At 42.4% G+C, this 110,987-nt stretch overlaps 1 protein-coding gene and 1 long non-coding RNA gene across 6 annotated transcripts; one reads left to right on the top strand and one right to left on the bottom strand.

Annotated features, from left to right (window-relative positions):
• Positions 1-28,970: 28,970 nt before the first annotated feature.
• Positions 28,971-31,397, bottom strand: LOC107978612. The gene is made up of 2 exons (XR_003481503.2): positions 31,261-31,397; positions 28,971-30,043 (listed from the first exon to the last, which is right to left on the bottom strand). It is a non-coding gene; the product is annotated as an uncharacterized LOC107978612 (long non-coding RNA).
• Positions 30,127-98,394, top strand: Ino80d (INO80 complex subunit D). Of its 5 annotated transcripts, none has more exons than XM_027397050.2 (12): positions 30,127-30,289; positions 39,112-39,210; positions 49,586-49,676; positions 49,784-50,030; positions 55,991-56,721; positions 63,030-63,138; positions 70,030-70,254; positions 75,904-76,013; positions 77,068-77,201; positions 83,649-83,866; positions 84,680-84,834; positions 86,855-98,394. In XM_027397050.2, the coding sequence occupies exons 4-12, from the start codon at positions 49,813-49,815 to the stop codon at positions 88,015-88,017; spliced, it is 3,063 nt and encodes a 1,020-aa protein (XP_027252851.1). In that variant the 5' UTR covers positions 30,127-30,289; positions 39,112-39,210; positions 49,586-49,676; positions 49,784-49,812; the 3' UTR covers positions 88,018-98,394. The 5 variants fall into 5 exon arrangements, with proteins under 5 accessions (XP_027252851.1, XP_027252852.1, XP_027252848.1 ...); XM_027397051.2 differs by having other exon boundaries at positions 30,128-30,289; positions 49,875-50,030; positions 84,677-84,834; XM_027397047.2 differs by having other exon boundaries at positions 30,128-30,289; positions 84,677-84,834.
• The last annotated feature ends 12,593 nt before the right edge of the window (positions 98,395-110,987 follow it).

Below are 110,987 nucleotides of genomic sequence, written 5' to 3'. Positions count from 1 at the left end.
GCCAGCCTGGTCTACAGAGTGAGTTCCAGGACAGCCAGGGTTGTTACACAGAGAAACCCTGTCTCAGAAAAAATAAAATAATTAATAACTAAAGAAAAAAAGTAAGCATATTAGGGGGGGAATCAAAAGTAGGTAAAGAATTTTTTGTTGTTTTGTTTTATCTATAGTTAAGAGGATTGAACCTAGGGCCTGGGCTGCACAAGTATTCTACCATGGCAATACAGCCTCAGTACTGGTTTTTGTTTTGTTTTATTTTTTCAAAATTCTTTTCTTTTGTAATCCTCATTTCTTTCTCCTTTCACTAAAAGCCCCAACTATAGGATGCCATTTTCCGAGCATAAGAAACAATGTGGCTTTAGAGTAGAGGGAATGTGCCATCCATACTTTAAAAGTTGTACAGGGCTGAGTGGTGGACAGTATGCTTAGTGTGCATGAGGCCCTAGGTCTACTTCCCTGCACTCAAAATAACTAACTGTACAGAGTTTTTCGACAACTTTTTTTCAGAAATCCTTGTCTTTGGTGGAATGTCTTGAAGTTCTATACTTTCAAGTATTTGACTTGGGGCTAAGGGTGTAGCTCATTGATAGAGCATATATGTAGACCTAGGTTCTGACCCCAGCACACACAAAAGTACTTTGCTTAAAACTCCTAGTTGCCTGAAAGTATGAATTCTTTGTTCTAAGTGTTTGAATCCAATACAGGTTTCCTATGCCTCCTAGTCTTCAACACTGCTGGCCTTAATGGGACATAACTCCAGCTTGGTATTTCACATAACCATCTTCAGCGAAGTGGATACTCCAATTGAAAGGACCTGGATACAACTGAGTGTCTCCAGAAACCTTGGACCACCATCTGGATACTAAGAATACACTTAGCAAAGGGTCTTTCTATACTGCCCAAACTTAGACAGTTTACTGAGCTTTCTTCTAAGAGTAAAATAAAACTTAGAAGAGGAAAACTGCAGGGTAGTGATAGAGAGGACTTTGAGAAAGTCAAAGCTACTGATGTGTATATGTGAGGAACAGATAGATTCGGTTTTTTTGTTTTGCTTTTTTTCAGTTATTCAAGATGGTTTCTCTGTGTAGCCATGGCTTTCCTGGAAGTCATTCTGTAGACCAGGCTGGCTCTGAACTCATTCTCCTGTCTCTGCCTCCAGAGTGCTTTGATTAAAGATATGTGCCATGACAAATGATTTCTTTTGCCACCTTATATCTTTGGGTAATATAAACATGAACTCATGTAATTCTCCAGCTTCAGCCTCCTGTGTAGCTCCAACTACGTGACTGTGCTGCCACCATTGATGGTTGCTAACTTACTAAAGCATTTCTTGCCAGGTCAAACCAATCTTGTTTAACTTGGGTAAGTTGGACTTTTTTGGTTTTTCAAGACAAGGTTTCTCTGTGGCTTTGGAGGCTGTCCTGGAACTCACTCTGTAGACCAAGCTGGTCTTGAACTCACAGAGATCCGACTATCTCTGCCTCCCAACAGCTGGGATTAAAGGTGTGGGCCACCACTAATGTGGTGGCAATGTCCTGCCTGCATGAATGCCTGCAGGCCAGAAGAGGGTACCAGGTCTCATTATAGGTGGTTGTGAGCCACAATGTAGTTGCTGGGAATTGAACTCAGAACCCCTGGAAGAATAGCCAGTGCTCTTAACCTCTGAGTCATCTCTCCAGCCCCAGAGTTGGACATTTTTTTAACATTATTTCTTCATTTGCAAGCTGAGGATAAAAATTGCAGTAACTCCCATCTTCAACCCCATAGTTTATAAACCCTTTGGCTGGTTCTGACAGCAGGTGTCCCACCCACTCAGTAACTGAGGACCCTGTTGTAAATCAGACTCAAATGTTACTGGCAGCTTCAGGGGACTGCAGGGGAAGCCTGTTGGTGAGTCCCTGATCCTAAATTGAAAATCACCATCTAAGTGTATCAGGGAACTTAGTTCCTAGACTGAGAGTTAACCATGCTTTATATAACCTCTAGTTTATATTTTCCTTAAAAAAAAAAAAAAAGAAAAGAAAATGCCTTCCTTTCCCAGCTCCTGAGAAAGTTAATAAATTCTCCAGAGGTAACCCACTCAACAGCACTGTAACCACAGACCATGAAAACAAATTCATTACATAGACATACTGTGTTTATTTTGATAGAATTTTTAATAGCTATATAATTTACTGAGTGTTGTATTGTGGGTGTGTTATTTTCCTGTTTGTTTTGTTCTGTGACAAGATCTCACGTATGCTAGACTGTCTTCAAAGTCACTGTGTAGCTAAGGAGGACTTTACTACTGATTCTCCTTCCTCTGTCTCTTGAGTGCTGGAATTACAGGTATGTGTCGCCATGGTTGGTTTCTGAGTGTTGCTTCTGAGAGCAAACCTAAACGGTGCCCTCAGAACAAGAAATCCATATACTAGGTATTGAAGGAGAGTTGAGACTGCTTAGTGTGTATGTATTTGTGTCAGTGCCAGCGTCTGATAACACATCAGCCTGTTACAGACAGGATCACTTCACCACTGGTCAAGCTATCAGTGCAAAACTATAGCAAGTTTTAACAGCCAAAGCACTATTGTATGTTTGTGTTTAATATTAATGGGAGTGGGCCTGGAGGGTGCAGATGTGGAGAAATGGCTCAGTGATTAAGAGCACTTTCTGCTCTTGCAGAGGACCAGTAACCACATAGCAGCTTACAATTCTATAATTTCAGTGCTTGGGGGTGGGGGTATATGCACTTAGTATGCTAGCACACACATCTGTGTGTTCAAAGAGACCAGAGGAGAGCATCAGGTGTCCTCTAATATTCTGTCTTGTTCCTTTGAGGCAGTGTCTCTCCCCAGACCAGAAGCTCATGTTTTTCATCGAGGCTAGCTCCAACAAGCCCCATCAGTCCTTCCATCTCTATTTCCACAGCACTGGGCTTATGGGCATTCAGGGCCCCATGTTTGTATAGCAAGCACTCTTAACCACTGAGCCATCTCTCCAGCCCTAGTCTTATAAATAAAATTCAAGAAACTTGGCTTAGAACATATAATTATGTTTGTTTTGATTTTCTTTCTTTGTAGCCCAGGCTGGCCTCAAACTTCCAATCTTTCTGATTTTGTCTCCCAAATTGCTGGAATCACAGGCCTGCACCATCACATCTGGCTCAAGTCAAAGGTTTTTCAGGAGGTGATTCTCTGGAAGGTTGCATATGGCTTCTGTAGCGTGGGTTACTACAAGTGAGCATGAGTTTCAAAGAAGTAATACTCCTGGAAGAAAATATTTAGCACTGTAGTTTGTATGGAAGAGTGAACCCCCGACGGGTAGTGGTGGCGTATACCTTTAATTCCAGCACTCAGGAAGCAGAAATAGGCAGATCTCTGTGAATTTGAGGCCAGCCTGGTCTACAGAGCAAGTTCCAGGACAGCCTCCAAAGCTACAGAGAAATCCTGTTTCGAAAAACAAAACAAACAAAACAAAACATAAAAAAGAATGAAACCCCAAACTATGGTTATAGTCTCTTCTGTTCCGTTACCATTTTATTGGGCTTAACTGCAGAGAGAGAGAGAGAGAGAGAGAGAGAGAGAGAGAGAGAGAGAGTGTGTGTGTGTGTGTGTGTGTGTGTGTGTGTGTGTGATTTTTTCACTCAGAATCAGGGGCATCACAAGTTCCAAGCTAGTCTAGATGACATAGTTTTAAAAATAAGTTGTGAACTAGTAAGATGGCTCAGCAGGTAAAGGCACTTGCCACCAACCCCAAGTTTGACCCCTGGGACTCCTCATGGAGGAAGGAGAAGACTGACTCCCGAATGTTGTTCTGATCACCTGCATACCATGACACCTGCACACACATACACAAATAAGTGCATTTTATTTTGTTTTGGGATTTTGAAACAGGCCTCTCTTTGTGTGGCCCTGGCTGTTATGGAACTCATTTTGTAAATCAGGCTGGCCTTGAAATGTGAGATTTGTCTGCCTCTGCCATCCCAGTGCTGGGATTAAAGGTGTGCACTATGTCTGTCTTATAATAGATTTTTTTAAAGCCCTTTTTTCTTTTAGTGCTATGAGAAAGTTGCTGTTTATCTGAGATGTATTGTTGCATGGATAAAGCTAATAATAAAAATAATAAGAGATCAACTATGTTCCCATATCTTCCCAAGCTACAGTGCCCATAAAGCAGAAAGTGGACCTGTTTTGCTTAGCAAGAACTACACAGCCACACCTTATAATGGAGTGGGTTGGACTTGTTTTGCATTTGCAAACCCTGGGGAATGATCAGTTGGTGTTAAGTAACCCTAGACATTATTACTCCCTTGGGAACTGGGTTTATTTCTCAATAACTAGTGTGTCCTCTATGATCTATGCCCTTCATTATCAGCCAAGTATGGGCACTTAATATGTTTGATCCATCTCTTTTCAAACCTTGGTTTCCTATGGATGGGAGAAGCATTTTACTCCTTTCAGCAGCTGTGTCTCTGGTGGCTTCCCTATAATGTGCTTACCTCATATTTTCCACTCACATGACCATTTCAGGTCTTATATAAGTGACTAAGGCCAGGAGTGATGGCACACACCTATGGTGATAACAGTTGAGAGATGGAGGACCAGGTTATCAAGTTATCCTCAGCCACATAGTTTGAAGCCAGCCACAGCTACATGAGCCCCTGGCTCAAAAAGAAGAAGAAGAAAAAAAGATGAAATATCTATCCAAAATGTACCTTTTCTGTATGACGTGCTTCCTTTAGACTGGGCTTATAAACTATATTACTCTTTGGTAAAAATAGAATGATTCTTGTCATAAAATGGGATAGTAGGACAAATCTGATATCTTGTGTAAAATACATTGAGTGCCAAAAGAGATACCCAATCCTGGCCAGGTGGTGGTGGCACACGCCTTTAATCCCAGCACTCAGGAGGCAGAGGCAAGCCTATGTCTTTGAGTTCGAGACCAGCCTGGACTACAAGAGCTAGTTCTGGGACAGCCTCCAAAGCCACAGTGAAACCCTATCTGGAAAAAAAAAGAGAGAGAGAGAGATACCCAATCCTGTCTCTCTCTTTTTTATGTGTATGAGGGTTTTTTTTTGTCTACATGTATGTATGTATGTATGTATGTATGTATGTATGCATGCATGCATGCATGCATGCCATGTGTATACAATGCCCAAGGAGGCCAGAAGTGGGCCTCAGATCCCCTGGGACTGGAGTTACAGGAGCTTGTGAACCACTATGTGGATGTTGAGAATTGAACCCCAGTGCTCTAAAGGAGCGCTAGTGCTCTTAAGCACTGAGCCATCTCTAGAACCCTCTAATTCCTAGTATGTGTGGTGCATTACACTCCTGTAATGCCAATGCTCAGGCGGCTCAGACAGGAAGGAGGAGTGTAGGAATTGGAGCCCCACAGGAACTACAAAATGAGTTCAAGGCCAGCCTGGGATGTAGAGGGAAATTGTTTCAAAAGCAGCAGAAACATTCACACAAGTAAGATCCACATCTTGCCCCACTGTAAACTTTCTAACTGGAGTTGGTTCTTCTGATTATGTTTCTGGTTTAATCCTGTAAGTACATGTGCAAAAGAAGCAGTTCTAAGAGAAAATGAAATACAACCTGAAATGGGGTAGAAAGAGATCCCTAGGGGCTTTTACTGTTTCTAATATAACAACCTGCTATGGCACTAATAGCTTAAACTAAGACCAGTAGGTAAGATTGTGACTACTCAATGTTATACTCTAGGAAGAATCCAGTGTGCTCTCCTTTTTTTTTTTTTTTTTTTTTTTTTTTTAGATTTATTTATTTTGTATACAGTGTTCTGCCTGCATGTATGCCTTCAGGCCAGAAGAGGGCACCAGAGCTCATTACAGATGGTTGTGAGCCACCATGTGATTGGTGGGAATTGAACTCAAGAACTCTGGAAAAACAGCCAGTGCTCTTAGCTACTGAGCCATCTCTATAGCCCTCCAGTGTGCTCTTAAATGTGTGCACTGATGTTAACTCTACTCCCCATGCCTGGTGCCAGTGATGATTAGAACAAGTCAAATGCTTACTCCTGAAATAAGGTAATTTTGCCTAGGCATTAAAATGCAGGGTAAGGGACTGGGCAAGACAGCTTATTAAACAGGCTCTTCTGTCCAGAAAGAGACCATTCCTCTCTCATTGAGAGCTCTTCCTTCATGCTTCTGATTCAGCATGGTTATACACAGTTAAGTGGTTTCTGTTAGTCTCTATTGCAGGATAGTTTTTATGTACACACTGCAGGCCAAAAGGATGCCACACATCCATTTCCTAACATTCATTGTCTAAGGCCCATAGTTAGTTCTGTGTCCTCTCCTGATTCCTCATCAAGCTAACACATCAGAGACATTGGTTACTCTTTTCTTCTCAAATGAAAAGTTCACTATCATTAGAACTTCTTGGTTGCTAAGTAGGTTTGACTAGATCAGTTACATTCTTTTTTGTTGTTGTTTTGGACTGGTTTGGTTTGGTTTTGGTTTTTCGAGACAGAGTTTCTCTGTGGCTTTGGAGGCTGTCCTGAAACTAGCTCTTGTAGACCAGGCTGGTCTGGAACTCACAGAGATCCGCCTGCCTCTGCCTCCCAAGTGCTGGGACTAAAGGCGTGTGCCACCACTGCCTGGTGATCAGTTACATTCTTAAATTTAGTTAAGTATGTTGTGCTTTATACTTTTTCGTGGTAAGCACTTACCTGATATGCAAGGCTCTGGGTTCAATTCCTAGCTCCAGGAAAGCAAAACAAAACAGACATGGTTTTCTTCTGTAACAGCTACCATAATCATTAACTTTCCATGTTTATTTATACTGGTGATTAATTTTAACTTGTTTGCCACTATGATTCTCATATAGTTTATTTTGTTGTTGCCCTGGTATTAACTAGTCAACCTTTTGTTATACAGTACAATTTATTGGTTTCCTGGGAAACCATCTTTGATTTCTTTAAATTTTTAGATAACCCAAACGGATAAAAATCACTTGTAAGCATTAGCAACCCTGGAAATAGTTAGTTATGCATAAGCTTATAAAAATACTTTCAGCTCTCTGCTTCCTCTCTACTCTCTCACCTATGCTCTCTCTGCCTCTTCTTAGTCTCCCTACTCTGCCAGGCCTTATAATAAACTTATAGTCAACATTTCTCATGTCTCAGCATTTCTCTTTTCTTCTTTTTAAACAAAAGAATAACAATTGGCGCCCGACTTGGTTTAGGCTCTCTCCGTAGACTCTCTCCTGAAGCTTGCTGGTGGGATAGGTTCCTCTCTAACCTCTCCTGCCAGGGGCATGGGAAATTTTGGGGATCCTAAAATCTGAACTCATAACCCACTTCCATCTCGGCTTTTCCTGGCACTTCCTCCTGCCTGCAGCAGACTTCAACTCGCCGCTTTTCCAACTAAGGATCTCTGGAACTCACTCATCTGCCTGTTCGCTGCAATCCATTCCAGGGAGCTGAATTGGATCCAAACAAACAGGTCTAAGAGGTGTCAGGGAGTTCTGTACAGCCTGGACTGCAATGAAACAACCAGCTACCCCAGGACGTGGCAGCACCCCAACCTTCTCGGGTCCCCTAAAGATGGTCAACGCCCCACAGGTCAACAGGAAGCAGTCTTGAGAATTCCACGCCCTTATTCCTTAACCTGCCATGTCTAACACCCCACCTTTTTAAAAATAATAAGTAGAGGTGGGAATGAAAGGTTCAGGCATTATGCTGGCCTGCCCCTGTTACCTGGTGGAATAGGCAGTACCCTGGTCAGCCCAAGGTTCCATGGGAACTGAGTCTGCACGCAGGTGCAGAGGACCCCTTTAAAAATACAGATCCCTGCCCATTTACTCTCTCTGCTTCCTCTCTACTCTCTCTCACACCTATGCTCTCTCTCTGCCTCTCTATGGCGACCGGGCATGGCGGTCAGCCATTTACCCTGTTCTTCTCCTCTTCTTAGTCTCCCTACTCTGCCGGGTCTTATAATAAACTTATAGTCAACATGTGAAAACAAACAAACAAACAAAAAACAAAAAAACAAAACTTTCAAATTATAGGTCAGACATGGTTCGATAGCTAGGCCTGTAATCCCAGCACTCCTCAGTTGAGGCAGGAGAACGTATAGCAAGATCTTGACTACAAATGCAAACAAGTGAAAATCCCTGCAGATTCCTTCTGAAGGGCTGGGTGATAACTCAGTGAGTACATGCACTTGCTGAGTAAGCGTGAGAACCTGAATTCAATCCCCAGCAGCCACATAAAGAGCCACACATACCTGTAACCCAGTGTTGTGTGTCTGGGGGAGACAGGAAGATTGCAGGTTCTGACTGGCCATCAGTCTAGGTCCAGGTTCAGTGAAAGGTCCTGTTTCATAGTCATAAGATGGGAGTGACAGAGGGGGACATCCAACATTTTCCTCTAGACTTAAGTGTGCGTGTGTGAGTATACTCTCCCCATATACACAAAATTTTAATGTTTTTAGCTTATGTATATTTTGTTTGACTTCTAAGTCATATTTCTTGTAGTGCTATTGTATAAAACTTTCAATTATCTTGAATGATATTCCTTCTTACTAACTATACCCAAATTTCAAAGTGTGAAAAACGATTTTTCCTTTCCACATGATGTGGGTTTCTGTTGTTATTTTGGTATGTATGTATGTATGTATGTATATATGTATGTTTGTTTGTTTGACACAGGGTCTCACTTTGTGGCCCTGGCTGGCCTGAAACTTACTACGTAGACCAGGCTGGCTTCAAACTCACCAGAGACTTGCTTGTCTTTGCCTTGAGTGTTGGGATTAAAGACATGCAATACCACATCTGGCCTATTTTTCTGAGAAAGGGTCTCAGGTAGCCCAGATGGGCCTCGAATTTGCTGTATTGCCAAAGACAGCATCAAACTCCTGATTCTACTGCCTCCATCTTGCTGGAACTACAGGCATGTTACACCATACCTGGCTTGTGCGTCTTCCTTCCTTCCTTCCTTCCTTCCTTCCTTCCTTCCTTCCTTCCTTCCTTCCTTCTTCCTTTCTTCTTTCCTTCCTTTTTTTTCTTTTTCTGCTCTTTTCATTTATTTTTGAAGAAGGGTCATGTTATGTAGCCCAAGCTGGCCTTGAGTTCTTAGCAATTCTCCTGCCTTAGCCCTTGCATATTCAGATTGCAAACAAGTACCTCCATATCCATTTCAGACAGTTTTGTTTTGTTTTTAATGTAGGAATGAACCAGGGAGATAGTTAAGTGATTAAAAACCTTTTACAAAAAGATGAGGACCTGAGTTCAGATCCCCAGAAACCACATAAATGCTGGGTGGTAGCCATCTGTAATTCTATCCTTGGAAGGTTAGAGACAGGATCCCCAGGGCAAAGTGACTAGCAAGACTAGCCCAATCAGCCAGCTCTGAGTTTCATTGAGAATAAGGTGAAAAGTCCTGACATAACTGCAGGCTTTCACATGCATGCTCACACATACATGCATACCCTCACACCTGAAAATATGCTTTCATACAGGCACACATACCCCCACACCTGCAAACATGCAGACACACCTGTACACCAAATACAAACACATGGAAAGAAAAATAAAAAACTACATGTAGGACTGGGAAACTTGCTTTAAGAACTTGAAAAGACACTCGGGAGGCAGAGGCAGAGGCAGGTGGATCTCTGTGAGTTCGGGACCAGCCTGGTCTACAAGAGCTAGTTCCAGGACAGCCTTCAAAGGCACAGAGAAACCCTGTCTCGGGAAAAAAAGAAAAAAAAAATGGAAAAGAACACCCAGGCAGTGGTGGTGCATGCCTTTAATTCCAGCACTGGGGAGGCAGAGGCAGAGGCATGAAGATCAGAGTGAGCTCGAGGCCAGCCTGGTCTACAAAGAGAGTTCCAGAACAGTCTCCAAAGCTACAGAGAAACCTGTCTCAAAAAAAAAAAATAAATAAAACCCTTAGAATATAAGCAGAGTTTTGATGTAAATCTAAGTTTGCCCAGCATTTTATTTCTGAGATTTCCACCTTGTCTATTTTCTGTCAAAATTATACTTTTTCACCTATGACAAAGTTGGGAGAAAGAATTAAGCTGTTAGAGAATTTGAAGCAATCCTGGCATCTAGCACTACTTTCCGGTGGCAACACTGTGATATATCCATCATTCATGATAGAAAACTGTGGGATAATTTCTCACATGTAGATTCGAGTTCTGTCATTTGTAAGCTTCTTTAGTTATTTTAGATGTTTTTCATTGTTATAACAAAATAACTGAGAAACAACTAAAGAGGAAAACTGATTTGCTTCCAGTCCATCGTACCTGGGAAGATGTAGGTGGGCAGTGCTGCTCCTTCATGACCGCCAGGAAACTAACTGATGGTGACTTCTCCACTCCTTCCCTTTATTTATTCCTCTCTGGCCCACAGACATTGAGTGGTGTCATCCACTTTCAAGGGAGGTCCCCTTCCACACATACCTTACCCAGTGCTCTGGAAGTGCCCTCACACAAGTGTGCTTTAGAAATCTAACTACTTCTCCATCTAACCAAGTTGACAATATTAACACTAGTAAGGTGTGGAGAAGTAGCTCGGTTGGTAGAGTGAGTGATTAATGAGCTTGTACAAGGTCTGGGTTCCATCCTTAGCACTGAGTAAGCTTCAACCAGGCATGGTAGTAACAAGGGTGCCTGTATCTTAGTCAGGGTTTCTGTTGCTGTGAAGAGACACCATGACCACAGCAACTTTCATAAAGAAAACGTTTCATTGGGTGGCTCGATTACGGTTTCAGAGGTTCAGTCCATTATCATCATGATGCAGAGTATGGTGGTGTGCAGGCAGACGTGCTGGCTACATCTTGGTTTGCAGGGAACAGAAAGTTGACTGACACACTGGGTGGTCTCCTGAGCACAGGAAACCTCAAACCACATTTCCTAATAGTGCCACTCCCTATGAGATTATGGGGGCCGATTACACTTAAACTACCACAGCCTGTAATCCCAGCTCTTCAGAGGTGATGGTGGGAAGATCAGAAGTTCAAGGTCCAGCTAGAGAGATGGCCCAGCAGTTAAGAGTACTGGCTGCTCTTCCAGAGAATCCAGGTTTGATTTCCAGCACCCTTGGTGGCTCACAACCATCTGTAACTCCGATCCCAGGAATCCAGTGCCCTTTTTGGACCTCCATGGGCAGCAGGCATGTACAAGGCTTACAGACATTGTGATGCTCTGCATAAGACTGGCCCCCATAGGCTCATATATTCAAATGCTTGGTCATTATGGAGTGGCACTATTAGGAGGTGTGACCTTGTTGGAGGAAGGGTATCACTGGGGATAGGCTTTGAGGTTTCAAATGCTCAAGCCAGGCCCAGTGTGTCTCTCTATTCCTGCTGCCTTCATATCCAGATGTAGAACTCTACTCTCGGATCCTTCTCCAGCACCATGCCTGCCTGTGTGCCACCATTCTTCTTGCCATGATGATAATGGACTAAACCTCTAAACCTGTGATGTATCTGGTTTTTCTCACTCTTTGCTCTTTGGGGGCTCAGCACTCAGCTCCCAAATAAATACACAGAGGCTTATTCTTACTTATAACAAGCCTTAGTTTGGCTTGTTTTATGCCAGCTTTTCTTAGCTTAAATTATCCTTTTGCCTCTGGGAATTTACCTTTTCCTATTTCTGTATACCTTTTTGTTGCTGTTGTTATTCCTTCTCATTCTGTGTCTGGTTGAGTGGCTGGCCCCTGACATCCTCCTCTCCTCCTTTTTTCTCTCACTCCTCTGTTACGATAAATCTTTCCACCAAAGCCGCCGAGCCCTACAGCCACGTGGGCGCTCTCTGCCAGCTGCCTGCCTGAGTTAGGGCCCAAATTAATACATAGAGAGATTGTATTAGGTACAATGCTGCTTGGCCAATGACTAGGATTCTCATCTGTTAGCTCAGTCTTAATTATCATAAATCTATATATTTTATAAGATTTATCGGATGCCTTATTGGCGTCCCTCCTTGCCGGTGGATCACATTGCACTGCTGGAGGAGCAAGGGGAAAAGGGGGGACACTTCCTGTTTCCTTTGCTTACATATGAGTCTCCGTGCTATATCACTTCCTGCCTGGATCACCACTTCTCTACTACATTTCCCAGAATCCTCTTTGACTCCTAGTCCTGTCTAACTTGCTGTCTCATTGGCCAAACAGTATTTTATTCAATAATCAATAAGATAAACATACAAAGAAGTACATTCCCCATCACTCCTCTCACTTTCTTCTTCAATTTATTCTCTCTTCCTTCCAGCCCTTCCTATTTTTCTCTCCCGTCTAGCTATTGGCTATTCAGCTCTTAATAGACCAATCAGGTGTTTTAAACAGGCAAAGTAACACAGCTTCTCAGGGTTAAACAAATGCAGCATAAAAGAATTCAACAGGCTGGGCAGTGGTGACACACACCTTTAATCCCAGCACTTGGGAGGCAGAGGCAGACACATCTCTGAGTTCAAGGCCAGCCTGGTCTACACATTGAGTTCCAGGCCATCCAGGGCTACACACAGAGAAATCTTGTCTTGAAAAGAAGGAAAAAAGAAAAAAGAAAGAAAGAAAGAAAAGAAAAGCAAATCATTCTGGGACTGGAGAGATGGCTCAACGCTTGCTGTTGTTGCAGAGGACCGAGGTTCAGTTCCCAGCACCCACATGACAGCTTATAACTGTTCTATAACTCCAATTCTAGGAACCAGCATGTACCACCACTGCCCAACTCCCAGAATGATTTCTTTCTTTTTTAAAAAATAATTTACTTGACTTTATTTTATGTGCATTGGTGTGAATGTATCAGACCCCCTGGAACTGAAGTTACAGACAGTTGTGAGCTGCCATGTGGGTACTGGGAATTGAACTCAGGTCCTCTGGAAGAGCAGTTAGTACTCTTAACCACTGAGCCATCTCTCCAGCCCCTCCCCCACCCAGTGAGAGTGATTGCTAATGCTAATGCAACCAATGTACACTTTAGTACTAAAACAGAAAGCATTAAATAATTTCCGTGTGTATGGGGTGGGGGCAGTCTCACTACATAGTCCAGACTATCTTTGAACGCTTTAAAATGATGTATTTATTTTTCTCTCCTACATTTGTGAACTTCTGCACATTGAACCCAGGTATTCAGGCCTGAACAACAAGCCCCATTACCTACTCATACATCTCTTGAGACTGGGTCTCATGAACTCCAGACTGGCTTTGAGTTCTCCTAGTCCTCTTGCCTCCCGTGTCCACTGCCACACTTGGCTGGCACATAATACTTTACATCAAGAACCTTATTTCTAGTTGGTTGAAATAATAAGGGAGAAACTTCACTTTTAAAACGGCTGATAGGAAGGTTACATTAGATACTTGAATTATTCCTGAGATTAAGTTACTAGAAGCAGCTTTTCTGTATCTTAAATTCTGATTTATTACATCTTACTCTTTGTCACCAATATTTCCTGCAGCTCTTTCCAAAGCAGATATTCAGTAAACATTTACTTATTGAGTAAGTGAATAAAAAATAAAAATGCACTGTAGCCCAGAGTCTGATGAGAACATTTATTTTAGAACATTTTTCTTTTGAGATAGGATCGTAATATTTTGCCTAGTCTGACTTCAAATTCTCCAGCTTACATGAACCGCCTGTGCTAGCTTCCTAGGTCACTGCAGCCACTCGCATGCATGACAATGCCTGCCCTAGGTTATTGGTCTTTTTCATCTGGCTCTGAGGATGTAATTCCCAGCAAAGGATGTGTATAGGGGTTTATAAACCACTCACTTTATACAGCAGAATAACACAGCAGGGTGGATTAGGATCATTGCTTTTACAGCTGGGTAAAAATCTGTGCTGCTGGTACAAACATGAAGGAGAAGGACAGATGAGTTGACAGTTTTCACTGTTGCTGGAAAACAAAATTCAAACCAGTGTCCTGGCAATGGGGAATTCATGACGTTTACTTTTATTAAGGATTTAGACAAACGTACAAATACAGTTTCTTAACAGTGCCAGACATGGTCATGGCTAATGCCTGTAATCTCAGTGTTTGGTTGGCTGAGGCAGAAGAGTAACTGTGAATTTGAGGTCATTGTGAGTCCAGTCTTTCCTGGACTAGAGTGAGAACTTGTCTTAAAACAAAACATAACAAACAAGACAGAGTTGCTTGGTGGAGTGTTTGCCTTGTATGCATGAAGCCCAGGGTCTGATCCCAGCACCACATAAATGGGACATGGTGGCCCATGCCTAAGATCTTAGCACTTTCAAGGTGGAAACAGATGATCAGAAATTCAAGGTCATGCCTACGTAGGGAATTTGAGATAGGCTAGTGACCCTATTTAAAAAGACAAAAGAGCATGGAGTTTCTTCTCACTGGTAGAGTACTCGCTTAGCATCTAAGACTCCCTGATTCAATCTACAACACCAACAAAATTATTTTCTAAACGGGGCATGGTGACACACTGCAAGCTTAGGCTACATAGCAGGGACCCCATCTTAAAACAAAACAGTTTTAGCCTGGCAGTGGTGGTGAACCCCTTTAATCCCAGCACTTGGGAAGCAAAGGCAGGCGAATATCTGTGAGTTCAAGGCCAGCCTGGTCTACAGAGCTAGTTCCAGACAATCTTCAAACCTACACAGAGAAACGCTGTCTCGAAAAACCACCAACCAACCAACCAACCAACCCAACCAAACGAAACAAAATAAAACCAAAAAAACAGTTTTATGTTGGATTGATCATTTATCTCATTGGTCCAAATATACTCATGTGGGAATCAGAATAGTGGCTCCTAAAGGCGTCATGTCTTGATCCCCTGGACCCTTGAATAGGCTTGCTTAGCCAAAGAGAATCTGTATAGGGAGATGATATATTATCCAGGTGGGCTTAACAGAACCAGAGGGTCCTAATAAGAGCAAGCCATGTGGATGAGGTCAGAGAGAGACTGGACAGTCTCACACTGTTGGCTGTGAAGATAAAGACAAGAATGCCCACGGAGAAGGGCTGTAGATTACCCCTGCTGCCTTTGGGAACAGTGTGACCTTACTAATATCTTTTGTTGTTTGTTTTGAGATAGAGTGTAACTATGTCGTCCTAGATAGCCAGGAACTAGTCGTTGTATGGACCGGGATGGCCTCCTTCCAAATGTCAGGATTAACTAACTACATGAGTGAGTAGAGCATGTTTGCAGGTCAGAGGTCACCATACCTGACCTCTTCTTACTAACATCTTAATTTTAACCAAATAAATACTATTTTGTATTTTTGTTTCCAGAATGACAAGATAATAAATCTGTGCTGGATGCGGGGCATGGTGGCACACACTTTTAAACCCAGTACTTGGGAGGCAGAAGCAGATGACTCTCTGTGACTTCAAGGCCAGTGTGATTTACAAAACAAGTTCCAGGACAGCCAAACCCTGTCTTGAAAACAAAACAAAGCAACTATTTTTCCCTCCCTCCGTTCTTTCCCCATCCTTTCCTGTCTTTGAAATAGGGTCTCGCATTCTGGTCTCACTTTGTAGTTCCTCAGATGTGCAGCAATCCTTAACTTCAGGCTTTCTTCCAAGCAGTAGGATTACAGGGATGTCCCGCATGCCCAACTTTCTGGAACATTTCAAATTTGAGTCTAGAAGTAGAGAAAGTGTGAGGACTGTGAGCAGGGGAAATCTGCCGCCTTTGTAAATGTGGGGCCATGTGACAATGGCATGGAAGTGTCTTTTAGGAGCTGAGAGACATTCTCAACTGCCAGTCTACAAGACGTTGTTCAGCATATGATCTCAAGGAATCACCGACAATCTGACTCAGATGAGAAAGCAGTCAAACCCACACATGGACTTTGGCTTTGTGACTCCCAGGTAGATGCAGGAGGCTAGCCATACTCCTTTGACCCCCAGAAACAGATAATAAATGGGTATTGCTTTCAAATGTTAAATCTGTGGTGATTTGTTATGGCAGCAATAGAAAATGATAAAATTATTAATAATACATTGACATCCTGTACATACAGGTCATTCAGTTGAGATTCTTCCAAAAAATATACCACTCCCATCTAATCCTGAAAAGAAACAAATAAGAAACACTGGAAAAATCCCAAAGTAAGAGACATTCTACCAAATTAAGAGCAGTACTCTTTCAGAGAGATGAGGTCAGGAAGAACAGGAAGGAGTGAGTAACTGGAACACAGAAAGGACATGAGTGGGAAACTGGTGAAATCAGAGTGCAGAGTGCTAACCAAGTTCCAAAAACACACCAGAGTTATTTCTTCCTACAATCAGAGGGGCAATGTAACTAAGCAATTCTCCTGCTAGAATTTGTTTCTTCCAGTTGTTTTATATTAGTTTGTGAACTGGTGTGTGTGTGTGTGTGTGTGTGTGTGTGTGTGTGTGTGTGTGTGTGTACATTGTGGCACACAAGTAGAAATCAGAGGACAGAGAACAATTTTCAAGAGTTAGTTGTTTCTACCATATGGTGGGTTCTGGGGAATTAAACTCCAGGCATCCCATCAGGCTTCATGGCAGGTGCCTTTACCTGCTGAGCCATCTTGCTGGTCTTTCCAATTGTTAAGATGAAAAAGTGGGGTCTGGAGTGATGGCTCAGCAGTTAAGAGCACTGGCTGCTCTTCCAGAGGACTGGAGTTCAATTCCCAGCACCCACACAGCAGCTCATAACTGCCTGTAATTCCAGTTTCAGGGGGTCCAACAACTTTACAGAGACATACATGCAGGAGAAACATGAATGCACATGAAATAAAAATAAATAAATCATAAAAAAGAAAAAAGTGCAGGGATTGGAGACATAAGTCAATGGTTAAAAGCACATACTGCACTTGTAGAGGGCTTAAGTTTGGTTCCTAACACCCACATAGGGCAGCTCCCAACTACCTGTAACTCCAGCTCCAGGTTTGGGTCCCTGAGGGCACCTGTACTTACATGCACATACCCAAATATGTAATTAAAAATAAAGTTAGTTTGGTTTGGTTTTTCGTGGCAGGATTCCTGTGTTGTCCTGACTGTCCTGGAACTTATTCTGTAGACAAGACTGACCTCGAACTTACAGAGATCCACTTGCCTTTGCCTCTCCAGTGCTGGGATTCAAGGTGTACTCCTCCCAAGTGCTGAGATTCAAAGTGTGCACTACACTGCCCTATTGTTTTGTTTTTGAGATAAGGACTCACTGTGTAGCTCTGGCTGCCCTGAATCTCCCTCTGTAGACCAGGATGGCCTTGAACTCATAGAGATCTGCCTGCCTCTGTCTCCTGAGTGCAACAATTTAAAAAGGTGTGTGCCACTAGGCCCAGCAAAAGAATTTCCTCCTCAAAACAAATGTTTGTAATGTGTTGTAAGATTCTTATCTGGCAGGGCATTGGTGGTGCACCGCTTTAGTCCCAGCAGAGGCAGGCAGATCTCTGTGAGTTCGAGGCTAGCCTGGTCTACAGAGAGAGTTCCAGGCCTGCCAGGACTACACAGAGAAACCCTGTCTCAGAAATCAAAAACAAACAAACAAAAAGAGTAAATGTTAATGAATATAATCCGAAAGTGAAAATTAGGTCAATTAGTACATTTGTAAAGGATTTTAGAAAGGATTTACTTGTTTATTTATTATGTGTAAGGGTATTTTTCCTACATGTATGCATGTGTACCGTGTGTGAAATGCCCTCAGAGGCCAGGAGAGGGCCCCAGCGCCTCTGGAACTGGAGCTACCATGTTGTGCTGGTGACAGAACCCGGATCCTCTTAACCACTCACTAAGCCATCTCTCCAGCCCCTGATGACTGCTTTGGCTTTTGTTTCAAAACAAAAAGTTAATGTGTATTGTGTAAGAAATGTATACTCACTCCTCTTTATCCTTGTTTGCTAACACAAAGCTTATAAACCCCTCATAGTTTTCCAGATGACAGATGTATGTGCCTTCTGTTCTAATATTTGGCCATTATCCCTGGTCTCTGCTTCCTCATAGAGTTCTGAAAGCTCTTGGAATTCCTGGGTCAAAGGGATCTTTTTAGTGAGTGACTCTTGACCTGCCCCAGACACCTTAGTAATGAGTGGTGGCCAGAAAGACCAAACCTCGATAATAGGCCTGGAACCTTCATTGCCTACCCCTTAGCCCTGGCGAAGGAAAAGGGACAGGAGATGGAATTAATAATTAAGTGTGTCTATGTGACTGATCCTCCGTCACTATTCCACATGCCAGGGTATGGAAGCTTCCAGGATGGAGAACACACCAGAGCTCAGAGGGTAGAGCCTCCAGAGAGGCCACAGAACTCTGAGACTCTGCAAACTCTCCAAAGTGCATGCCCATCTTGCTCTTCCATTTGACTGTACTGGGTTAGAGTGTTTGTAATAAACTGGGACTGTTCCTATTTGTATAAGCAGTTCTAGCAAATCATTAAACCAGAACTTGTGATACTCCTGACTTTGTGGCCACATGGGACAGAAGTGTGGGTTGACTGGGGCCAGTGCCTGGAGTGAGGGTTGTCTTGTAGAACTGACCACTAAACCTATGGGATCTGATGACAACTTTTGGTAACTGGTGTCACAGTTTTGAGTGAGCTGTGGGATACTGTTATATCCAGAGAGCTGGGAGAATTGGTTGAATTGAGAAAACCTCACACATGTCCAGAATGTATTTATATGTTGTTTTCTCTCTCTCCACTCCTGACCCCCCACCATTCCCCATCCCAACACAAACTCCGGCTCTTGTTCTACTGTCCAGACTGACTTCAAACACTTAGGCTCTAGTGATCCACTGCCTCAGTCTCCACAGTACTTGGGACTACAGATAGATACACACGTCACTGTAACTAGTAGTGTCAGAAATACTGTTTGGGGAAAGAGACCAAAGAGAACTATAAATACACAAAACCCTTTATCACTGCTTGAGAGAGAGAGAGGGAGAGAGAGAGAGAGAGAGAGAGAGAGAGAGAGAGAGAGATATCAAAAAACAAAAAACAAGCTGGGCTGGTCAGTGGTGGTACACTTTTGATCCCAGCACTTGGGAGGCAGAGGCAGGCAGATCTTTGTTGAGTCTGAGGCCAGCCTGGTCTACAGAGTGAGTTCCAGGACAGGCTCCAAAGTTACACAGAGAAACCATGTCTCAGAAAAACAAAAACAAAACCAATAAAACAGGCTGGAGGTTGGGATGGCTCAGAGTTTGGGAGCACTGACTGCTCTTCCAGAGGACACAGATTCAATTCCCAGCACCCACATGACAGTGCACAGCTGTCTGTAACTTTAGTTCCAGGAGATCCAATGCCCTCATTCAGACATATCTGTATGCAAAACACCAATGTGCATACATTAAAAAAATAAATTATATTAAAAAAAACAAGCTGGGCTGGGCAGTGGTGGTGCATGCTTTTGAAGCCAGTACTTGGGAGGCAGAGATAGGTGGATCTCTGTGATTGTGAGGCCAGCCTGGTCTATAGAACGAGTTCCAGGACAGCCAGGGCTGTTACACAGAGAAACCCCGTCTCAAAAAGTCAAAAGCCAAACCAACACACACACACACACACACACACACACACACACACACACACACAAGCAAGCAAACAAAAAACAGAGAAAAGAATCTTCCACTTTTTCTTGTTGCCTTTGTGGGGGACCCAGGTTCCTTTCTCAGCACCCATGTGTCAGCTTACAACTGCTAATAACTCCAGTCTCGGGATCCAGCACCCTTTATTGGACTCCAAGGGTACCAGCACTTAGATACATGCAGGCAAAACAAACACATACATATATCTTTAAAGAATGTTACATTTTTCTCATCTTCGCTAAGATAGTTCTAGAAGCAAGAGAGAATAATTGCATACTATTCTGGCAGAAAATAAAGATTCCATATTGGAATATATATGAACTCCATGTATTTATGTATACATACATATGCATTTTATCTGAAGAAAACAGATTTCCTCCTAACAGAAAAGAAAGAAGGAAAAAGAGAGAGAGAAAAATGGCTGGAGAGAATAGTCGAACACTGTTGCTTAGAATGATATCTTGTGGGCTGGAGAGATGGCTCAGAGGTTAAGAGCTCTGGCTGCTCTTCCGGAGGTCCTGAGTTCAATTCCCAGCAACCACATGGTGGCTCACAACCACCTGTTATGAAATCTGGTGCCCTCTTCTGGTGTGCAGATATACATGGAAACAGAATGGTGTATACATAATAAATGAAATATTTAAAAAAAGAATGGTATCTTGCATTTCCCTGCAATTCTACTTCCTTAGCTCCCCCCACCCCGACATGGTCTGGGACACAGGCTGGCCTCAGACTTTATGTGCAACTGAGGATGTCCTTGAACTTCTGATCTTCCTTGCCTTTAGCTGCTGGGATTATAGGTGTATACTGTTACATCCTGTTTATTCAGTGCTGGGGACTGAACTCAGGGCTTTCTTCGTGCTAGGCACACACCATCAACAGAACTACATCCTCAGTCCTGCTTACTTATTTTGACATGGATGTGCACCATGTTGGTCAAGCTGGTCTTCAGCTCGTGAACTCACAGGATCAGCCTGCCTTGACCTCTTTGGTCTGGGATATGTGTGTGCACTGCCATGCTTGGCTCCGTACTGTTTTCTTGGTTTATCTCGGAGATAGACACACAGTTATCTATGACAATTTATCTCACCATTAGCGACTTCTGTTACATAAAGTGCTCAGATTCTTTGCACTTAAATTTTATTTATTTTTTTATTTTATGAGTATGGGTGTTTTGCCTACTTGTATGTCTGTGTACCACAGGCATGCCTGGTACCCACAGAGGCCAGAAAAGAATGTTAGATCCCTTAGAACTGGAGTTACAGATGGTTGTTAGGCACCATGTGGATGCTGGGAATTGAACTCAGGTCTTCTGGAGGAGAAGTTAACTGCTGGGCCATCTTTCCAGCCCTTCTCTTAAATTTTAGTTAACACTTGGGCATAGTGGCACAGTGTATGATCCCAGTATTAGTCAAGTTAAAATTGGGAGAATTGTTGTGATTTTGAGCCTTGCCTAGGCTACACAGTGAGTCTGAAGCCAGCCAGAGCCTATAGAGAGAGGACATTGTCTCAAAACCAGAAACAAATAGGTAAAATCCAAGTTAACAGACATAATGGCTACCACTGGGCTCACGGCTGGCCTAACGGCCTTCTCTGAGGTTGATGTTAACATCATCCTGGACAGGGTGACAGGAAGCATCTGTACATCCTCCCACAAACGGAGATGACCCATTGTTGCAACATTTGTAGGATAAATTCTGTCCATTGTAGATTACATAATTGCTCTTAATACATTTAAAGTAGACACACAACTTCTGTGAAAATAGAAATGGTTCATGATTATGAGGATCGTTTTTTCCCAGCTGGAAGGTGTGTGTGTGTGTGTGTGTGTGTGTGTGTGTGTGTGTGTGTGTGTGTGTCCCAAAACAATATAAAGGAAAGTCATATAATGAAAGAAATTCTTACAAATCTTTTGCTAGGGTATAGAACCATCTATATTGATGGCAAAACTCAGGGGAAAAAAAAGAAAAAGGGAAAGTTAACATTTAAATCAAATTCCATTTATGCCAATTAAAAATAATTTATCGGTATTGAGCATTGATCGGTATTTTGCCTTCATGTATGTCTGTATAAGGGTGTCAGATCTGCCATGTGGGTGCTGGGAATTGAACCCTGGTCCTCTGGAAGAACAGTCAATGTTCTTAACCACTGAGCCATCTCTCCAGCCCCCATTTATGTCAGTTTTTAAAATAAGCTATGTATGGGGCTGGGCATGGTGTTTAACATGCTTTTAATCCCAGCATTGGGAAGGCAGAGGCAGGCAATCTCTGTAAGTTCCAGGCCAGCCTGGTCTACTAAAACTCTGTCTGGAACACACACACACACACACACACACACACACACACACACACACACACACACAGAGCTATGTATGATTGGAGCTTCCTGCATGAGAAAAGCTTTGTTTCAGACTGGGACTATAGCTCAGTTGGTAAAGTTCTTGTCTAGCAGGCATGAAGCCTTGGGGATTCTATCATCTGCCCTGTATAAGCTGGACATGTTGGTTCCTGCTGGCGATGCCAGGATTCTAGAAGTGGAGGCAAAAAGATCAAAAATTTAAGGTTATCCTTGGCTATAGAGAGTTCTAGGCCATCTTGGCTCAAAATAAAACAAAACAAAAAAATCCAACACCTTTTGTTCCCCCACTTTCCCATTCCCCCCCCCCTTTTTTTTTTTTTTTGGGTTTTCAAGACAGGGTTTCTCTGTGTAGCTTTGGAGCCTATCCTGGCACTCGCTCTGGAGACGAGGCTGGCCTCAAACTCACAGAGATCCGCCTGCCTCTGCCTCCCGAGGGCTGGGATTAAAGGCATGCGCCACCAATGCCTGACCCCCTTCTTTTTTTTAAAAAAAAGATTTATTTATTATGTATTAAGCTTTATGTCTGCATGTATTCCTGCACACCAGAAGAGGGCACCAGATCTCATTACAGATGGCTGTGAGCCACCACGTGATTGCTGGGAATTGAACTCAGGACCTCTGGAAGAGTAGCCAGTGCTCTTAACCTCTGAACCATCTTTCCAGCCCCCCTTTTTTCTTTCTTACACCATTCTCTTTAAAGCCAAGCATCCTCTTTGACTCATAAACATTGTGGAGGAATTCCACTTGCATTGACTAATCCCATCCCAGTTGCATTAAGACTAAGTGCCAAATACCTGAAAGAAACAACTTAAAACGAGAGCAGATTCATCCTGGTTCGCTGTTTCAGAGGTTTCTAGGCTACAACAGTTTGGCAGAGCATCATGGTAGGCAGGTAGGCAGGAGTTAAAGTTGCTTACCTCCAGGCAACCAGGAAGCAGGAAGACCTCGAAGTACAGCTGGGGACAAGATAAGTCCCTCAAAAGCACACCCTCAGAGGCCCACTTCCTCCAACCAGGCCCCGCCACTCAATAATGCTATCAGATTATGAATTATCAATGGGTTAATCCATTCACAAAGTCAGAGACCCATTATAACCACAACCTCATCAGTTGGCAAATAAGCCCAGTGTACATAACACTCATTTTATTTCTTTTTCCACAAGAGAAGGCTTTGCACTGCCCGTTTTTTTTTTTTTTTTTTTTTTTTTTTTTTTTTTTTTTTTTTTTTTTTTTTTTTTATGACAACACAATGATGCCATGCATCTTGTCTGGCTCCTTTGTGTCTGTGAAGCAGGGTGACCTAAATTGCATGGACACACTACATTTTGATGAGATGCTCTAGCCAGAGTGACACAGTAATTAGTCAACAAATTTCCCATGGATGTGTGTAGTTCTGTAGACTGTGGGTGGGGTGGGGTGGGGAGGGTAATTTAAAACTCAAGTTTTTCCTCAAATCCCATCATTCCTGGGGATTTAAATCTAAGTCAAGAATGGGGACCAGTCTGTCTGTCTGTCTGTCTGTCTGTCTATCTATTATCTATCTATCTATCTATCTATCTATCTATCTATCTTGTTCACTATTTAGCAGGAAGATGCCACACATTTCATCCTTAGACACACAGCAGCAGTGTTTCACTTTTTTTGTTCCAGCCCAGACACACCCAATTATATGATTTGTTAATATTTTTTTCCCTCCAATGGTGGGGATCAAACTCTAGGTCATGGGTATGCTGGGTAATGCTCTGCCATGGAGCCTTATGACAGAGGGTAAAGGCACCACAAGGGACAAAAGAGTACCAGCCAAACAGGAGGGCAAGGCTGAGTTAAGCGTGAGTGAATTTTACCTGCTTTTGTCTCATTTCATTTTTAAATTACAATTTATTTATTTTATGTGCATTGGTGTTTTGCCTGCATGTATGTCTATGTGAGGGTGTCAGATCTTGGAATTACAGGCCATTGTGAGCTGTCATGTGGGTGCTGGGAATTGAACCCAGGTCCTCTGGGAAGAGCAGTCAGTGCTCTTAACTGCTGAGCCATCTTCAAGGCCCATCTCATGTCTTTCTTATTCTGATTAGAGAGGAATTATTTGTTATTGTGTGGTGGTGGAGGAGGCATGTGAGTGTCACAGTGCAGGTGTGAAGGCCAGAGGAAAGCTCTGTGGAGCATGTTCACTCCCCCCACTTTATGTGGGGCCCAAGGGATTAAACCCAGGTCTCCTGACTTGTGCAGTAAGTATCTCCACTGAGCCATCGAGCTGGCCCTACTTCTGGTTATAAATCTAAAAAACAGACAGGGTGGCTGAAGCCTGTAATCGTAACACTTGGGAGGCTGGGACTGAAGGATTTGCACAATTTCCAGGCCAGTTTGCTTTACATAGTTAATTCTAGGCTAATATGAGAGCCTGTCTCTCAACAGAGAGAAACAAAGAATAAAACAGAATGCAAATGTTATCTATAAGATCACGTGACACATAGGAGCTGCAATGTGTACAGAGTAAATATAGCCTAATTTGAGTCACAGGTTGTTTTCCTTCTGTACTACAACCATTTTTGTCTGTGATCATCTCCATTGAGCTCCCTTCAGTTATCTTTCTTTCTTTTATCTGAATAAGTGGATTTGCTCCCACATTGTCCCTGCCTTAATATTGAACGCTGGCCATCTATCAGAATGACATGCTGTGGGACTCTGGAGCACACAAGTCTAAACTTATTAGTGGCTGTGTTCCACAACATCTCTAAATTACTTGTCTGGAACCTGGAATTTATTTTCCCATGGAAATCCTGATTACATTCCCAGCGGATCTCCAGTAGAGTGTTTGGCCAGGAATGCCACAGAAATGAACATTGTCACTTTCCTGCTAACCCCTGATTATTATCCTGAGGTCTCTAGGGATTTCTCTTTTTACTACAACATTTTAACTAACCATCACTTTGGGGACATTCTTTTTTCCTCATGATAATTACAGAAAAGGTTGGCTATCATTGTAATTCAACCTAAACCCAATCTTGAACTTTTTTTTTTTAACTAATGATCACTAATGATGTGACTTATGGTGGAGTTATTTTCCTGTCCCCCAATTTCTACAGCTGAGGCTACTTTGTCACATTCTCTGCCTATAGCTTGAAGAGGGCCATAAAGTCTTGGCCTCCTGTCAGCACAGTCACTATCTAGTTCTTGAAGGGTACCTTTTGGGTTTTGGGGAGAGGAAACCAACAAAATAAACATCCTCTCCCTCTGAACTCTCAAACTCCTTTCTTGATTTTTTTTTTTTTTTTTTTTTTTTTTTTTTCCGAGACAGGGTTTCTCTGTGGCTTTGGAGGCTGTCCTGAAACTAGCTCTTGTAGACCAGGCTGGTCTCGAACTCACAGAGATCCACCTGCCTCTGCCTCTGCCTCTGCCTCTGCCTCCTGAGGGCTGGGATTAAAGGCGTGTGCCACCAACGCCTGCCTCCTTTCTTGATTTTTAACATAAAATCAGATAATAGTTCTCAGGTCTAGACTATCTAGTTAATGCTTATGTACATTTTGGCTATGCTTGAATTATATGTATGTATTTATATATGTAAACACACACACACACACACACACACACACAGACAGAGAGAGAGAGAGAGAGAGAGAGAGATCAGGCTGGCCTTGAATTTGAAGAGATCTTCCTGCCTCTGTCTACCAAATTTCAGGGATTAAAGGAATATATTACCATGGCTAGCTTAAACTTGCATTTTTTTCTTAAACAGAAATTTCACATTGAAATAATCTAAAGCTATTGTATCTGTTCTATACAATGTGTAGCTGAGACATTTTCTTTTTTTTCCTCATTTATTCCTCATTGAATATATTTTTGAGGTTTTTTGTTTTGTTTTTATATTTCTTTCAAGATCCAGTAACCACAATAAAACACAGTCTTTGTTTTAGGTAGAAATACTTCAACGGCTATTTCTAAAACAGGCTTAGAATAAAAAAAAAATAGTCTATGGTCACCTTAATGTAAAACTTAGATAGGCACACCACTCACTACCTGCCACTCATTCACTTCAGGGGTTTAGGCTGTGGTGCAGTGGATATTGAGAGTCACAACCTGACAATTGCAGTCATAGCCGGGCGACTGCCACATAGAACCTGTACTTAGTGAGGAGTCTGGTCTGTGCGGTGATCCATAGCAACCAGTAACTGGCTCAGTACTGTGCTGCCCAGCCTCTGCAGGAATGGGAACACTGTGTTGTAAGACACTCGTCCATCCATTCAAGCTAGGGCTCTGGAACTGTCCATCCTCCTGCCTCCACCTCTTACTATTGAGCTACCAGGCCTGTGTTTGGTGTGGAGTTAAATAGGCTGAGTGTGGTGTAGACGCCCATGACCCCACCACTTCAAAGGTGGAGAGAAGAGAATCAGCTCTAGACAGTTTGAGGCTAACCCAGGGTACATGAGACCCTATCTCAAAAAAGGAAAAAACAAAACAAAAAACCCAAATGACCCACAAAACAAGCTCTCTTCAAAACAAACAAAAATCTGAGTGAACTTGAATAACAATGTCTATTGTCAGTGGTTTCTTTCTTTAAAGAATAAAAAGGAGTTGGTGATTCAAGAGAGGTGTGACTTTTTTACTTAGAGGCAAATTCTGATACATTAAGCACATATCAGTCTAAAAGTTTAAATCTATAATTTCTAAATGAGATTTTTTTTTAAATTAATTTTTAGTAAGCATACACAATAATGGGTACTGTTACATTTCCACACATGTATATCACTGTATAAAGGAGACCTTTCAAGGACAGGATATAGTTGTCATTTTCTTAATAACTTCATTATAGTATTTACAATGAAGCACCCAATTTTTACGAAACTAAAATCACTAGTAGCAAAAGGTAGATCCAGCAAGATGCCATGGCACACATAAATGTAACACTTCTGAGCCCGTGGCAGAAGGATTATGAATTCAAGACCATCTTGGGTCACATAGGGAGTTCAAGGCCAGCCTGGACTACATGGATAGAGCTTTCCTCAAAAATGGGGAGAATACAGTGGCATATAGGTTTAATTCCAGCACTCAGGAGGCAGAGATAAGAGGATCTCTATGAATTCAAGGTCAGCCTGGCCTACAGGGTGAGTTCCAGACCAGCCAGGGTAACACAGTGGAACAGTCTCTCTCAAACGAAACCAAACCAGAACAGTGACTAAAATAACACATTAAAGTGTCTAGCCAGGTGGTGGCGGTACATACACAGATCCCAGCACTCTGGAGTCAGAGGCAGGTGGATCTCTGAGTTCGAGGCCAGACTGATCTACAAAGTGAGTTCCAAGACAGTCAGGAATACACAGAGAAATCCCCTCTGGAAAAAAACCAGTGAAATAAAAAAAAATGTAGAAATGCAGTGTCTAGAAAGGTTCCCAAGGTCTATCAAGTGCTTAGCAATATCAGCTAAATTTGAGTGGAGGATTTCAGTTGGGGGAAAAATGAGGACTCTCAAATTGTTATTAATTGTATTAGCACTCACAGTTCCTAGGCGTCAGACATGACATTGGAATGATTCTAACTGTCAACCTAAACAAATCATCGGGTAAAGTCACTAGCTGCCAAACCTGATGATCTGAGTTTGATTCCCTGAGACTCCCATGGTGGAAGGAGAGAACTGACACCCACATGTGGTACCTGAGTGCCTCTCTCCACTCTAAATGTAACAAACCTTCACAATTAAACTCTCCAATAGTAAATTTAGTGGGATTCTTCTCGGTTGAACTGTATTCCCCCAATTTTGGCTAGCTGGGAAGATGGGGTAAACATGGGTTATGGCAATGTACAAGTGACACTTGGGACATAGAAAAGCAGTGAAATCCTAAAGACATATACCACTGGCCTTTGCTGTCATACAAACAAGTCTCTTGGGTGACCAGAGGGGTGGCTGCATAAGGAGAGTTTAATGAAAAGGTTGCTTCAGCTCTTGAAACATTGAGACCATGTCTATATAAAGTTAAGGCACACACACATAAGGAAAAACACGCTGTTGGCAAACATGCTTTCCAACTCCACTAGCGGTCTCGGCTATGGAAACTTACTCTCTTGTAATGGCCACTGTGCTTTATGGGTCACGTGATAAATACCTGGAAAGGGTGGTGTGGAATGGGACTAATACTAGCTAGCACTTGAGAGGAAGGAGGATGACTATTAGCCTGAACTACATATTAAGTTCAGGACCAACTTGGGTTATAAAGCAAGATCCTATTTCAAAACAAATAAACCAAAGCAAAACAAACCGCAAAATTGTAAACATAACACAACTTCACAAGTAAAGGTTCCTAAGGTGTGAGGAACTGGTAAATTTTAATGTCTGTAGTTTTTCCCATCAAAAAGGGAGGTAAAACTCACAGAAGGTATTATATACAAATTTAGATCATAAAGTTCCACAGAAAAATAGTATCTGAATTTATCTTAAAGTTATAACTCAGAAATAGGAATTTTAAGCTGGAGCTATCAGCTACTCATAAATGATTTTGTAATGGATTTTAAATGAAAATCCTCATTCCCTTGGAACATAAGAAAAACCTGGCCATTTCCTACTGTGCTTCCAATTCATCTGCAAGGAATTCTCCACAAGGAATTCTCCACTACAGTTCTGAGTAAAAGCCAGTCGGCAGCACCTTGCTGTCACCTCCACAAGCAGAACAGCTTAACTTTGATCCTGATTGCATGCTAAAGTTTGCTCTTAAAAAATAAATAAATAAATAAATAAATAAATAAATTCTGGGGCTGGAGAGATGGCTCAGTGATTACGAGCACTGGCTGCTCTTCCAGAGGACCCAGGTTCAATTCCCAGCACCCACATGGTAGCTTTCAGCTGTCTGTTAACTCCAGCTCCAGAAGGATACAACACCCTTACACAGACATACATTCAAGCAAAACACCACTGCACATAAAATAAAAATAAATGAATCATTTTTTTTTAAAAGTAAGTGCACGACGTCCTTGCAGTGTATGAAGTTACTCAACAGTCCCGTACCACTTTGGAAGTTCTGAACATTTCAACACTAGGAAGAATAAACACACCTCTCAATTCTGTGTTAACGAGAGTAGATAGAAGAACTGTATGCAATGCACCAAAGCCCCGGACATTAAATTATCTATACAAATTGAAAGAAAAATAACACAAATGAAATCCTAGATGTCATTCTTAATACACAATTTTACTGAAAGAAAATCCAAAGCATCTTTCCTGGTAGGTTAACAGGAGTCATCTTTCTTCTTGGGCAGCTAGACCATCACAGGCTTGGTCTGTTGTAAGGAGACTTTAAATACACAGTGCTTTGATTTGCACTGTGAAAAATAAACAGCTGTATTAATGCCTTTCTGGACAGCCAATAGGTTTTACTTACATTGCTTTGAGAGAAGACAAAAGACATCTCTTTACAATTGACTTGTAGCACCCTCAGTTTCCTGGACACCAAACCCACAAAATCCTAACTGTAACCCATGAAAACATAAACACGCATACATACAATACAAACGGGCAATAAAATAAACACAATAAAGTGACCTATAAGTCTCTGAGGTGCCTGTTTACAGACTGACCACCAGATACAGAACTTGGACCTGCCATAGAGAAAACTCATTATTAGCCTGAAAACAAACCAAACCAAAACAAAACTTAAGCTACCACTATCACCATCATGGAAAAAAGTTAAAATGGAAAACAACAATATCGTAAAACCTGTGTCTTGTAAAGATTTCTTTCCATCAGAAGGTGCAGAAACATTCCCCCCCACGGAGCAAATGAACTCGCTTCAGTTTTCTTCCCTTGCTTTTCAGACCCCTAGGCGCCGGTGTAGACCGCGAGTGTGGACTTTTTCCAGAGATGAGAGGTAGAAATTTGTACTTTATCCGGAGCCGGTGCACTTTTTCCCTTGGCCCCTCTTTTCTCTGCCTCCAAGATGGTAGGAAAGTTGTCGTTTCGGAGGGCAGAGGAACTGCTCTATGGTGTTATGTCCTCGCAGTGCCTGTAGTGGTGCTGTAGGAGGCTGCTGTCTCTTCCAGTGCAGGCGGGCAGCCCTGCCTTCTTGGCTGGAGAGTACATTCAGGGATTTCCCCTTAATGATCACCGACCCTGGGAACACTTTTTAGTTTCCAAAATAAAAATATGATCCTCACCCCTCTTGTTCGACAGGGAAAGACTCTCTGAAGCCCAGGGCGGGAGCAGTATCAGCCGAGCTTCCTAGTCCACTGGCAGCGCCTCTCTGATCTGTCAGCCCAGTGGAGGGAAAAGGGAGGGGGGAGGAAGGAGGAGGGGAAAAAAAAAATCAGAAAAAAAAAAAAAAAAAAAAAAGGCAGCTGAAAGGTAAGCAGAGGCGGCCCCAGGCCCGGCCCACATCCCCGGGCTCCCGTAGGGCGGCGGGCTGGGCCGCGCAGGCAGGGCGGGCGGCGAGCGCGCTTACGTGAGGCCGGGGATTCGCCGGCCCACGCCAGGCCGCCGGCGGAGAATGAAAGGGTGAGTGGGGCCGGCGCTGGGGGTGGGGGCCTGGGGGACTGGGGGCCTCGGGGACGCCCGCAGGCAGCTACGGCGGGGGTTCCGGCGGCGGACTGAGCGCGGCGAGTGGCGCGGCCTGCGCGGGCCGGGCCTGGGGAGTGCTGCGGAAGGGGGGCGCCCTAGGCCTTGGGCCCCGCGGCGGCCGCGCCCTGCCCCCCGCGCCACAGGCCTCCCGCGCCCCTGGGGTCCCCCGGGCCTCGGGGCGGGCGGGCTGCGCGGCGGGCTGTATCCTGCGCCGGCCCCAGGCTCTCCCGCGGGCGGAAGGCCGGGGGCGGGACCGGGGCGGGGCCTTGGAGTGGAGAGTGTGCTGCAGCCCCCCGTCCCCGGGCATCGCGTAGACAGACGGGCCCGCGATTCCGGTAACTGTTGGGTTTATTTATCCCCCTCCGCGGCGCTCCGGACGGCCTGGCCGGGGCGGGGCGGGCGGCCTGGCGGGCGTGGGGTGGAGGGGCGGCGAGAAGTCAGGTGCAGCCGCGGCCCGGAAAGTTTCCTTTTAGGCCCGAATTGGGGGTTGCCTTCTCTCCGGGGAGCCCCGGTCCTAGCGCCGGGGACCCCCCGAGGGCGTGGGGGAGAGCACTCGGCTGGCTTGAAACTCTTTGCCAGTTCCTGTCCATTCAAGGTACTCCGCCCCTGCACCCCTCGCCCGCGCCCCACCCCACTCCCCTGGATCCCCTTCGGGGCTGCCAACTCCAGCCCATTCCCCAAGAGCTCCCAGGCCCGGGGAGAAGCCTTCTCTTCCGGTTTGGAAAAGTTTGCAAGGGATTTTTCTTAGCGATATTAGTTAGTGCCTGGGCTCTGGGGGGTGGGAAGGGAGGAGGTAGATTCAGGTGCTGTTTCTCTTGCACAGCCTTTGCCCGTCGTCGCCCCCCCCTTTAATTCCGAACCCCACGGAACAGGGGTGGGGGTGTTCCTTGCTCATTTATTACCCCCACCTTTGCTCCCGGACTCCTTTGGGTCTCCAGTCCCCTTTCTGGACAGCTCCGGGCAGAAAGATAGTAAGTAGGAAGCAAGAGAGCAAACTGTCAGGGAGAGGGGCAGGACCAGGCAGGCTTCTGGAGCAGTCCCCAGTCCCCAGCCCGCCCCCCCCCCCAATGGTTTTAGGAGTTTTCCCCTCCGATTTGGTCACTGTCCGGTAAAACTAACTCAGAAACTGAAGCCATGGGGTGGTGGGGGGGACGGGGACCGCGGCTGACAGACGTTGCAGAGAATTCAAAATTGGGAGGAAGGAACTGGAGAGCAGGGCGGCTTTTGAAGTAAGGTCTACCTGCAGTTTAAGGAGCAATGTTTGGTTTGTTCTGATGGTAACTGTTTAGCTTTGTGTGGTGTCCTTAGATGTCTGTCTAGAATTAGAAAAATGGGGGTTCTTAAGGACAGTTAAAGTTGTGATTGCTACAGCTCAGGGGTCTGTGGAGGAGCCCGGTGAAACTGAACATAGACTTTGGCTTTGGCCTACCTTATAAACGAACTCGGTTTTGGTGCCAATAACTCTGAAACTTTTTTCTCTTCTTTTTCTTTCACGTATTAGACTTAAACTTCCAAGTCTAGATTTCCTTCTTTTCAAGGATAGGCTGGACAACAACTGACCACCTCCTGGTTGTTGTTTAGTGTTGAAATTGCAATGTCCGTGGCCCTGCCACCCCCAGCCCCATCGTGGGCATGTGTATAGAGTTCAATTTGACCTCTTTTATTAGTTCTGTTTTTTTGTTTTTGTTTTTCACTCAGAGTTTGGGGCAGAGTGTGTGTGTGTGTGTGTGTGTGTGTGTGTGTGTGTGTGTGTGTGTGTGTGTGTGTGTGTGTGTGTTTTCTGCTTGGTTGCAGGTTGAGGTTGCTGGCAGAGGCAGTTCTGTTCTGATCACTCAGCCCACAGAGCAGTGGTAGTGAAGAACTGTCTGTCAATTGCAAAGGCTCGGGGTAATCCATGACTTGGTCAGCACCGACTTCAGTCAGGCTCCTTCCATGATTCTTAACAGGATCCTTTGCTTTTGTCTGGCTAAAACAGAACTGTTTTCTCACAGTGTTAGTTGCCCAGCCATTTAGACTTGTGCCTAAGAAAGTCTTGATACATGAAGATGGTGTGGATTTTGTATCAAAATGCAAATTACATGTAATGGTTCTTTTATCATTATTGGTTAATTGAAAGTGCTTATTGATTAGGGCGTTTCATGTATGTGTGGAGCAAAATCATTATTCCTGTTATGGTCCTTATTTTTAGAGAAAACTGTATAGAAGAAAACTCATTCTGGAATATTTTAAAAGTTGAAAGAATTCTTGCTATTTTGTAATATGTTGTTTTGTTTGGTTTTGTTTTTTGTGTTTTCGAGACAGGGTTTCTCTATGTAGCCCTGGCTGTCCTGGAACTCACTCTGTAGACCGGGTTGGCCTCTAACTCGGAGATTCATGTATTTAATGCTTATCATTAGCTTAATATTCTTAGTTTTAAAAACTGTACATGCACAAATACTGAAAGTTTATGTTTTTTCTCTCATCCTGGCCCAAACACTTTAATTCCCTTTTGTAAGCCACTTATGAGCTATTTTATTCCTGAGGAAACGGTAAATTTGATGTTTTAAAAGTTAATTTTATTTCAAGCTAATAAGAGACTTTCTGGGAACATACTGAATTGTTTTAAATTGAAAGGGACTGTCTTTTTCACTATGAGTTGTTTGGCTTAAAAAGTAGATGTTTAATTTGTAAGTCTGAAATAATCAACTTTTCTTTTCTCTGAAAGATTTCATCTCCATTGTGTTTTTTCTTTCCAGAAAATCATATTGCTGCTATATTTTAAATTTTATTTTATTTTTTTGTGTATAGGTGTTTTGCCTGCAGGTGTTTCTGTGCACTGTGTGGGTGTTGTGCCTGGGGAGGCCAGAAGAGGGTGTCTGAAACTCCCTTGGAACTGGAGTTTCAGATGGTTATGTGCCATTACACTGGGTATTGGGGATGAGCCCTGGGTCCTCCAACAGAGCACCTGGTGCTTTTAACTTCAGAGGCCTCAGCCTGGCTCCCGTTGCTACTAATTTTAGAGGACTGAAAATTTTAATTTAGACAGTCTGCAGTCTGAGGACTTAAATGTGTTAGTTCAACCAGTCACTGTCTTTTCCTTCGCAAAGATCTTCTAGGTTAGTTCTCAGCAATCTCAGTACGGAACAGGGTTTTGTTTCTGGAAAGGTTGGCTGTTGTGTCTGAAGACAGCTTCTTTCCACACCTGGTCCCTTGTGAAGCCGTAGGTGAGACTGACTCAGGGCTGCACTGGATGTACTGTAGGGTGAAGACAGCTATGTTCTCACTTCATTGGCTGTGAGCCTCTCCCAGAGGCTGGGTAAAATTTTGACAATGCTCCTGCCCATTTTGAGATTTGTGAGAAACTTAAGTTAAAATGTTAGTGCTCCTGCATTTCCTAACCTGATTTAAGGCAGAAGATCACTTGGTTCTAACTTTCACACAATGTGATTTACCTTGTTTATTTATATTTATTTTGGAGCCAGGGTCTCACAGCCTGGGACTCATTGCTTAGATTAGGCTGGCCATTTACTCAGTGATCTTCCTGCATGTAGGTGCTGGCCTTAGGGATGTGGGCTACCATGACAGCTGTAATTTACTCCTAAAACTAATTCTTAGCCAGGGATGATAGTGGATGCCTGTATTCCAGGACCAAAGGATCTCAGTTTCAAGGCCGGCCTGGCTACATAGTATGACCCTACTGACTGCTCCCCTCCCCCCATCCCTGTCAGGAAAACCTACAACTTTTTTTTGCTGAGATCTCTGTATCATGCCATCATCTAGTTAGACATGGTCGGGCCGGCTTTGGGTTGTGCCCTGCTCTGATCCCATTTCTTCTTAATCTTTGGTTTCTTTCACAGGACAGGGAAAACAAATTCCTTGCTATAAGGATTAGATGTTTCTTCTAGCCCACTCTGTGTTTTTTAGTGACACCATCTAAATAACATCTTGTTTGTTTGCTTTTTTTCCTTACTAAAAATAGTACATTCTCATACTATATTTGGAGAATAGCCCTATCCATCCCACTCAGGATGATAACATTTCAGTGCCTTTCTTCTGTTTTTCTCTTGAGTGTGCCTACAGCATAAGCATGAGCTTAGAACGCTGAAGGTAACACCTTCAATCCCAGCACTCGGGAGGTAGAGGCAGGAGGATCTCTGTGAGTTCAAGGCCAGCCTGGTCTACAGATCGAGTTCCAGGACAGACGACAAAGCTACACAGAGAAACACTGTCTCCAATCCCCTCCCCCCGAAAAAAGTTTGGGCTTTAGAGTCAAATTGATCTTCAATCCTAGTGATATGACACCTTATAATTAAAATTAATCATTTATTTATTTATTTATTTATTTATTTATTTATTTAGAGACAGGGTTTCTCTGTATTGTTTTGGAGCCTGTCCTGGAACTTGCTAGGTAGACCAGGCTGGCCTCGAACTCACAGAGATCCGCCTGCCTCTGCCTCATGAATGCTGGGACTAAAGTCGTGTGCCACCAACGCCTGGTAAAATTAATCTTTTTTAATGTTACTGTATTTTATTATGTTTGTGTGTGTTTGTGTTTATACCACAGCATGCATGTGGGGTCAGAGGACAACTTGCAGGAGTCCAGTAAGAGTCCAGCTTTCTGATTCCATCAAGTGGGTCCCAGGGATGGAACTCAGACTGCGAGGATTGGCAGCAAGCACCTTTACCTGAGAAGCCACCTTGGCAGCCCCTAAAACTAGTCTTTTTTTTTTTTTTTTTTTTTTTGGTTTTTCAAGACAAGGTTTCTCTGTGTAGCTTTGGAGCCTATCCTGGCACTCGCTCTGGAGACCAGGCTGGCCTCGAACTCACAGAGATCCTCCTGCCTCTGCCTCCTGAGTGCTGGGATTAAAGGCGTTCGCCACTAACGCCCAGCCCTTAAAACTAATCTTAAATAAAAGTTAAATTCTAAGCTGGGCGGTAGTGGCACACACTTTTAATCCTAGGGAGGCAGAGGCAGGTGAATCTGTGCATTTGAGACCAGCCTGGTCTACAGAGTGAGTTCTAGGGTTCCATGGGGAGACCTTTTTAAATAACAACAACAACAACTGGAGAGAAGTGCATTGGCTGCTCTTCCATAAACTCAAGTTTCATTCTCAGCACCCACATTGGGTAGCTCACAACTGCCTGCTCCTGGTGTCTGATACCCTCTTCTGGACTACAAGAACATCAGCACTCACACATTCATATATATATCCACACATAGATCCATCAAATTAAAAACGGGGCTGGAGAGATGAGTGGACAAATGCAGATGCTGGGTCCTCTAGGAGAGCAGCAGGCACTCTTAACCACTGACTCTAACTCCAGATCCTGGGGCCCAGACACACACAGACCACACAGAATCTCATGATTAGAAATGAAAATATTTTAAAAATTTAAAATTGATTTTATTAATCTTAGCTTCAAGCTGGGACTGGCAGCTTGTCTGTAATCTCTGTTCTTGGGAGGCTGAGGCAGGAGGAGGATCAAGAGTTTGATGTCAGTCGAGCTGCATAGTGAGTTTAGGCCAGCCTGAGCCAGAGAGAGGCTTTGCCTCAAAGAAACAAACATTGTCTCAGTTTCTTCCTTCTTCCTCGGTGAGATACGCACTGGTCTTACCTGGATCTTGGTGGGGCTGTGGAAGATGAGGGTCTGCACCTTGGAACAGTAGAGGAGCATGGGGGGGTCTGGTTTGCTGTTTTTTGGTACTGTCCGTTGAACTCAGGGCCTTTCAATCTCTACTATTGAAGTGAATTTGGTTGTTTTGTTTGGTTGTTTTTTTTTTGTTTGTTTGTTTTTGTTGAGACAGGGTTTCTCTGTGGCTTTAGAGGCTGTCCTGGAACTTTATACCAGCTTGGTCTTGAACTCACAAAGACTCGCCTTCCTCTTCCTCCCCCCCCCTGCCTCCCCAGTGCTGGGATTAAAGGTGTGCACTACCAAAGCCCCCCCCCCCCAAGTGAATTTGAACTTTTCATCCTCCACAGCTGACTGTCCTGAAGATTAGTATTCCCTTCGTGGCTTTGAAGGCCTGGTAGTTTGAGGTCTTGGGAAGCTTACTCTGGAATGACCTGAGAAGGCGACAGGAGTGAATGACTCCAGTGTTCCATCATTCCTTTAGCAGATGAACTATCTTGTGTCTGCTCCTACCCTGACAAAACAAAAAAAAAAAAAAAAAAAAAAAACAAACAAAAAAAAAACCAACAAAAAACATGTTTGTTTGTTTGTTTTGGTTTAAAAAGAAAGACAGAGTATGACCTTGAACTTCTGAACCTCCAGTGTGGAGATTTTAGGCATGCACCACTGTTTATTGGTTATTGAACCCAGGACTTCTCCAATTGTTGACAAACTCGATACCAAGCAACCAAGCTGTTGCTCTAGGTAGCTCCTCCTTCTCTCCTCCCCTACTCTGCTCCTCCCCTCTTTTCCCCCTCCCCCATCATAGAACTTTAGTCTGGTGGAGAACACTTAGAAAACTGGTATTTACAGCCTTGAATGGGTTAGCCTGGGGGAGGGAAACCTATTTTCTACTCTTAGGTATTTCAGGAGGTGAGACCTGCAAGTATGAATAAATGCCTAGGGACAATAGAGTGTTCTATGTTGCAAATTGTAGTTCTTTTGTGGCCTTGGACCATGGGGAGTGGTGGTGTAAATGGTAAGCAGAAACCCTGTCTGCTGGGGTTAGGAGTTTCTTTTAAATTTACAAGTGACCCTGAGGGTCTTTGGCCAAGTACATTACTTAAAATAAAGTTGACTGAAGGTGTCTAAAGGGTAGGTAAATAAAGGGGGGCAAGGCTGGATGCTCCCCAGAAGACAGTGAGGAGGGATGGAACTGAGGTGGCTGTGAACAGGAGGTGGCAGAAGTCGATTAGAGGGTAAGGGACCTCACAAGTGTGGCTTTCATGGAGATGCAGGTGGGGTGGGAGGCATCCTGAGTGGGCCAGCCCAATGGTAGACCAGGTAGTGACTGTCTGGAAGTGAAATGTGGACATGGACAGTTTGTGCACTGGTTTGAAATCTGGAGTCAGATCCACATTAGAAATGACAATGACTGCTCTGGAAATGCTTATGTGACTTGCACTTTGTGTGTAACTTAGTGACTTTACAGATGGAACAGATTGTACAATACCTCGGTCTTGAATATTTAAAAATTTCAACCAGGTGCTGACCTGAAAAATAATAAATTTTGTGAGAAATTTTAAATCCTGAAAACTTGGAAGGTCTGGATCTAGGACTGGATTGCAACTTTTGGTTTCTTTGTTGAGAAAAGGTCTCATGCAACTCAGGGTGGCCTTGAACTTGTAGCTACCTTCCCACCCAGCTGCTCTTTCCTTTTTTGAGACTATCTCACACTAGTTCTACTTGACCCGGAATTCACAGACTTGAATTGACCACATTCCTCCTGCCTCAACCTCCCTAGTGTTGAGATTACAGGTGTGAGCCACCACACCCTGTGACGTCGGCTGCTTTTTTTTTTTTTTTTTTTATAATTCAGTAATTTGTTGAAACTTGTTGGAGCCTTCAGAAGAGCAAAGTTTGCTGGAGTCTGCGTGTGGTCCACTTCTGCCCCTTTCATCATGGGCTGCTATAACATAAAATAAAAAGACTTGGCCGGAGTGCCCGCTGAGTGTGGAGGCAGGGGAGAGGAGGCTACTGACTGAGGCCAGGAGAGGCATTTCTGAGAGAAAGAGGTCCAGGGTGTCACAAGCTCCAGAGAATAAGTAAACTAGATGGATTCAATAGCAGAAGAGCTTAGTTTCAGATTCTTAGAACAAAAGAATCTGCGTTTAGTTTTTCTCCTTTCCTGCAGTGTAGGGTTTTCTGCATCAGTCAGGTCAGTGGCAGGGATTCAGTAAGCGCTTCTAGTAAAGAATTATTAACTGCAGTTGATTGATCTGCAGTTGCAGATCAGTTGTGTGTGTGTCTGTGTGTTTGTGTGCACCATTGTTTGGTGTGTGTGTGTGTGTGTGTGTGTGTATGTATGTATGTGTGTATATATGTTATGTTTGCATGCATCCTGGAACTTACTGTATAGACCAGACTGGCCTTGAATTCAGAGATGCGCCTGCGTCTGCCTCTATTCTTTTTTTTTTTGGGGGGGGGTGGTTTTTCGAGACGGTTTCTGTGGGCTTTGGAGGTTGTCCTGGAGCTAGCTCTCGTAGACCAGGCTGGTCTCCAACTCACAGAAATCCGCCTGCCTCTGCCTCCCAAGTGCTGGGATTAAAGGCATGTGCCGCCACTGCCTGGATGCCTCTGCCTCTTATTAAGCGCCTAGGTTAAAGGCGAGCACGCCACCAAGCCTGGCCTCTGTTAGTGTTTTCTGTCAGAAGAAATCAATGCCTTTCGAACTCCCAGAGATCCACCTGCCTCTGCCTCCTGAGTGCTGGATTAAAGGCGTGTGCTATTAACTCCCGGCTGCAGAAAACATTTTTTAGATGTAGATTTTTAATGTGGATGGATCTCAGGAGAAACTTCTCAGTGTATTCTGTAACTCTAGCCCCAAGGAGGTAGGAGGGCCTGAATTAGTGGAGAATTACACTGTACCATTCAGGAAACCACTAGCATCTGGAAGAGGGCATTTTAGCACCGAAGATTTGGAGATAAAAATGATAATACTAATAAATTACCACTTACTGCTTCTTTTTTTTTTTCTGCTTCTAATAGTAGTTAAAGTTAAGTGATTACTATGTGCTGGGTACCATGCTAGGCATGGGTTCTTGAAATTACCTAATTTAATTCTACTAAGCAACTCAATGAAGTACATAACAATTATCTTCCCTTTACAGATGAGAAAATTGACCAGATTTGTGCCCCATCCCTGATCCCAGAGGCAATGAGTGATCTCTCTGCTGCATAAGCTGTCCTTAACCTTTCTCTTAAGTCAGGTAAGGCCATTGAATTACTTTAAATTCATAATGTGAATTTATTTGTGCACTCGTTTTTTGAGGAGTCTTGGACCAGGTATTTGATAAACACTTTCTTTTTAAATTATTTTGGCTTACTTGATTATGACTCTATATTTTGGGAGAAGGGTGGTTTTCTCTTTCAGTCATATCTGTTGATATATTTTTGTCTTCAGTCAAATTTTACTATATTTTACATTGATGTCTGGACTTTAGGGTTTAAAATTAGTATATTATAATTTATTATAAATTATTAATAATTTATTATTAAATGTACACTGGTGTTTTACATGTGTGCCTGTCTGGAGGTGTCAAATCCCCTGATACTGGAGTTACAGACAGTTGAGGGTTGCCATGTGAATGCTTGGAATTGAACTTGGGTCCTCTGGAAGAACAGCCAGTGCTTTTAACTGCTGAGCCATCTCTCAAGCCCTTCAAGCCATCTCCAGCCCTTCAAATTCATTTCTGAAAAATCAAGTAAAAGAAAACCTTAAAGTTTGAAGTCTGGAGCAGGAGACTGAGTTTTTTTTTGTTGTTGTTGTTTTGTTTTTTCGTGACATGGTCTCTCTGTGTAGCCCTGGCTGCACTGGAACTGGCTTTGTAGACCAGGCTGGCCTTGAACTTAGAAATCCGCCTGCCTCTGCCTCCCCAGTGCTGGGATTAAAGGTGTGCACCACCACATCCCCCCCCCCCTCAGTTTTTTTTTTTTTTAAGATTTTATTTATTTATTAAGTGTACAACATTCTGCTTCCATGTATATCTGCACACCAGAAGAGGGCACCAGATCTCATAAGGAATGGTTGTGAGCCACCATGTGGTTGCTGGGCATTGAACTCAGGACCCCTGGAAGAGCAGTCAGTGCTCTTATTCTCTGAGCCATCTCTCCAGCCCTCCACCTCAGCTTTTTAAAGAAGTATTTTTTTATCTTGTATGAAACAATATAGCTTAGTTTTAGCTTTCAGTTTGTGCAACTTTCTTTTGGTATTTGACTGTAGCTGTAAGAAATAATTGTAGGGACTGGAGAGATGGCTCAGCAGTTAAGAGCTCTGACTGCTCTTCTAGAGCACCTGGGTTCAATTCCCAGCACCCACATGGGAGCTCACAACTGTCTGTAACTGTCAGTTCCAGGAGACCTGACACCCTTTCAGAGACATACATGTAGGCAGAACACCAAGGCACATTAAATAAAAATAAATTACACACACACACACACACACACACACACAAAGAAATACTTGTATAGTCTTTGTGAAGTATTAATGTAATGCTTTTTAAGAATTATTTAAGGTCCAGGAGTCTAGTTCAATGTTCCTATCCTGGCCTAGCATAGATGAGGCCCTGGACTCACACCTCAAAATACAAAGAGGGGATTATTTAATAACAGCTGTACATGTTAGACACTTTGAGGAGACAACCTGGGATTAAGAGTTACTATTAGCCGGGCGGTGGAGGCACATGCACCTGTCTTTAAACCCTGTACTCCTCTAAACCCAGCACTTAGGAGACAGAGGCAGGAGGATGTCTGTGAGTTCAAGGCCAGGCTGTTCTACAAAGTGAGTTCCATGGCTGTTACAAAAGAGTTACTATTAGTGGGCTGAAGAGATGGCTCTGAAGGTAAAGATGTTTGCTGCCAAGCCCGAGGACCTGCGTTTGACCCCTGGGAGCCACATGTTGGAAGGAGAAATCAGAATCCTAGAAGTTGTCCTCTGAGTCTACATGTGTGCTGTGGCACACATGTGCACCCCTCCCCAAACAGATGTGGTGAATACTGAGAATTATTATTTGTTTAGATTCTATTTAAATTAATTCAGTTTTCATTTAAGATTCTGTGTTGAGGACTGGGGAGATGACGTAGGAATTGCAAATCTGAAGGCCCGAGTTTGCGTTCCTGGAACCCATGTTAGATACCGACTTGATGGTATGTAACTGGGATCCTAGTACTCCATGGCCAGATGGGACTCGAAGACAGGAGACTCCTTCTGGACTCCTGGTAGTCTGGAGGCCAGCTGGCCTGAGGTGTGAAGTGCAGTGGAAGGTGAAGACTGATGCCAGTCTGACTTCCAGGCACATGCTGTGACGTCTGTGTCATGGCACGTGTGCATCCACATACACACTCACACACCATGTGTACACAAAGCTACAGAAATAGTTTTATAGAAGTTTCTGCATTAAGCATGCATGAATTAAAATTTGATAATGCTCAGGAAACTGCTGGCCCCCTGGGAGCTTGTTTTCTAGGAATTAAGAGGGCAGGACAGAGAGACTATGTGATTCGTGTCCACACTGGACCACACCAAAGTACCCTCAAGAGCAGACACCCACTCAGTTGTTGGGGATTTGTGTGCTGAGGTTGGTTTGTTTTTGAAACAGGGTCTCACTATGTAGTCCTGGTTGGCCTAGAAATCCCAATCCCAGTGTAGACCAAGCTGACCTTGAACTCCCAGAAATGGTTTTTGCCTGAGTTCTGAGATTAAAGACATGTGACACCATGTCTGGTGCCTGAACTGTATTTTTAAAGATGGGTTAGTGGGGCTGAAGAGATGGCTCAACAGTTAAGATTGTGTGTTGTGTTTGTAGAGGACTGGGTTTAGTTTTCAGTATTAATATTGGGTAGCTCATACATGCCTACACTCCAGCTACAGAAGCTCCACTTTGGGGTCCACAGCACCTGTACTTACATGCGCGCGCACACACACACACACATACATATATATAATATACAATATATATGTTACACACACACACACACACACACACACACACACACACACACACACACACACGAGGGCTGGCCAGAGAAAGGGCACTATATAGAAATGAAGGGAAGATTTGGTCTATTACTATGGGCAGATGAATCTGTCTGTTCTGAGTCTTGGTGAGAGCAGAGGGGCCCCAGATATCCAGAGCTGTAAAAGCCTGCCAAGAGTCCTCCCCTCCCCTCTCCTCCCCTCCTCTGTCCTCTTTTTCCTTTTTCCCCTTGTTATTTTGTTTAAGTTAAAGACAAGCGCTAAATGGAGATGGAACACCAACTAGGAGATACATTAACTTTAGAGTTTATTGGGGGGGGGCTCGGGGGAGAGAAAGACAGACAGACAGATGAAGGGGGAGGAGAGACAGAAAACATGGAGGTACATGCTTAAAAGGGGAAGCTTGCACATGCATACTGAGTCCTTATGCAGCCCCAAGGAGTGTAGCCTTGACATGGCCATGCAACACAGGGCCCTTTAAGCTGCCTAAGTATCTGCCTGAATGCCTAATGCATGTCCCACCCATTGTTAGGGGGCTGGGTCAGCATACCAGGTTCCAACACCCCCTCCCTCCCCTCCATCTCCCCTTCCTTCCTCCCTTTCTAGATTTAGTTACTTTGATTTAACCTGCATTGGTTTTGCCTATGTGTGTGTCTGTGCACCTTGTATGTATAGTGCCATGGAGGCCAGAAGAAGGTGTCTGATCCCTTGGAACTGGAGTTACAGGTGGCTCTTAGCCCCATGTGGATGCTGAGAATTGGACTGAAGTCCTCTGGAAGAGTACTAAGTGCTCCTAACTACTAAGCCATCTCTCCAGCACCCTTACTTCTTTTCTTTTGGACATATCGTATGTGGATTATAATCTTCTATGGGAAAAAGTTATGTCTTTTCCTGTTACAGCTGCCATAGCTTCTGGAGAAATGATGTTCTTTTCTTCAGTGTTCAGTGAGTAAATTCTTACCATTAAATCTAAAAGCTTGAGATTTTTTTTTATAGTGTATTGTTATTTAGAATTAGAAAATAAGGCCAGATAGCCCCGTAGGAGAAGCCACTTGCTGATAAGCTGATAGAAGCCTGATAAAGTGAGTTCAGTTCCCAGAAGGCACGTGGAGGATGGGAGACGAGAACTGACTCCCTTACACGTTGTCCTTTGACCTCCACATGAATATTGTAGTATTCACATGTGTGAGCTCGTGTACATGTATACACACACACATACAGAGAGAGAAAGAAAGCGTGCTCAGGAAAGTCTAACCAGTCTTGATGACACACATTGTACTCCCACTACTTGGGAAGTAGACACAGGAAGATCAGAAGCTCAAGGCCATTCTTGATTACACAGAGAGTTCCAGAGTTCCAGGCCAGGTTTGGCTATCTGTGTTCTTCTCTCAAAAAGCAAAACAAAAGATAAAATTAGAAAATAGATATTTATTATAAAAGTAATTGTGTTGTAAACAAATATGTTTATGTGATTAAATATTTTATGATTTTGATTGTGTGAGACCCAGGTGGTTGAAGTCAAGTGGTTGAGCTTGGTAGCCCCAAGTACTTTCACCTGCTGAGCCCACTCACTGTTCCCATTGAGATATATTTTACTACACAGTTTTTTTGGTTTTTTTTCCCCCTCTGAAACAGGGCTTCTGTGAAACAGCCCTGGCTATCCTGGAACTCATTCTGTAGACAGGCCGGTCTCGATCTCACAGAGATCTGCCTGCCTCTGCCTCCTGAGTGTTGGGATTAAAGGCATGCGCCACCACTGCCCAGCAAGACAGAGTTTTTCTGTTTATCTCTGGCTGGCTGTCCTGGAACTCTCTGTAGTTCAGGCTGGCTTCTAACTCACAGAGATCCACTTCTGCTTCTTGAGTTGTCTTTTTTGAGACAAGTCTCACATATTTAGCCCTGACTGTCCAGAAACTTGCTATGTAGACCCAGCAGGCCTCAGATTCAGAGATTGTCTGCCTCTGCCTCCCAAGTTCTAGGGTTAGCCTATGCTGCTACTTCTGGCCTATACAGAATTTTCTAAAGCTATTTCTGGTTAACCATGGTAGTGCACTTACATCTAGGTTTCCCTTCTCTAAAGCAATTGAAGAAATCCCAAAGGAACTCCGACTGTGCTGACCACCACTGCATCACAGCGTGAGTTAATGTCTATAGTGCAGTGGTCCTGAACCAGCATGAGCAGTGAGAAGAACAGCTCTCCACCAAGGGGGTGGTACAGCCTGAGGACAAAACCAACAGACCTCATGCTTGCAGTACAACAGTTGGGTCTCTCTGTATTGGGCTCTCAGACTAGCAAGGAGGGTGAGGCTTCATTATGACCTGCTGCCCTTCCATTTTGCAAGACATTCAGTCAGAATGGAGGAGACTGGCATCAAGGAGCCAACAGCTGATTATTTTTGTCAACTGAAAAAAATAAAGCCCAAGTTTGCTTTCCCCAACCTCTATCATGTGGGAGCTTGTGGAAACTAGCTAGCCTCCAGGGAAGAGGAATTGCGATGAACACTTCCAGAGACAGCAGGAAGGTGAAAATTGTGATCAAATAGTTCCCTGTAGTAGAGGCTAGAGGTGAGATGTTGCTCTTCTGAAAATGGAAAAAAAAAAAGATGAAATAAAAAGCTCAAAAGACAACAGACAATAAGAATGGCCTGGTGTCTGGGAGTTCAAAATAAAGAAAAATCTCATTGTCCAGTTGAAAGTCACTTTCTTTTTGTTGTTGAATTTTTTGTTGTTGTTTGCTTTGTTTTGTTTTTGTGTTTTGTGTTTTTCTAGAGAGGGTCTCAGTAGGTAGCAATGGCTGTCTTGGAACTCACTATGGAGACGTGGCTGGCCACGAACTCACAGAGATCTCCCTGCCTCTGCCTCCGACTAAAGGAGTGCATCACCACATCTGGCTGTGAACACCCAAAGCAGTGGATGATGGGCACAAAGAAGTCTCTGAGAAAACTATCCAGTCAGGTGTAATCCTGTAATCCTAGTGCTTGGCAGGCTGAGGCAGCAGGAGTGCACAGTTTGGGGGCGGCCGAGAGAGGATGACTGATGGGCATGCAGTAACCCTAGCTGATGAATAACTGAAGATGTCAGTGGAATGAACGAGGTAGAAAAACCTAAAAACAACAAAACCAAACCAACAACCCCCCACTTTTTTTTTGAAGGCTCAGTGGTTAAGAGCACTTGTTGCTGGTGCAGAGGACCCAGGTTCTGTTCCCAACATGGTGCTTCATAGTCATCTGTAATTCCAGTTCCATCAGATTGGACGCCTTCTTCTGACCCCTGTCTGGAATTGCAGGTCTACACTTACACATCTGGCAGAAAAGGTTTTTGTAAGGAAGTGGTTTCAGTGGCTCAGGCCTTTTTATTTTTATTTCTTTGTGCATGTGTCCATGTAGGTGTGCACAGTCATGTGCGCACATTCCCGTGAGTGAATGCAGGTGCTTACTCCAGGTGCATGTGTGATCACAGGATGACATCAGGTGTAGGTCCTCAGCTTCTACCTAATTTGAGACAGGGTCTCTTTGTTTTTCTTTTCCCCCTGTGCCCTCAGGATAGCTGGGTTAAGAGCTCCTGTCTCCACCCCCCCATCTCCTGGTAGGAGTGTTGGGATTACAGGTGTGTGTTTTTCTGGGGATTCAAACTCAGGTCTTTAGAGTTGCATAGCAGGGTCTTTATCCACTGACCAATCATCTTGGCCATGTAAATAACTTAAAAAAAAAACCTCACTTATATGTAAGATATATACATACACATATATACATACACATATATACATACACATATACGTGTGCGTGCGCATGCGCTCGGGCACACACAAACACACACACACACACACACACACACACACACACACACACACACTTGGTTTTTGGGGGGCAGGGTTTCTCTGTGTAGCCTTGGCTGTCCTAGCACTAGCTTTGTAGACCAGACTGGCCTCCAACTCAGAGATCTGCCTGCCTCTGCCTCTTGAGTGCTGGGATTAAAGTTGTGTGCCATCACCTCCTGGCTAAGGTATTTTTGAAAAATTAGAACAAAAGTTACATTTAATGTGTGTGTGTGTGTGTGTGTGTGTTTGCAAGTGGGTATGTGTGTGCATGCATTCATGCCACCGTGCACATGTGGGTGCCAGAGGACAACTTGCAGGAGTCCGTTCTTCTTGTTATATGGGGTTCTAGGGATGCAACTCAAGTCCTTAGGCTTGGTGACTAGTGTCTTTACCTCTGAGCCATCTTAACCAGCCTCAAGAGCAACTTTAAGACTTGAATTAATTTCATAACCAAGTCAGTGATGGATGAGTGGCACAGAGTGGAAATTTTCAAAGCATTCATAGATTTGTTTTCATGTATGTCCTGGCTTAAGTACCCATCCTTTAGGACAAGTAAAATTTTTGTTTGTTTATTTTGAGTCAGTGTCTCCTGTAGGCCAGGCTAGCCTATAACTAGCTAAGGGTGACATTGAACTTCTGATCATTCTGCCTCTGCCTCCTGAGTGCTGGGATTACAGGTGTGGACCAGCAGCACATCTGGTTTATGCCAGCCCCTGAACTGATTGACTGACTTCCTCCTCCCCACTCTTTTTCTCTTTCTTTCACTCTGCTAGGGATTGACTGCACAGCCTTTTTCCTGGGCAGTCATTCTTCTACCTGGGCTGCATCCTCATGCTAGGGCCAACTAAACACATTTTAGTGCAATTCTTCTTCCTTTTGCCTTAATAAGCTAAAAAGAAAAAAGCTCTTATTTTTTTCTGTGCATTGGTGTGTGGATAAGTTTATTAGTGCATATAATTTTATTAACTACACTAATACTTTGGGTTTGTCTTTGTAAAGTCTGAGACCCTGACTCTGCAAAATCATTCATTTCATTGTTGTAGACTGTACAGGGCTTTATAATCTGCATTTGCTTCTTCTGTGTGGCGAATGTTCTTCTCCAGAAGCATATACCATCTCTTGTTAGTGCTGGCAGGGGAAAAGACAGTAACATTGCCATACAGCTAACATCTGTGAATAACTTCTGTGTCTGCAGAGCTTACCACAGTCAGCCATGGTTCTTACTTCAGTCCATGTGGTGCCCTTGATCCTTAGAACCTAGTGATGATATAACTACTGTTATCCTTGTTTGGCAGATGAGGTATCTGAGATTCCAAGCGTTTCTTCTGCCATAGACATCTGTGTAGTTAGTGTGTCATTAGTGTGTCCCACCCTAGCTCTGTTGTGTCTTCTTCCACCTTGTTTTCAGGTGCTGGGGATTAAACCCTGGCCTTGCACTTGCTGAGCTTTTGTGCTGGGGATTAAACCCTGGCCTTGCACATGCCGGGCCTTTGTTTTAAGACCACTGCACTACTCTGGCAGCGTTGGAACCTGTTTGTTTCTTTTTCTTTTGAGACAGGCTCTTATAACCTTGAACTTCTGATCCTTCCTGTGTCCTTCAGACAGCTGAGACTTGGCCTGGGGTTTGCGTATCTCACCATGCTTGTTTTTATGCAGTGCTGGGGACTAACCCAGGACTCAGCCAGCAATCTACCACCTGAGTCTGCAGCCCCATATTCAGTTTTGAGACAGGGTTTCTTTGTGTACCTTGGCTCTCCTGGAACTCCCTCTGTGGACCGGACTGTCCTTGAGATCCTCCTGCCTCTGTCTGGAGTGCTAATAAGATTAAAGGGGTGTACTGCTATGCCCCCATATTCAAGTTCTTAAAGGAAGGGTATTTCTTGACTTTTTCAAAAACGGATGTCTAAGCTGTGTCATCCACCATCTGGGTGACTTTGGGAAGGAGTTAAGGTCTGGGCAGCTCACTAAGACTCTGAACTCATAAACTAGGTTCAGTTGGTTGTTATAGACTATATAGTGTTATGTAAGTGCTGCATTTGGTCTTTGTATGTACTTGTGTAGCAGACACCATGTAATTTCTCTCTTCGTTTTCTTAGGGAATCTTGGATCAAAAGATCCAAACCATGATTAGTACTTGTAATTGATCATTGGGAGCACTGAATGGTGTAAATGTGGTTAAGTAACTAATACTTGATCTCAAGAAGTTCAGGTTTGGATGGGACAGGTGTGGCAGACAGAATATTAGAAAGGAAGTAGTGTTACATTTTTTAAACATGTATTTATGTGTGTGTTCATACAGGAGTCCCGTGGTGGGTGTGTAGAGGTCAGGGGATCACTTTCAGGAACTGGTTCTCCCCTCCCACCATGTGGGTCCTTGGGACTGAACTCAGGCTTGTGGCAGGCTTGTGGCAGGCTTGGTAGCAGATGCCTTTGTCCACTGAGTCACCTTGCCAGCCCCAAATAATATCTTGTAAAAGCAGAATTTGTTCTAATTTATGTATGTGTATGTATGTATGTGTATATTTTAATTAAATGTTTTCTTTTAGGCATGTGGTGTGTGTGTGTGTGTAAGGTTGATGTCAGGTGTCTTCCTCGGTTGATCTCCATCTTACATACTGAGGCAGGCTCTCTCAGTTGGACCTAGAGTTTACCAACACTCTAGTCTCACTAGCCAGTTTGCCCAGGATCTCCTGTTTGCCCTCCAACTGTAGGGATTACAGGTGGTTTGTCACACTCACCTGGTATCTTATGGGTTCTGGATATCTCACTTAGGTAACCTGGCTTGTGCAGCAGGTGCCTTTGCCACCTGCCCCACCTCCCAGCCTCTTCTTTTTTATTTCGATCATTTCTTTAGTGTGGGCGCGCGCGTGTGTGTGTGCTTCTGTACGCATACATGCCGTGGACAAGTATGGAGATTAGAAGACAACTTGCAGGCATGGGTTTTTCCCTTTCACTGTGTTGATCTGGAGGACTGAACTCAGGTCATCAAGCTTGGCAGAAAGCATCCTTTACCTGGAGCTAGTTTGTTTCTTTGAAACACACTCTTCCTGTATATCCCTGGATGGTATGTCTAGAGCTTTCTGTATAGAACAGACTGGCCTTGAACTAAGTAACCCTCCTGCTTCACTTTCCCAAATGCTGGGACTATAGGTGTGTGATACCAGAAACAGCTCTGTTTTGTATTTCAGAGTAAAATTTTTAACAAACTGCTAAATATTTTGTCAATGTAACAAAAAGATGTAGTATTTTGTAAAGAAACTATTTTTGAAATTTTGTATTTATTTGATTGCATGTATGTCTGTATACCACATGAATGCCTAGTGGAGGCCCTGGGGCTGGAGTTACAGATGATTGTGAGTCATCCTGTGGGTACTGGGAATCGAACCCAAGTTCTTTGGAAAAGCAGCCAGTGCTCTTAACTGTTGAGCCATTTCTCCAGCCCCCCATTTCCCACCCCCCTCACTTTTGAGACTTATGTGGCTCAGGTTGACTCAAACTTATTGTGTAGCTGAGAATGACCTGGAACACCTGGTTTTTCTTCTGCCACCTCCCAAGTTCTAGGAGTTAACTTGATAGAAGCCAGTTTGATATATTCAAAGAGTAATATGACTTGGTTCAATTTTGGAGGGTGAGATAATCCTTAAAACTCTCGTTTTCCTGTTGGAGCTCATCCTTAGAATATTAGATTCTAGTCATACCATCACATTAGGAAGGGTGACATGGAAATATTGTATGTTCTGGGTGAGTTCGCTTTGTTCATCTCTGTGTTAACGAGGCCTTTGATGTTTTGTAGACAATCTGCTTCCTCTTGATTGAGAGCATTCCAAACTGTGGTCCCCCTGGGCTCTCTTCACTTTGCTGTGGTGCAGAAGATTTAAAATCAGGTATGGCTGAGAGGCACAAGTTCCTCAGTGAAATTCTCTACTTGAGCCTGCCTTACACTCTCTGATTTGTTTATCATTTGGGTTTCTTTTTTGTGGTGGCCTTTTAGCTGATGTTCACAAGGAATAGAGTCACGTGATGTATGAAGGGAAACATATACACTTCTCTGAGGTTGACAATAAGCCCTTGTGCTCATATAGCCCCAAACTGTGCAAGCAGCGGCGACTCAACGGCTACGCTTTCTGTATCAGACACGTTCTGGAAGACAAGACTGCCCCCTTCAAGCAATGTGAATATGTGGCCAAGTATAACAGCCAGCGCTGCACCAACCCCATTCCCAAATCAGAGGATCGTAGGTAAGAGCCATCTTGGGGTCATGCATGGGTCATTAGCAGTTTTGGAATTTTGTCTCTCTGATACTGTTTCTTTTCAGTGTGTTAAATTTCAATGTTGAGTCCTGGGGCTGTTTAAGGAAACGTTGGAGTACTTCTGGGGATAAGAAAGAACAGTTTCTTTTAAATGGGATGGTACATTTTAGGGCATTTTAAAGTATGTTTGGGTGTTTTCTTTTATTGATTTCATGGACTTCTAGACATTTAAGACACGCCCCCCCAAACAAAAACAAAAACCAAACAAACAAACAAAAAAAAACTGCTGTTAACCCTTGTAGTGCTGCTGTGTTTGGTGTGTGGCCAACAAAGGAACTGTTGGCCTCTGCCCAGTGGCTGCCACAGGGCAGGAACTAGCTGAGTGCTACCACCATCAGTATTAATTTGGGTTTAGAAAAAAAATGCCTGCATGAAATGTAATAGTATTAGTTGGAAGATGTATTTGTTAGAAAAAAATTTAAAATAATGGAACCTTCATTAGATTTGTTCCATAACAGATATCTAAGCCATGATTGACAGTTTTCTAATGTGGCCTTTTATGGTTAAAAAGAGTCTCACATGCATTATGTTTGCAAAATTATATTTTCCCTTTCAAAAAATACTTTAGGTATCCTCTTTATATTTTTCTAGCATTTTCAAATTTCATTTAACCACATTTTTAGAATCAGAAAAAAGCTAATCATTATTTTACAGGTCCCAGAATATTGTTACAGAGTGTCAGAGAAAAAGACACTTTGGAAGCTTGGAAGTCATTTAGTCACTGGAGAGTGTGGTCTGGAGACAAAGAGGGAAGTCTCATTTTTAGGCTGGCACTGTCCACCATGGCAAATATTTCTTCTAGGTGGTTGCTTACACTGGAAATTAAGTACTCGGTGCCTTTGCAAAGGGCTCCACAGCTACAGGTGTCCGTGGCACCCCTCTGCCATCTCTTCTTGGTATAGCCATTCCTGTTCTTCAGGCGCTAGTCATAGAGATGGTCTTTGTGGGTCTCCTGTCTAAGGCTGATGTACCACACAAGTCATCACATACAATATGTGGATCCTTCTTGGCATAGGCCCAGATACTGACCACACAGAGCTAAGCCTAGGGTTCAAGAAAGACTTTAAAAGCATCAATGAGCAGTTCTACAGCCTGAGGGAGGAGTGACCAGCCCATTAGACTCTGTGATGGGTCAGGCCTGGCCAGCAGGGACTGGGACAGCTGTGGTCTCTGTCCTCACCACACTCTCATCAGAATTGCCGGAGCAGGGTGTGTCAAGGCCAGAGTCTGAGCAGGGCCAATTAAGGGCATCACACCTTCCCTTAAGGATCTTGGTTGGTTTGCTTTGTGTCTTAGCACATGAACTATTTTCCACCTTGGTGGAGGTCAGATTCCCAGGTCTTTTTGTTCTCCTTGTCCCTACCTATGCTTTAGCAATGGAGAGCTCCCCATGATTACAAGCAGCACTAGGCTAGGAGGAAGGGATTTGGCTTCAGGATACCCTTCCCGAGACCATTATTACAGAATAATGATGAAAATCTAGCCGAGGTGGTGGTGCTGGAGTCACCCTGAAAGGGAGGATCCACCTGGAAGCAGGAGACCCCCTTCAAGTTACAGGAGTGCCTCGGAGGTCAGAATAGGCTGGGCATGGGCACTGGCATCTGCCACAATGGGAAGGGCATGCTTGGAAGCAGCCAAATGTAGCATGAATAATAAAAATGCAGAGACAAATATTGGGGTTCAAGCTGAAGATCAGAAAAGCAAAGCAGCCAGCCACTAAAGAGTTCTCACCTCCACCAAGGGACGATTGTGTCCGCAGTGTGACACAATCCTGTCTCTTCCCATCTTATATTCCTCTCTAGTGCTAGTATTAAAGGCATTCACCACCACTGCCTGGCCTCTGTGGCTGACTAGTGTGGCTGGCTTTGCACTCTGATCTTCAGGCAAGCTTTATTTGTTCTATCATACACAAAATATCACCACAGTCAGGCTGGCTCTTTAGGAGAAGGCCACAGTTGAGTAAAGTCAGGCCAGGAGGGACACAGACAACCTGGAACTCTCAAAGTTCCCTTTGCTGCTACAGGAACCTTCGGTTCTATGAGACTTGGCTAGATGCCCCACCCTGTTCCATTATCCTTGCCAGTTGTGTCTTCACCTTAATGGCACACTTTTGTCACTAGGTAGACCAGGCTGGCCTCAGACTCACCGAGAAATCCACCTGCCTCTGCCTACCGAGTGCTGGGATCAAAGGTGTGCACCACCAACGCCCAGCTATCTGGCATTTAAAGAAATGGATTATAATTGGTTATCTTTTACATTGTTAGGAAAAATACTTTGACTTATAGTCCTTCAAACTTCTTTCCATTCCCCAGGTCACAGCGATCATTCTGGAACACAGCTTTAGATACTATGTTAGGGTAGAAAATTTGAACCTCTTCTATTTTAACCCACCCTCCCTCTGTGTTTGTTGTTCTTGTTCTTTAAAGTAAGCAAATGTCAACCTGCATAAACTGGCCAAAAGAGCACATTTTTATTTTCAGTGTGAAATAAACAATTCTGTAGGTAGGGAGCCCACCAGAGTGATCACATTAGAGGTGATTGGGGGTTCTCTTAGAACTTCTGATGAACATGTGTGGCTCAGATTACAGAGTGAGAGTCAGAAACAGGTGTTTAGTGCAGCAAGGAAGAAAGTGCTGACCTCCCTAGCCTCCATATTAAACACCATGTGCCTGGTTCTTGGCGACTGAGGGGAATCTCTTATCCTTGCTTCTAACAAAACCTCTCTGCTTGGCTCCCTCAGGCTGTAAATGCATCGCTTAGTGGGCTCAGTTTAGGTTATGGCACATGGCACTTGCCTGTTTTTTCATTTGTGTCAAAGCAAGTACTATCTTATTAGTAAGGTCAGAAGACAGCCCTCCCTTTCTTTTGATTTTTTGGTTTCTCTGTGTAGCTCTGGTTGTCCTGGAACTAGCTCTGTAGAGCAGGCTAGCCTTCAACTCAGAGATCTACCTACCTCTGCCTCCCGAGTTCTGGGATTGAAGGCGTGGGCCACCACCCCTGGTTTGAGCGCTCTCTCTCTCTCTCTCTCTCTCTCTCTCTCTGGTTTTTCGAGACAGGGTTTCTCTGTATTGATTTGGAGGTTGTCCTGGAACTCACTCTGTAGACCAGGCTGGCCTCAAACTCACAGAGACCCGCCTGCCTCTGCCTCCCGAGTGCTGGGATTAAAGGCATGCGCCACCAATGCTCAGTTTACTACTACTATTTTTCTGACTAACTGAACTAGAATGTTTACTTAGTTCTTCTGCACAGCATTTAAAATAAATATACAAATACAAATTTGCTACTTTGCCTGAGGGGAGTTGTTGGTTGATTGATTAGGTAGGTTTTTGTGAGCCCAGCACTGGTGTTTGGATCCAGACCCTGCTCATGATTGGGTAGCAAACACTCTTAACCGCCTAGCCACCTCTCTAGCCATGACTTTTTTGATTTTTTTTTGTTTTTTGTTTTTTTTTTTTTTTGAGAACAGGGTTTCTCTGTGTCCTGGAACTCCCTCTGTAGACCAGTCTGGCCTTGAATTCACAGAGATCTCCCTGCCTCTGACTCTCAAGTGCTGGAATTAAAGGCGTGGGCTACCACCACAGGTTTAGCCCTGACTTCTAATTTAAAATATAAAATCTTACCTTACCATTCTTTGGTGAAACTAATCTTTTCATGAAATGTTGAAAACCATTTGTTTTGTTTCTTTTATACTGGATATTGAGCCTAGGCCCTTGCTTTATCAGTGAGCTATCCACCCCAAACCCCCTTTAAAAACAATATGCTTTGGTGTTTTGCCTGCATGAGGGTGTTGGTACCTTGGAACTGGAGTTACAGATAGTTGTGAGCTGTCATGTGGGTGTTGGGAATTGAACTTGGGTCCTCTGGAAGAACAGCCAGTGCTCTTAACCGCTGAGCCATTTCTCTGGTTCCTCTTAGCTCTGTTTTATTTTGAGATAAAATTCTTGCTATGTAGCCCAGGCTGGCCTCAAACTTGTCATTCTCCTGTCTTGGTATTCTGAGTAGCTGGAATTATGAGTGTGACTACTATTCTTTCTTCTTTGATTGTTGTGTTTTGATCCAGTGTTTTAAGGCTCCCAGATTGGGGCTTGAACTGCCTGTATAGTGGAAGGTGGCTGAACTCCTGGTCCTCTTGCCTCTCTCTGCCTCTCAAGTGCTGGGATTAAAGGCTGGTACAACATACCCAGTCCTGTTTATTCTTCTTTTTAACTTCTTACTTACCAGTCCTTCCTAACAACACTTTCCTCACTGCCCTGTCTTAGAACTCTGTTTTGTGTGGGATATATGTGGGGTCTGCTCAGTACTGTGTGGAGATGTCACTTGCTTGCTTCAGTAATGGGTTCCTCCTTCAGATAGCTTTGGAAGGCACTGACAGATTCAAAAAGGGTACATCTCCTTCTTGGAACTTCATAATACACATTATTATACATAATTCTTTGAGAAAGTTTCCAGCAGAAACAATCAACAAAATTATTATGTCATTTTGGTTAAGCCATAATTTTCCAAATTGACTTAAGTGTGGGGTGCTATTTTGATGGCACTTGTTAACGTGCTGTGGGAAGTGTGTGAAGAATATGGATTGGAGAGTATTCTGTTCACAGACCCCTGACAGGTTTTCAGTGTGGTTAGTTGGTATAACAGGTCTTTATTTTCTCATTATGTACAGGGACTGTATGCTCTGGGTGTGTAAGTTACAAAGGTAGCCTGCCCATTACTGAAGTCATAATGAGCATTGACTATAGTTCATACCCCAGCTTGGCCAGTTTCTGCTCTGGAAGGGGTTTTGGACACATTCATTTTTGTAAATGTAGTGGAGTTATCTGAATCAAGGGCATTATTTTAGTGCCTACTTCAGCTAGTGCTACAGGAGACAGTCTGTGATCTTACATCTCTGCCTTCTGAGATGCTCATTCCACTAACCACTCTTAGTCCCCACCCTCTTGTGTGTGTGTGGTGTGGGTATGTATGTGGTGTGTGTGGGGCCTATGTGTGATGTGGGTGTGCTTGAGGTGTGTGTGTTTATAAGTGTGAGTGTGGGGTGTGTGTATGCTTGGTGTCTATGGGTGTGGCACATGTCAGGGTTATGTTACATGACCTTGGTGACTCTCCAGGAACTTAAATAGCATTAGAATATAATGCTTTTTTCCATAAGAGACTTTTAAATGATCTTCAGACTTTTGATGAGTTACTTTGTATGCTGTGAATAGAGAAGAACAAAGCTGTGTGAGAAACAGTAGCCAAGTTGCTGACCAGGCTGCTTACCAGTGGACAGACCTGCTTTTGTCTGGTGACCTCCACACTTGAACAGATCACAGATGTGCCTTATCAAAACTATGTAGACCTCAGTTGGGAATAGTGTGAGAGGAATAACAACTCCCTTTTCATTTTGTTTTTTGAGTTAGCATCTTGCTGTGCAGCCCAGGCTAATTTTGAACTTATGGTCCTCCTGCCTAACTCTCCTAAGTGTTAGCATTACAGGCTTGTGCTACCGTATTTCCAGCTGTAACTTTTTTTGTCTTGTTTGTTTTTTGAGACAGGGTTTCTTCTGTGTGTAGCCCTGGCTGTCCTGGAACTCACTCTGTTGACGAGACTGGCCTTAAACTCAGAGATTCACCCGCCTCCGCCTCTGGGGTGCTTGGATTAAAAGCTTGCACCACCACCACTTTGCTGGCTATACAACTATTTTTGTTGTGGTTTCTAAAGATAGGGTCTACATGCTGGCTTTGAACTCCTGATCCTCTTGCACCTTTCAAGTGCTAGGATTACAGGCCTGTGCTACAACACCTGGCGCTGGCCATCTGATGTGTAGAGTGTTAGGAGTCCAGTTTTATAGTGTGTGCATTTGTATGTGTGTATGAAGAGTATTCTCTCACACCTGTGCACTGCTGCAGGTACTGCAACAGCCACCTGCAGGTACTCGGCTTTATCCCGAAAAAAGAGAGGAAGAAAAAGAATGATCCGGTAGATGAGGTGAAGGGCAGGCACCAGATGGATGCCGTGGCGTTTAGCCTGACGGTGCCCACGCTGGCCTTGAAGATGCCCAATGGACTGGATAGCATGTCCCTCTCTCCACCTGGGGCAAGGGTCCCTCTCCACTACCTGGAAACTGAGTTGGAAGACCCCTTTGCTTTCAACGAGGAAGATGATGACCTAAAGAAAGGGGCAACCGTGAGAAAGAAGTTGCAGAGCAAGTTGGCTCAGAACCGGCAGCGCCAGAGAGAGACAGAGATTTTAAAAGTACGGCAAGAGCACTTTAGTACCCCTCCCACGCCTCCACAGCAGCACGCCCACCTGTCACCTCTATCCACTTCTTTAAAACCTCCAGCGCCACTGCAGGGTTCAGTCTGCAAGTCACCTCAACCTCAGAACACCAGCCTACCAATGCAGGGAGTGGCCCCCACCACACACTCTATAGCACAAACAAGGCAGGCCCCTCACAAGAGGCCTCTGCCCCTCCTTCCATCCAGTCGGGCTCCCATCTCAGACGCCCCTAGGACTGACCGAGTCCTCATGAAAGCCACCGCCTTCTCTCCACACTTCTCCTGTATAAGCCGACTGCAGAGACTGGTGAAACTGTGTACCCAAAAGCATCAGCTGGACGCGGACCTGTTCCCTCACTTAGGTGAGTTGGCTCCTTCTTCCTTCACCATATCTATTGCTGCCTTGACATGTGTCTGACACAGCTGTGTATTTCATCAGACCACCCACAGTAAACATGCTACTGCATGGGAGATACATGGTGAATAGACACAGGTCTGAACTGACCCATTAGAATTTCTGTCTTAAATAGCTTTGAAAAATTAAATTCTTGAAATTCTAAAAATGATATTTTGACAACTTTATATGAGCATATAATATATTATTATTATTATTATTATTATTATCATTATTATTATTATTGGTTTTTCGAGACAGGGTTTCTCTGTGTAGCATTGGAGCCTATCCTGGCACTCGCTCTGGAGACCAGGCTGGCCTCTAATTCACAGAGATCCTCCTGCCTCTGCCTCCTGAGTGCTGGGATTAAAGGCGTGTGCCACAACGCCCGGCTCTACTTTGTATTTTTCCTTTGTTTTTGTTTTGTTGGTGATGTGCTAAGTTTGATTAGCTTTGCTTTCATGAGTATAGAGATAGTCATAGCTTTCATTAGTGCTTATAGCAGTATATAAAAGATGCTTGCGCTTGGTTGTATCCTCTGTGAGATCAGTATTTGCATGTTCATTGTAGTTCTTGGTGTCTTAGGGAGGGCATTGCTATGGTGTATAGACTGTTCTTAGCTCACAGGATGTTCCTGCCTCAGCCTCGGTACTTTTTATTACACTGTGTGGACCATAGACACTGTATTACTATCTACTGTGATAGCATTATTCCTCTCTGATCATACTTCTTTCTTTTAGACTTTGTGAATCAGCCAGGCACAGTACCAAATGAATATTATCCCATCACTTGGTAGGTAGAGGCGGGAAGATTGTTCCAAGTTTAAGGCCAGCTTGGTCTACTTAGTGAGTTCCAGGACAGTCAGGGTTTTGTAGTGAAACTCAAACCTCCAAAAACATCATTGAAGAACTGATGTTAGTTCTCATGGTAGGTCATGTTCCTGATTAAAAAATAAGAAAAGACATTTATTTTTTAACTTAATGTATTATTTGTGTGTGTGTGTGTGTGTGTGTGTATGTGTGTGTGTGTGTGTGTGTGCGCGCGGTAAGTGTGAGTATGTGTGGAGGTCAGAAGAACAGCTTTCTGGAGTTGGTTCTCTCCATCATGGGATCTGGGGATTGAATTCAAATTGTTTTTTTTTTTTTAATTTTTATTTATTTATTTGTTTGTTTTTGTTTTTTGGGTTTTTTTTTGTTTTTGTTTTTTGTTTTGTTTTTGTTTTTGTTTTTTGGTTTTTCAAGACAGGGTTTCTCTGTGTAGCTTTGGAGCCTATCCTGGCACTCGCTCTGGAGACCAGGCTGGCCTCAAACTCACAGAGATCGCCTGCCTCTGCCTCCTGAGTGCTGAGTGTTTTTTTTTTTTTTTTTTTAATAAATGCTTTTATCATTGAGCCAGATAAAAGATTTATTTATTTATTTATTTATTTATTTATGGGTTTTTCCAGACAGGATTTCTCTGTGTGGCTTGTCTGTCTGTCCTGGAACTCACTTTGTAGACCAGTCTGGTCTTGAATACACAGAGATCCACCTGCCTCTGCCTTCCAAGTACTGGGATTAAAGGCATGCACCACTGAATACATATTTTTAAAGATTTAATTTTTTTTAAATTACCTATAGATAGTGTTTCTATATCTGGTTTTGTTTACACTCAAGGGCAGGTGACCACAGAGTTCAGAAGAGGAAGCTGGATTCCCCAGCTGCTGGGAACTGAACTTTGGTCCTCTGTAAGTGTTCTTAACTGCTGAATCATCTCTTCAGCCCCTAGAATGTATTTTTGAATGTGTTATGACCTATAGGAAAAATTATTTATTTTCTTGAAATGGTAGTGACAGAAATGCCATTATAGGATGTGAGTGACAGAAGGAATATGAGTGGAGGCTGGGCGGTGGTAGTGCAAGCCTTTAATCCCTATACTTGGGAGGCAGAGGCAGGCGGATCTCTGTGAGTTCGAGGCCAGCCTTGTCTACAGAGTGAGTTCCAGGACAGCCAGGGTTACACGGAGAAACCATGTCTGGACAAACAAAAAACTTTGTAGCATTGCTTACAGAAGTAGTGTGACACTGTCTTCAGTAACTAATGGGAAACTTGGATGAGTCCCATGCATATGTCACAGCTCTTGTGAAGAGTGAATGATATCTGATTGGGTTGTGTTTAACATGACTTAATCGGTGGAAGAAAGTCAAGAGGAATTATACTCTTTCATTTTGTAAAAACTAAGCAAACAAAAGGAAATAAGCAAGAGCATCAGTATATCCATTGGTTATGTGTATGGGTGACATTTACCTGTTTGATATAAGTATAGGTGAAGCATATACGTTACCAGACTGTTGATATCGATCCCCATGGCGAATGGAATGGGATGGAGTGGGGGGATATGTATTTTATTGTAAATGAAGTGGTGGGCTTTTTTCTGTAACTCTAAACTATTTCACCCAGTATAAATTATCTGAATAAAACTTCTGGGTAATAGTAAGTAAAAATAATAAAATATCCCCAAATCTATTAAATACCCACTTGATATGACCTTGGTAAATTCTTTAAAGTAGGTTAAATTGAGTTCCTATTAATCATACTTATAACTTCTTTAAAACTCTTGCATAATAATTTATTTTTAAGTTAATTTTTATATATAACATAATTTATCATTGCTGAATTTAAATTATTTATATTCTATATTACTTGAACTTGTAGATTCATGGCTTCACAGGAAAGTAATTACTGTCCCATCTTTAATTTTTCCTTAAAGTATATAATGAAAAATAGTTGCATGAATGGTGTCAGGAAGAGGACCAGAGCATATGCTGTGGTGTATATGTGAGGTCAGATGACAACTTTGTGCAGTTAGTTCTTTCCCACCTTCACTTGGGTTCCAGATATGAAGTGGGTCACCAGGCTTGTGCAACAGTTATCTTTAATCTCCAAGCCATTTCACCAGCCTGATTCCTTTTTCTGTGTGTAGTAAGTATATGTATGTGTGTACACTGTACATACAAGTGCATATATATGTGCACATGAGTGTGGAAGCCAGCGGGTGTCTTCCTCCAGTGCTTTCTACTCTATCATGCATATTAATGAAAAAATTAAAATAAAGAAAACAAATGATATTGAAGGTTGTGGATTTGGCTCATTCGGTAGATGCTCACTCAGTAACCATGAGACACTAGGTTTGTTCCCCAGCACTGCATAAACCTGGCATAGAGTAAGTGTCTGTAATCCCAGTACTTGGGAGGTGGAGGCAGGAGAATCAGAAGTCTAAATCATCTACAAAGTGAGTTCATGACCAGCCTAGGGCTATGTGAGACTTTATCTCAAAACTGAAATAATCTAAAACTAAACTCAATGAAACAAAAGCAGTTGATCCAAGCTACACTTAAAGCAATCAACAGTCTTTCCTCACACAGCAGAGGATGGATGTTTTATGTATTTATTTCTTTGCTTTTTCCATACAATTTTATTGAAGCTTTTACTGATAGCTAGAGCTGTTCACACAAAGTTCATGTTTTTATGACACCTCCCCTCCCCTCCTCACTGATACATGCTTTTAAATATCTATAAGATTGGTTTTTTGGAGCCCTTTATTTATTGTGTGTGTGTCTGTGTGCTTGTATGTGTATGAGTGCCATGGAGCACATGCTAAGGGCAGAGGACAGTTTGGGAGAGTTGTTTCTTTCTACCCATGTGGTCTCTGAGGATGGAACTCAGGTCATCAGCCTTGACTTCAAGCACCCTAATAAGCTGACAGTTTCTTGAGTGTTTGTTGCTATGTAGACTCTTTTGTCCTTGATTTCAGAGTGTCCTTCCTCAGTCACTGACTGTGCTACTGTGCCCAACCCCTTTTTCTTCATTTTTTGAAAAGTGAAGTTTACCAGAAATCATTTAACTTTTTTGTGTTTTTTTTTTTTTTTTTTTTTTTTGCTTGTTTGGTTTTTGTTTGTTAGTTTGGTTTTGGGTTTTTGTTGTTGTTGTTTTGAGACAGGGTTTTTCTTTGTAACTGCGCTGGCTGTCCTGGAAGTCGCTCTGCCTCCTGAATGCTGGGATTAAAGGGGTAGGCCACCACTGCCCAGGTTGCTTTTTTTGTGTTTTTAAATCCAAATATATTAGAGATCTAAGACTCTTTGGAGAAGACACTCTGGCCATCGTTCATAGTCTGCATAGTTTTCTCTTAAAGTGAAGAGCACTTTAAGAGAAAGCCAGACTGTGATTCACATTTATGGGCTGTCTGAGCTGGTTCTATCAGTTAGTTACTTAGGATAGGAGATAATGAGGCCAAGATCAAGGTTTGCTTTGGTGATAATTAGTTTAACAATGGAGAAACACATCCGTCTTCATGTCTCCCAGGGCCACTTTTGCTAAGTGACTCTATTGGCACGTTTTCTTGCCTGGACATATAAATTACATTCCTCACCCCTCCCCATGTTTTTCTTGAGACAGTGTCTCTCGACACATATCCCTGGCTGGCCTGTAACTCAATTATGTAGATCAGGCTGGCCTCATACCATAGAGATCCATCTGCCTCTGCCTCTGTCCTCCAAATGCTGAAGTGAAAGGCCTGAGCCACCATGTCTACCTTTTCTTACCCCTTCCACTGTTTTTTTGTATTAGGGTCTCAGGAATCTCAGGCTGGCCTGCAACTCAATAGATGGGGATGACACTGAATTTCTGATCCTTCTACCTTCCATCTTTCGGGGCTAGCTGGGATCACAGGCATGCACCACCACACTGAGTTTTTTGATCATGTTGGTGATTGAACCCAGTGCTCTGTGCATTCCAGCCAAGCACTGTCCCAGTTAAGCCACATTACTAGCTGTGACCTTGATGGCCTTTTTTTATTTTTTTATTGTTTTGGTTTCTCGAGACAGGGTTTGTCTGTGGCTTTGGAGGCTGTCCTGGAACTAGCTCTTGTAGACCAGGCTGGTCTCGAACTCACAGAGATCCACCTGCCTCTGCCTCTGCCTCCCAAGTGCTGGGATTAAAGGCATACACCACCACCGCCTGGCTGATGGCCTTTTTTTTTTTTTTTTTTTTTTTTTATAATTTTTTTAACTTTTTTTAAAAAAGAATTTATTTATTTATTGTGTATACAACATTCTGCTTCCATATATATCTGCACACCAGAAGAGGGCACCAGATCTCATAGCGGATGGTTGTGAGCCACCATGTGGTTGCTGGGAATTGAACTCAGGACCTCTGAAAGAGCAGTTGGTGCTTTTAACCTCTGAGCCATGTCTCCAGCCCTTGATGGCCTTTTTTTAGTGTATGACTTTTAATTTAATGTATTATGTTTTTGATATTTGAATGATTTTACCTTTTATGTACTGAGGGCTCAGTGTCTTTGCTTGTGCTGTTTCCAAATGATTAACAAAGTATATTATGGGGTCCATTTTGGGGCCCAGCACAGCCATAGTGTTAAAATGTCATGATTTTAAAGCTGAGTGTGTAGCATCATACATCTTTATAATAATAGAAGGGAAGTTCATTTGGAGGCCCTTATGCATTTCAGATACTTTTTGTTGTTATTGAGACAGGGTTTCTCTTTGTAGCTTTGGAGCCTGTCCTGGAGCTCACTCAGAGGTTGATATTTGCCCTCCTCACAAATGAACATGCACCTACATGCATAGGCACATACGTGTGCCTCTGTACACAAAGAAACATGTACACATACACTCAGAGTAGCCAGATATGGGAACTTTCCCTTGTAATCCCAGCACATAGGAGGATCACCAGAAGTTTGAGGCCATCCTGGGATAAGTTTTCTAATCAAATCTACTAGCTACAGACTGTAGAAGAGCCTTGTTTTTGTTTGTTTGGTTGGTTTTTGTTTTTTCCAGACAGGATTTTCCTGTGTGGCCCTGGCTGTCCTGGAACTTGCTCTGTAGACCAGGCTGGCCTCAAATTCACAGAGATCCACCTGCTTCTGCCTCCCGAGTGCTGGGATTAAAGGTGAGAGCTGCCACTGCTTGGCTTTAGGCAGGTTTTTTTTTTTTTTTTTTTTTTTTTTTTTTTTTTTTTGGTCTGGGTTTTATTATTTTTAAATTTCATCATATTTATTTATTTATTTATTGATGGGATAATATGTGCCACTGTACACAAGTGGAGGTCAGAAGACAACTTGTGGAAGTTGGTTCTGTTCTGCCATGTGGGTCCCTGGGCTCGAACTCAGGTGGTCAGGCTTGGCAGTGGGTGCCTTGTTATTGATGAGCAATCTTGCCGGTCTTTGTGCAGATCTTAAGTAAATTAATGTTTTTGTCTAACCTGTCTTTCTCACTGTCTGCTGCAGGGTTGGACTGGTCTGAAGAGAGCGGAGAAGAGCCGGAGGACTCAGATCAGGCTTCGCCATATCAGGTTGCCTGGTCCATCCGAGAAACCCTCAGATATGAAAGACACATGTAAGCTTTCCTTTTTGTTTTGTGCCCATCCACCCCTACCCCCCAACCGTATGTAGCAGTTTGCCTTTCTTCCTGTCTGTGCCAATGATTTAATTTTACTATGCTATAATTAGGTATAGTTAGGCAAGGTTAATTCAGTTTGGGAAGAAATGGATTATATTGTTTGAACAAAGTTAACTTTGAGGTTTTCTTTCTAAATGTGTTTCCCTATCTTTCCCATTCACCAATGGATAGAGTTTAATGTAATAGAATTGAAAGGGATCTTAGAGATTATCTGATGTAATTTCATCTTATGAAAGTAGAAAACATAGCCAAAGAGACTAAGAAACTTGATCATGATCACTGAGGGCTACCTAGAATCCCTCCGTGCCTCCCATCCAATAGTGTTGTTTTTTGGTTTTTGTTTTTTGAGACAGGGTCTCACTGTATAGCCCTGGCTGGCTTGGAGCTCTCTATGTGGAGCAGGTTGCTTTGAACTCATATTTATCCTGCTGTTTCTGCCTCCTGAGTGTGTGCCCTGAGAAATAGTGCTTTTTTACTTCACTGACTTCTACAGGATTGATCGGCTAGGTAATGCTTTTCTTACTTCTGGAAGTACTCACCTTATCAAAAGCTGGTTCAGTATTCTGATAGCCCCCTTCAGTGTTTTTCCCAGTGTGTTTTATAAAGAAGGTACTTGTCAAGAGTTTGTAGATGATGAATGCTGTCTTCTTAGTAATAAGTAGTACAAAGATGAATTTCTTTTAGTGACACATTTAGTATTCTAAAGAGTTCAGTTGGTGCACTGTAAACAAACCAAGTGACATTTTTGTTGGTGGGGCCAGAACATACTGCTCATGGCCTGAGCTGATCATTTATTTAAAACTTTGGGGTTAACATAAATACCCAACAAAATGGAGGCCAGCTCATTTGATATCTGATACTGATCCTGTAAGTGGATTTTTCTGTCCCTCCTGCCAGCTCCCAAATTCTGACATGGAGATGTGTTATTAATTATGAAAGTTCTGCTGGTAGCTTGGCTTGTTTCTAGCTAGCTCTTATAAGTTAAATGAACCCATTTCTGTTAATTTACATGCTGCCATGTGGCTCATGACTTGTCACCTCATCTCTTGCACATCCTGCTTCCTCTGGGTCTCTGACCGATGACTCTGTATTTCTGCCATTCTTCTTCCCAGTGTCCTCTCTGCCCTGAAAATCCTGCCTAGCTATTGGCTATTCAGCTTTTTATTAAAACAATCCAAGTGACAGATCTTCACAGTGTACAAAAATATTATTCTACAACATTTCCCTCCTTTGTCTAAATAAAAAAGAAAAGTTTTAACTCTAGCATAATAAAACTGTAAACAATAAGAGCAATTATCAGGTAAAAATTACATTTACATTGTCTAGTCTATTTGTATTTGGCAATATTTGGAGAAAATACTCCATTATTTATTCTATCTTGATGAGTCCAAAGCTGTATACCTAATTTATCTTATATCATAACTAAGATATAACTATCTGGTCTTCACTCCATCAAATACCTCAGAAGGATATATTACAGAAAGTGCAGAGCAAGCAGCTTCCAAAACTAAAATAAATGAAAGAAACAGCTGGTTGCCTGGACAGTCACCCAAGGTTCCTCTGCAAATTGGGGCCTCCATTTTTGGCCTAGAGACAGACTTTCTGTGAAGCAGGAATTTTGAAGGACTGTTCTACCTTGTCTTGGAAAAGTTCAGCAATTGTCTTCTTTGTGTCCTGTTTGTCCAATTTGGACAGCATACTGTCATCATTAGAGGCAAGGGCACTTTCTTACCCAGTGGCTACTTTTGCCACAAACAAAGTAAACTCCATGTGGAATTTCTTTGATGACCATCATCCTTTTTTGAAATAAATTGGTGCTATAAGAAGCAGACATGTCTCATTGACATGAAAAGCCTTACGTTATTAATTTTAAATTTTAAATGCCATATTCTGTAAGTCAAGTGTTTGAAGGCTACCTATCTATCTAAAATATTTCTCTGTATGACCTTGAAAACATACCTAACTATAAGTTTGCTAGTTATAGGTGACTGTTAACCTGTATTTATTACCCTAAATAGCTTTCAAAGATTAAAACTTGATGTAACCTTTTAAAATGAGCTGTATAGGTACAATACTTTAAGTGAGAATAGAAACATATATACAGTATAGCAAAAATAATCTTAAATTTGTATCAATATACAAAAATCCATACCATTGTAAAATATTTGAGACTAGTGGTTGCTTAAAAGCAGACTCAACAATTCACCCTTTAATCATTTTTATACTTATACTTTATACTTTTATCCCCCCTTTTTACTTCAGAAAAGAAATCCTTGAATCTAATTCTTTTATCTTTTTTCTTGACCGTGGCCAATAACAACTTTTAACCAACCCCTTAAATGATGACAAACATCTGTAACCCATCTAATGACCAAAAGTCATCCACCCTACCTTTTGGAAATGTAGATGTTGTTCTATTGGCTGCTTCCAGTTGCCTGTGGGTGTTGGCCTCTTTAGGAGACCCTAAAATTGGGATAATGGTCAAGTAGTCCTGGGAAAATTAGCTGTATTATTTGTTGTCTAGTCTTGTGCAATGGGAAACTACAAGGCTTATCTGAAGTCCTGGTTGGAGTAGTATCTGAGCCTCAAGCTGTTCTGGATGCAGAACTCTGAGGAAACTACAACAAAGGTGCTCTGAGGGGTTGGATCACCTGGGCCACCTATTTTCATTGGTGTCTGGTCCCCTTGCTCTGAAAACACATAAACTTTCAAAGATAACATATGAAGGATGGCATGTAATAATAAGTCAGGAAATCTCTGTAGCTAACAAAATTTATCTCAGAGCTGTTCCCATGTCAAAGGATCAGCTTACATGTCACCAGTCCTGTAGCCTTTTTTTTGCTTTCTCACCCATGTCTATAGCCAAGATACTCACGAGGTCTCCCCGGGTCAAATTGATCTCTGTTATAATCTAGAAGGAGTTCACAGTACTTCAATTCCTTTGAAAACCAAGGCATAACCTCTCCACCAATGCAACACATTTCTGATTTCCATTTTGAAGTTAAGACATTCTTAAAATATATAGGTTGGTTTGATTTAGTAGTTTCCGTAGTCCAATGTCTCTCAGCAGCTATTGTCTTTTGTACATTAGCGTTTAAAAAATTCAGTTAGCAAGACACTGTATAGGATCCAGACTCCCTGTGAATTTTCTATCCTTATATGGTTTTTTTTTTTAAAAAAATATTTTACTCTCTCTTTAAAACTATTTTATTTATTTGTTTATTTATTTATTTATTTTGGTTTTTCGAGATAGAATTTCTCTGTGTAGCTTTGGAGCCTATCCTGGCACTGACTCTGGAGACCAGGCTGGCCTCAAACTCACAGAGATCCTCCTGCCTCTGCCTCCCGAGTGCTGGGATTAAAGGTGTGCACCACCAACACCCGGCCAAAACTATAATTTTTAAACTATTTCTTCTCTGACTGTCTATACCCTTTTTCCCCCTTAAGCCTATGCACATTGTTAAAGGTTTTAGAGGGTTTTTTTTTTTTTTTTTCATCTAAACCTTCATTACTGTGTGTGTCTATAACCTTTTCTGTCTGCATGAGCAAGACCTTAAACCCACCATGTGACTTAGCTCATGGTGCACTGGTGGCTCAAGTACAAAGGCCGCTATGAGAAACAGAAGACTAGGAAACTGTGTTTGGCTACAGTTTTGTGTTTAGATCTCTTTTTTAAGTGTTCTCAGGTCTTATGTAGATATACGTGGCCAGACGTTGAACACCAGACCTTGGGCACCAGATCCACTCCTAGAAATTTACAGCCTCCTTGTATGGACATTTAGTTTATCTTTTGGTTCTTGAAATTGTAGGACTAAAAACGTGATAGGTAGTGGAAAATGATTCAGTAGAGACTGATTATAAATTGAGACTACATGGAAGCAAATTATTTGCGAATGGAACTGGAGCAAAGGGAGTTAGTTGGGTTTTATTAATTGCTAGTGTCATTCAGTTGTACTAGCATATCCATCCATTTCAGTGCTTGGGTTTGATCTCCCACCATACTGTTTCTGCCCCATGTAGCCCCTAAGGGTGTTGGCAATGCAGGTTTTACTCACTGAGGTTCCATTTCACGTCCTTCAGGACTGCTTTCTTACTATTAGTGTGCTCTGAGCTAGAACACAGTAGAGTTTGTCAAGCTTAGCCTTGTGAGTTACACAACCACGTGGTCATGCGTCTTGTCCACTAAAATTGACTTCAGAGGTTTGGAGTGAATTCTGCAAATGCTAAGTTAACCTAAATGAATACTCTGCCTAGTACATGAGAAATGAGTAACGGATAGAAGCTATTTGTAGCGTAATTCCTAACATAGCCTGAATTCAGGGATTTGGGGATTGATTGTTCTTGGTTGGAAGCAGTGTGCTGTCTGTCTCTACCTTTCATTCTTTCAGAATTACAATGCCCTTTGTTGTTTGAGACTCATAGCCTCCCTTAGTGTTCTTCCTCTGGAACAGTTCACACTCCTGGTTGGTTACCTTGAAGGCCACAAGACCCTGGTTTTCTAGTTTTTACTTTGCTTTGATACACTTTTCCTCTTTTTTTTTTTTTTTTTTTTCCATTTTTTGAGAAGGGTTTCTCTGTATTGTTTTGGAGGCTGTCCTGGCACTCACTCTGTAGACCAGGCTGGCCTTGAACTCTTAGAGATCTGCCTGCCTCTGCCTCCCGAGTGCTGGGATTAAATGCATACACCACCAACGCCTGGCCTACTTTTCCTCCTTTTAACAAATAATTATCTTACTACTTGCCCAGCTTTAGTGTAGTATGTGTGTGTGCATGGGTGTGTAAATGTATGTGTGTGCCTGCCTCTGCCTCCTTTGTGGAGGCCAGAGGACGATGTCAGGCACCCTGCTCTACCTCTCTGCCTTATTCCTTTGAGATTGGGTTTCTGCTGTACTTGGGGCAAGGCTGATTGTCAGCAAGTTCCAGCAGTCTCCTGTTTACATGAATTAGGGTTATAGGTGTGTACCATACCCATTCTAAGACTTTATTTATTTATTTATTTATTTATTGTGTCTAGTCTTCTGCCTGCATGCCAGCAGAGGGCACCAGATCTCATTTAAGGTGGTTGTGAGCCACTATGTGGTTGCTGGGAATTGAACTCAGGACCTTTGGAAGAACAGTCAGTGCTCTTAACTGCTGAGCCATCTCTCCAGCTCCCCATAACTATTTTTTAAAAAGATTTTTTATTTTGTTCTATGAGTGTTTTGCCTGCGTGTATGTATCTGTGTACACCACAAGGAAATAAGAATTGGATCGGGCCTTAAGATACCCTGAAACTGGAGCTATGACTAGTTGAGAGCCACCATGTGAGTGTTGGGAATGAAAACCAAGTACTCTGCAATAACAAATCATTCTCTTAACCAATGAACCATCTCTCCAACTTCCTGATTCTATCCTTTCACATGGGTTCTGGGATCCAAACCCATGTCCTCATGCTTATACAGCAAGTGAGCTTGCTTATCCGCTGAGCCATCTCTGTAGCCCCTTGTTACCCATTTGTTTGTTTGTTTGTTTGTTTTGTTGAGACAGGGTATCTCTACATAGCCCTAGCTGGTCTGGAACTCACTCTGTAGACTAGGTTGGCCTCAAACTCAGAGAGCCTTCTGTCTCTGCATCCTGATTAGCTGAGTGCTGGGATTAAAGGCAAGGACCACCAAAGAGTCTTCCTCCCTCCCTCTCCATTTGGGAGTGTATCTTGTATAAATCTCACTGTAAACTCTTTTCCACTTGGCTCTCCTATGGTGGTTAGCATAATTGACATACAGTAGATGTTCAATAGACAAAAATATCGAAGTATGAGTCTTTAATGTGTGATGTGTGTATTTATAGTAGAAACTATACTGTAAAGGACGTGTTTCTAGGATATATTCTAAACAGAAGTTCATAGAGTAGCTTGCTATGGGCTGATATGAACTAAACAAAACAAAAACAAATACTGAGCTGGGAGTGGTGGCGCATGCCTTTAGTCCCAGCAGGCGGATCTCTTTGCGAGGCTAGCCTTTTCTACAAAGGTACACAGCTAAACCCTGCCTCGAAAAATCAAAAACAACAACAACAAGGAAAACCCAACTACTGAGCTGCTGAAACCATGTAGAATTGATGCACAGTCTCTGGGAGTGTCTGGGTCCTGTTTACTTATAATAGAAGAGAGAGGAGATCTAGAAACATTGTTCTCCGTGATGTGTATTGTTCCCAGCATTAAAGGATGAGGTCAAGTTGGTCCTATAGAAAAGTTGCCATTGGTGGTGTAGGCAATGCTGAGCAAGCCCAGCACAGCACTGTTAGCTTAGATGTCCCCTCAGCATCCTTTCCAGCAACCGCTTGAATCAGAGTCAGCAGTCAGTCACATTAGCACTGCAGGAAACTGCAGTTACCCTGGCCTGTGAAAGCATGCCTCTGTAGCTGCAATGGCAGGTCCATGACTCCTACACCACACATTCTCTGGGGAGAAAAGCTGATGTAAACCAGAGTGTGTAAAGGGTAGCTCTTAGGAAGTGTCATTAGAGGTGACTGCTGTGTTTCTGGGTGGCTGTGATTTTCGTGAGGGTACCATGTCTGTATCCTCGAAGTGAGCAAGGATGAAGAGATGCTTGTTCTTGGTGTCCTGCCCTGGTGCCATAGTGCCTGCTGGAGGCCTGCTGAAGAAATGAATGCTGCTGTCTGTTGCAGGCTGAAAGTTTGGGCTTCTTTTCAGTGCTACTGGAATCTCTCTTGGTTTATTATGTTTGTGTTCAAATGCCACAGGAGTTTTAACCCTGGGCCATTCACCAACCTGTGTTCATTTTCACTTTGCATGTAATCAGTTTCTACCCTTCTCCCTGTACTTTCCAGGTCGGATGACGATGACATGGAGAGTAGGAGCTCCAGGGTGACCCAACTTTGCACTTACTTTCAGCAGAAATACAAGCACCTCTGCCGCCTGGAGCGGGCAGAGTCTCGACAAAAGAAATGCCGGCATACTTTTAGGAAAGCGCTGCTGCAGGCAGCCAGTAAAGAGCCCGAATGCACTGGCCAGTTGATACAAGAACTGCGGAGAGCTGCGTGCAGCCGAGCCAGGTTAGAGCCTCACAGACAAGGCCCCCTTCTCAGGCCTTGTCTCCTTCTACATTGCTTCACATAACTTTTGAGGGATAGTTTAAGTATTGTGTAAGGTGAGCATTAGTCCCAAGTAGTTGAGCACTGTATTGGTTTTGTTGTTCAGAAACAGTGCTGCCTGGAGCTGACAGTGAAATGTCAGCTTTACTCTTTCTTTTATTCCTGTAGTTGCATTAGAATTTATTCATTGAAGAGATTTGAGAATGTTATTTCCCTTGTTGTTTTGTGAACCAGTGTCATCCAGTCTGGCTTCAAACCCTGAATCTGCTTGCCTTAGCCTCCTGAGTGCTGGGATGTAGCAAACACTGCTTCCTCTGGCCTAGAACATTGGTTGTCTTGAAAACAAAACAAAACAAAATTGAATACTTAAAATTTTTCTGTTAGTTAGCTGGGCATTGGTGGCGCATGCCTTTAATCTCAGCACTCGGGAGGCAGAAGCAGGCGGATCTCTGTGAGTTCGAGGTCAGCCTGGTTCCCAGTGCAATTGCCAGGACAGGCTCCAAAGCTATACAGAGAAACCCTGTCTCGAAAAACCAAAAAAAAAAAAAAAAATCCTGTTATTTAAAGACATAATTATAGTTTTTCAACGTCTTATATATTTTTAACCATAAAGGTAAACAGTATTTTTATATGCTTTCTTTTAATACGTATATTACCTTATATGTTCACACAGTTGATTATGTTTCTTTTTGTTTGTTTATTGAGAAAGTCTCTCACTATATACTCAGGCTGGCCTTGAATTTGTGCTGTTCTTTCTCAGTCTCCTAAGTACTGGGATTCCAGGCATGTGCCACAATATCTAGGAAAAACAGGATTTTTAGTGACTGTGTAATACAGAGACTTTCTCTGTTTTATGTATTTAAGGTAAAAATGACCTGTATTGTTGAAAAGTTATTTGTTGAGGCTGGAGAGATGGCTCAGAGGTTAAGAGCACTGGCTGCTCTTTCAGAGGTCCTGTGTCCAATTCCCAGCACCTGCATGGTGGCTCACAACCATTTGTAATGAGATATGGTGCCCTCTTCTGGCCTGCAGGCATACATGCAGGCAGAATACTGTATACATAATAAATCTTTAAAAGAAAAGTTATTGATCAGTCTGGTATGGTGTCAAACACTTGGAATACCAGCACTGTGTAGACTGAGACAAGAAGGTCATGAGTTCAAGTCCAGCCTCAGCTACATGAGATTAAGACCACATCATAAACAAAGAAAAGAAAAACCACCCAAACCAAAAAGATTTGTGTCCAGTTTTTCCTTTTAAAAGCATATCATGGCCATTGTCCTACATTCTTAAGGATTCATTTGAAAATATGGTTTTTGTTAAATAAAAATCTGCATATTAGAAATCATTTTGGCTGTGAGTTTAGCCTTTAACTGCTGAGCCATCTTTCCCACCCAGCCTTTAACTGCTGAGCCATCTTTCCCACCCAGAAGTCAGTTTTATGCTGTTTTGATGAAGAAATTTTAATAATAATTCAGCTATATACCTTTTAAAAATAGTTTATATGGCAGGTGGTGGTGGCACACTCCTTTAAATCCCAGCACTTGGGAAGCAAAGGCAGGTGGATCTCTGAATTCGAGACCAGCCTGGTCTGCAGAGTAAGCTCCAGGGCAGCTCTACACAGAGAAACCCTATCTCAAAAAACAAACAAACAAAAAGTTTGTTTATAACCAAAAAAAAGTCAGTTGAGTTTTCTAATCTCACTTATATATAATTCTGAAATATATATTTTTATCTTGGTTATAACTATCTTTTAGTTCTACCTGAAATATATATATTTAAAGCATTGAATTGAATTAAAAATTTCTTAAACATGTCACTTTAAGGAAATGTCTTTTTTTTTTTTTTCTTTCTTTTGTCTCAAGACAGTCTTATCATGAAGCCTTGGCTGGCTTGGAACTTGATGTGTAGACCAGGCTGGCCACAAGCTTACAGTAAACTGCTTTGGCCTCCAAGTGCTGGAGTTACAGGCATGTGTCCCTGCTGCCCACCAAGGGAACTGCTTCTCAAATTTAGAATATCTAGGTCCTTACTGATTTAAAGAAAATTTTATCCTTTTTAGTTTTTATAATTTCTGGTGTCTACTTTAAGTGTGTATATATAGGAAAAAGTAAGTTTACATACAAAAAAAAATCACTGATTGGACCATTGACTATTGAAAAGTATTAGTTTATATACTCTTAATTAAGTCTCCTGTGCTAGACAGTCATTTCCATGGATACAGAAGCAAGGTGTATTTAGTTCTGAGATCTCCAGTTGATGAACAGAATTTAACATTGAGACAATTTGCTCAGTTCAACAGTTTGTAAAATAATAGTGCCTAATATTTTGTGTTAGAATGCTGTCAGCTGTGTAATATAAGTGAAATTATATCTCCAGCAGAAAGCAATTTCTGTATGTAGGCATTGTAGACCTCAGTTCTAATACATGATAATAATCTTGTCAAAGATGTGAGGGTCTGTAAATTGAGTTTGAGGCAATTTGGTAGTGTGAAAAACTGTATTTATGATTCTTTTCTTTTTGGTGGTTCTGTGGGTTTAATCCAGGCATAACAATGTACTAATATTCAAAACGCCTCCCAAACCAACTTTAGTGATTTTTTTTTTTAAATTAATGATAAGTGTTACCAAATGATAAATTACCAAGTTGGGGCTGCTGGGGATGTGACTCAGAGGTTGAGTGCTTGATCAGGATACATAAGGTTCTAAGTTCAATTCCAGTACTGGTGAGCAAAACAAAACAAAAAAGAATCAAGCAAACAGCTTTCAAACTGACTTGATGTCATTTGTCATTAATCATGTCAGCCATGATTAATGAAACATCAGTAATTCTCTTTGTCTTTTTAGTGCCATTTGGATATTGTTATTTAGTAACATAGTTATCATAACATATCTGTAGAGATCATGAAATTATGACTTTGGGTTTATGAGAAAGATTGGTAAACTGAACCATATGTGAGATGACCCAGCATGGAAAGCCATTTGCTCTTCAAGCCTGACGACTCGAGTTCAATTCATAGAACCTGCTTCACAGATTGTCCTCTGATCTTTATGAATGTGTTGTGACATGCTCACCCTTCCCATCATGTACATATATGTGCATGCATGCACACATATAACACATATGTGTTCAGAGAGAGAGAGAAAAGAGAGAGAGAGAGAGAGAGAGAGAGAGAGAGAGAGAGAGAGAGAGAGAGAGAGAGAGACCTGTAATCCTAGAATCTAGGAATTGGGCTCTGGAGTTCATGGTCATTCTTAGTTTCTTAGTGAACGTGAACTTCAAACCAGCCTCGGCTATGTGAGACTCCCAAAAGAGAGGAAGAAATGAGGAAATATGGCACAATTTGGTAGATAGCTCAGTAGACTATTTATTAAAGTGTTAAGAGAAATTGTGTGTTTTATATTGAGTACCACATAGTATAAAAATCTAGACCAAGCAATTTGGGTCTTAGATATTAATATAATACTGTTTTCCTTATGAAAAATTATGCATTGTTTTTACTAAAGTTAAAAAAGAGTTCTATTTTAGGAGCAGTGTAAAATTATTGTGAATATGAGCTGGTGGTGTGGCTCAGTCGAGGGTTTGTCTACTGAGGTGGTATTAGTGCCAATCCCAAAACCACCAAAAAATAAAAGAAATTGAATATTCTTGTTTGTTTGTTTTGAGACAGTGTCTCACTACGTAGCTTTGGCTGGCCTGGAATTCCTTTTGTTTGTTTTGTTTTTTGGAGACAGGGTTTGTCTGTGGCTTTGGAGGCTGTCCTGGAACTAGCTCTTGTAGACCAGGCTGGTCTCGAACTCACAGAGATCTGCCTGCCTCTGCCTCTGGAGTACTGGAACTAAAGGCGTGCGCCACCACTGCCCAGCTGCCCTGGAATTCTTGATGTAGACCAGGCTGGCCTCAAATTTACAGAGAATCATCTGCCTCTGCCTCCTGAGTGCTGGTATTAAACACCCATGCCACCTGTCCCAGCAAGATATTTTATATTACAGTGATCCACTTTTCTACCTTTGTGAGGTCTTTGTTTTTAAATTGTGTGTGTCTGCATGTGTGTCAATATGTGTGTAAATTAAAGGTGCCAGTTTTGCAGTTTTGTCCTTTTACGGTGTGTGTGTGTGTGTGTGTGTGTGTGTGTGTGTGTGTGTGTGTGTGTGTGTTAGGGATTGAACTCAAGATTGCAGATTTGTGGCAAGCACCTTTACCTACTGAGCATTTTGCTGGTCCTTAAAATTTTTATTTTGTCTTTTCTTTTTTGAGAAAGTCACATAGCCAGGGCTGCGCTTGCGCTTTAGATCCTCTTGTTTCCAGCACCTTCCTAGTGCTACTATTGTGGGCTTGTTTCATATTGCCTGGCTTATGTCATGCTGATAACTGAACCTAGGGCCTACTGCAGACATTGCATACTGATAAAATATAGCTTAAAAGACCTATGTGCCAAATGATCAAAATAAAGATAGCACTTAAATGATGAACCATGGAATTGTAATATGTAACAAGCTTTATAAATGCATTCCAGGTAAGCACATATAGCTTAACCATTTCTACATGTTCACGGTCCCTTTCCCAGTCATGTACTCAGGTATCTTTGTATACTTACTGTTTATTGGCACTAGGTGCTCAAATGGTCATGATAACAGTAGAGAGTGAAAGCCACCTCAGTGGATTACTGTGCACCCTCTGTTCTCCAAAGGTGGTATAGGTGTGCCACATCTCTCTGCCCATGGCAGCCCTGCCAGCTAAAGGTACCTATTGTCTCTGCTTTACAAGTGAGAAGTTGATAAGGCTTAGGGTAATCTGTGTAAGATGTCATATAGTGCAGAGGGTGTGCCTGCTTCATGGTCCTCATCACTTAGCAAAGGAGAATGTCTAGATTCATATATACAATTCCAGCACTCTGTAGGTGAAGGCAGGAAGCCAGTGTATGCCACATAGGGAGACCCTGTCTCAGAAAACAAGATAAAAACAAATGACGAGATTGGTGTATTTCTTTTGGGGGGGTACAGTGGGGAGGGTTCCAGGCAGGGTTCTCTGTGCAGCTTTGGAGCTTGTCCTGGAAGTAGCTCTTGTAGACCAGGCTGGCCTCGAACTCATAGAGTTCCACCTGCCTCTGCCTCCCAAGTGCTGGGATTAAAGGTGTGTGCCACCACCCAGCTTGATTAATGTATTTCAAAACCACTATGATTTAGCTATTTGCCTTGAATGTTAGTAGGACAGCTAAATAACACGGTTGATAATTGTAATACTTGCTTTCTTTAATTCATACTTGTATTTTGATGACTGTGCATAGTAAAGATAGTTACAGCATGGGTCTTGGAGAAACAGTGTTGAATATTTATCCTTGGGGCAAAAGGAGATGGGCGGTGAGTAAAGACTTGCCATCTAGCCTAATGACCTTCATTTGATCCCCAGAACCTGCAGGGTGGAAAGAGAGACCCAACTCCCTGGAGTTGTCCTCTGACCTCCACGGGTTTGCTGTGGCTTATGCTTGTTTGTGCATGCACACACATAAAAATAGTAAGACAAGCGTTTTTTTTTTTTTTAAAAAACCAAAAACAATTTCCCTGGGTTGTTAGAGCACTTAAAATGAATTTTGCCTCTTTCCTTTTTTAGCTTCAGCCAGACCAAGTTGAAGGAGGTGGAGCCAGCAGCGTGCAGCGGAACAGTGAAGGGTGAACAGTGCTCTAACCAGGCCCTTCCCTTCACCAGACATTGTTTCCAGCGTATCCTTTGTAATGCATTAAGCAGGCAGTGGCACACTAACTCCTTTGGGGCTGTATGCTTTTTTTGTTTGTTTTTGAAATCACTCTTACACCAGGCTGGAACTCACAGAGATCCTTCTGCCTCTGTGTGTGTGTGTGTGTGTGTGTGTGTGTGTGTGTGTGTGTGTGTGTGTGTGTGTGTTGTATGTGCACACACGCGCACATGCACACGTCCCATTAAAGGTATGCACCACCACCACCTGGCTTGGGGCTGTATGCTTTTAACCCATGGTATTGGGAGTTGAAGTCAGAGTCTTTCACATGTTACTCTCCCACTGTATTTCATCTATTTCTTTTTCTTTTAATTGTAATTTTTGTTTTGTTTCATTTTTGTTTTTTCAAGATAGGGTTTCTCTGTGTAGCTTTGGAGTCTTCCTGGCACTGGCTCTGTAGACCAGGATAGCCTCAAACTCACAAAGATCCTCCTGCCTCTGCCTCCCAAGTTCTGGTATCAAAGGTGAGCGCCACCAATGCTTGGCTGAAAGTTTTCTTTTTAAATGCTGATTCTAGGGGCTGGAGAGATGACTCATCAGTTAAGAGCACTTGTTGCTTGCTCTTCCAAAAGACCTGATTTCAGTTCTCAGAACCCACATGGTAGCTTACAACCGTCCATTTCAGTGGAGTTGACACCTGCTGTACATATAAACATTCAGGCAGAACACTCATACGTAGATAAAATAAAATACCTAATTGCTGGTTTCAGAACCATCTTTTTAGTGGGGATTTAAGGAGCATGTTAACAAGAAAATGATTTTGTTTATTCAAATTACAGAAATTAGTTCAGAATGCTGAGAGCCTGCTAGCTAAGTAGACTCCTTCAGAAGTGTCAATTAATAAATAATGATGATATGTCACTATTATCATTTTCCCCTGTCAGCAGTTGGATGGGTACATTAACTTTATAGACAGTACAATTCTTGCTAATAAAACACAAGTAAGGAAAGTAGCAACTTCTATTCAGACATCGAAGAGTTAAACAGTATGAGCATGCTTTCTCCCTGACTACAAACCCCAGACATCCTGTTGAACCGCTCTCAGCAGCTGTTCTCCAGCTGCACTGCCAAGTTTGCAGATGGACAGCAGTGCTCTGTGCCAGTGTTTGACATCACACACCAGACACCCCTGTGTGAAGAACATGCCAAAAAAATGGTAAGTTTAGAGTTTGTTGATGATTATTTCTACTGGGAATTAAAAGCTACTAGATATATATGTGATAATTATATATATTTGCATATATATGTGTGTGTGTGTAAGTATTGTTAAAACAGTGATTTTAATACTTTGAAACTCTGTATTGTGTTGCCATTGACTATAAAATTTCAAAATGTTGTGTTGACCTCTTGAATTTGAGGCTGTTTTTATAACAAAACCACACCCCCATTGTTTGGTTTGGGAATATTTAGTGAAGTTTGAATGTCTCTAATCTAAAAACCCCAAATCTATAAGGTTATAAGATGACATTTGACACCAAAAAGTACAGGTTTTGGAGCCCTCTGGATTTTGGCTTTAAGATTTCTGGAATAAGGGTTACCATATGTAAATTCTATGCAAATATTCAAAAACCTCAAAACACTTGTGGTCCCTCAGTGTTTCAGGGAAAAAACACTAAACCGTAATTACTTAGATAAGATACTTTTTAAAATGATCTGACCATATTCTTTATGTCTCACATACATACATATAATAAAGATATATTTTTTGATACATAGCAGATTTTTTTGAGTTTTGCCTTCAGTTTTGCTTTTTTATATGCAGTTCTGGGAATGATCTGGATATTTAATAAAATTCAGGCAAAATACCAAGACTTTCTATAATTTTGTTGAACTTAGTTATTGCTTTTATTAGTGCTGGCATCATGAATCCTAATTAAGTTAGAATAATTTAGAGGAGAGACACATTTGAATTAGTATATATTTGAATTATGTACTTGTTTACAGTGATTTGTTTTGGGGTGAAGTTAGCTTAGTAGTTGCATACTTGCCTGTCGTGAACAAGATTCTGAGTTGATGTCAGCATAGAAAAAAACTAAACAAAACCCTCAAAGTTGAGTTATCTTGTTTCCGTCCATCAAGCAGTTGTAAGATACTACTATGTTGAGTACCTGTTGTACCACAGGCCTGAGGAAGTGCATTGTGTTCTCTGAGCACACTTCAGTGTGAGGGACTGGGGGCTGGATTGTGGTTCTGGCCTGTTCATTAGCTAAGGGTCCAGTTAGGCAGAGAAGCCACCTTCCTGGTCTGTCCCCTTGTTAACATACTGGCTTTACCAAGAACTTCTTTTGTGTTTAGTTCCTTGTTAGGATCATGTTTTGAAAAATTTGAATACTAAATGTAGAAATGGTGAATTCATTTTCCTATTTAATTAAAATATATCTTCAGTGTGGGCATTTTTTCTTAAAAAGCTTATTCAGGCTTTATGTGAATGAAGGATATTTTTGTGGTGTGTGTGTGTTTCTGAGTTTTTTTGAGCCAGGGTGTCACTCTGTACTCAAGCCAGACTAGAACACATAAATTTCGTACCTCAGCCACCTGAGTACTAAGATTACAAATGTGAGAGCCACCACACCAGCTAGCTTCCTGTATGCTTTTGTGTGTATCTCTCTCTCTCTCTCTCTCTCTCTCTCTGTGTGTGTGTGTGTGTGTGTGTGTGTGTGTGTGTGTGTGTGTGCACACGAGTGCGCGCACGCGCGCATGTGTAGATGCTACAAAGGTTGATGGTGAGTGTCTTTGTAGGTTCTTCTCACCCTCATCTTTTGAGGCAGCTTCTCTTACTGAGCCTGGAGCCCACTGATTGGCTTAACTGGCTGCCTGGCCAATTTCGGACATGAGCGTGTCTCTGCTACCCCAGTGCTGGGATTATAGATGCCTGGTGCTGTGCCTAGCTCTGTATGGGGGTACTAGCAATCTTAAGCTCAGGTCCTCATGCTTGAGCAATGCCGAGCAGGCCATTTCCCAGGCCTCTGTGTGCTTTTGAACCCTCTTATGGGCCGTGATTGATGATTCCATAGATCCCTGTTGATGGGGCCCTGTGGCTTTCACAGCAGTGTAGGACCCAACTCCTTCACACATTCATCCAAGACCAGGATCTGTTTTAATGACTTAACAGGAGTTAATGTGGGCTTTTTTCTTTTTGCTGCTGGTGGGGGCTTGAGATAGTATCTTTTGTATCCCAGGCTAGCCTTGATCTAGCATGGAGCTGAGGATGACAGTAAACTTTTTTTTTTCAGATTTTTTTATCTTTTTTTATTTGAATTACAAACAAGATTGAATTACATGACGATCCCAGTTCCCTTCTCCCTCCTTTCCTCCCCTACCACCCCCAACTAAAACCCTACCTATCACATATCCTTTCTTCTAATCTACACCTGACTCAACCTTTCTGCTCCCTCATGACCTCTGTATCCTTCCTCTTCTAGGGATTGGAAGTCTATCTAGACAGATTTTTGTTTTTAGACAGTAAACTTTTGATCTTCCAACTTCTACCTCCTGAGTGCTGAGGTGACAGGCACAAGGCCTGGGCCTCCTGCATCGGCAAGCACTCTGCCATATCTTCAGCACTGGTTTTAAAAATAAATCTGTCAGTTAAGAGCCTATACTTGTGTTGGGCAGTGGTGGCACACGCCTGTAATCCCATCACTCGGGAGGCAGAGGCAGGTGGATCTCTGAGTTTCAGGCCAGCCTGGTCTACAGAGCAAGTTCCAGGACAGCCAAGGCTGTTATACAGGGAAAACCCGTCTTGAAAAAGCAAAACAAAGCAAAACAAAACAAAAACCCTCAAGAGTCTACACTTGTGTTTACATGAAGTATTCCTTTCAGAATTCTTGATTCTGTGCTTTCCTTGTCTTTTTCCCTGATTTTCTGAATTTGATGCTAATGGTGTTAGTGTCCAAATACTACTATCTGAAGCTTCTTAGCTATTTAGTTAAGAGCTATTCTAGGGTTCATAGAATGAAGAATGGTATCAACTTTTTAAACACTGTCACCAGGAAAAAAAAAAGTCTCTAGTTGTAAATATAATGGTTTTTGGTAAGTTGGAACTTTTATTTTATAACTATTAAAGACCTGTTCATATACAAGATCTTAATCTTCCTCCTAGTCTCAGCTGTATAGTTGACATGCAAAAGGCAGTGCTTTCTTTGTTCTGAGACTATAATACAACTTAATCTACCTTGTACTTTGTTTTCCTTTCTCATGGGTTTTTGCTTTGAGAAGAAAGTTTGTGGTTTGCTCTTCAATAATGAATATTTGTTTCACTAGCATCAATTTTATACCCTGCTACTCTTTGTGCCTTTCTGGTACACTTTTGTTGTTGTTGCTTTTTCCTAACCTGTACCAGCAGTTTGTTTAACTTAATTCAAGCAGTGATGATATGAACTATAACCATGTTTGATGTGTTTGTAGGTAATGCCACCTGTGACAGCAACTGCTAAGATGCCAGCAGTTATAAAATGCTGCTTAATTGTAGAGATAGTAAAATGTGCATCTTACAATTTCTGGAATATAGTGTCTTAGTTCAGGTAGCTGTCACAGAATAGTAGAGTGGCTGGCTTAAACACAATGGAAACATACTTAGCAGATGCTAGGACTCCAAGGACAGAGTGTGAAGAATAAATGATGGGAATGTAGACTTGGGAGGTCATGGGATTTGCTCTCTTTTGATCTTCACATTTCTTTATTTGCTTGGCTTATGTGCACATGTGTGGGCACATAAGACAACATGGAGAAGTAGATTCTTCTTCTACTGTGTGGGTTCTGGGGATCAAACTCCAGTTGTCAGGCTTGATAGAAAGTGCCTCTTTGCAACAGGCTTTCTTTTGGGCCACCAACCAGCTCCCAAATCATGACATGGAAACTTAATATTAATTATGAATGCTCTGCCTTAGTTGTCGCATTAGCTTTTATAATTTAATTTAACCTGTTTCTCTTCATCTACAGTTTGCATTGTGGCTTTTTACCTTTCTTTCATTCTCTGTGTCCTACTCTGTGTCTGGCTGACTGTGGCTGCCTGGCTCTGGGGGTTTCCTTCTGTTTTTCTCTCGTTCTCTCTCCTCTTGAGCCTAGATTCCTTCTCCTACTTATTCTCTCTCTGCTCAGCCCCGCCTATCCCTCTTTTGCCTAGTTATTGGCTGTCCAGCTTTGTATTAGATCAATCAGGTGCCTTAGGTAGGCAAAGCAACAAATCTTTACATAATTAAACAAATGCAGCATAAATAAATGTAACACATCTTTATCTAATTAAAGTAATATTCCACAACACCTGACTTTTCCCCATGGGGTTTGCTTCTGGTTTGCAGAGAAGGCCCAGCAGCTCCTCTCTTGTATCACTTTTATGTGCGCATGACCCATCTCATGAGGTTTCTAGTGACTAAAGGCCCTGTTTCCTGATATCATCTCATTGAGGCTTAGGAACTCAAACTTTGGGGTGATACAAATATTGAGCCTGTCTCAGATATTTGAGACAGCTGAGAGTAAGCGGAATTGGCAGTTTCTGATTGCTTAGAGGCTGTCTTCCTTTACCTCTTCACACACAGCTTTTTTACAGCCTTGTCCTTATTTTTCTCTTTGTTACTGCTTTCCTGCCCGTATACATTTCTTAAATGTCTCTCACTGTGCCATGGACCCCTCAGTCTGCACCTCCACCCCCTTCCTTTGGCTCTCTAGAAACCTACATATCTCAAATGGTATGTGAGCTAAAATAAACGCCTGGACTCCTCTTCTGAATTTGCAGCTTCTGTTGTTAATGAAGGAATATGGGCCATGCACCCCCCCCCCACACACACACACAGAGTTACAAGTGCAGCCTAACAAATTTGTAGGCCAATGTCAAATTGCAGTTTTGGAAGGTTGTACAACCACTGAACTAATGGTAATTGTCATTAGACAGTCAACCCAACTAGAATCTCTAGAGGTTTTAGTCTCATATTCCTTTTAACCTTACCACATCAAAGGAACTTTCAAATATTAAGAGTTCTCTGTTGGAGCTGAGGGTGTAACTCAATGTGCTTAGCATGTGTGAAGCCTTGGGTTCACTTCCCAGCAGCAAAACAAAACTAATCCAAATTTAGGGCTGTAGGTGGCTCATTGGCTAAGACCTCTTACTTTGCAATCACAAGGACTGGAGTTCTGTACCCACAGAACAGGCTGGGCACCTCACAGATGCCTGGAATCCGCTCCCCGAGATCCAGTACTCTATTCTGACCTTGGCATGTGCACATACCTGTGCACACATGTACATATATTCATGTAGACATGCACACAAAGAAGTAAATAATGGACTAACCTTTAAAAAAAAGAATTTCAATTTGATGAGCCCTTGCTTTTTTATTCATTTTCTTGACTGTTGAGATGGCCAGCCCTCTGAAGGGAACCCTGACCTCCACCTATTTATTCCTACACTGCTACCAGGCTGGCTCATCTTGTAACATGGTTGTCACGTGTTCTTCTCAAAAATGACTCCTCTGGATGGAAAAAAAAAAAAGTCTCATCACCTATTCAAGTTTAAAATTGAGATATTCAGAATCATACATGCTCTAGCCCCAAGCTTCTTCACCAGTTAACTTGTAAGCTTTTTCTTGTTTGTGCTATTTCCTTTGGCCCCTTATCTGTCCACATTTTTAAGATCTACTGTTGTTCATTTGCTGTGTCTTGTGTTTATGTGTCCTTTTGGTGTTTCCCCATGGGAAGGGTAAGTTCTTGGAAAGCATAAACTATCATAGTGGCTTGTCTGTTTGTTGGCTTTGCTGGCAATCAAACTTTGGCTTACACATACTAGGTAGTGTTCTACCATTGCACTACACCCCAGCCCTCTAAATGTCTTTAAGTGTCTGTATATGTGTGTGTCAGGGGTGGGGGGAGGTTGATGTAAATTAAGTTAATTTTTTTGTATATTTATTGTATATAGCTTTAGGCATTATATAGTCTATTAATAGTCCAGATAATCTCAGTTTTTTTATAATTATTTTTATGTGTATGACTGTTTTGCATACATGTATGTATGTGGACTACATGTGTGCTTCATGCCTGTAGAGCTAGAAGAGGGCATCAAGTCTCTTGGGACTGGAGTTACAGATAATGTGGGTGCTGGGAATGGGATCCCCATCCTCTGGAAGAGCAGCCAGTGCTCTTAACTACTGAGACTTGTCTTTGGCCCTAGATAAATTTATTTTAACTTGTACACAAAAATTATTAGTATAATAGTGTGATGTATCAGTATTATATAATATTTAAATTGGGTAAAAGAGATGTTTCAAATATTTAACTTTTTCTTTCAGAGACAGGGTCTTGTGTTGACCTTGAATTTCTGACCCTCCTGCTACTGTGTGCCAAGTGCCTGGATTACTGGCAAGCACCACCACACCTGGTTTTAGGCGGTGATGGGTGGTGCTGGGGATCCAACCCAGGGCCCTGAAAATGCCCGGCAGCCACCATACCTGCTTAGCTATACACCCCAGCTCATTTCTCTGGGTAAAAAGTTGAACTTTCTTCTAGTTTTGAAATGTAGAGAGGCTTGCCGACCTGTAATCACCTTGTTGTGCATAACATACCAGGAGTGAGGGATGGGGTCAGTTTTAAAAAAAATCTTCTGTTCATTTCAAAGGATAATTTCTTGAGAGGAGATAACTCCCGTAAAGTTCAGCACCAGCAACAGAGGAAACCTAGGAAAAAAACGAAGCCCCCTGCACTTACCAAAAAACACAAGAAAAAGAGAAGGCGTGGACCTCGACGACCCCAGAAACCAATTCCCCCTGCAGTGCCCCAAGGGAACCTCAGCATGCCCACCAGCGTCTCACTGCCAGTGGAGGCCTCGCAGATCCGGTTAGTGGGGGCAGTGGGTGTACCTCCTCTGTGCCTTGTGACCTCAGAACACCAGCCTGCTGGGTTCAGGGTCACTTGTAAAAAACTACAGCCCCTTACCCTTTAACAGTCATAGACAGAATTGCCAGTGGTTGGCCAAGTTTGCAGTACATATTCATTAATGTCAGCTTTTTATTATGGCAAGGAAAATAGTTGCAGAAATTGAGAATATAACTGTATTCCCAGTTTTTTGTGTTTTAACAGAAATTATACACATTATAATAGAAGTGTTTCACTAGAAATATTTTTTTTAAATTTTGGCAGACAAACATTTTGATCAGATGAATTTCAGTTCAATCTTGTCCATTTCTTTCATTTTTAAAGTTATTATCTTGATCAGATTTGAAATTTTGCTAAAATATACTAAATGGCGATTCATTCTATTAATTTGAAGTGAACTATGATGTGGTAATGACCATCTTAATGGGTAAAGGCTGTAGGAATGTTTTGTTTTCAAATTTCCTTCTCATAAAGTGAGGAGAAATCTTATCCATTCATCCATTCATTTATGTATTTAAGACAGTCTCATGTATTCCTAGATGAGTGACTCCACCTATGTAACTGTCGGTGACCTAAATTTCTGATTCTCTGGCCTTTACTCCCCAAGTGTGGGGATGGCAGGCATGTGCCAACCATGGGCATGTGCCAGCAGCAGCTCTGGGAGGAGTTGCTTTCTGTTACTGGCTCCTGTGTTTGTACTGAATGTCTAGAGGACTTGGAACACGTAGCCAGGGGACATGGGCATCTAGACTAGCTGCGCTGTCTTTGCAGTAGCCCTTCTACGCCAGAGCTGAGTGCCGATGAGTTGCCGGATGACATTGCCAACGAGATCAGTGACATTCCGCATGACTTAGAATTGAACCATGAAGACTTTGCGGATGTCCTGCCACGACTGCCTGATGACTTACAAGATTTTGATTTTTTTGAAGGTATGGTTAATGTTTTACTTAAGGAACTGATTTAGAAATGATTCATAAAAAGGAAAATAAGTTTTATTTTATTTTTGGCTGTTGAGACAGGTTGTTAACCACATGAAATCACAATGTCCCTGTCTTAGCTCTGAGTCCTGGGATTATGCCCTGTGTCACCAAATCCATCCTGGAAATACTAATTACTTTTATTATTGCTGCATGCATGATGTGTGTATAGGTTTGTACAACATGCATGAATGTGGAGGGCAGATAGCTGGGAGAGTGCACTCTCTTCTTCAACCTTTCCATGGGCTCCAGGGATTACACTCAGATTGCTGCGTCTGTGTTGCATGTACCCTTACCCACTGAGCCATTTACTGGCCACTTTATTATTAATTTTTAAAAATAAAGTAGCCTTTTGCAGTGGATCTGAAATGTTTTCCTAGACATAAAATGTCTGTCACTATGAATAGAAAAAAAAATCACTAAAATTGTTTTTAGAAGGTGAGAAACACATAATTTATTTAATTATATTACATACTTAGACTTATACTTTAATAGCTATGTAATTTTGTTCCATTAAAGTGAATAATTTTCCTTAATGTTTTGAAAGTGCCATTCAACTTTCAGTTTATTAAAATCTTTTACAACTTGACCTGTCTTAGGAGCCAGGCATGGTGGTGCATGTCTATAACCCAGCAAGTGCTGGGATTAAAGGTATGCACCACCAGGCAAGGAGGAAGACTAAAGAGTATGAAACAACTTTGAAAGGCCCTCATGGGATTGGAGAGGTTGTTAAGAGCACTTGTTGCTTTTGTAAAGGACACAAGTTGGTTGTCCTCACCAGGTTGCTCATAACCACCTCTTACTCCAGCTCCCAGAAATGTGACACCTTCTTCTGGATACCACTGGTATTGCACTCTTTGTTGACAGACAATTATAGATGCATATATCCAGGTAATTAGAAAGAGTAAATCTTAGAAAGAAAGAAAGAAAGAAAGAAAGAAAGAAAGAAAGAAAGAAAGAAAGAAAAGAAAGGTAACTTTTGAAAGAAACTAAGTGCTTACCATTAAATACATACAAGGATTCTGTGTTCTCTTCTTCAGCCAGAGAATGTAAGTATAGACAAAGTAATATATACCTGTCTTGTTCTATACCACCTTGTTTATGTTAATGGTATCAGTATCATTTTAGGTGAAAAATAATGAATAATCAAATGGACATTGAGTTTTAAATTGGCAACCTTTTAGATTTTTTAAGAATTAAACATTCTGAGGGCTGGCGAGAATGCTCAATGGTAAGAGTGTCTTCACTCTTCCAGAGGGCCTGAGTTTAATTCACAGCATCCATATTGGGCAACTTAATATTGCTTGTAACTCCAGCGCCCAGATCCAACACCTTGGCCTCCACAGGCACCCACATGCATGTGGCAGAAATTGACACAGACACACTTACTCATAAATAAACATGACAAGAATTTAACAGAGCCAGGCTAGACTTGTTGGCATACCCTTTAATCTCAGCACTTGGGAGGCAGAGACAGGTGGATCTGCATGACTTTGAGGTCAGCCTGGATTATATAATAAGTTTTAGGTCAGCCAAGGCTACATAGTGAAATCATGTCTGAAAACAAACCAACAACAACAACAAAAAACATTTATGGTAGATTTCTGAGAATAAATAAATTAAAGATGATAATTGAAATTCCAGGAGAGCTAACATTTGAGGCCTGTCCTGTAGGTTAGTATTTCACATTTTCTTTCTAATCCCATTATAAGAAACCTGTTTTCACTGGTTGATGGTGGTGTGTGCCTTTAATCCCAGCACTCGGGAAGCAGAAGCAGGTAGACCAGGCTGACCTAGAACTTAGATACCCATCGGCCTCTGCCTCCTTAGTTCTGGGATCAAAGGTGTGTGCCATCAAGCCAGGCAAGGACTCTTTTGTGATAGGAGAGTGTTTAAAGCACTCAGACATGTGACTTTTGCTTTGTGAGTCAGCTATGAGCTCTACTGATACTGCCGGCTTTGGTTGATGCAGGAAAGAATGGAGACCTCCTCCCGACCACCGAAGAAGCCGAGGAGCTTGAGCGGGCCTTGCAAGCTGTAACTTCTCTCGAGTGCCTGAGTACAATTGGGGTACTTACCCAGTCAGATGGTGTGCCAGTTCAGGGGTTGTCAGATAGAGGAATGGGGGTGTTCTCGGCGGGTACTGATGCATCGGGAATCCAGTCCTTGAGCCGAGAAGTAAACACGGACCTAGGGGAGCTACTGAATGGACGTATAGTACACGATAGCTTTTCCAGTCTGGAGCTGGACGAGAACCTCCTCCGTTCTGCTACCCTGTCTAACCCACCCACACCCCTGGCAGGGCAGATCCAGGGGCAGTTCTCTGCCCCAGCCAGCGTTGGCCTTACTTCTGCCACTCTGCTCAGCCAGAGTGCACTTGGGGAGAGAGCCTTCCCAGGACAGTTTCATGGACTTCATGATGGCAGCCATGCCTCCCAGAGGCCACATCCTGCCCAGCTGCTGAGCAAGGCAGATGACCTAATCACCTCACGACAGCAATACAGCAGTGATCATTCACACTCCTCACCCCATGGAAGCCATTATGATAGCGAGCATGTGCCGTCGCCCTACAGTGACCATATCACCTCTCCCCACACATCTTACTCTGGTGATAATATGGCAGCTACCTTTTCAGCAGAGATGCCCATCATGGCACAGCACTTGCTCCCCACCCAGCTTGAGGTGCCACTTGGAGGAGTGGTCAACCCCAGAACTCACTGGGGGAATCTCCCCGTCAACCTTGGCGATCCCTCTGCATTTAGCAACCTCCTCGGCGCGGATGGACACCTTCTTTCCACTTCCCTCTCCACGCCACCCACCACGTCCAACTCAGAGACCACACAGCCTGCCTTCGCCACCGTTACCCCAAGCAGTTCCAGTGTGCTTCCGGGGTTACCACAGACCAGCTTCAGTGGCATGGGGCCTTCCGCTGAACTAATGGCCTCCACCTCTCCCAAGCAGCAACTCCCGCAGTTCAGCGCAGCCTTCGGCCACCAGCTGAGTTCTCACAGTGGCATTCCTAAGGACCTGCAGCCCAGCCACAGCTCGATAGCCCCTCCTACAGGCTTCACAGTAACAGGTGCCACGGCTACAAGTACCAATAATGCATCTCCCCCTTTTCCCACCCCCAACTGAGCGAGTCTGTGTGCTTGCAGGCAGGTGGAACCTGGTGTTTTCTATCTTTGTTTCCTCTTTTGCACCCTTTTCCTCTTTTCCTACAGAAGATTTAAAAGTAACAGCGGGGATTAGCGGGACTCCCCCTTCCCAGTCAACAAGTGGCCGTGGAGTGGACCTTGCGTCAGTGTTCACATGTGCTCCTCAGCACTGGTGCTCTTTCCTTCCTGGCGGGTCCTCTCGGCCTGGCGGTTTTCTCTGGTGGCTCAGCACAGTGACTGGATAGGATTGATTTTTTTTTTTCAGCAAGTCCTAGAAGTGGAAGATACCTCAGATTACCAGTGCCCTTTACTATTTCCTAGTGTTCAGATCAATGATTTCCATTCTCTAGCCAGGTTTTTACATAGGTTGTTCTAGATAGAGTGGTCCTATTGAGATCCTGTGTAGCAGATGGTGTGTGGAGGCAAATCAAAGCTCTGACGTAGCACCACCTGCCAAACACCGTGGTGAGGCCTGGATGCCATTCCTAATTGTGATGTGGTTAACTGAAAAGAAAATCGTCTCTTGACTGCCTGTGAATGCGTGTTCACCCCTGTGTGTGTTTCGTAGCTGTCATGGTTTCGCTTTGTTTTGTTTTCTCCCAGAAAAAGGCTCTTTTTCGCTCCTTCCGCCTCATACCTAGCAAGGTTGGTCCTTCTTTCTTGCTGAGTTGACTAAAGCATCCTGAATAGGGAGGGGGTGTTTTGCTAGTGATAGCACAGCCCTTTCTTGCTAGAGATTAGCCTATGAAGAAAGGAGCCACAAAAGGCTGAATTCACATCAGTTACAGGGAGTGTCATGGCAACTAATCTCAAGTGGCCACAGGGCTGCTCAGGGTTAGGGTCTCACAGTCACTATACCTTTTCCATGTGTATTTGTTTCAAAATCCCTCACTCATGGAACACATTTGCAAATTGTAATTAAAGAAAATATTTTGATGTGAAAAAGCAGGCTAGACCAGATAGGTTTGAAAGATGACATCTGTGACCTGCTTGGTCTGTCATTTGCTCCTAGTTTTTAAATGTTTACAGTTGTGATTCTTTGGTGAGACTTGTGAACTGTTGAGGACACGTGCTGAAGCCGTGTACCAGTTGTGAAGTGATGTGTAATATCGGAAGGACACACATTTTAAAGTTTCTTTCAAAGCAGAATATGGACATTAGACACAATTTTGACTTACCTTAGGTGCTTTTAAAATAATTTAAGTACTTAAGGTGCAGTAAATTTGGAAATTCTTTTAAAGTACCAAGGTTTTAGGGTAAAAATTGTATTGGTTAGTGCAGTAAGTTGGTGACTATGAAGTGATGTGTGAGGTTTCTTCTTGCCTGCCTTCCCTCCAGAGAAGGGCGGAGCTTCACTGTCTACTCTTGTCTGCTGAGGTTTCACTGTCCCTTTGGATACCATTGGGTATTCACACCTGAGTTCAATCTAATTTGCATATGTATATTAAAAAAATAAGACAACATATCTATTAATGATGTGGTACAGTAAGTCTTTTGTCAGGGACTGTTTGATCATAATTCCTTCCTAACAAGTAAAAGTCAGAACATCTTTTCCTCCTTGTTATGTGTGTTTTCTTCATGCCATGCTAGTTCTAGCCAGTCCCTTCTGTTGCAGGCTTTGCTTTCTCTATCTTGTGACGGAATCGTGGTGATGGGCAGGCATTATGCAGATACCATGTGCCTGAGCTTCTGGAGGGAAAGTCACAAAATCATGATATGCCCTAATTTGTATTTATTGAATTGAGGGAGGGCAAAATATGTTTGTAATATATTTACTTTTTTTTAAAATCATGTTAATTAATTGGAACATTTATTTTAATAGCATTGCCATTTTTGCAGATTGAGAAATTTCTAAATTATAAATTATGTCACAAAGCAAAATTATATTTGGTATCACCATGAACTTCTCTCCTGAATAGTGAGAAACAGCTTTCTGACTATTTCTCACCTGTGAATTTATATCAGTAGCTTTTTTCATGTCAGTGCACTGTAATGAAATGATAATGTGTGGTTACTTCACCTCAAAAGTATCATTTTGTTTGCTAAGCTGTTTTCAAATCCCATCATAATAATCACCAGATGACTGTGTACTCCCAGAAAATTTATTTTGTCTCCATTGTGTATCAATTGAAGATTGAAGCAGAGCAGCCCTGGACTTCCTTATCAAGCTCTCATTTTGACAGTGAAAGTCATGGGTAGTCAATTTGGACTGTTACTGCCTTTTTGTCCCTACATTAGCTGCTGAAAATTCTTTAGTTGTCAAAACTGAGTTTGCAGTTGGTTGCACCTTTTTATTGTTTGCAGTTTTCTGTTTTATGTGCATTTAAAAGCCCTTCTTTGCTTTTGAGTAAGAAGGCATGAAGTGATCAGGAATGTTGCCGGTTATAGCTTCACACCAAAAATATTGAGTAAACTTGCTTTTGTGTAGATGCCCATGACAATAGCTGAAGAGAGGGCAGTACTGGTATAGGACCGGATAATTAGCAGAAAGTACACTTTCTTCTATTTCAGAACTAACATCCAAGCCTATAGCTTGCTTTTCTTGTGAGTCCCCTGTTGGAAGAATATCTATCTATAAGCCCAGAGGTATCCACTTCTAGTTTCTCTTCTAGTTATTGAAGCAGTTCTAGTCGCTTAATAGTAGGTGGGGTATTAATATGCAAAGAAAAATTAAGCAGCTTTTACATAGCACTTGTGTTAATGTAAGGCAATACTGGAATCAAAAACAAACCTTACACAAGGTCCTAATGGGGTAGATAGATGCTAGCTTTTGTTATAGTGTTCAGTACATAAGAAACAGTGACAGTGAAGGCTCCCTCTGTCTCTGCAGTTCTCTGGGACCATTTCTAAAGGCCAGTTAGATTGTGTTACTGTGATTTAATTTTTGAAGTTGCTGCAGATAATGAATGCATTGCATTCTGTGCTCTGAGAATCTGATAGTCAGCAACTGTAATCTCTGGTATCTGAAGGGAAGATGGGCTTTCTCTCCTTTGATTGTTAATGTTATTTTAGTAAAGTACTCAAGACATTGTTTGTTTCTTCTGTAAAAATGCCTTAGCAATTTCCACACCTTGGTAGGTTACACAGCTAGGCAGCAATTGAGGATAGTAAATAGCAGTTACAGGTAGACCACCAAGTGACAAAGATTATGCAATGGAAAAATTATGTGGTTATCATCGCATAGCTGATAAGCAAAGGTTGCTTTCTCTAGTGAGCCTACCGTGTGAAGTATTCCTGCTTCATAAATGACAGCAATTCCATGTTGGCAGGCAATGTGGTGTGTCTAGTGCCCCTCCGTGAGAAGATTATGCTTTAATGAGAATCATATAGTCATTGGAGATGGAGTTGGAAAGTGATCGTTTTAGATTCCTTAAAGTTGATGTTACCATCTTTAGTGGTGTAAGGCTAGGGACAGCTAATACTTTATCTTTGCCAAATAACTATTTATAAGATTAATCTTTTCAAGTAAACCAGACTCTCACCTGAAGGTTATGGATTCTCCCCTCTTGTGAGTCACACTAAAACTTTTCCAAAGCTCATTGTTAGTCCATGCTCACAATCCACACAGCAGAGTCAGTTCTTTGTTTAGGAAGGAAACCATGTCTGCTCTCTAGGCATCCTGGGCATACAGTTTCTTTTACACGAAAGAACCTAGATTTCTTTCTGTTGGCCTGTTGCATAGTGTGTTATAAACTGGCATTAGAATTGAATCACACAGAGGTGAAGCCCTTACTGTGTGTTCCTTGAATCTGACCTGCAGTCTTCCCTGCGCCTTGGCATCCTGGCCAGCAGTGGGTGGGCTGGCTTCATCTGCAGCACCTCTTTGAAGCCACTGCCTCCCTCTAGCTGAGTTCCGAGCATGGTTATGCATTGTTTTGACATTGCAGAGTGTGAGGATATTAACACTAAACTATTTCATAGGTTTGGAATTCATTGGAATTTTAAAAGTATTTACTTTTTTAGGCTCTCCATCTTTTCTTCTTAGACTTAAAAAGATAAATTCTATTCTGTAGCTGACATGTGTAGAATAATCTAAGAGTGGTTTGTTGAATGGTCAAGTACAACTCTGGAAGTATAATGAAGAAGTTTGGAAACACCTTTGAGTTCAGTTGGAGTGAATCCTCTTTTGTATCTCTTTCATTACTGCTCCCACACTGTTGTAAAGGTTTCTTCCTGTCAAAATTATTTCATGGGGAAAGTCACTTATGAAAAGTTATTCATTTTTTCCCCTCTCAATAACTTGAAAAATAACCAAACCCTCCCTCTAATCTAGTAGAAAAGAAATAATGATTGCTTAATAGTTTTGGCTTCATTAAGCGTCCCCATATTATTTTATTCTGGCGGGAACCAAAAATCACACTTTAATTAAAGGAATATTTTAAACGCTGTCTTTCACAATGTGTATAATACGGTCTCTGTGAAGAGCACAGATGGAGATCTGTTAAGCAATCCCCCTGGCCAGCGAGTTAAGAGCTGAACTTCTGGTTGTTAGTCATGGCTCTTCCAACAGCCAGTGTCATTAACGCTGCAGTTGTGGGTTAGGGTTAGGGAGCCACTTGTTTTCACTTGGATCGTTTGTCTTGGTTAGTTTTCCCCTCTACACTGTGATAAGGAGCAAGTAAAATAGATGTGGCATTTCAGAGAGAAGACGTGTCGTGACTTTATTTACCCGTGTTCCAGAGCATCAGTAATGTGTTGAGTGGCTAGAAGAACAGATCCAAGATGATCTTTGACTGATCTGAAGTTTGTGTGAAGAGCAGTCTTCTAAGACAAAAGCTGGTTGTAAGGCCAGTGGGACAGCATGTTTTCTTTCCTTCCTTCCTTCCTTCCTTCCTTCCTTCCTTCCTTCCTTCCTTCCTTCCTTCCTTCCTTCCTTCCTTCCTTCCCTCCTCTGCCTGTTTTGCACGCTCATCCCCGGTGCTGCAGTGTGCGCATGCACACACGTGAGCCGCACTCATCTTGGCCCAAGAGTGGTATAATCTTTTTTCATTGGTTTTTGTTGTTGTTCTTATGTGTTTGTTTGTTTGTTTGCTTTTTAAGCTGGGGACCACTGACCTAAGCTCTATATGCACCCCAAGTTCCCCATGGAAAACGTTTCAACACGCAGGGCAGAAGGCACCAGTACAGCTCAAGGCCACACCATTGTTTTTCCTTGGGGAATAGACTGATTTGCCCCCAAATGACTCCAGCCTGTATCATGAAGGTACGGGCGCTCCAGCGGGTTAGTGCTAACACAGTAGAGAGCTTGACACCTGCTGACAGTGTGTGCCTCTGTTCCAAAGGGTTGAATCAGTTCTTCTCAACAGTGATAGCTCTTCTCACTGTATAGTGTTGAGTATGTCTCAGGGATTCCTTGCGGAAATTAGGGCAGTTTTTAAAATAAGAAAATAGTTTAAAAGAAACTAAAGGTGACTCATCATTGATGAGAGCTCAAGAAAGAGAAAGCATTTGGTTTCATAGCCCGTGGTATCTCGCCGAGGACTTTTTCCTTTCTTCTTCAGGCTCTCATCTCAGCTTCAGCATACAGAATCCTTTCCCATCATGCACAGCTTTAAAACTTTTATTTAAAAACTTCCTTCCCCAATGAGCTTTCAGAATACTTATTGTAGATTTTAAGAGAAATGGTATATTAATTTATGCTATTAACATCACCTCATAAATTATAAGTTTTATACTAAAGCTGTATTGAGTGTAATGAATTATGTTGCCTATGTGTTTTAATAGCTTAAAAATTATATATGAGCTTCTTCTTTTTATTTTTATTTTTGACAAAACAAACTAGTGACGCACCTTTTTACACTGGATCTCTGCCGTGTCAAGGTGTATAGCTATCCTTTGCTACCTTGCAGATATATAAAGAAAAGGATAACCTGGGGCCTCAAAATGTAGAACACCCTTAGACCATTTATTATCATTCATAGAGCTGTTGAGAATCATGTTCTTTAGTACATGATCTGTGGTTTACACTTAACGATGGCTAGACACTTAGTTACAGGGTAAATAGAAGCAAATAGATCCAGTAAAACTCCCACTACTGTAGCTGGAATTTGTAAACTAAGTTTTTAAGACCTTTGTTATTTCCTATGGATTTATTCTTTAATTTACAGTTTATTCTGTAAGTTGAGAAGTAAAATAGAGAAATTAATAAATAGATGTTCTCAGTGTCTCATTCAGGAACGTTTTCCCCTCCTCACTAAGGAATTCCCACTGTGACTTAAAAATAGAGGTAAATTACTTGTGTGCATGTATGTGTCTGTGTTTTTACACACATGCAAAAATATACGTTGGGGGCACGTGTGTGAGATATGAATGTGTGCTTGTATAAAATAGAAAGGTAACCGAATGTATTATAGAAATATGATTTATTTAGCTGAGGATATTACAGTTACTTTCCCATTGTTTCTCTTTTATAACCATGCCATATTCTTTGCTATGTTATGTTCAAAGGCTAGCTCTGATATCATGTGCATTTTCCTTTAACCTTTGAATTAACTTACGGTGTTTTTAAAGTGACATGAGAAAAAGCAGATTCTAAGACCAGCCTCATCCTTATGAGCATAAAATAAGAGAGAGACAGACCTAGATAACAGCTTATTTGTCTATTGATGTGATGGGACCACAGATTTGTTGAAACATTTTTATGTCTAATAAATGTTCTTTATATTCCAAGTAATAAAGTATTATGATGTTTTCTTGGTCAAATTCAGAAAACCTAGGCCTTGGTTAGGAGGCTTCTGAAGGGGCTGCTTGTTTTAGAGGAGTTGGTGGCTCATTTCACTGTATCTATTTCAAAGCTGGTGTTATTTTAGTTCTTTGCAAAACATCCTTTAGAACTGGGTTGTGCCATTGGTTATATGGAGCGTAGCACTGCAGCTCCCATCTTTTGGCTGTAGGAAAAATCATGCTCCCCTTGATGCTTACCTGATTCATGTGGAACTAAACAGAAAGATACATTCCTGTACTTTGAGCTTTGTCATTTTGCCGTGCATCCTTTCCTGGAGCATCTGATGGTCTGAGACAGTCAACTAGAGCCACGTGCTCCCCTCACATTTATCGATAAAACTTATTGCTTAGGGATATGTCAGAACAACTCCCAAGAACAGATTTGGGTTGGTAGTTGTCTTTGAGGCCTCAGTTACTTCATCTTAGATTCAGTCAAAACCTGGGTAAGCTTTCTGTGTTGTTTTTTACGATTGTATTTTTGTAGCATCTCCCTGTTTCATTCACTCTTGCTTTTGGATTTTAAGAAATCTGCATATTTCTTGTACATATGCATGCAAATGAAAGGAGGGAGTTTGTACTGATGTCATTTCTCCCTTCAGTTGCTGGTTAATGGAATTTGCTAGAATTAGTTCCCCCTCATCGAAGGGTGAGAACAGACCTTTGTGTATATCTGTACAGAGATGTGTATATGGGCTGTGGTGGCACTTTGCTGAATGTGAACTTGCCTTGTCAATGGAAAGATTAAAAAGTATTATGTTTATTTATACATTTGTATAAATCTATATATACACGTATGTATATGTGTGTGTATAGATAAAGCTATATACATATATTTCCCTAAAAATGTGTGTGTGTAATAGATTTACAGCCTTTGCTAAGCAAGATTATGCATCTGTGGGAAATTCTGGATTATTCTGCAAGCCCGAGAAAGTGACAACAGTCTAGAGTACATCATCAAGCATACTGAAATAAAAATCTTTTGGATTGCAGTCACAAATTACAGACTACATTGGTCACAAATGAATTTCTTCTTTCTCACCAGTTGCACTATTCCTCAGACTGCTAGCTAGTTTCTCATTAACAGTCACACATCTTTGTTGAGTTGTCTATCGTCCTAATGCTGGAAACGGACTCCCGAGGGTGGCCTTGCAGGGCCCCTGCTGAGCCACATGTCTCCCCCACTCCCTTATTCCCAACTCAGTTCTTTCGCTAGAAGCCTTGGCATGAATATCTTGACTGTTGCTTTCACATTCCTTAATCACTGACAGTCCCCCGCAGTATACAGCCTTCAGTCATATTTTCTTTGAGAATTGGGTAGTTATCAAAAATAAAAAGCCAACATTCAAACCATTAATTTTTTTTTTTTAACTTAGGGAACTTTGCAGTATTTTACTTAAAGTGAAGAAAAAATACCCATAATTATGACTTGATGATTGATAGTAGTAGTAGGTGTATTTCCACCCTTATTATCATTTAAATAGTTTGATTTGCTTTGTGTCTTAAATATAAATTTACCATTTGAATTTTAACCAGTATACAAAGTCATGTGGAGGCCTCCTGAATTCTGACTCATGTTTTTCATGTTGAAATGCTCTAATGAGTTCCCATGTAATGAATTCTGCTAGATTTCCTTTTGACTTTCCTTACAGTTGTGACATTCAGTTTTAACTCTGCCACAGTTCTCTAGAAAACTTGCACCCTTATATATCGTGCCTTTAAAGCTCTTATGCACACACAGATGAAGTGTATATACATACATGTTGGCGCATGTGTACATATACTTTGGTATATGCTCACACAGTATGTCTCCAGGATATACTGTGGGAGTGGACATAGAGATATTCAAAGGCAATGGAATGTTGCTCTCTAGATATATATGTATATAAATATTGTTGATATAACTGTACATACACATGTATATGTATGAGTTCTAAATGGCAATCTTTTACATTTAGCAAAATGCTGCCCTACTGGAATATTGCCACTGCAATGGCAGTTGTATGTAATGATTTAAAATACATTATCAAAAATTATTTAAAGAACATTTAAAGGTCTCATCTAAAGTCAGCCTCATGCTATTTATTTAGCTTTCTATTCATTTTATTGTTATGTTTGCATAACTGAAAGGGAGACTGTCATTTTAAAAATACCATCTGCATAGGAGAGACGAGATTCACTTGGGGCACTTTGTGCATCTCCCCTCTCTCTGAAACAGTGACATACCACAGTCCAGCTTGTTGATTTCAGTTTCAGAGCAATCCTAACATTGCCATTTGTGTGTGTCATTCACCATCTCCTTGATCAACTTAATTCACCAGTCTGCCTCTTCCTTTCATTAATGAATAATGCTCATTTCCATCATGTTGTCTGGGGGAAGCTGACCCCTCTCTTGCTTCAAGGAACTAGATCTCTAGCCGTTGTTCTGCCTTGTTCACAATTCACCTTGGAAAGAAGACTGTTCTCATGATGCTGTCTTAAGCAGAGTTTATTTTGCATAGTTTGATTTAAAGATCTTACTGAATTCTTTTTTTTTGAAAGAGCTCTTAACTCTTAAGTTGCATGTACTTGGCATTATATTAAATTCTTACTGTCCTTCCCCACAAGGTATCTTTTTCATTCATCTATCAGTTTTCCGTACTGAAAGCAAGAACATTAAGTCAAAACTGTTAAATACTGTTTTGGTTTGAGATGAGCTGGCAGCAGATCATACCTCGAGAATTTAGAGGGAGAGAAAGGTAGATGGATAGGTAATCCTAAATGCTATGTCAGGTGGGGAGTGGAGTGAGGGTACTCCTAAGGAAACAGATTTCACAGAGTAGCTCGCTGGAACTGATATCAGAACAGCCTTTAACAAAAAGCCTCTTGGCAGATGTATGGTACTAACCAGAGTGCCCAAGTGTAAATTAAAACCAAGTTGCAGTGGGAAATCAAAGGTGAGGTAGCCATTGGAAACCAGCAAAGGACAGGCAGGATAGAGAGTTTTCAAATGTCTTTTTACAAAGTAACTGCACGGTAGCAAGGACTAGCCATACCGAGAGCTCTTCTTTTCAGTGTTCTCTTTCACCTTGGCACACAGTATGCTTCATATGCCATACATTCAGAGCACGGACAGGAGGGCAGCTGCTTAAAGGGGACTTACAAACCAAGCATTTTCTCTCATGTCTGTGTCACGGCTGCCACTTAGTTCCAGGCACGCCCACTGGGAGCAGCTATTCTGCAGAGCGTAGAGGAGGCCGGCAGGGTTTGGAAAGGCCTATCGGTGGCGCTGGCTGTGGTTTTGCTGGGGAGGACAGACACATTTGGGGAGATGAGGGGCTTTTGGTTTGTGATTTCCCTTTAAACAGGAAGAGATGGTTCACATTTTCCATATATATATCTCAATGAATGTACTGTATTACTGTTTTAAAAATTTGATGAAATAATAATGGATTGGTCTCCTTTTGTTATCTGGTCCTTGTTTAATTTGTTTAAGGGTTTTTGTATACAAAAGTTTACATTTTTATGTATATTTTTCTTGTGTAAAAACTGATGTAATATGTGTATAAAAACACTGTATGTATTATCTGTATATAGTGTGACAAAATGATTTTTCTTTCTTTCTTTTGGATGTATTAATAAATCTTGCTGTGAAGTAGCCTTGATTTTACTAATTATTTCCTTTGCCTGTGATGGGAGCTTCTGGTGTAAGGTAAGTACTTTCCCTTCTTTGTTTCTGTTCTCTGAGACAGGGTCTGTTCTGCCTCCCAGACTGGCCTGCAGCACAGTGTGTGGGCCAGGCTGTTCTTGGAGTTGCAAATCTTTTGCCTCAGCCTCCCACATTCCACCAGGGAGCCTCTATACCCATTTAAGTTTTGTTTTTATGAGACACAATTTTACCATGTACCTCTGACTGGCATGGAACACACTATATAGTTCAAGCTGGCCTTTGACTCAAGGATGTTTGGTCCTTCAGTCTCTGCCAGCCAAGGAGAGGGATTACAGACATAGGTCATCAAATTTAGCTCCCCCTTTCTTTAAATGTGTTGTTTTCAGTTGTCTGTTTTAAATAAGCAATTCTAGGGAGATATATATTCAAGATCTTTATAGCTAGCCTAACAAGTTAGGACCAAATTGACTTCAGCTATATATATTGTGAAATCCAACAACAAGCTGAGTTTGAAACCATTGTATGCTGCAATGGAATTGTTACAATCCAAATCTATTTCATTTAACCAGAAGCCATTTCTCCGAATTTTTTTTTTCCTGCTTCTTTCTTGGTCTTTTATGTCTCCCAAGCTGGTGATAAACTAATGATTTTCCTTCCTCAGTTTCCAAATGCTACTGTCACAGACTTGTACCAACTTGCCTGTCTCTTCCTTCATGTTTATAGCTTCAAAAAATACAGTGACAATTTCACGGTATGTGCCCAAAGTTAAAAACAAAACGCAAAAAATAACCACTACAGAGACTTAGTTTGTGGAAGCCACAGGATTCAGTCCCCAGTATCACCAAAGAAGTCCTCAACCTTGGTATCATCACAGAACTGAGTTGTCAAGGTTTTGTAAATGGAACTTTTCACTGCTTGCTTTATCTTTCATTGCTGAGGGAAACTTTGAACTATTCTGTGGGGCACATAAGGTCCCAAGCAAAAATAGCAACCACGAAGTCACATGTTCACTTCATAGACGTGCACATGCATGTATAATTAGAATTTGGTTTCTAATCAATGTATGTTTAAGGCATATTCTAAAATCTTACTTCCCTAAAAATAGTAATGTTTTGAGACCAAAAGCACCAACAGTGCTCAGGGTGTCAGTACAGTAACCAACATGAGCAAGAGATTCACATTTGCTATGGCCTAGAGAATTATGCTCAGCAGTGCACTGTGCATGTCTTCAGCTTGTATGGCTGATTAAAAACCTGCTTTTTACTTCAGGATGCTCTCTCTCTCTCTCTCTCTCTCTCTCTCTCTCTCTCTCTCTCTCTCTCTCTCTCTCTCTCTCTCTCTCTCTCTCTGTGTGTGTGTGTGTGTGTGTGTGTGTGTGTGTTTTGCTGGGGTTTGAACCAACCTAGAGCTTCCCATGTGATAGCCAGTGCCTTATCAGTGAGCTGTATCTTCACCCAGCTGCTGCTCTTCTAAGTCCTGGAACTAACTGATGAGATTTGATGGATCCATTCTTGCTTAGATTTTAAAATGAACTATAGCTGTAAAAAAAGCAAGTCTGGTGTTGTAATGCTGTTGACAGTGCTGAGACCCCAGGCTTTCCATGTGAAAGCAAGAAGACCTAATAGTGTGGTGGCAGCTCCTCGGAGATTGGCACAGAAGATTCTAAGTCTGATGGAGTCCAGCCTGAGTACACTGAGAACTCATCTTTAGAAAAAGACTCAAACTGATGATGATGCTAGGGACAAAGGAGAGGCATCAAAAGACTCATACCTGAGTTCCTTGCTGTGCAAGTCAGGATACAGAGCTTGAGCTGGAAATAGTAGAGTAGGTAGCCAAATGATAGCTGAAACTTGGCTCAGATGAGAGGTCTGAGTTAAGAATGCAGACGGGGAAGTAATGGCAATAGATTTCAAGTTGGCTGTAAGAGAGCAGGGAGGGGAGGCAAAGGATAGCCATTTGATTTAACTTCATTTTAAAAATAGTATTTTTCCCCTGGGAGCACCTGTCCCTGAAAAATCTTCTGTTCCTGTTCTAGACCTGAGTGTTCACTCACTGTCCAGACACTAGGTGGGGAGAGTTAACTCTAGTTCCAGCTACAGTGGGAACTCCAGGCTTCTTGGGAGTTTGAGTGAGGACACCTGAGACCTGGTCCTGGTCAGTCTCAGCCAGAGTTAAGCATTAGAGTTGTTAGTGTATGGTGTCTGCAGCATGACCATGCAGAATCGTTTTCTGCATGTGGGGGATGAGAATTGAACCAGGATCCTGTTAGACTGAACCACCTCTCCCCCTAATCCCCATTGTTAACTTTTAATGTCTAAAGTCATTTTGAATCCTCATGTTCAGTTGGCAAATTTGGTTTTCTCCATTAAAGATCAATAAAATCTTGTTCTTTTGGCAAAAAAAAAAATAGTATTTTTTTCCAGAATTTCATATTCACCCTTAACTCCTTTTGCCCTTTTCCTCAAGTGCATGCCTTTGTTTTAAACAGCCTTCTAATTTGTGCTGCCCCATGTACTCATGGGTGTGGAGCTATCCACTGGAATATGGTCAACTACCAGGAGTTACATCCTTAAAGAAAACTCTTTCCTTTCCCTAGAAGCCAGCAACTGTCCTTAGCTCCCCAGTTTAGGGGTGGTGGCTCATGAGCCCCTTCCCACTCCATGCTAGAAAGTTAACTGGTTTGGTCCTGTGCTGGCTGTTGGCCAGGATCAAGCCAGTTAACCCCAGGCGCTTATGGTCTCTGTGCATCTCTTCTGCTTTGGTCCCTGGTCTTTGGGGAAGGCGTAACAAGTCCCACTTGGGGCTGAGCACTCCACTGGCACTTGCCCTCTGTGTCTGACTAGTTGTGAGTTCCTGCTTTAAACACTATCCACTGCACCGAGAAAGGGCTCTCTCTGCTGAGGTCCAGGAGCCGCACTAGTCTGTAAGTAGAAAGATAAAAGTTTAGAGAACAATTTGATACTCTGTTCAATTGGCAAAATAATGGATCAGAGATCTCAACGTTAGACCCAAATTTTCTAGAAGAGTAAGGGATGGATGCACTTCAACTAGAGGCTCAGTAAGGAGGCTTCTGAATGGGACTCTAGTCATTTGGGAAGTAAGCAACCAGTAAGTGGAAACTTGATGAAATTAAAAAGCTTCGGTACTGCAGAGGACATTGTTAATCCACTGAAGAGGCAACCTACAGGATAGAAAAAAACTTTCACAGCTATATTCCTGACAGAATTCATGTCTAGAACAAAAAGGCACTCAAAAACAGAATACCAATAAAATGAGAAAATGGACATGGTACTTCATTCGTTTCATTTACAGTCCTAAAAAATAACTTGAATAATCTCCCCACAAGTCTTCTGCCTTGTAAATTATGGAGCTGGCATTAAATTCTACCAGGCTGTCTCCCTTCTTCAACACTCCCATAGAAGTGAGGGTATTTAAGAAAACAGCCGGGCTGGAGAGATGGCTCAGCCATTAAAGGCTAGGCTCACAACCAAAAATAAAAGAAAACAGCCCCCTTTTACCCTTACTTTGGGGGAACTGAGGGCGTGCGCTGCTTCCTCCCCATATTCCACTGCAATGACCATTTGCTTTTGGGACGCTGTGCGCGTGCAGTTTTTCACCCATGCACAGTATAGTGTTACTAGATGTAGGTAACTAGTGTACTGAAGAAGTTGGGAAACACAAGGACTGCAGGGGCTTCAGTATTCAGTATGAGGCATTCGTTTTCCAGCCACACTGAGGAGAGGCAGCGGTTTGAGACTTGGTGAAGAGCTCAGTCATGGATCAGCCCTTTCGGCCTGAGGTAGAGGTAAGAGCTAGTATCCAGATGCTTTGCTTCCCTGATCTTCAGCTTGAACCCCAATATCTGTCTCTGGGTCTTATTAATTCATGTTACATTTTGGTACCATAGATAACTTTTTTAAAAAGATTTTTATTTATTTATTTATTATGTATACAACATTCTGCTTCCATATATATCTGCACACCAGAAGAGGGCACCAGGTCTCATAACGGATGGTTGTGAGCCACCATGTGGTTGCTGGGAATTGAACTCAGGACCTCTGGAAGAGCAGTCGGTGCTCTTAACCTCTGAGCCATCTCTCCAGTCCCCCATAGGTAACTTTTCATTCAAGTGTATATTGTACATAGAGCATATCCCATCCCCACACGCATTCCCCTCCTTTCCTCCTCCCCACCCCCAGTTGGTCCTCTCTGTTTCTCTAGACAGCTGGATCTCTACTTTCATGGACTCACAAATGAGAATGGTAGAATATACGTGTTAGCTGTTTTCCTGAGACTGGACTTGTTTGCTCTATTTCTTATCTCTAGCTACATCCATTTTCATGCCAATGATGTGACTGTTCTCCTTTATGACTGTTACGAGGCGGAGTATCCCCATGTAGCTCAGGATGGCCCGCAGCTTACTATCTAGCAAGCCCTTTGGTAAATGCCCAAAAGTGCTACAGCTGAGGCAAATGGTAGATCTATTCTCAGTTTCTAAGGAAAGCTCCATGTAAGCTTGTGTAGTGGCTGCACTAGTTTGCATTCCCATCAGCAGTGTGTAAGACCCTTTTGGCCGGGAGGTGGTGGCGGCCACACCTTTAATCCCAGCACTTGGGAGGCAGAGGCAGGCAGATCTCTGTGTGTTTGAGGCCAGCCTGGTCTACAAAGCAAGTTCCAGGACAGCTGGAGCTGTTACATAGGGAAATCCTGTATTGAAAAACCAACCAAACAAAAAAACTTACCCTTTGTTCATATCTTCATCAACATTTGTTGTTTTGTTTTTAAAAAAAAACATTTTTTTAGTTCCTTGAGAATTTCTTACATGTATACAATATTTTTTTTTTTTTAGTTCAAATTAGGAACAAGCTTGCTTCAGATGTCAATCCCTTCTCCCTCTCCCTCCCCTCCCCCAACATCCCACCTGCCCCTAGCCATCCCTCAACAATATCTTTTAATCATATTCAACTCCCCACTCCTCTTGGATCCATCCCCACATATTCCTCTTCCTTAAGAAATAATCCTCTGAATCAATCTGTGTTGCCCATGTACGTATAAGTGTGGAATCATCCATGGAGCACCGTCGCCCTACCAGGGCACACACCTTTAAAGACATCTCAGTTTCCTTCCTCTAGCAGCATCAACTGCCAATAATTCCTCAGTTTGAGGTAGGGCTTGTGAGCCCCTGTCCCTCCATGCTAGAATGTTGACTGGCTTGATCTTACACAGGCTTTGTACAAGCAACTGAAGCTGTTGTGAGTTCACAAGTGCAGTGGTTGTATCCAGAAAACACTGTATTGAGAAATAAAAGGAGCTGACGATAAGGATATCCTTTATTAGAAAAACACCAGCCAAATGCAAGTCAGGGCGTGCCAGGGGCAGCAAGGTAAGAAGGCCAGAGAGAAGGGGCTCCCATGTGCCTTGCATACCCTCAAAACCCTATCACGCGTCATCCTGACCTCACCTTGACCACGCCCTGACAGGCGTGGTCAGGCACACCTGTAGCCAGCTTCTAGCAGGCGTGGCTTACACTGTCCCCTACGACACTGGATCTTTGTTGTTGTTGTTGGTTTTCTAGGTTTTCCAGACAGGGTTTCTCTGTGTAGCTTTGGAGGATGTCCTGGAACTTGCTCTGTAGACCAGGCTGGCCTGGAACTCAGAGCTCTGCCTGCCCCTGTTTCCTGAGTACTGGGATTATAGACATGAGCCATTTCTACCTGGCTTAGAAAACAGTTTTTTCCTGGTTTTTCTCAACCACTGATTCTTCCTCCATGTTCACTGAGCCGTGGGGTAGAGAGTATGAAGTGGATGTCCTTTTTATGGCTGACCACTTCATAGACACATGGTCTGTACATTTTAACCAGTTGTGCGTTTCTGGGTTAACCATCATCCACTGTACATAGAAACTTCTCTGATGAACTCTGAGAGAGCCGCACTAGTCTATGGGTATAGAGATGCGTATTTATAGGGCAATTGTATACCACATCCATTTAGTGAAATAATAGCAGCAAGTTCACCCCTAGAGCTCATGATCTCCCCAGGCGGAAGTTCTTGGTCAGATTTCTTCCTGGAGAGTGAACCTGAGATCAAACTGGAAGGCAGTTGATTATCCCTGTAACATCACGCCACTCTGCACCTGGAGCATAGCTTGTTTGCTGTTGTAGCTCACAGGGGTCACAGCTGGGTGAAAAGGTTCACTCCTAGAAACCTCCATAGCATCTTTTGGGATTGTGAAAATTAGCCAACAAACAGGAGGGTTCCTGGTCAGTCAGTACCAGCTGCTTTCTTCAAAATTTATGGTGTCTTCAGCAATAGAGTGAGCAAGCAAGAGCAATGGCAATCGCCTGTATTTTTTTTTTTGGGGGGGGTCTCTGGCAATCCCTGGCCACCAACTTGAGGATGGGTGTCTCATACCTGGCACTAGGCTTTTATTCCATACCTGCCACTGGGAGTTTTTGTTTTGTTTTCTCATGTGTGTGGGTGTTTTGCCTGCGTTTATTTCTGTGCAGACCATGTGTGCAGTGCCCACAGAGGCCAGTAGAGGATATCAGATCGTCTGGGCCAGGAATTACAGACTAGTGTAAGCTACCGTGTGGTTATAGGGGATCAAACCCAGGTGGTCTGGAAGAGCAGCCAGTGCTCCTAACCTTTGAACCATCTCTCTAGCTCAGTATTGATTAGGGCTTGTTGTAGCTTCCAGGAGGACAATTAATTATCCCTCCTGCAGGATAACTTCAATTTAATGTGTGTGTGTGTGTGTGTGTGTGTGTGTGTGTGTGTGTGTACTATATATAAACTATGTGGCTTATAAAATGGTAGGTTTCCATATGACTCGTTCAAATATCCTTAGGGTTAGTATCTGCCCCGCCCCCTGCCACTACCCAACCCTCTCTTCTGCCCTCCCCTCTCTGTTGTCTTCTTCTTCTTTTTTGTTTTGTTTTGTTTGTTTTTTGAGACAGGGTTTCTCTGTGTAGCCCTGGCTATCCTAGAACTCTCTCTATAGGCCAGGCTGACCTTGAACTAAGAGATTTGACAGTGTCTGCCTCCCTCATGCTGGGATTAAAAGTGTGCACCACCACCAGGTAGCTTGGTTTTTTTTTTTTCTTTATTTCTTATGCATACAGTATTCTGACAACATGTATGCCCTACATGCCAGAAAAGCGCACCAGATCTCATTATAGATGGTTGTGAACCACCATGTGATTGCCAGGAATTGAACTCATGACTTCTGGAAAGGCAGCCTCTGAGCCATCTCTCTAGCACTGGATTCTCTCTCTCTCTCTCTCTCTCTCTCTCTCTCTCTCTCTCTCTCTCTCTGTGTGTGTGTGTGTGTGTGTGTGTGTCTGTGTCTCTCTCTCTTTGAAATGACTACTGTTCTAACTAGGGTGAGATGAAATCTATCCTCACTGATTTTAAAAGGTGATTTTTTTCTAAGTAGTTAGTTGGCAGCTATTTACTCTCAGGGCTTGGAATATATCATTCTGTTCTTTCATGGCTCCTAGGTTTTCTGCTGAGTGAGGTCTGATGTTATTCTGGTGAGTTGGACTTTTATTTTTGTTGTCTAGTCTATGAATTTGGGAGATCATATGACATAGATGTTCTTTCTAGTCATGTCTACTTAGGATTCTTGAGCATGGACATTCATTTCCTTTCCAAGATTCAGGGAAATTGAGGCTATTATCTTATTGAATAGATTTTCTGTATCTTTAGTTTGTATCTTACCTCCTTCTGTACCCCAGGAATTCTTAGATTTGCTCTTTTGATCATGTCCTAGAGTGTTTTTTTTTTTAAGTTTTGGGTATGATTGTTTATGTATTAATTTTCTTATGTATCGTGTGTGTGTGTGTGTGTGTGTGTGTGTGTGTGTGTGTGTGTGTGTGTATGTGTGTGTGTGTTGTATGTTCACATGTGTATGTTTGGGGGTCAGAGTTGGACACTTTACAGGAGTCAGTTCTCTCCTTCTACTATTTATATTCTGGGGGATCAACTGAGGTTGTCAGGCTTGGTAGCAAGCATCTTAACTTGCTGAGCCATCTTACAAGCTCTTATTTATAGTCTTAATTACTGTCTGATTGTAATATTTCCTCTGCCTTATTCTCAATCTCTATTAGTCTTTCTTCTGCTTGATGCAGCTTATTGGTGACATTTTTCATGTGTTTTTTAAATTTGATTCATTGAGCTTTAAATTGCCAGTATTATTAAGTCCCCTTGCCCCCACCTAATTTCAGTTTCTCCATTGATTTTCTCCTCCATGTTTTGGATTTTCTGGTTCGGGTCTTGCATTGAATTCTGTATTCCACTCATCTGCTCATTTGAATCCTCTTTGAGGTCACTAGTCATTTTTACAATTACTGTTATTTTATTGTGTGTGATGAGTGCTTTGCCTACATGTATGTCTGTGTATCTCCTGCTTGCTTGGTACCTACAGAGGCCAGAAGAAGGCATTGAATTCCCTGGGACTGGAATCACAGATGATTACAAACTGACACATGGGTGCTAGAAATTGAACCTGGGTTGTCTAGAAGAGCAGTCAGTGCTCTACCCCTGAGCCATCTCTCCAGCCCTTGACTAGTCATTTTTAAAAGCAGACTTTTATTCTCTTCAGATTCAGTTATGAAGAGCTCTTGCTTCTGGGCATGCTCAATTGCCTTACTTTTTCATGATTCTCATGTTTCTGTGGTACAATTGTGGATGTTTTCTGAAGGATGTATTTTTCAGGATGTATTTTGTTTTTCCTTTTCTCCCCTTGTTTCATGAGAGTCCTCATGATGGGCCAACTTTTCTTGGCTTTACAATCCCCATAATCACTCTGAGGGGAAGAAGCAGACAACAGTAACAAAAAGTACAATGTGACAACAAGCAAGGTTTTATAATAGAGTGCAGCACAAAGCAATGGAAAGTCCCATCAACTGCATTCTCCATAAGGTTAGGAAGAAAGAAGGTGGGATATTCCTAGGACAAACAAGATTTTAGAAATCAGGAGAGCTAAGGGTCACCATAGTTAAGCTATAGAAGAGGAAGACATCAGGTGTGGTTATGATCCCAGCATCTATGATTGTCATCTGCTTTGTAGCACATTACAGGCCAGCATGAGCTACATAGGCAAAGTGTCTCAAACACAACCAAGCAAACCTACCAACCAAACCAAACAAGCCAGAAGGGTGCAGGGGAAGGAAGAGAGAGGAAGAAAGATAGCAAGGAGGAAACAGGATGAGAGTCTCAAAGACAAGAGTAAGAGAGGACACACTAATAGTCCAAGGGAAGACACAACAACCCTAAAACCACACCGAACTAGACAACAAAACCTCAAGTCTGCATCCCCTTAGGCTTATCTTTTGGAGCTTGCTGTGTGGGTGGTATAGATGCTTATCTCTCAGGAGACCCAACAAGTTAGACTAGAAGTGGCTGTTTGCAGCCTGGACCCATCTTTTCTTTCTTTTCAGCAGCTACCCTCAAATGACTCATGCAGACTGAAAGACTGTCTGGAGCCTCATGGCTCTGATTGCTCCTCCATCTCTGTGCCTGCCAGTCAGCTCCCCTCTTGACCCTAGCCAGTAAGTTTTACACGTGGCTGAGTGTATCTGGCTTCCAGATCCTTGGGGATCCCTGCACATGCTGACATTCATCACAGATCTTTCTCCTATTACCAGTTTGTGCTGTTGTTAACAACCCCCCCCCCTGACTTTTGTCTGCTGCTGTGTGTGGGCAGCCAGCAGTCTCCATACAGTTTACCTACATCTACGATGCTGAGCATACACTACCACCAGTCTCTCCGGCTCACAGTGGCTCTGGGAGTGGAAAGGAGGGAGATCTCTGTGGCTTCAGGATTAAAAACAAACAAACAAACAAACAAACAAAAAATGGTGGCGGTGGTGGTGCACACCATTAATCCCAGCACATAGGAGGCAGAGGCAGCCCTGATAACCATGAGCTAGAGGCCAGCCTGATCTACAGAGAGAGTTCTAGGACATCCAGGGATACACAGAGAACCATGTCTGGAAAAAACAAAACTAACCAACCAGGCTCTTCTACAGTCTACAGCTAAGAAGTTTAATTACAAAACTTATCCCAGGATGGCCTCAAACTACTGGTGGTCCTCCTATGGGCTGGATTATGGGTGAAAACTGCCATATCTGGAGGGTGTGTGTGTGTGTGTGTGTGTGTGTGTGTGTGTGTGTGTATTCGTACAGGGACACATGTGTGTGGCTGTGTATGTAGGTGCATGTTCATTTGTGTGGGGGACAGATGTCAACCTCAGGTGTCACTCCTTAAGGGCCATCCACCTTGGTTTTTAAATTGTTTTTTAGTGTTTTTTTAGTAATTATTATTATTTTTATTTGGAGGGTGTCATGCACATGGGCATATGTGGAGATCAGAGGACAACACCCAGAACTCTGCTCCCTTCTCCCATGTGGATCCTGGGGATCATATTTGGGTTTGCTGGCAAGGCACGCTACACCCTCCGTGCTTTCTCTCTGGCCCTATCTCCTTCTGTTTTGAGACAGGGTCTCTTGCTGGCCTGGAGCTCACCAAGTAGGTTAAGCTGTTTAGCCAGAGCCTCAGGGATCTGCCTATCTCTATCTTGCAGTGCTGGGATTACAAGGATATACCACTGCGCCTGGCTTCTTTTTTCATGTGGGTTCAAGAAATTGAATTCATATCCTTATGCTTGCAAGACAAGTGCTTTATCATTGGAGCCATATTCTCGGTCCTACTTCTTTTTATTTTAGTTTTAAGACAGTGCCTCACTATGTAGCCTGAGTGAATTAGAACTCATGATGTAGACCAGGATGGCCTTTGCCTTTTATTGTTTTGAAATAGAGTCTCTTGTAGCTCACATTGGCTTTGAACTTGCTGTGTAGCTGAGAATGTCCTTGAACTCCTGGTCCTTTAGCCTCTATGTCCTAAGTGCTAGGATTGCATGTGTGCCACCAATGCATGACTCATATACATAATTTTAATAGATTAGGAAACATTTTGTTACCCTTTAAATTCTTTGTTTAGAAGAGATCAAGCCATTCTCCATTCTGCTTTCTGTCTCAATGTTCAGGCCATGTTTCTGTATCCACATGTCGGGAGCCTCTGAACTTTCCTGCTCTGTTGCAGTGGGCTTTCTGAATCAGCCCTCAGCTCGTGTTAGATTATCCATCACTTCTGTGCAATGTTTTCTTTGGCACAAACTTGTACTTCAGCCACTGGTTGGCACTGGGAAAGTGTTTGGATTGCTTCTAATACTACAAAGAACATTTGGAGCCCAAGTTAATCAATTATTCAAGGATAATTTTCAGTTCTGTTTATTACCCAAGCTCCCAGATTCTCTAATGCCTCCTCTGGGCAACTTATCTTCTGGACTTTGCATGCTGTATAAGTGCATGCATGCGCCAGTGTATGGAGTGCGGGGGGGGGGGGGGGTTGACCCTTACTTCAGGCACTTCTGACTCACATGGAGTCACTAAATGAGTTTTCAAGCGATGCTGTGAGTATGAATTATCTCAGTTGTCCTGACACTGCCCATATGATAGGTTTTAGATAGCCTGGGCAATTCTTCAACACATTTAATTCTATTTGAGGGGCTGAAGAGATAGTCAGCTGTTAAGAGAGTATGCTGCTCTTGCAGAGGACCTGAATTTAATTCCCTGTACCTACTGTCTTAGTTAGGGTTTCTGTTGCTGCAACACCATGACCAGAAAGCAAGTTGGGGAGGAAAGGGTTTATTCAGCTTACACTTCAACATCACAGCTCATCACCAAAGAAAGTCAGTACAGGAACTCAAACAGGGCAGGAACCTGGAGGCAGTCAGGAGCTGATGCGGAGGCCATGGAGGGGTGCTGCTTACTAGCTTGGTCCATATGGCTTGCTCAGCCTGCTTTCGTATAGAACCCAGAACCACAAACCCAAGAATGACACCACCCACCATGGGCTGGGCCCTTCCCTGTTTATCACTAATTGTGAAAATGTCTTAGAATTGGATCTCACAGAGGCATTTCCTCAGCTGAGAGTCCTTCCTCCCTGACTCTAGCTTGTATCAAGTTGACACACAACCATCCAGTACACCCAGGGGTGCGGTAACTCCCAACCACCTGTAACTCCAGCTCCAGGGAATCTGATGCCTTTGGCCTCCATGGATCCTGTGGTCTTCATGGGTACTGGCACTCACATACATACACACACAGACATATAATTAAACATAAAATAAATCTTTAAGATTTTGATTGATTTGAAGTACAGAATAGCAGAATTCAATTGGTATTGTTTTGTTCATTTTTCTGGTGTTTATGATCAAACCCAGGGCCTTGAACTTGCTGGGTAGGAATGCTAACACTGAATTACCAGGCTATGAGACTATGAGAACAACCTTTTTGTGTGTGTGTGTTTTTGAGACAGGGTTTCCTGTGTAGTAGCCCTAGCTGTCCTGGACTTGCTCTGTAGACCAGGCTGGACTCGAACTCACAGAGATCCATGCCTACCTCTGCCTGGCTAGGATTGAAGGTGTGCGCCACCACTGTCCAGAGGGCCTTGTGATTTTTCTGAAGGAAGTCAGTATTTCCATTTATCAGTTCCCAGGTGTGTATGGAAGTGTGTGT

This window comes from Cricetulus griseus, chromosome 2, assembly GCF_003668045.3.
Source record: "Cricetulus griseus strain 17A/GY chromosome 2, alternate assembly CriGri-PICRH-1.0, whole genome shotgun sequence".
NCBI lineage: Eukaryota > Metazoa > Chordata > Mammalia > Rodentia > Cricetidae > Cricetulus > Cricetulus griseus.
Note: the sequence above shows the minus strand (reverse complement) of the source record. Positions and strands in the feature narration are given on the sequence as shown.

Coding starts and splice junctions, on each gene's coding strand:
- Ino80d (XM_027397047.2), top strand. CDS start 49,813: ATGTATGAAGGGAAACATATACACTTCTCTGAGGTTGACAATAAGCCC. Junction 50,031..55,990: donor CCCAAATCAGAGGATCGTAG/GTAAGAGCCATC, acceptor GCACTGCTGCAG/GTACTGCAACAGCCACCTGC. Junction 63,139..70,029: donor CTCAGATATGAAAGACACAT/GTAAGCTTTCCT, acceptor TGTACTTTCCAG/GTCGGATGACGATGACATGG.